The sequence below is a fragment of the Ceratotherium simum genome, chromosome 13 (assembly GCF_057802395.1).
Source record: "Ceratotherium simum simum isolate JZ-2026a chromosome 13, ASM5780239v1, whole genome shotgun sequence".
In the NCBI taxonomy this organism is placed as follows: domain Eukaryota; kingdom Metazoa; phylum Chordata; class Mammalia; order Perissodactyla; family Rhinocerotidae; genus Ceratotherium; species Ceratotherium simum.
In genome coordinates this window covers 54,766,300-54,910,478 of record NC_141912.1, presented here as the reverse complement: position 1 = coordinate 54,910,478, position 144,179 = coordinate 54,766,300, and the positions used below count along the sequence as shown (strand labels likewise).

The 144,179-nt window shown below is 35.3% G+C and overlaps 1 protein-coding gene across 1 annotated transcript; it reads left to right on the top strand.

The window, feature by feature from the left end:
* Positions 1 to 30,185: 30,185 nt before the first annotated feature.
* BMP5 (bone morphogenetic protein 5) lies at positions 30,186 to 140,967 on the top strand. Its single transcript, XM_004424002.3, has 7 exons — positions 30,186 to 31,381; positions 84,220 to 84,412; positions 103,087 to 103,235; positions 123,468 to 123,662; positions 134,294 to 134,370; positions 135,670 to 135,780; positions 139,202 to 140,967. The coding sequence occupies exons 1-7, from the start codon at positions 30,892 to 30,894 to the stop codon at positions 139,349 to 139,351; spliced, it is 1,365 nt and encodes a 454-aa protein (XP_004424059.1). The 5' UTR covers positions 30,186 to 30,891; the 3' UTR covers positions 139,352 to 140,967.
* Positions 140,968 to 144,179: the final 3,212 nt, after the last annotated feature.

Sequence of the window (144,179 nt, the reverse complement as noted above, 5' to 3'; positions counted from 1 at the left end):
AGCGCCAGGAATTTCTTTCCCATACTTTCTTTACCTTCTCGAATTCTTGTTGACCATTTTTGGCAGGTAGGAAAATTAGTCTGCAAAATCTGTTGTGGCAATTTATTTATCTAATAACTAAGTAGATATCCTGATTCTCCTCCCCACCCCAATTCAGGTTTAAGCACAAGGTTGAAATGAGTGACTTTTTCAGTTAAACAAAAGACCATTTTGTAATAAAGAATAAAGTCTTCCTTGAGAACTCAGGTCAAATATCACCATATCTGAAATTGTTACAAGTTCACTCCTCCGTCCTTTGGCTTCATGCACATTTCTGTTCCTACCCATGTATTTTCCTCCCATGCATGTCAACACTAATGATGGATAGATAGCATTATTTGATTGTACTGGTCACAAATTCCATCCCTACCCTTTGGTCTGGGGAGGATTCCTTCTGTACATTTTAGTGACAATTCAAATGAGGGAAATAATTTTTAAACTGTAATTAGTAAGGAAAAAATAGACTTTTGAGTCTCTGGAGGAGGCGGAGACAAAGACTTTAAGTTAGGGAACAGGAAATAGCGTCATACCTCTCTTTTTATCCTTCTGGCAATCTAAAACTAGGAAAACCTATTAATGATACATTTGAACTCCAACAGTCATTGGTGTGGTATTGGCCTCTTTATTAACTCATAAATAAAACACCACTCAGAGAGTGTTCTCCTCCAAATTCCATCTCCCATCCCCCTTCTAAAAAAAAGAACAGACAGAAAAAATTAGAGTGTCTAGAGAAAAGTTGAAGTGTACGTGCTTCCGCATATCGGCCATGACCTTACAGGCTTGGGTTACACCCAGCTCATTGCCCTTCATTAGTCCATGGAGACTAACTGACCCCATGCCTGGGAATTTTCTAAGTGAGAAAACAATGAGGAGGTGTCTTGCATTTGTTAGATGTTTACATTTTTTAAAAATAGATTGTTTCTAAGTCTGTGGGAAACGTTCTATTTCAGCTTTCGGTTGAAACAAGGGTAACTAAATAAGAGATCCTCTTCCTTGGGTCCTTTAATAAATTGCTTTTAAAAATTAATTCTTGAACTAATATAATATGTCAATTATATCTCAATAAAAAATTTATGTTCTTTAGATACTTTGTTACAAAATAATTCCTTACTACTAAATACGTTTAACATTTAACAATAATATTTACATAGTATTTTTCTAATTAGAATAATTTTCTTCTGGTAAACTGTTTTTATTATTTGCATTTATCAGGATTCCTTTTGAATTAGGCATTAAAGTAACTTTTCCTAAAGTCAGAGGTGTGGGCATCATCCCTTCCTCGTTAATTATATTTATTTTCTGCCTTGCATTTGCTTGCTCTTCTGCGGATAGACACTTAGAGAGCAGTAGTGCCAGGATACAGCTTTGCTTTTGTCCTTTGGTTCTCCTTTTTCTAAAACATCACCTTGTAAGACTACGAGGATTTTTATCTTAAATACTGTTTATTTTGGTTTGTGTCCTTTTAAAACCTCCATCTTGATATCTTTTGACAGAACATTGAATAGTCAAGTTTGGCTGCTACCTAGTTAGAAAATGAGACTGTATTTCTGTATTCTCTGCTGTCACTGGCTTCCTGACCAATTCTGAATTATTTCTTGGTTGATAAGCTCACTCTCTGGTGAAAATCTCTATTTCGCTTTTCTGATCTAACAGACACTTGCTTCCATGGCTCTTCAAAAACCTGACCCAGCTGGGCCCCTTCTCTGACTCTAGTCCTCCTTTCCCATTATCTCTTTGGAATTCAACCTCTTCCTCTGAACAAATGAGTCACGTTTATCTAAACCTTACCTTTCAACTTTTTATTTTTTTTCCTTCTTGTGCTTATGTTTGGGGCCTCTGGAAATCTGAGCCTGGGGAAAAGAAAAACAAATACTCAACTTTTCCTAGGAATGCCTTGGATCTTACCCTTTCTGTATCTCTGCAGCGGACACAAAGCTTCCATATCCATTTCACACAGATCCTTCTCCCCAGAGCTCTTTTATTCCAAAGTAAAGCGAAGAATTTATAGTCATCTGGTGAATTCCAATATAGTAATTCAATTTTTTAAATAGAAATTTTACTGCTTAATATTTTGGCTAGGCTTATCTTATTAATCAAGGTTATATTAGTAATAATGATCTGTATCAACTGATTGTTTTTTATGTGCCTAGTGCTGAGTGAAGTGGTTTAAAGACATAGTTATACAAGAAATCTAGATTTATCAAATAACAATCACCCCTTCATTTTAGTCAATATTGTGTTTTGTGGACCATGCTGCAGACGGTCAATACAACGTGTTTAGGATCATGACCCTTGAATCAGAGTCCTGGGTTCAATTCCGTGTCTGCCAACTAGTACGTGTATGGCTTTGTATGTTATTGAACATTGTTTTATCCAACAAATATTTTTGAAAATATACATACCATTTATTTATTTTTAAATTAATTTTAAAATTTAAAATTATTTGTTGAATGTGTAAATTCAAAACCTAAGCTACATCATTAATCCAAAGAAATGATAATATCTAACTCATAGAGTTATTGTGGGGAGTAAATAAGGTTGTATATGCAAAACACTCAGCTTAGTGCTTGTCACATACCAGTAGTCAATAAACTATAGCTCTTTCCCCCGGCCCCAGGGGTTATCAAGCTGCTAAATTCCTGGGGCCAGGAATCTGCCAGGATCTTATTCTTCATGTATCACAATATTTCATAACAATTTCTAGCATTAACCTGGCTAGGATATAAATAACATGAAGTCATAATAAAATGAAAAATAATAATTTAGATATACAGTCAATCAATTTTAAAGCAACTTCTAAATTTTTACATTTTTGCATTTTATTTTTTATTTCCCAGATAAAATCATTATTTTTCTAGCTAACATCATTATTTTATCTGGGGAAATAAGTGGTTAATCATGAGCCTGATTCTTTCCTTTCAGATAAAATTTAAAAGGCAAAGTCACTCAAGATGTGATATAGTTATTGGCTAGTCCCTCAGAGTGCTGACATTCTCAGAACACAGTAGAAGAAGGGCATTAGAAGCTTAGAAAATTGGAAGAGAAGTAGATTAGAAGAATATAATACATGCTGATTCATAACGATAATAGGCGGTTCTAATCTGTCAAAGGACAAAAACAAGAAATCAATTCCACCATTTTTGACATCCTACATGTAATTATAGAGGTCAGGTTCAAATACCTAAGCACTGAATTCAAATTTCCAGCCTGCTTTTCTTTTCTTTTCTGTTTTTTCCAATGCAGCACACCCAAGCAGGACCGCTTGTTTCTCCAGGAATACATTATACAAGTTGATGCTTATGAAACTTTGCTCTTGTGAGGCACTGGGTTAAGAGTTCCACTCCCTCTCCCACCCCATCCCAGTTCTCCTCTAGCAATACTGCATTCATCTTTCAAACCTTAGGTCAGGGACTTAACTTCTTTTCCTTTTCTTCTTAGCAATCTTGATCTGGATATTTCCATAACAGTTAAGTCCGTATTTCTAGTATAGCATTTATTTGAGTCTGTCTTTTCTTATGATTTTTTTAAATAGAAAATCTGAGTCGTTTATAATGTTTAAAGAAATTAAATCATTAGCTAATCTTCTCACAAAGAAAGCGTCATATCTAGGCAATTTTATAAGTGAGTTCTACAAACTTTTAAAGGAATAGATCATTTCAGTCATATAAAAATTTCCAGACAATAGAAAACCAAGGAATACTCCCCTCCTCATTTTATAATACCAAAATAATCTTGATATCAAGATTAGATCAAGGTAATAAAAGTTAATTAAAAAATTAAAGCAAGCCTCAATAAATTTAAGAAGATTGAAATCATACTAAGCATCTTTTCAGACCATAAGGCTATGAAACTGGAAATGAACCATGAAAAAAAAACTGGGAAAGTGACAAAAATGTGGAGATTAAACAACATGCTACTGAACAACCAATGGATCATTGATGAAATTAAAGGAGAAATCAAAAACTATCTGGAAACAAATGAAAATGATAATATGCCATATCAAACCATATGGGATGCAGCAAAAACGGTCCTGAGAGGGAAACTCATAGCGATACAAGCCCACCTTAACAAACAAGAAAAAGCCCAAATAGGCAACCTTAAACTACTCCTAACAGAACTAGAAAAAGAAGAACAAACAAAGCCCAAAGCCAGCAGAAGGAGAGAAATAATAAAAATCAGAGCAGAAATAAATGAAATTGAGGCCAAAAAAACAGTAGAAAGGATTAATGAAACAAAGAGTTGGTTCTTTGAGAAGATAAACAAAATCGACAAACCCTTAGCCAGGCTTACTAAGAAAAAAAGAGAAAAGGCTCAAGTAAATAAAATTAGAAATGAAAGAGGAGAAATTACAACGGATACCACGGAAATACAAAGGGTTATAAGAGAATACTATGAGAAATTATATGCCAACAAATTGGACAATCTAGAAGAAATGGATACATTCTTAGGCTTATACAACCTCCCAAAACTGAACCAAGAAGAAATGGAGAATCTGAATAGACCAATCACAAGGAAAGAGATTGAAATAGTAATCAAAAACCTCCCAAAAAATAAAAGTCCAGGACCAGATGGCTTCTCCAGTGAATTTTACCAAACATTCAAAGAAGATTTAATACTCATCCTTCTCAAACTATTCCAAAAAATAGAGGAAGATGGAACACTTCCTAAATCATTCTACGAGGCCAGCATCACCCTGATACCAAAACCAGACAAAGACAATACAAAAAATGAAAATTACAGGCCAATACTGCTGATGAACATTGATGCAAAAATCCTCAACAAAATATTGGCAAACCGAATACAACAATACATTAAAAAGATCATATACCATGATCAAGTGGGATTTATACCAGGGACGCAGGGATGGTTCAACATCCGCAAATCAATCAACGTGATACATCACACCAACAAAACAAAGAATAAAAACCACATGATCATCTCAATAGACGCAGAGAAGGCATTTGACAAGATACAACATCCATTTATGATAAAAACTCTCAATAAAATGGGAATAGAAGGAAAGTACCTCAACATAATAAAGGCCATATATGACAAACCCACAGCCAACATCATACTCAATGGGGAAAGACTGAAAGCCATTCCTCTGAGAACAGGAACGAGGCAGGGCTGCCCACTCTCACCACTCCTGTTCAACATAGTACTGTAGGTTTTTGGCCCGAGCAATTAGGCAAGAAAAAGGAATAAAAGGAATCCAAATAGGTAATGAAGAAGTGAAACTCTCACTATTTGCAGATGACATGATTTTATATATAGAAAACCCTAAAGAATTTGTTGGAAAACTATTAAAAACAATCAACAACTACAGCAAAGTTGCAGGGTACAAAATCAATCTACAAAAATCAGTTGCATTTCTGTATGCTAATAATGAACTAACAGAAAGAGAGCTCAAAAAGATAATACCATTTACAATTGCATCAAAAAGAATAAAATACCTAGGAATAAATCTTACCAAGGAGGTGAAGGACCTATACAATGAGAACTACAAGACATTATTGAAAGAAATCCATGATGACATAAAGAAATGGAAAGATATCCCATGCACGTGGATTGGAAGAATAAACATAGTTAAAATGTCTATATTACCTAAAGCAATCTACAGATTCAATGCAATCCCAACCAGAATCCCAATGACATTCTTCACAGAAATAGAAAAAAGAATACTAAAATTTATATGGGGCAACAAAAGACCCCGAATAGCTAAAGAAATCCTAAGAAAAAAGAACAAAGCAGGAGGCATCACAATCCCTGACTTCAAAATATACTACAAAGCAATAGCAATCAAAACAGCATGGGACTGGTACAAAAACAGACACACAGATCAATGGAACAGAATTGAAAGCCCAGAAATAAAACCACACATATACGGACAGCTAATTTTCGACAAAGGTGCTAAGAACATGCAATGGAGAAAGGAAACTCTCTTCAATAAATGGTGTTGGGAAAACTGGACAGCCACATGCAAAAGAATGAAAGTGGACCATGTGCTATCACCATTCACAAAAATTAACTCAAAATGGATCAAAGACCTGAAGGTGAGACCTGAAACTATAAAACTCATAGAAGAAAATATAGGCAACACACTATTTGACATTGGTTTTAAAGGAATCTTTTTGGATGACATGCCTACCCAGACTAGGGAAACTAAAGAAAAAATAAACAAGTGGGAATTTATCAGATTAAAGACCTTTTATAAGACTAATGAAACCAGAATCAAGATGAACAGACAACCCACCAGCTGGGAGAGAATATTTGCAAAACATACATCTGACAAGGGGTTGATCTCCATAATATATAAAGAACTCACACAACTGAACAACAAAAAAACAAACAACCCGATCAAAAAATGGGCAGAGGAAATGAACAGACACTTCTTCAAGGAAGATATACAGATGGCCAATAGGCACATGAAAAGATGCTCAACATCACTAATCATCAGGGAAATGCAAATCAAAACAACACTAAGATACCACCTCACGCCCGTTAGAATGGCTATAATCACCAAGACAAAAAACAACAAATGTTGGAGAGGACGTGGAGAAACAGGAACCCTCATACACAGCTGGTGGGAATGCAAATTGGTGCAGCCTCTATGGAAAACGGTATGGAGATTCCTCAAAGAATTAAAAATAGAGATGCCCTGTGATCCAGCCATCCCACTACTGGGAATCTATCCAATGAACCTGAAATCAACAATCCAAAGAGGCTTATGCACCCCTATGTTCATTGCAGCATTATTCACCATAGCCAAGAAGTGGAAGCAACATAAGTGTCCCTCGACTGACGATTGGATTAAGAAAATGTGGTATATATATACAATGGAATACTACTCAGCCATAAAAAAAGACAAAATCGTCCCATTTGCAACAACATGGATGGGCCTGGAGCGTATTATGTTAAGTGAAATAAGCCAGAAAGAGAAAGACAAACACTGTATGATCTCACTCATATGTGGAATATAAACCAACACATGGACAGAGAAAACTGGACTGTGGTTACCAGGGGCAGTGGGGGTGGGGGGGGGGGGGTGGGCACAAGGGGTGAAGGGAGTCATATATATGGTGATGGACAAACAAAAATGTACAACCCAAAATTTGACAATGTTAGAAACCATTAAAACATCAATAAAAAAAATATATACTATTAAAAAAAAAAAATTTTCCAGACAATAGAAAACCAAGGAATACTCCCCTCCTCATTTTATAATACCAAAATAATCTTGATATCAAGATTAGATCAAGGTAATAAAAGTTAATTACAGGCCAATCTATTCCTGAACATACATGCCAAGAAATCTGAAGCACACTATTGGCAAACTGTGTTCAAATGATATACAAAAAATATAAACTGAAATTCTTATATTCCAGAAATTCAAGTTTGGCTTGACATTAGAAAAATCTATTAATAAATTTGCTACATTAACATATTAAGGAAGAGAAAAAAATTTAGATGCTTTTCTCAATAGAAGTACAAAAATCGTTTCATAAGATTCAAAACCCATTGATGATTTAAAAAGAAAGGCTTAGCAAGGCAAGCCCTGGTAGCGTACTGGTGAAGTTTGACATGTTCCACTTTGGTGGCTTGGGGCGTGGACCTAGACCACTTGCCTGTCAGTGGCTGTGCTGTGGTGGTGTCTCACATACAAAAAGAGGAGGATTGAAAGCAGATGTTAGCTCAGGGTGAATCTTCCTCAGCAAAAAAAAAAAAAAGATGAAGAAGACTTTAGCAAATTAGGAATAGGAGACAATATATGCTGACGATCTAGAGCAAATATTATGCCTAAGGGGAAAATGTTAGATACACTCCTGTGTGAATCAGGAATAAGAGGAATGCTCAGTAGCACTGTTCATTTTCAACATTGTTTAGAATCTCCAGGTCCTAAAGATAAGTGTACATGGTAATTCCCATTGGCAGGGCTCAGAGGACCACATGTCTCTGTCGGAATCTGGTACCCGAGGTGGGTAGTCTAGGGTGGTCAAGGCAGAGTGCCCAACTGCATTGTGTTGAGTGTGTCTTCCTACCTCAGTCTCCAAATGAATAGCAGATGTCTAGAGCTGTGCTGTGCAATATGGTAGCTACTCTGTACATGTGGCTATTCAGCACTGGAAATATGGCTAGTCTGCAATGAACTGCACTGAGGGTGTAAATACAACACTGTATTTCAAAGACTTCATATAAAAAATGCAAAATATCTCATTAATAATTTTCAATAACACTATGAAATGCTAATATGCTGGATATATTGGGTTAAAGGAGTATATTATTAAAATTAATTTCACTAGTTTCATTGTACCTTTTCAAATTGTAACTAAAAAATGAAAAATTATGTATGTAGGTCACTGAATTTCATTATATTTCTACTGGTCAGCTGTGGTCTAGAATAAATCCAAGTTGAAGGACATTAGTCCAGGATGGGAGGGGTGGAGATCGCATAAATGCTGGCAGGATGGAGGAAGAGCCCAGCTCTCCCTCTGCACTAGGCTGCAGCCATCACACCTGGGAGGCCCCAGCTCTACAGGATGACAAGCCAGAGCCGAAGCTTGCGAGTCGTCCACTGGGGGATTTCTGATTCGGGTCTGTGGAGGCTGAGGCACTGCCACCACGGCTGCCCCAGATGGCAGACATTTGGGGACTGCAGCAGGGCCATGACTGTGATAGGTGGTGACTGCCATCAACATCTTAAGTTTGATCCTGGACCTTTGAGGCTGGAGCACTAATTTCCTGCTATTAACAACTTCTTCTCTCATTAGACTATAAGATTCTTGAGGAGTTCCTATATCTTACCATCTTTCTATTCCACACTATGTTAACACAAAGTGTTTTGGACATAAAAATACACTCCAAACTTATTCGCTGAATTAAATTGGAATTACTTCTTAGTTTGAAAACTTCCATGGGACCATTATTCTTAATCTCTTCATTCACTGCTACACTCCTTCAGGATAATAAGCCAGCAGGACCCTTTCTCTAGCTCCCCAGCACTTCCCAGAAGGCATAAATCCCTTGGCAGTGCACAGCTCCATGGTGTTTTTAATGTATGTTGGAGACTACACTGTTGGTATCATTATTATTTGTGTATGTTGAATTCATTTTTTAAACTGATTTTTCCACAGCCCTAATTAAGAAACCTTTGTACATATGATGATCTGTGAAATTCCAAAAGCACGACAATAATAATAGAGGTATTTGAATGTCTCAGTCACTGAATAGATTGTAAAATAATTTTATTACACTATCTTGCTCATGCTCTTTTTCTGGACTCTTCTTGCACTAACGTTGTTGACAAATGGATTCACATATTTACTGGTGTTTTTGAACAACTGCTGTAAGACTCTGTGAGGGCTGAGAGATAAACAAGACATGTTCTCTAAGCTGTTTACTATCTCATAGCAGAGTTAAACTGTGTTTTTAGCACACACAATGTGTGAAAAGTTTGATAGGACCTGTCAAAATTCAGGAATGTGGAATTGCCTGGGAAAGAGGAATCTCTTCCACTTGGAGATCAAAGCAAATATCATCGTTGAGATGACATCTGGACTGAGTCTTAGATGGTGAGTGGAATTTGGATAAGTGGAGAGGATATTATCTCTAGCTAAAGGGAATGGCATTAAAAATGGTATAGTCATGTAAAAATGAAGTATAACTGTTTGAACTGAGCAAGAATTTTGAGGATTTTTTTTTCTATCCATAAATAAAAGTAGTGTTTGCTTTACTTGGTAGGCAATAGAAAAGTCCTGAAAAAAATGTTGTGAAGGTGTATGATATGATCAAAGCAATACTTTAGTAAGATAATGTAAAGTTGTCGTATAAGGTGACTTAAGGAAGATTAAGAAGATATACTTCAGAGGAGTGTTGACAGGAGAATGAAATAAACAATTTCAAATTGTTTATTCAATTCAAATTGGGTCAAATGTGAAAACTGCTATGCAGAAAGAATTCACAGCACTTAGCAAATGATTTTGATATTGGTGATGTAGAGAAGGAAGAGAAGATTATAACCAGAGATCTGAGACTAATAAACTGACTAGTGAAAAAATTGTTTGGCAGTTCTAAATGCAGCGAAATATCCAACTTTCTTTTATCCTAAGTTTCCCTTTAGTAGCAAACTTATCTGTCACCTTCTACTTTTCAGATTTTTCATAAAATAGTTTTCTTCATTTATTATTTCCATTATTTCACTTTCTATACACTTTGAAATCTGGTTTCCATCAAGGCCACCTCACCAGAATTTTTTAGATAAAGATCTTTGATGATCATTTGTGGCTTAATACAACAGACAATTTCTATTCCTTATCTTACTTGACCTCACTGAACTATTTGAGAATGGTAATTAATCGATGCTTTTGAACTGTCTGCTATCTTGGGTTCTGTGACACCACCATTTCTTTGTTTCTTTTCCTACATATCTGGCTTTTTAAAGAATAATGCTTCCTTAACCTGTTTCATATACATTGATGTTTCCTAACCTTCTGTTTTCAGCCATTATATCTTATTCTACATTTGCGGTCCCATGGGTTCAATTATCATTTCCAATGTTTTTTGGACAAGGAATTACTTGCACCTGTCTTTGCTAGGCGTTGAGTTGATGAATCCCAAATCACCGTCTCTAGCCCAGCTCTTTTTCCTGAGCGCCACATCCCAGATGCCCATCTGCCTGCTTAAGTTAATCTCTTGGTTGTCTCCTGGGCTCTGCAAAGTAGCATTTTCCATTCTGATCCCTCCTCAGACCTGCTCTTATTCCTCTACCCTTTTTCCTGGTGAACGGAAATATCATTCACCCAGTTCACCCAATTAGAATCCTGTGCTTGACTCCGCTTTTCAGTAGATGACAGCACGGGCAGAGGCCAAGGGCCAGAGACCAAATGCCTTCCTTTCATTGTGCAGAATTAAATACCTCCTGAGGAGAAAGGAGAGCGGAAGGAAGGAAAATTTTGAGTGGAAAGCATTTAAATTAGAAATAACCATGTTTCCATAGAATTGACTAAAGTATGATAATGGAGATTAAAAATTGACATTGAAGTGAATTATGGAAAAAGAATGTTAACTTTTTGCTCACCTGAGTGTATGGCTTAAAACTATGACTTAAATTTGTTCAGTTACAACACACTTCTAAACGTTTTTCGGAGGCTCCTCATAACCTTTAGGATAGGGTCCCCAGGCTATAGCATGGATCCAAGACCCTTTATAATCTGGGTCATGCCTACCTCTCCAGCCTTATCCATGACTACAGCCATCCTTGCATCCTACCCTTGAATACACATGCTTTTTCTGACCTCTAGCACTCTGTATTTGCTCTCACATTTTCCTAGAATATTCCTTAGCCAGCGTTCATTTGGTTAATTCTCATTAATTAATTAATTAATTAATAAACATTTACAAAACATCTAACCATGTACATAGCATTATCTAGCACTGAAGTCTCAAAGGTGAAAAGGCAAAAATCCCTGCTTTCAAGGAGCTGATTATCTATTGGAGGAGGGAGGCACAAGAGATAAGTGTGTTGTTGATAGAGAGGACATTGATAGAGATCTATCACAGGTGGTATTCCTGGAATTCAGGGGAAGGTTTTGGAAGGCTTCTTGTAAGAGGTGAATATATGAGAGCAGCCCATGGTATTCTTCCAATTTTTAATGATCAGGAAGTACTTTCCCATGTTCAGAAGAAATCTTCTCTTGAGTTCATCCTGGTTCTTTCCAATGAGGGAGCACTGATATTCTAACTGAATAGGAAGGTTTAAAGTGGAGAACTTTGGAAAAATAAAATGGTTTTAGCTCTACTCTGACCCTGCTGAATTAGGATCTTCAGTTGGAGTCCAGGCATTTCTATTTTGAAAAACAGTTCTAGAGGTCATTGTGATGCACACACAGATTGAGTACAGTTGTTAAATAACCTCAAAGAAAAAATGAACAAGAGCTCTTTTAGGGACCTACATTTTGTTCAGGACATAGCTTAGAGACAGTCCTTTCAGAAATTCTTCCAGGACCATCTTAAGTCTGAGATAGGCACCCATGGTGGTCTGGGCTTAGCACTATCAAAATACACTAAATTGTGTATTCCTGACGCCTCCACTAGACCTAAAGGTAGGAACTATGTTATTTGCTATGGATAGAAACCGTATCCTATATCTTGGTATTGCCAAGGCCTAGTGTAGCATCAGAGTAGAGAACACTTAACACATAGTGACCATAATGTATGAGTCCCTCTACGGAATAGAGAGGACTCAGGTTTTGAAGGGCAACAAGTAAATTTCCTTTTGTACATATTGAGACCAAGGTGCCATTGGATTATTCAGTTTTAAGTACCCAATGAACAACTAGAGATGTGGGACCTGAAGTTGAGAATTAAGTCAGGACTAAAATATTGGTTTAGTAATAATCTTCAGAATAGTATTAATTGAAATCATAAAAAGTAGACTTTATCTCTTTGGGCAAAGTGAGGCTAAGAGAGGACAAATTACAGAAGTTTGGGGAATATATATATAATTACATATTTAATATAAATTACATATTTTATATATAATATAATTTATATATAATGTAAGTTTATAATATTATTACATATTATTATAATATAATAATATTTTTATATAATATTATATATTATAAATATATAAAATTACATACATTATATATCTTATCATATTATAAAATTATATATAATTGCATACATATACATATATCAATATATATTATATATATATATTTAGAGGAGCAGTAGAAGATAAAGAGGTAGTGAAAAAGACACATCAGAAGTTTTCCTAATTACACAAAGGGAAGAAGGAGAATCAATGCCATATAATTCAAGAGAAGAAAAAGTTTCATGGTGAAACAATGGGTCGACACTGTTGAATATTGTAATTACACTGTCAAATGCTGGTAGGATATATCAGAAAAGTCAAGAATGGAAAAAATCCATTTTATAGTATAATTAGGATATCAGAGTTGACATGTAAGGAAACAGTTTCAGCTATGCGGTAGTGACAAAATACTAGTAGTTGACAAAATGCATAGTGATAAAACGGTAGCAGTTTGGATAGGAGAGATTGAATGATCATTTGAGGGAGTGGCAGGTGAAAATGAAGAATTTGAATTATATTGAGACCAAAGTATATTTGGAAAGAATGTATATTTGTCTTATGACTGACAATGACAGAAGGTAGAAAACATTAAAAAAGGAATGAGTGGTGGAAGATGATCTTGAGCAAAGCAGGATGGTATGGAATCATTGCAAGTGTAGGAGATTGGAGAGGTTCAAGGCACCTTTTCACATGACACAGAAGACAAAAAGAAAATAGATGGGGATACAGACTCATTTTGAGGTAGAAAAGGAATTAATTTCAGGTTTGTTAAAAGTTCTCAATAAATTATGACATCAGCTGGAGATGCGTAAGTGAGCATAGAATTAGAGTGGGAGGTTGAGGTGACTAGGCCAGCTTGGAGGAGCCACTGCAAAGATATTAACTACAGAGTCAACAATCTAGTAATAGTAATAAGTGACTTGTAGCGTAGTGATGGAGGACTGATACAGCTGATGCAGCATGACTGTGAACAGAAGCAGAGAATACAGTCAATGGGCATGACCTGAGGAAATAGATTTGTTAGATGGGAATGCTAAAAATTTAAGGAGATAAGGAATTCAGAGACCTTATGAAGGATGGCTGAAGTAAGTGATCATTTGGACTATGATAAGTAAGACAACAGTGAGTAAATGGATTGAGAAATATGATGTAGGGATCAAAGGTAAATATAGGAATAAAAACAAGTGAGGGTAACAGAGTAAAAAACACAGTGTAACAAGCAATTGTAGTTAGTGACAAGAGAGTACCTTTGTTGGGTATTTTTCCATGTTTTCACTCCTCTAGTGGCCCATATGAAAGTCTTATTATACTCTGTGTGATTCTCAGACTTTTAGATTTCATAAGCCAATAAAATTTCAAATTTTATGGGCATAAAGTTGGCAGATTTAAAATTTTTTATTTATTTTTGACAATTAAAGACACAACTGCCATCTGCTATCAGTATAATGTGCTGACATATAATGCATTTTAATATTAGAAAAAGCAGGAAAGGCAAAACATCAGAATAAAAAAATAAAAATAGTCTTTCCTAAGAAAGGACGTTTTACAATTATATCAATACCTGATCTTAAATTTGTATACATATGCATCTATCTATCTATTGATGGATTGATCGTTCTATCAATCTATCTTTTTTGTTGTATCGTTATTGCCACAACTTAAGTTTTTCTTATTTTGCCATAAAAGCTTTGCTATGGACTTGTACAAGACTGATAATTAGCATTTGGGTCCTGAGGAAGTGATATTTCATCTGAATTCTGAGGGAATAGGTCTAACTTAAGTGCCTAGGTGTGTTCCAGAAAGGTCTTCCAGGGAGAAAGAGCAGCAATGGAAAAGCCCTAGAGCAAGAGAGAGGGGGGCAAGTTTGAGGAACTGAACGAATGCGAACATGACTGAAATGCAAAGGCTGGCATGTGATGATGTGGAATCAAGCCAGAAAAGAGGACAGGGGATGGGAGCAGAGGCTTACAGTGAAATGGTCAGAATTTTTTCCTCTTGTTGACTCTGGGAATTGGAATGGTGAGGAGACGGGGAAGTGTACTTGGCTGAATAGTGTCCTCAAAAATTCGTGTCCACCCAGAACCTCAGAAGTTCTCTTTATTGGGAAATAGGGTCCTTGTAGATGTAATTGGTTAAGATGAAGTCATACTGGATCAGGGTGGGCCCTAAATCCAATATGTCAAGTGTCCCTATTAGAAGAGGAGAGAGAGACAGACACACAGGGGAGAAGGTCGTGTGTGAAGAGGGAGGCAGATGTTGGAGTGATACATCTACAATCCAAGGAACGCCCAGGATTACTGGTAACCATCAGAAGCTAGAAGGGGCAAAGAAGCATCCTCCCCCCAGAGCCTTCAGAGAGAGCATGGCCCTGCTGACACCTTGATTTCGGACCTCTAGCCTCCAGGACTGTGTTCTGTGTGTTACAAACCACCCGTGCTAATTTGTTATGGCAGCCTCAGGAAACTAGCGCAGGGAGAAAAGAGCAGCGGATTGTTTCTTATTGCAAGTTGTCATGTGCTGGATTCATATTCTCTGGGCCTGCAAATGTCCAACATTGACCCTCCCTTTTCTCTTGTGAAGTACTTTTGTGGATTATTCAGACCCGCTGCTGCCCTCCATCACCAGGGCCCTCTCATTTGCTATCTTGATGTAGGTGATGCTTTCACTTGTGATTTGTTTATTCTGTAGAAATTCTCTAATATTCTCTAAGAATCCACGGGTAGCTTCAACTTCTTTCTACTGTAGCCAGTTCACTCTTTGGGTAGCCTTCGTGGGCTAAGTCTTAACACAACTCACCATACTGACTCTCCCCCATCTGTGGCCCAAATCTGGTCTATGGAAAAACCTCAAATATCTTTTGCTGTATTGAATTCTGGGAATACAGGCCCATCTCAACTCAACTACCTCCCTTTGCCCCACCATCAGACCCATTAGCCACTGCTTTCTTGCCTTTAACATTTCCTAGGTGGGAGTAAAACCCTGTCCATTGCAACTCCCAACTCTAAGGTGCACATATCAATCAAGGTCTCTGAGGGGACTCATTGAAACCCTTGTATTGAAGTTTGATGTTAGAGGCAGACGCCCTCCCCAACTCTTTCCCCTGAAAAGGAGGAAGGACTCACAATTCACCAGCAATTTTCTCTGCTTTTGACCCCTGTCTACTCTTGAGGTGAAGGACTTATGGGATGTTTAACTGGTTTTCATAAACCTCCTTTGAAAATTTTTATGTTTGTTTAGCACTCCCCTTTGATGTCTGATATCTCAACCATTTTAAGGTGCTGATTAACATTTCCAGTTATCATCTTTTTACAGGTGATCAGTTGTTTAATATTTGCTTCTTCCTTACATGGTTACTTCTCTGAGAGCACAGATACTTTCTTTTTCTAACAAATGTATTCCCAGTACCAACCTAAATGTCTAACTTATGGTAAGACAATAAATAAAATATTTATTGAATGAATGAAATTACAGAAGAAACATGTTTCCCTGGTACTAAATTTTAAAATAAAAATTTAATGTGATGTTTTAATAGGACTATATTTAGAGATGGGTGATGTTCTCAACAGCAGGGTTATAGAAGTTCTAAGCTAATATAGTTTATTTTACATTTTATCCTTAGATCAAGTTTTCTCAAGGAATATATGGATGGCATGTCCATTAGATTATCTTTTCTAAATAGGTTGTTTCTTAGCCATTTTTTAAAATCAGAAAACAGATTTTTATATTAATTTCTTTGATGAGTAAAAAATGTTTATCTGTAAAGTTGATTGATGGCAAGTACATATTCTTTAAAAACTGGACCATCAGGTGATATTATTTAACATTCCATTATGAATGTTGAGATACTGACACCAATAATTTTCCTAAATTAAAGAACATCTTACTCATGTAAGAAACTATCCATTGCTACATAAAAATAACCCCCAAACATTTATTATTTCATACTTTCTGTGTGTCAAAAATCTGACCCCAGCACAAATAGATGCCTGTGGCTCAAGATCTCTCTTGAGTCTGCAGTTAAGCTGTTGGTGCTGGCTGTGGTATCGTCTGATGGTTTGATGGGGGTGGACAGGGGAAAGATTTGCTTCCAAGTTCATTCATGTGGCTGTTGGTAGGCCTTAGAAGATCTGCTTCCAAGTTCTCTCATGTGGTTGCTAGTAGGCCTCAGTTCCTCACTTCGTGAGCCTCTCCAGAGGATGTCTGAATGTCCTTGCAACAGGACAGCCGGTTATTCAAACAAGAGAGCCAGAGAATGAGAAAGAGAGAGCACCTGAGATGGAAGCTACAGTTTTTGATAACCTAACATTGGAAGTAATATCCCATTACTTCTACACTTGACTCATTAGAAGCAAGTCAATAAATTCAACCCATACTTGAGGGGAGGAGATTATACTAGGGCATAAATACTAGGAAACTATTTTAGAGACTGCCTATCATACTTATGAGGACCTAAAGACAAAGATAGAATTTTCTTGAGGAATTCAGATTTCTACATTGTAGAACATGTGAAAATGCTTAAACAATAATTTAAAAGCCACTCTTACTATTTGGCAACTTGCACATAAAAAATTTTCTGTGATTATTCCAAACACTATCTGAGACTGGTAATTACTAGGGTAGTTGTCCCTGAAATCTGTTTATAAATATTACATTGAGACAAACAGCCTAAATTTGTTGAAGAGAAACCTGCCATAATGTTTTGCAGAGATATCTAACACTTCCTTTTCATATTTCTTTCTCTTTATTTTTTTGTAATATATGTGGGTAAACTTCCCAGATCTATCTTCTTCTAGTTCATTAATTTTTCTTCAGCTATGTCTTGCTGGTTGTTTAAATCATTTATTGATTTTTTTTATTTTGGTGATCATACTTTTTATTCCTATTAAAATTCTTTTTCAAATCTTCCTGATTTTTTTTGATGTCCTGCTTTAAAAAAAAATTATGGTTTCTATTTCTTCTGTTGTCTAACTATTTTAAGTGTAATTTTAAAATAGTCTACTTCAGGTGGTTTTATTGCCTCCAGTTTTTGGATGTGCAATACCTCCTGCTGTTTTATTTGATGACTCCTGCTTACGTTAGATTGTTTCCTCATGTGGTTTGTAAGTTTTGATTTTGAACTTCTCTTCAATAAGGATTTTTTCCCCCTGTTGGAATACTGTGGACCCTAGGTTGTTGAAGTGATGCTATGTAGTCATGTTTGTTCAGTGGGCTTAGGCCTAGTTTTTAATTTCTAGACTTGAGGCTTCTACTACTGTCTTGGAAGATAGTGTAGTAGCATGAAGTCTTTTGTTTTAATTTTTTAAGGAGAATTTTATTTTTTTCCACTTAGATCTTCAGGCCAAATCAAATATCCTTGTTACTTCCCCAGACTACCCCATGTGTAATTTTATCCCTCTCCTCTATCACTCAGGAGTCACTCTTTCATTTTCCTAGCTTTTTATAGGGATCTCAGGTTCTACCTCTAACCTCACATATGTCCAGGTCACGTTCATATCCCAAATGGACATTTAACCTGCAGCCCCTAGAAATGAGGCTTTACCTGAGCCTGATAACCCCTTGAACATCTACTGAGTCGCTTTACAAATCTCTAGTTTTACACTTCTTTTTTGTTGTTGGCACTTAAGAATTTCTCTTTCTTTTCTTTAAATTCATATATATTTTTTTATTATTTTGATTATATGTTATTTACTGTTTCTCTACTTTTATAGCTAGAGCGGCTGTTTGTTAGTATAGTTGGCCAGATTGTGGGAACTGGACTGAAAAAATAGTATAATTTTTCGTTCAGACAGTTCCTGTATTTATCTTATTTATTAAGGCTGTCTACTCTCCTCGTCTTGATTTTCCTTATTTGTTTTGTCCCCATGCTTAGACAACATCATAATTTCAAGTCCCGCCCTAAATGAAATCTGTGTCTATATATAGCCTTTCATTTCTTCTCACCCACAAATTAGTCCCTATATCTGCCTAGGCACCTACTGTATCATTTCGTTTACCCTGTAATTTAGAACTGTATACATAAAACACTTACGGGGTGAGAAGGCATAAATCCTTCTAGCTGAAAGAAATGCAATTAGTGCTTTGGGGAATTTGAGTGTGTCATTGCAAAATCTTGTTCTGTAGGGTAGTGGTGTGGTTTGGTATAAAGAGAAGTAATAGAAATGCTTGTGACAGAGCCCTAGGATATAAAAGTCCCTTTGTGTTTTTCATTACTAGGTCATTACTTGCCATTCTTTACAAAATAAACAGGAGGAATTGTTTCCAGGTTTTAAAGTTCAAGAGTTTTGGGACACACTTGCAAAAGGGAAACTGAAATACTCAAAAATAAAGGACTAGAACTGAGAAAAAAAATTTAAAGACGGATATTTTCATACCAACAAAGATAGGATTACTATTTCTAAAAGCTGAAAGTATGTCTAAACATTTTCATTCAAAAGCCTACAGTAAACTGCAACTTTACGATTTATAGAACCGAAAGGTGGCAGTGTTCCATTTGGTTTCCTCTGGAACCTCATTTTCTAGAGGTATAATTTTCAGATGTATTCTGCCTCTAATTTACTTTTAAAACAAACAGTAAGCAATATTACTATTATCAAGCATGCCAAAAGATAATTATGATTGAGAATAATTTTTTTTTGACAATAGGAGCTTTAAAGGGTTTATTGTATAGAATGCTTTAATCTGAGTAGCCAAAAAAAAAAAATCAACATTTTTAAAATGTCAGCATATGGGTATTTCACATCTAAGATATTTTATTTGTTATTAGATTATCTCTTTGGTGTTCTACTCTGAAGAATATTGATTGATTCATTTTAGAACACTATGCAAGCACTGATTTATTTTCAGGTTTAACTAGTTCATGAGAGAAACAATTTGGCTTTTGTATTCATAGCAGACAATATATTTTCATCAGCATGATTAAAAGTTTTCTTCAAAAAGCAAATAATAAAATTTATGGCCGTTGATGAATAGGTTGAAAATATATGCAAATATATTCTAAAGCTATTGGTATTACAATGAAAGCAACAAAAATAAATAATTGAAAAAAGATTTCAATCCCAAATCCTAAATCTGTTCCAAAATCTTAAATGAAAGCTTACTTGAGGCAAAAATTCTCTTTTAACAAGTATATCCTGGCAAGAACTGACCTAACAGTCAATTATTATAAACAAAGTCCAGGTTTCTTAATTAAAATACAAAATATTGGCTCTCCTCCTTAGCCTGAAATAAGTTATGTCTTAAGGAGACTGCAATTATGGGTGGCGCCTTCTAATGCCACTGATGGTCAGAGCCTGTCAGCGTTTGTATAAAACCCCATTTTTTTAGAGCTTTGCAACAGTGCTGTGGATTGTTACTTTCTTAGCTAAAGCTTGGCATCAAAATTCTAAAACAGAAGTTTAGGGATTTTGTTTTGAGTTTGGTCAGAACACCAAAAGACTTTCATTTTTTATTCTCTTAAATGTGGGAAAAAGTAAACTCTCCTATTTATTATGGTTACATTTTTGGAATTGGAGATTTTATCTCTGTCCACCTACTATATATAAAAGTTATAATTGGCTATATTTGGCAAATAATACTAAATACAAATTAATGAACCATTCGTGGCACTTTTAATTTTCAAACAACTTGTAAAGAAAGCCTTTATGTATTTGAATGATAGCTATTTTTAGTTGGGGAATCAAAATTAGTTTTTATAACTGATTTTATCAAAATGAATCAAATTTATTTTTCAGTTATCTGTGTTTGTGGCAAAGTCTTTTTAAATGACTTTACTCATTTCTTTAAAGCTCCTTTACCACCTAACCTAAGAAAAATTTCTAGGACAGAACAGGTTTGACTAGTACTAATTTCGTCTTTCTTCTACTCCTTCACGTCCCAACTGAAAGAAGGCAAATGACAGTAAAATTATCTCCAGTTGGTCAGTGAGAGGAAGAGAAGGAGGAAAAGTCGTGAACTGATTTTTATACCTTAGACAATTATCATCATTTACTTCTATGTAGAATTTCTCAAGGTATTTATATAATTTGAAAAAGTGAAACTATCTTTTCAATTCAAGAAAACTAATGTTAAAAGCACATATTTCTAGATTCATATTTGTTATGGTTCGTCTGGTATACTTGGTAGTGTCATAGGGCACACTGACATAAGAAAACGTCCTTTAGGAGATAAATATTTTGACGTATTAAATTGCAGGATGCATTTTGTTCAGCTGTGTTATCAGTGTGATACCAGTTTATGTGGACCAGTCACAACGTGACCTACATTTCTTAGACTTTAATACTACATTAGTAAAGTAATAAGATGTATAAATATTTATTAACATTTGTTTAATAGTTGCTGTTGTTTAGTTATAGGTAGATGCTTAGTAAATATTTTTTAAATAAATGAACATTCATTCTATTGGGCACCTATATGCCAAACCATGTGCTAGGCATGGGGATATAATGATACATAAAAAGAAAATCCTGTCCTTCGGGAATTGGTCACTAAGTAGTGCAATCTAACAGTGCCTGATGTATTATTTATTATGTGCCAGGCCCTGTGCTGAGTCTTTTTACATTTATTAACTCATTTAATCCTCATCAAACCCTATATGGTAAGAACTGTTACTATCTCCATTTCACAGATCAGGAAATTGAGGCAGAGCATGGTTCCACAGCTACGAAATAGTGAAGCCAGGATTCAAATTCAGTCTGGCTCCTGAGTATAGGCTCTTAACCACTGTTTTATCTTGCCTCTCCAATTAGAGCAAGGCACAGATTAACTCCTTCCCAAAATGTGCTGGTTGGAGATCAGTTCTAGGATGTGTTTTGCAAAACAGCAATCGGCTCCTTAAATAAATGACTCAATGGTAAAATTTGTTCAGAAAATACTGCACTCTATAACTCCGCTTCATCACCACCACTCTTAAAATATCCTTATTTATTCTAAATGTGCACTAGCCTGCTAAATGCTTTGGACAATCTCTCTGTAGAGGTATGAAAATTGTTCAGCACACCTCTCAATGACAGTGTTCTGAATAATAAAAAATGCCATAATGATTGCTTTACACTTATGAAAGAATATTCACATACTATGCCATTTAAGAATCATAACAATGCTCTAAAATAGATATTAATATCCTATTTTTTTAAGATAAAGACACTGAAGTGGAGGTGTTAAGTGATGTTTCTCACGTGTAACGAAGCAGGCCGTACCAGAGCTGCTCCTCGAAACCACTCTGATACAAAACCCAATGCTCTCATTCTGCAGAGTTAATGTCTCCCTAGCGTGACCCCACAACTTCGCAGGCTTGCCCACATGCTTTAGATGATCCTTGTTCCCAGCCCTTCGTCATATGTTGTTTACTCCAGTCAAAGCTGAACAAGCTACCTCTTCCTCTCTTTTCACTCACCAAGTTTCCATTAACACTCATGGAAAACCTCAGAGTAGATGTGCTTTTAAAATTTTCTTTGTTGTGCAGTGGAGGAACAGTTAGTTCTTCAAACCTGTTTTTTTGCCACTGCACTGGGATACCACAGGGACAGATTTGAGATGGACTGATAAAACAAGGAGAGGATGTCACCAAGGAGAGAGATGCTTTACGTTCTTCAAGATGTTAGGAGATTGTGCATAAAGGTAACAGCATAAAATCCTTGGCTTTGTCTAACTTTGTCTATCTGTAGCCATAACAATCTTTTTGGGGGGATTGATCTTTTAATAGTAATTCTTAAATACTTTTCTCCCCATCAAGTGATTAAACAGAAACACAAGCATTGATTCTCAGTTTATCAGTGTACACCAACCAATGGAAAAGCTTACAAGAATCCAAATTCCATTTGGCCACGAGCCCATGATAATAAGTTATGAAACACTGATTTTTATGAAGCGTTTTCTGGTATATTCTCTCATTTTAATGAGTTCAGCTACCCCATGGTGAAGTATTGTTTTTCCCCATTTCACAGATGAAGAAACAGCTTCAGAAAAGTGACTCCTTCCTGTTACTCCCTAGTTGTATGATTCCAAAGTGACAACTCCAAGGACATTCAGACAGTAAGTGACAAAACCAAGATGTAAATCTAGTTTCCTGGCTGACATTCTCTGAGCACATGTTAAGTGATGAGGTGTAATCTGAACGGCATTTGGAGACTTGCAAAGAAAATAGTATACACATTACAGGGCAATGAGTTTTAAGCTGATGCCTGTAGTTATTGATTTCATCCTTCTAAGTGATTTTGATTCCAGTGTATATGGATGATTCAATATTTCAGCTTGGTAGAGGAATCATGCCAGCATATTCTTTGGCTTATAATTATAGAACCAGCCACCCATTAGCATCTGTAGATTTAGAAAAGAAAAAGCTTAGAGCAATGGTCTGCTCCAGAGTTCCATGGAAATAACTTGCGCCACCTAGAGAGTAGCTGGGAATTGTGAATGTTGACATTTGTACCACTCTGTTTAAGGGACATTATCAGATTGGTCTTTGTCTAATGGGTCTTTCTCACTGATTTAAGAAGCATGTTTGAAAATATATGTAAATGAGTAGTATATCTACATGTAAGGAATTCCTGAATTACATTAGAAATTTTAGACGATTTGGCTTAACTTTACTTAAAAATGGTTGGAAGATAACATACGATTGATAAATATTATATCTAGAGAATTTTCCAGAAAAATTCTTAAAAGAAATTTTAGAAGACAGTATTGAGTGAGACTGCATATTGGATTAGAGCCTCCTATTAAGAGAAATGTGTCTCATGTCAGAATATAAAAATATTGAGAGTAAGAAAATGGTTTGAACAGAAAGATGACTATCCATTATGCTAAGTGTGGACAGCATTAGGATATAATTTCAGTAGCTATTTAGGTTATTTTCTTGATTTTTCACTATAAGGCTGCATATTTCATTAAAATTCAGAGTTACTGTTATTCGTATTATTTTTAACATTTTGGCCACAAATATTAAAAAGTTGTGAATGTTTCAAAAGGATTTATATCTGCATCTAAAAACACTGATAAGGAGTTGGGTTGATAGGCTACAATATTTTCATCCATTTCTACAGAAGGAGCTTAAAGGTAAAAATGTATTTATCAGAGGGGAAGAATCTTATTATCCTGCAATTTGATGTTATCACTGCCTTGCTAATGAACACGCAGTGATAGAAAATACAACTGTTCTAGAAGGAAGAAGAAAGAACTGGAGATTAGGAGGGGGAAGGTAGGATTACCCTGAAGGAAGAGAGGGGTGGTGAAAGGTGAGAGATAAAGAAAACAGTTACACACTTGAAAGAGAGTTCTAGATAAGGAATCTAGGAGGGATAGGGCTTTTAAAAATGGAGACACCGAGATAAAGAGTTTATTGTAAGATGGAGGAACAAAAGATATCAAGAGACTGCAAGGTTTAAGAGGAGAAAATCAATAGCGTTTAAATACAGAAAGTGCCTGGGAAAGGAAGATGGATGGAGATCTCGGGTGAGTGGGAACTTCAGAACTACACACGCACATCTGAGGAGGGCACGCTCACATGCACGCACGCACGCGCGCGCACACACCCCCCTCTACAAGCCAGGAAAGCAGGAAAGTTTCAGAACTGGGCATGTCTAGTACAGGCATGAAAGGCACCTGTCATGTGAGTTCAGCTGACTGTTTTAAAATTGAATTTTAAAGAGTTACGTAATGGAGCAGGACTTGTGATTCATGTTATTTTATAATCCAAGAAAGAACTACGAAGAGGACAGTGTGATAGACAGATGTCATTTTGAGAAATACATTCTTATTCATTCTGTGATACAATAGCATTTTGTGTATAAGGAATTGCATTTTGGGCTCAACATTCAAATACAAATATCTAAAGAAATTGTTCTAGAAACAACTGACCTCTAAATTTGGGAAGAGCAGGGACTGTTTTATTTATTGCTATAGTAGGTGCTGAATAAGCGCTATTTAGTGTATAAATAGGTGCAAAAGGTTTGCTGGATGCGAGTATTGTGTATTTGTTTAAATAATTTATTACATCATGGAATCTTAGCAGCAATCAAGGAAAAATCAAAGGTCTTGTTCTAATTTGGAAACTCTATTATGGTACTGAAACATACTCTTATTATGTGTGTATTGGTTTAGAGGTTGCCAAGGCTATTTGTTAGGGGTTCTCAACTTCGGCTACATATTAATCAATATTAAAAAAATACTAGTGCCTGGGGCCTTCCTCAAGAGTTACAATTTAATTGGTCTTCGGTGTGGCCCAGCCATTAGGTTTTCTTAAAATTCTTCCTGTTCCCCATTTGTGATTGTAATGTGTAACCTGGTTTGAGAACCTTTGTGTTAGAGTGATATTATATGCTTACAGCTTGAATATTAATAATTACTGTCCATCGTCCTCATTATAAGTTATATTTCATCAGCAAATTGTATCTTAGGAAACAGTTCATATCCTCTCATGTTGCAGAATATTAATGGGTCTTGGGTGACATATACACAAGTTTTTTCTGGTGCTGATGGACAATTTTTGTGACATAGTTGGGGCTAATTTATTAGGCTCTAAATTTATCCTAAAGTTTTTGATGAGGATTCTATGAAATATCGTCTGTTTCCCTAAAAAAAAGAAAAGATGCTATGGAAAAGTAGGGCCTTTTAATTAAAGCATTGCAGATAATAGTAAGAATGCTATCAAGGCAATTTTGTATTAGGTAAAATAATTTTTAAATTTCCTTCAAATTGTCTCACTTTGAACATATCATGACTAGTGACATTTATGGATTTTATTTTCCACTGAGGATTAACTTGCCGTTCATGGGAATTATTGGGATAAATTGGCAGTTGTACCTTTCTTTGAACTGCAGATTTTGAATTGGTCCATATGTTGGTAAGATGCTTATAGAGTCTTCCATCTGCAAAAGTGTAAAGTAGGAAAAGTGTGGGTTTAATGACTTTTATGTTGCTACTCTCCAGTTTGACTTATCAAGTGCCTTTTCCCACGCTCCAGGAGTTTTCAGACATCACCTCATCCCAGTGTCTACTGTGTGTCTCGCTCTGCATATACCTGCTTGAGCCTTAGGAGGTGTGGTGTTAATTGCTAACGTTTGTTAAACAAAGTGTGGTCACTTTCAGAGCTTCTTGCATTGTAATATGGGTCATAAAAACAGCACCAAAAAACCAAACCAAAACAAAACAAATAAGCCATTACAACTCAAAGAAATGGGGTATTAATTGACAGGAACAGAAGTCGCTCTTTTGGGTCAAGGGCCACTTTAATTCAGTCACCTCATCAGCTCTCCCTGTAATGACAGACCACGGTATTTTGCAAGTGCTAATGTGATTCATTACATAATGCTTTTCCTTCTGAGTCATTAGGATGGTCTAATATTGACAGAAGTGTGTCCTTTGATTCATAACTGTGGGATGAGGCTGGAAAAAGCACATTTCTTTATGAAAGGAACCTTTAGTAGGTTAGGTGAGCCTACCTGTTAAGAGATACAGCAATTCGTCCACTAGTGTGCCTTATAAATCCTTATAGCTATGCTTCCAGAGAGTGTTGCTCTTAAAAAAAAATCTCTGCAATATTGTTCATCTTTGTTAAAAAATCAGTTGTTTGACAAATATTAATTGAGCTGCTGATATGTACTTTTTGATACTGCTGAATAAAATAAATTCAGTCCCTACTTTTATGCAGCTTACATTCTAGCTAATCACTCAAGAAAAAAAGTAGAAATATCTCAATTAATAACCACTTTTACATAATAATTTTATGCTGTTAAATCAGTTGAAGTGGTATCATATGATTATAAACTGTGAGTACAAGAGCCTTGTTTGAATTTTTTTGTTGTATTTAAAGCAGATAACACATAGTAGTCACACAGTAGGCACTGAATAAATATTTGTTGAATGAATAAATAATTCCAAATGTTGGGTTGTTCTGAATAAGTTTTTAAAATTATAAACTGCTCTACAAATGAAGATATTCTTTCATGATTAACTATATAATTGCTTAACCGTCAACCTATCTAACTAGTTAAAATATTCTGTCCATTTGGATGATGGCATAAAACATTTAACCTAATAATTTGACAGACCAAATGTTCTGGAGTCAGTTAATTGTAGTCTATTTGTCAGATACAATCCTTAGACTGGTATTTCATTAACAGTGTTTGATTTTTAATGATTAAATGCCGGTTTATTCTCTCTTTAACTATTAGAATACCTACTCTCATGAAATAGTATAAAACAATCTTAGGAACGTGTAATGATACAAAGCATATTGAAAAATCCTATTCACTTAAAAATATTCAATAAATGTCACCATCCATTAAAAATAATACCATACATTTCAAAAGATTTTGGTGACTGTACTTTATTATTCATTTCCAAGGTTTTCTTAATAAATATTACTTAGGTAGACAATAAGTGTAGACTGCTCACAATTACAATCCCTTTCAGGTTACTGCAGGCAAACCTAAGTCAGATGGTGGTGTAGCATTGCTCTGCCTGCTTTTGGACTACTAGTATGCATACCATATTCTCTGTTTATATATATGCTGTGTTTTTCACTCAGAAAAGAGTGAACCGAAGTCAATTTAATATTACAGATGCTGCTCTGTTCTGCACTCGTGCATGTATTCACCAAAAAAATTCTAGAAGGGGACGTCTTTCTTGAATTCTTCCCCTGCTGCCGGCCTCTTCAACCTCCTAAGTGTTCTCCTTCCCACTCTTGCCCCTTATTCCCACCAGTGCCACCTAAGATAGCTCCTGCGTAAGAATTTTATGATCCCATTCAAATAATTTGGGATTGTTTTCCAAACTTGAGAGATAATTTAGGAATGCAGATACCATTTATATTGGGTATCTGTCTCTCACTGCAGTCGTACCTTTCAATTAGTAATTTTTGTTTCAAGGAGAAAACAACCCAACGACAACAGCAACAACAGAACCAGAAGTGAAATAGAAAGACCCTTCCAGAACAAAATGGATTTACAAATGCTTCAACTTTCTTATGAGCAAGTTTCTGTTGAAAGGTTGGGAAAAAATGGAATCAGTCTATTGGACATAGTTTACATATTCATGGGCTAAATGTGTCAAATTTTAGTGAGGGAAAGAGAAAAATGAACAGAAAGAATGGCAGTGGAGAAATACTTCTCACATGGATTCAGTTGTCTCTATTCTCCACCAGAAGGTCACTTACATTAGTAGATACCCCAGGCAAATACTACATTGTGAGGGGTGGGTGTTTATGAAGGCTCTTCTTGAAATGTATTTATCTTTAAGAACAATTCTTGTAACACTCTCGACGTTTCTCCTGTCCCAACGCCTTTCTCAGCTTATATTTATTCAGTATGTTCAATGACTTATACAACTTTTAAATACATGTTCTGAAATTTGAAATGTTTATACCTTGCAGTTGCAAAATACTTTGTCTTTCAAATTGCCCTCGTACTTAGATACAAATCTACTTGGGATTCCAAATGATGTGATAAAATACATTTACTTTTAATTGAAAATGACTCTGACTTTTCCTTTGGTGGTTAGTATTTCCCCTTTATTCCTGGTAGGTTTTTTTCTTCTTTATTTTTTTTCCTCTCGTTGCACATGTTGATCCTTTTGAAAAATGAATGTTTGCCAAATCTAGTCTGAGTTGGAAGAGAAGGTGGAGGGAGGGTGGATACTCAAAATTCTGACCAAGAATATTAGCAACTGATTTCCAATATAGAGGTAGGTTATATGCCTGGTTAAGCAATTAAATTACTATTACACTGATTGATATTATAAATCATGCTTTGGGAAAATGAGTTTGTGAGACTTGTGACACCTAGACTCATTTTTATTTTTCACTTGTATCTTAGGAAAAAATCCTCACATGTGGGAGACAGTAAGAATTCTTTCTTCCTCTAACGTGGCCAGTTTTTACTTGTAACTCTATGCTGTGCTCTAGAGGCATGAAGCAAATTCATAACCTTGATAATTTATTTTAAAATGTGGAGGAAAACTGTAGTATACTTTATCTGGGATATGTTTTATAAATGCAGAGGAGAAGCTTTTTGTCTCAAAGTACTTGATTTGAATCTGTACCAATGACCAAAAAATTCTTAGTTTGGTTTGGATATGAAATAAACAATTTCAAGAATGTTAGTGGTTTAAACCATTTCTTATTGAAAAGATATTCCTTCACTTACTTCCAAACTGCTCTACTGTTATTCATGTGATATCAGTTTTATAGAGGTGTTTCACGTCTGTCAGTATGTGAGTCTGCTATTGTGGCATCCTACATGGCTGTTAACAAAGAATTTTCAGTAGGGCAAATATTAAACAGCATCATCAAGTTTTAGTGCAGTGAGTTTGTATCCGAAAAAATGGTGTGTACAATAAGATTCTGCAAGCTCTTTCACTATCTTGCCTTCACCAATAAACTGAAGACTTGTGAGAAATATGGCTTTGCTTTAGACACTCAGAGGAAATATTTAAAAAGAAATTAAACAAGAAGCCAGGTGCCTCCAGGTAGAGTAAAGGAAAAACATTAAAATTTCATAATAATTCTAGAATTTGCTCGATAAATCTACACTGGTATCAGAATCCTATCCCAGACAATGAAAGTACTGTGAGCCCTAAGGTTAAATGAGAGCTTGTAAGGAAAATTATAGCTGCACAAAAACATTGCGGACTTCCAAATTTTAAAGGCATTAAACATTAAGGATAAACACGTACTTTGCTCATTTCCTTGGATTAAGTACGGTATTTTAGAAAGGTGTGCACTTTCCCCATTATACCCATCAAATTTTAAAAACCCAAATTTCAATCTGCATGTAGTCATGAAGAATGCTTGACTTGTGTTTATTTGCATGGGTTAAAACAAATCAAAGTACTGAATACAATTTATGGGAAATATCTAATTTGTAAGTCTGTTTACATTTCAACTAAAATGACTTAAAAGAATCTTGATATTATATCTTAGAGTATTTGTATTTCAACTGTACTAAGACAAATATGAATATGCTTTCCTACTTAAAATTTTGATATTTAAAGACTCTTAAAGCTGGGCTGTCTTATCACCATTATTGAATTATTATAACTACTGCTTTGGGAGCTAGAATATATTTACTAGTGATTAATTCTCTACTGTATTTTATTCTGAAAAGATCTGGCTGTCATTAAGAAACAACAAATTAACCTCCATTTACAACCCCTTCTTTTATTTCTTAAGAAGTAAACTTTAATAACTTATAAAAACTAGAAATAACCTCAAATATAGACTGAGACATATCTTGTTAATTTAGCCACAACCTGAGACTTAATATAGAAGTGTATTAAATATGTACTATTAAAAGAAAGATCTAAAAGAGTACTATATAAAATTGGTGGCAAAATTTTCAGTCTGCTGCTTAAAAACTGGCTTTCCCCCCCCTAGAATTTATATACCCTATGCATCATTGTGCTTTGTTTGATGCGTGGCTATAAAATTGCGAAAATGGAGGCTTTTCTGGTAGCAAAAGGGTTAAGTTCTTTTTGCTTTACCAGTTTCAAATTACAATGAGAAGCCTCTTCTTTCCCAGCAGGGTTGTGCTTACATTACTCTTTAGATCTCCCTTGAAGAGGGCTGGTATATTTGTGCCTGCTGGAGGTGGAATTAACAGTAAGAAGGAGAAAGGGATTGAATGGACTTAGAGGAAGGTTTTCAAGTAAATTCAGGGAAACACATTTACTTGAATAGTACAACCTTGAGTCTTATTTTACACTAAGACGATACAAAAGATGTTAAAGTTATCACCAAGCTGCCGGACAAATATATATTCCAACACCAAGGTGCAGATCAGCATAGATCTGTGATTCAGAAATCAGGATTTGTCTTGGAAAGAGCTCAAGGGTTGAGAAGAACTCAAGAGCAAGTGAAGATAACTCTGGGAACTACAGTTTATCGGAAGATCAACTTTCATTAATTCAAATACCAAAGGCCTGATTATCCTAAATTCATATAGGAATGCATAGGTCATCTGGTCAAATAATAATAGCCGTCTCCTGCTACATCAATGCAGCAAAAACTCTTAACAACTGTGGATAATTGGAAATCCGAGTTTCAGCTTTCTTAGAACTAACTACTCTTGACATATTCCGAAATATTTAAAATAGGGCAGGAAAATCAGTGAGGATGTTGTGTTCAGAAATGTCACTGTCATGAAGAATAGGTGAATTTGTTTTTTCAGCTACTGGAAAAGTGTACCTCCTAGGAACTTAGATTTTTTTTTTTTTTAAGAGGACAAGAAGGACTAAAAATATCAACTTTTTGCTTTTGGACAAAAATGCATCTGACTGTACTTTTACTTAGGGGTATTGTGGGTTTCCTCTGGAGCTGCTGGGGTCTAGTGGGTTATGCACAAGGAGGTTTGGGAGACAATCATGTTCACTCCAGTTTTATTTATAGAAGACTACGGAACCACGAAAGACGGGAAATACAGAGGGAAATTCTCTCTATCTTGGGGTTGCCTCACAGACCCAGACCATTTTCACCTGGAAAACAAGCTTCCTCTGCACCTCTCTTTATGCTGGACCTATACAATGCTATGGCCAATGAAGAAACTCCCGACGAGTCGGAATATTCAGTGAGGGCGTCCCTGGCAGGAGAGACGAGAGGAGGAAGAAAGGGATACCCAGCCTCTCCCAATGGGTATCCTCGTGGCATACAGTTATCTCGAACGGCTCCCCTGACCACCCAGAGCCCTCCTCTAGCCAGCCTACATGATACCAACTTTCTGAATGATGCTGACATGGTCATGAGCTTTGTCAATTTAGGTATGTTGTTCATTTATTTGTTAATCTATGTTATTACAAAGTCTAAGTTTTCCTAATGGGAAAGTAGCTGCCTGGTAGGTCGTCATGTTTATATAAAGTCATTTTCTTTAATTCTCCTCTCCAGCTTCTGTTTCCTTTCTTTCATTGATGCAATGTAAGATTTTGCCTTAGGCAACAAAGTCATATATATAAATTTTTTTTTAAAAAAGGAAAAGCTAAAATTGAAACACTTATGGTTTGGGTAGACTTGGGTCTTTTCAGATCTTGTTAGAATTTCAACCTTGCTTAAATGTATGAATAAACAAGCAATAGTCTAAAAAAAAGAATTTATGAGCATAGCTATGCTATGGGCAAAAAATAATGATAAAAATGAAAAAGACATTTACAGATGGAAAAGTAAAAATGACATTCTGAACCATTTTTTGTTAGTAATTTCAAAAACATATAAGTATATATTTATATGCCACTTACAAACTCTAATTTAGAGGAGGCAACTACTGTGAAAATATTGAGGTGAAACTAACTAAGATCCAATAATATTGTAAAAGATTACTATCAAAGATTTTCGCAGGAGACTGAGAAATTCTGAGAAAAATGTTTTAGGAAAGAAGTTTCAATCTAACATTTCTTAACTGTAATGATTAAAATATATCATACTTATTTGATTTTTTTCAGAAGCAAGAGGAATGTAAAACATGCTATAATGGTCTTTATCTATACAAAACTTTTCTTTCCATTTGAGATAAAAAATTAATTGAAAGTTCTTTAATTAGCAGCATTATTAGAGAATAATTTTGAAAATTATGTTTTTCTCAATGCTAGTACTGTCATGGTAGTTTTTAAATATTGACAATATCAAATGGTAAATTAGTGCCCAACATTTCATCTCATAATAATATTAAAGAGTTACCAATTTAAAATGATTTTACAAGGGCTGTAATTTTCCTTAAATGTTTTAGTAGAGAACGAAGGTGAAAATTTACTCTCTTCAGACATTTGAAAAAAATACCATAGAATATATTTATTTTTAAAGACAAAATTTTATCAACAAATTTAATCAGCTTCAAAGAATTGACACCATTTTAATGTAAGGACTTTTAAAACTTCGTTTTAAAAATGCAATCTGCTTTGACTTAAAATTGACAGGTTTTATTATACACTTAATTAAAAACTTCCTCATATAATATCACAAAGAAAATATTCTTTGAAAACTCAGATAGCAGCAAATCCTAATAGCACACGGATGCTTTTATAATATATGTTGCTTAATATACTCTGCTCATTTGCTCTTGGCAATTCTAGGGTGAAGGATAAGGTGCCTAATAAATCATATGTTTCACGTTAGTAGAGACAAAGCTCTCATTATTAGTTTTAGTAAGTCATCATTGGTTGCCCTAATCGAGTGTCCTGGAGGCCTTTTCTTCTACATATACTTAACAGGTTTCATTTGGAACTTTCAAGCCATTAAAATATAACTTAATTCTAAATTAGTTTGATTGTTTTTTCCTAGTATAAGTGGCAGGCAAATATGGCTCATGGTATATTTTACTTTACAGCAATTTCTAAAGTATTATTCAATAATTTAATTTAGTTTTAAAACTTTAATAGAAAAATTCCAATCCAGCATGATTTACATATTCATAAAATAAATCACTGAAAAAATTGGTTCAGATCATCTAAAATCCAATAGGGGAGAATGTGTTATGTACTATAAAAAACAATAGCTCAATCATGAATCTGTTCTAATAATATGTCTTATTATAATTGAATATTGTGGTCATTCACAAGAGAAGTGTATTTGTTTTTTAGAAAAGAATTAAGTATGATTTTTGAACCTGTGTGCCATTACCTTTTATAAATCTACATAGAATAAGAAAACCAAAACCAATAATAAACAGTTTTATTCAGTGACTTCTAGAACCATTTTTATCATTGAAGAATACGTATAGTTTTAATCAATGAAATTTTGGTTACATTGTTTGGATTATAGTAGCAAAGCAGTTTATTAACTATACCACGAAATGCAATTATTCATTACTCTAGAGAAACAACAGTGGATATAAGCTTCAGAAAATTTTTATTTATTTTTATCAGCCTTGAACTGCTGAGTAGTGATTTATCCTCAATAATAAACCATATTGTTTTTCTTTATTTAATAATTCTGTACTAAATGTCTCACATGAAATTACTGACAAATTGATTCTGATACTGAGTTTTTCCTAGTAAGTAGTCTCTGAGGAAAACTGAACCACAATTTCATTTTATTATCCTTACACCATGCCTTCTAATACATCCAAAACTTGCAACCAATCACTACTTAGTAAAAAGCTTTAACTTCTGTATTTCTTACATAATAAAATAGGTCAAAGCATATTTAGAAAAGGTAAAAATATAACATCAATAACCGCACTAAGAATTTCAGAGTTTCTTAATGTAACATTCATCAACAAATATTATCTGCAACTTGTTTCATGTCCTTATAAGACTCAAGAGAATTTTATTGTATTTTTTTAGTATTTTAAAAGATATGTACCCAGTGGAGACTAAGGGCCAATGATCCAATTAGCAATAGGCAAGGGATTTGTACGGAGGAAGTCACCTGGACATTTAAATGTGTGGAAAGAATCTGTTGACATTTCCCACAACAGGATGAGTGATATAAAAAGGATCTAGTAGCGTCCTTTTTATTAATGCTTGCATGTGTCATCTTCAAGTCAAAGGAAACATTTTCTGCAACTAGTTTGTCATCAGAAAAACATTTTTTTCCAACACCAGTTTTGCTCATAAAGAGCAATTAAACTTAATTCAAACTCTGAATCATATTTAACAAAATATTTTTTAAATTTCAGATGAGATTAGTTTTGTGTTCATAAGTGAAAAGTAGATTAGAATTTACTAAAAAAAGAAGTGAATAACTTGCCCTAAGGCCAATGTAAACAGCTAAATATGAAACCAAACACATTATTTTTACCTTTAAATTAGTTTAGTGATTTGTTCATTTTGAAGAAGCAAATATTAATTATTACTTATGTGAAGAGACACTTTCCACTCTATTGTATTTATTATTCTTAGGCCAACTTTTATCAATCTCCTAGTATATAGCTTTTACAGGTTGACATCTCAGTTTTTTTCCGAAAACTGTTGGATATCAGTGGAATTTTTGCTTAGTCAATACCACATTATTTTGTTAGTAAGAAAAATATCTTTCTGGTAATTTTTTTTAACCATCTCTTTTTCAAAAAATGTTAAGGGTTGGTTTATATATCAAATATCTATGCAAATGAAAGAATGATTAGGTAATTTGCTTGCGTTAAGTGTATCTCCTGTTTACATAAAGATAAATACAGAGTGCCTTTCTAAGGACTTTTATTTAGAAACCAATTTTTATTTGATTACTTGGTGATAGTATCACTAAAATGGCATAACACTGTAGATGTTTTAGAGGAAATTACAAAAAACAGTAAACACAGGAAATTTACTTTTTATTGTTCTTTGTCTACATGTATTTCTCTGATAAAGAAGAACTTTGGGTTTATTAATGGTTTTTGACACACTGATCAGTTGGCTTCGGGTCAAGTACTTAGACATACTTCAAGAATACGTGTTAATTCTCAAGCATAAAAGTATATAAATGTGATGCTTACATTTTGTTATATTTTATAATAACATATTTAGCATGTTAAAAAAATACTTTCAGAACTTTAAATTAAACCCTTATCCTTTTACTTCCTCAAGTCATTAAACTCTCCTGGTACTGGAAGGAAAAAATGCTCATGTCCTCAGTTGACAGATTTGAAAGACACCATTGATATTTATCATTTTTTTTGGCTGACTCAAGTGCCTGGTGAAGAGGAATTTATATACAGATCTACCTAAAGATGCCTATCTATGCAGTCTCTCCAACAGGGTTATTAACACTTGTGTAACATAAACACACCCATAAACACATGCAAGATATTTGTTTGAGGGGGAGGATGGGATGGGAGAAAAGATGATCTCAAACCATTATGGTGCATATTCATGGATTATGCCTCGAATAACAAATGCTAACATTGAGTAAAACAATCATTCTTTAAAACTGTTAACTTTTGAAGAGAAAAGAAGTTGCTGAGGATGGAGACCTTTTTCTCTCTTCAACAAACCTTGGCATTCATAAATGTGACTGAACAGATTCTTATTCTCTTTTAAAGCTATTTTATTGTCAAGTGATGGGCATGGCTGCAGAGAGAGTTATAATCATAGTTTAATTAAAAGTTTTTTGCACATGTTAATAGTCACTCACAAATAGCCAGGTTTCAAAGTTTAATAAGCAGTTTAACAGCTGGAAGTGAGAAGGTGTGATAACACACTCTGGAAGGGCTTGGTCTGCCTTGCCCACCTCCTCCAGCTCCTCCCCTTTCATTCTTCCATTTTTTTACTGTCACCTCGCTCTCTCCTCACCCGGCTCCCCTCACACTTGGTGGCCTTTCCTTTTTGGTTCTGAGGTCTTTCTAGCCTCAGGCTCTCTTGGCACCTCTCTCTTTACTGCCCCCACCCTTCCTGGGGTCCGTCTGTGGTCCTAGTTTCTCCATAGCTGGAGGCTTAGATGAGCTGAAAATCAATTAGTTACAGCTTGATCATTTAGGTACAGTCTCCTGTTTTCTCTCTAGTCGAGAAGGAAAGGTTATGATGTGCCAAATCACCCATCAGGAGAAATGCTCCCCGGGGCATCAGAACAGCTCTAGCTGTTGCCATCCCCTATAATTGTTTCTCCACTGTCCCATTCTTCTTTGCCTCCTCACGACTCCCTGAGGATCCCGTTGACAGAATTTAATTGTTTTTGCCTTTACTCTTTTATAACATAGTTAAAATTTAAAAGGGGACACTTAAGGGAAAGTAAAAACACAACAACACTAATCAAAAATGCCATTCTCTATTAGTTTATAAAATGCTTTTGCTCATATTATTTTTATTTAATACTCATGTCATATCTGTGAAGAAATTATTCTTTCCTTTTTTAAGTTGAAAAGAAATGATGAGAGAGGATAAAGAGATCAAGAGTAACAGCTGGAGGCAGAGAACAATGAGGATAAGACAGAGAAGGAAATAAAATATTTTTTAAAAAGCCCTTGGAAGAAAGAAAATGAATGAAATGCGTCATTAGAGGCTGGTCTTCGGGCCGGGCAGGTGGAGGATGTGTTGGGAAATCCTCAGTCTACCTCATACTGACACACCAGCTAATTCAACATCCCAACCACATCAGCTCCAGGGGAAAACCCTTTCATCCTTCCACACTAAAATGCTGAAGTGGGGAGAAGGGAGGGGGTCTCAGTGTGTGTGTACAAGGAACATACAGACGGCTACTCACACGGACAGTCATAAATAATGTAGTAGCACAGCTTGAAAAAACCACAGGTTAGGAGAAGAGGCTTCCCTGACGCACAGAGAGGGGCTGAGATCAGAGGAGCCACTGAAAGGGTTGGAGGGAAACAATGAATCCCTTGTTCTAAGCAATATTTATGAGTGCTTCTTTGCACCTTAAGTTCACATTTTATTGGCTTGGCTGTGGGGTCTCCCCATTTGCTCATCTCTTAAAATAATACCCTTGGCTAAGATATCCTTTAAAACACACCAGACAGCCCTGACAACCAGCTCATTTATTTGGGGGAGGAAGGGATCTGTTGTGATTTTGATGTCAGATTGGGATGTTTAAGATCCAGTTACGGATTTTAACATTATGACAGTTAAGATAGAAATAATAGTGGGAGTATTCACCTGCCTTTTTCTGAGATGTTTACAGGAATCCACGTAACCAAGTCGTAACCCCGGATTTGTACGAGCCTTGGCTAAATGGTTGTGGTAAAATTATAATCTAAAAAGCGAGAAACAAAATCTACTAAAGCGTATAACGTTTAAAATGAAAACAAAAAATCATTTGTAGATTCTAAGAAAGATCTTTAGTGGTTTTGAGAGAAAAGAAAACAACAACAAATCTCCATAACCAAAGAGAGTGCGTATCCTCTAATTGGAGTGCATATCCTCTGCGTGAAGGACATCAATATTACATACAACTTAGGGACCAAGACCTTGTATAATGTTAAATCGTTTGATTGATATCGAAATTAAACTAGGGTATGTGTTATTTTGTAGTTTCTAAGATGAAGAGGATCCCTGTCTTCATAATATGTATTCTTTCATTTTTCTTTTCATAAACATTAGAGCATCGGTGCTTGCATTAGAAAAAACAATTCTGGATTTTAGAAATAAATGAACCAATTACATTTTCTCTTAGAAATGGTGTTTATTTAATTTCTTCTTGGAAGTAAATAACAACTTTTATTGCTCTTGTTGTTTTACAGCTTTTCTGGTGTTGTTAGGAATAAAGAAAATATTTTTTAAAAGTCAGGATTACCAGATGTAAATCTCATTTAGATTTTATTCAGGACTATGAGATACGTCAAAATCAAAAGATTTATTAACATTTAGAAACCGCTTCAGCTATTCTTAGGCTGTCATGGTATGAGAAATTCAATATTTTTTGTTGTGCACTGTCTCTATTGTAACTTTGTGATTAGCCTTCCTAGATAGGAGGCACAGTATATTTTCAGATCTTAAGTCCATGGCATATTACTGCTCAAATGGCTTTAGGTTTAATTTATAATTAAACCTAATTGCTTTCCTTTCTGTGCTTCCACCACAGAAGCAGAGTAGCACAGAAGAAGCCAGAATGCCCGGACTGGAATCCCATATTCTACACTTTCTGGTAGTGTGACCTCGGGGGCAAGTTACTTAAATTCTCTGGTGCCTTAAATGCCTCTGGTTCCTTATCTAACAAGTGCTGATAATGATAGCACTTTCCTCAATGGGTGTTGAGAGGATTAAATGAGTTAATATGCATACAACTTGAAGGACAGTATTGGGAACATAGTGAGACCTCAATAAATGGCCATTGTTGTTATTAGAGTTGCATTTGTATACGTCATCTGTACCATATTTGCAGGAGCAGCTAAATAATTTGTGGAGCCCAATGCAAAATGAAAATGCAGGGCCCTTTGTTTAAAAATTATCAAGAATTCCAAGATAATGGCAGCAGATTATTAGACCAAGCGTGGGGCCCTTCTGCGTGCGGGGCCCTGTGCTGCTACACAGGTCACGTGCTCATGAAGCCGGCCCTGCGTATCTGATGACTTGTTGTGATGGCAGGAACCATGTCCTGTTTATCCTATTTCATCCCTAGTGGTGTAACAGGGTCCCAGAGGGAAAGAGAGAGCAGGCACAAACTGAATCATTTGAGGAGAGTTCAACGTTATAATGTTTGTAATGTCGTGGGCAGGGCTTTTTGGCAAAACGGGATAATGCAGTGCCTGGAACAGTAGGGGAGCCTTCACCACTCCTGGGCAGGGGCAGAAACAGTTACCAGAAAACCCAGAGGAGAGCTGTATGGGGAGGCTAACTGATAGGAACTGTGTCCTTTGTGAGAGATGCCATGCAGCCCACCCTTAGATACTCAGCAGGGAGGGAGACTAAGGAATGAATACCTAGAGGATACTTCTCTGCCATGTTTCCCATTGGCTGATCCTTACTGAAAGCCAGAGGGCCACGGAGTGCATTTTGCAGCTCATGAGAGTCAGCCTCTTAGTGCAGAGAGCAGAGAAGAGAAATGTGGAGAGTGGATCTTGAGGCACAAACTGAAGATATTTGGCACAAATAGATAAGTGAATATTGGGTGTTAGGTCAACAAGAGTTCTAGAATCACTTCAATTTCAGTGTAAGTTACAGATATATATGTTAACCTTTGTCCTAGTTAATTTATTATAAAATTCAAGAGATAATCACAATGTAGTGTGAGAGTTAGTTGCTTCACAAGTTAGTGAAGTAAATTGGCAAAAACAGGCATGGTATGCTGAAAAAAATTCTTTTTTTTTAAAGTCAATAATTATTTAAGTAATTTCACATGTTGTGGTTCCTTCCACTGCCAGTCACCTTAGTTCCTCCAAAGTTTGAGTCATAATCTTCAAGATAGCCCTTTTAAAAAAAAAATTTGGGGGGCCGGCCCAGTGGCACAAGCGGTTAAGTGCGCGTGCATGCCCCGCTTCGGCGACCCAGGGTTTGCAGGTTCAGATCCCGGGTGCGCACCCACGCACCACTTGGTAAGCCATGCTGCGGTGGCGTCCCATATAAAGTAGAGGAAGATGGGCACAGATGTTAGCCCAGGGCCACTCTTCCTCAAGAAAAAAGCAGAGGATTGGCATCAGATGTTAGCTCAGGGCTGGTCCTCCTCACCAAAAAAAAAAAAAAAATTTTGCTCAATCCACGGTTGTCATGTCAGTCAGTTCATAATTCTTCCCCTTGGGGTTCTTTGATCCCCACTTGAATATGCACATACTTTAAAAATTCCCCACCTGTAATCTTTGGGATCTAATTTCTTCAACCAATTTACATAAGGGTCATGTTTAGGGTCGATTGATGGATCTGCCTGGTTCTCGATATCAGACACCTTCTAAACATGAAAAAGTTCCAATCATATTCACTCCTAAGCTATCTCATCCTAGAATAGTATAGATCTTGGGATATGCCAATACTTAAGATAAAAAAAAATTGACTACTAGGTCTTTCAGATGGATCAGTAATTTCACATTGCATATTAAAACTATTTTAGAGCAAAGTGAAATTAAAAACAAAAACCCGGGGGGAAGTACCACTTTCGGATTATAGCGCTAACAGTAGACTATAATTGCTGGTCAAAAAACTCAGTATAGGAAGCACTAGAGAATATGCAAATATGTAGAGCAAATATGAAGACAATACAGGTTTTCAGTCTTTAGGCCTGTTTATTCTCAATTCTATGTCATTCTTCCTGAATTGATGCATGACCGCGTGTTAAAGCTTTTTGAATTCTGAATGGAATTGTGGTATTCTCCACAGTTAATGTTGCAGGAAGAAATAATGTTAGGATGAGGTAAGTTGGGATTATTGTCTTTCTTCTTTGCTACCTTTCTTCTCCTCTGGCAGCGTTCCTGTGACTCACAGAGGCAGAAGTTAGCGGAGGAGCAGGTATGTCTGCTATTTAGTTCTCATAAATAACCCACTGCTAAGCCTTGAAGCCAGAGCCCTCCCCCTGCCCTGTAATCACAAGCATTGAGTAGAAGAGCTCCTGTCTAGTATAGTCTATGTTCCCCTTCAAAGCCGCTAAGGATGGTAATTTTAACCTGATTCTACTTCTATAATTATCAAAAGCAGAGGAAGAGAGAGTTCAACTTGAAAATTGTGTAGGCTCCTCTACAAATAACCTTGATGCAGGTGTTGAAGACTTATTTAGTGGGGAAGAAGTGAAGATCAGTTAAATAGGCTTTATGATTAATGTTTCATAGATGTTTTCTTTGCTTAGAGAAGGAACTATTTGGTTCTTTATGTCAGTAGGGTTTAAGTGTAAGGGCTTTGGAGTCAGACTGGTTTGAGTACCAGCTTTGCCCTAACAGCTACATATCCTCAAGCAAACTATTTCCCTTCATTGGAACTGTTTCCTCATCTGTAGAGTGGAGGTCGTAATAAAGAATTGTAGTTAAGATTTAATAAGGTTAGGACATAGGCCTTTAAGCCTACACGAGAAAAGTACTCAGTGATCCTTACTACTACCACAGCTGCTTCTACTGGAGTAGCGTCTGTGGCATGCTAATGTTGGAGGAGATCTACACCCAGTCCACCAGACTTTGTCAAATAAATGCCTTGCTGAAATTGTGCAACATTATGCACGTGACTTTTCCTCCCTCCAAAAGAAAATGAACCCTTGAATTTCATTGACTCTGCCTTCCAGTTGGACTGTGGATGGACTGTATTCCTTCGTCAGGATGTCCTGGAAAAGGTCAGTCCACGACAGAGCCTTCAGGTGACAGTGGGGCTTCCCTTGGGGCACACAAAGGCAACATTTTCTGTGATGTGCTGCTGAAAGGTGCTTTTCGTATTGCCCTTGGTCAGATTCCTAGAATGAACCCGTGGCTTTACTTCAGTTTCAGATATTACCTCTTCCATTTCCTTGCTTGTTATGGAGAAGGGGAAACCGATTGCAGGCCAAAGTAAAAACATACAATTAGAAAATATTTGGTTGTGAAGACATGGGCACTTTCTAAAAAACTCTTTGAAAGAAGGAGAAAAAAATGTTAAAGAGTTTTTATGCTGATTTTCAGTAAGCCAACTTGTTTTTTTAGTTTTAATTTTTTAAAACGTGGATTCATGATGAAAATCTTGAGTAAACTTCTGAACTCCAATTAGGAAAGCCACTCTGCTGAAATGATCATTCAATTCTGGAGCTTTTTGTATTGTCTGTAGGGAATTAGACTAAGTGATTTGCATGCATTATTCCAATTAATCTGCATCTCAATGATGTGGGTAAATATTTTTCTATTCTCATTTTATTTATGTGAAAATTGAGGCTTATCAGAGGTTAAATGACTTACAAAGTTCCCCCAACTGGTAAATGGCAGAATCAGTCCTGGAACCATAATCTGGCTACAGATTTTTTGCTCTTTCCCACTATTCTTTAGCTTAGTAACCACTTTTGAAAACTATAAAAAACAGGTCAACTTTTAACAACAATAATGATAATGGTGTATACTTTCGAAAGCATCTTTATGTATATTATGTGGTTTCATCTACATTACTGCAGTGTATAGCACTCAGAGAGGTAAATATGATCCCACAATATACATCCGTGGAAACTGGAGTTCTGAAAGGTCATTCATTCATTCATTCGACAAGCATAAACTGATTACCTACTATTGGGCCAGGCACTGTGCAAAAGCATGTGCCTGTTTTACTGCCAAGATCACAGGGCAAGAGGAGCTAGGTTTAGGCCCAGAATCCCTGATTCTTGTGCCAGGATTTGTTTGCTCAATGTCACATCCTTTAAAGAAATCACACAAAAATTCTAGCACCAAGTAAAATTAAAAGCACTAACAAACATTATCTACAAGAATGTGTTCTTTTGTTATTTAAATAACCAGGTAGAATTAACCTCCTGTGTATACAGAAAATATTTTTCAAACCTCAATCCCTTTAAAGAAATTAAAAAAGAAAAAAAGCCTATTACTACCAAACAGAACCTCAGGAAGCCTTTTAGTCTGAAAGGCATAAAGCAAAGGTAGACTCAAGCTTCAGCAAGTCTTAGGGACTCTGTCAGAAACCTGCGTGCATAGCTGTAGGGCCTTATTAATATGGAGTCTTCAGTGGTTTTAAAGGAAATACTTAAAAAGAAGGTTTATGTTTTACACTCGATGCTTAGTGCACATTCCAGAGCATAAGTGCGGCCTAAACACTCATTATTTATTTGTGTTGTACTCAGGAAATAAGGGTAAAAGGTCATAGAATTTTTCAAAATTCAGTTGTTTGATCTGTCTAAATCTTGACCCCTGACCCTACCTTACTTCTTCCATCGTGTGCTAACAATGTTGTGTTCATTGTTTACTTTGTTACTGTACGCACTGAACATGATGTGGATTCAGGTTATAATAAGAGTCGATGGGGGCACATTGTATGATGTGGAAAATAACAGAGAATTCCAAGAATTGGTATAAAGACCTCTTTAATACATTGCTTTGAATCTACTCAGGATATCGGGCATTAAGGAATTATTCCTTCAAGTTGATTTTTGAGAAAAGTACCGAAATTTTACAACTATTTACTCTTTACCAACAATCTGCTGTGATTGTGAAATGAATATTGCAGCAAAATGCGGGTCTAAATCCACTGGTACACCATCACAGTTCTTGGTGTTTACCTATCAATTCATATCAACAAAACACCAGATCATCAAAATGAACTAATAAAAGTAGAAGAAGAACTTAAGACTTGTCATGCTTTCTGCTCGACTGGAAATGCACTGTCTTCCACAGCCAGCATGTATTCAGTGCTCATGAAGTGCAAGACAGTGCGCGAATAGCATTTCAAGTGCTAACATTTAATTCGCACAAAAAGTGACCCTATTTTACAGATGAGAAAAGTGAGACCCAGAGATGTTCTTTGTCCAAAGTCCTACATCTTGTAAGAGGAGGAACTGGATTCAGAGTCTAGGCTCTTCACTGCTATTCTGTGTTGCCTTTGTAAATGCTATTGGGAAGGCTGTCGTTGGGACATTGTTCAAACTCTTTGTAAAATTCTATATGTTTTTCAAACATTTCATGTATTGGTTCTGGAATATTTTCACTGCATTAGTAATGCTTTATATTTTATGGAAAAGTCTGTAATAATGAGTTTACTAAGAGTCTTATCCCTGGAGTTGGGCTCTTATAGGCCTTCTTCTGAACTGGACTGCTGTGGCCTTTGGAAGGAGGCAATTACAATACTCACAAGGCAGAAAGGAAGAAGTACTTTGCAGACAATAAGGGTACTGACCTTTGTGCCATGTAACCTGACTGGTCAGTAACAAGGAATGGAAAGGTGATCTGTGTTGATTCCCACCTTCAAAAGACAGACGGCGTGAACAAGAGTAACATTTGGCAAAATAGAAAAGAGGCAGAATATTGAAGTTGCAAACAGTAAAAGGCCTCAAAAACAGTGGTTGGAGATTGGAACAAACTAATAGTGAGTTCATTTGGATGCTGGAAAGCTGCCAACCTGCTGGCCAGTGTCGAAGGCCACACAAGCAGGGCTGCCCTGCCGCGAAGTGTGAGGGCCTTGGCCAGCTTTCCTGACCTAATCACGGATGGGCTAGTAAATCTCATGAGAAACCTACTAAAGTGAGAGTTTGGGCTGCAAGACCATCTACAACCTACAAGTTAGGAAATTCCTGCTGCTGCAGATAGAAACTCTGGCAGATAGCCTCTGCTTCTTCCTGCTAGTTGTGGTGGAAATCTCTGTGTTCTATATAATGTTGAACACTCCACATTTAATACACATCTCTGGATTTGTAGCAGCTATGGCCTTAATCTCTTGCATGTATAAAGTGAGTTCTTTTCACATAGTTCTCTCATTGCCCCTGTACCACACAAAAGCTAAATATGTTATTTCTGCTCCTCAGGTATCTTACGAATTAAAGGCTAAGGCCTTGGGATAATTAATTTTTTTTTCCAAAAGAAAATATTTCTGGGACGACAACATTTCTCAGAGCAAAACGCTGAGTGCATGAGGACAATTCAGTTTCAGTTCCCCTCAGCTCTCAAGCAAAAAGGGAATTGTAAAAAGCAGATATCATTGTTATTATACAAACTTTTAGCTAAACTCCTGAGGACTAATCTCTGTTTAAAAAAAAAGCCAAGGGGCCAGCCTGGTGGCATAGTGGTTAGGTTTGCATGCTCTACCTCGGTGGCCTGGGTTTGGATCCCAGGCGCAGACCTACACACTTCTCATCAAGCCATGCTGTGGCAGCGCCCCACATACAAAATGGAGGCAGACTGGCACGGATGTTAGCTCAGGGACCATCTCCCTCACCAAAAAAAAAATAAATAAATAAAAAGCAAGCCAGGAGGTAGCTGCAGGGTAAAGATAAGCATTTAGGATGTCACCTGCCCCTTCAAAAAATTCTACTTTCTTTATCTCTCTTCTTCCCTTTACCTAACCACTCCTACCCAATCTACCTACAGCCCAATTGTAATGTAGAGAGAAGTGTAAAGAATCTCAGTATCTGATTTCTAATTATTTAGACTGAGAGGTATTTAGGAAGTCAGATGATAAAATTATTGTTTATGAATAGGTCAAAGATCTTGTTTAATTTTAATTCAACTAACTTCATTGACATATAATAACTAAAGAACGTGCTTAATCATAATTATTCAAATATCTTGGGCACTTCGATTGTTTACTCTTGTTTTTTTTTTTTTTTTTTTGTGAGGAAGATCAGCCCTGAGCTAGCATCCGATGCCAATCCTCCTCTTTTTTGCTGAGGAAGACTGGCCCTGGGCTAACATCCGTGCCCATCTTCCTCTACTTTATATACGATGCCGCCACACCATGGCATGACAAGCAGTACGTCGGTCCACGCCCGGGATCCGAACCTGCAAACCCTGGGCTGCCGGAGCAGAGCACCCGCACTTAACCACTATGCCACCGGGCTAGCCCTTCATTTACTCTTTTTAATCAGAATTCTTTGTCAGTATTTCCTAAAGTATATTTCATTGAAAGCATCTCTACATCCTTTTAAGAGGTGTCATCTGAAATTTTGTAGTCAAATAAATTTGAACTATGCTGAGAAACAATAACTTTAATGGGTTTTTATATTTCTAGACAAGACTTCTCAGTATCTTTATTATGCTAATGAGCATTGTGAGTCTCTGCAAGGAGGATATGAGTTGTATGGTTTCACATGCACATTGGACTCTGGAACTCTCCTAACAGAGCACCATGAGTGCCTAGTGTTATAGAGACCTCCCTCTGAGAAACACTCCTCCATGTGGAAATACTATTCTATAAAAGTCATTTTAGAAATATGGCAAGCAGAGCTTTATGATAATCTAATTCATTGACACTCTGGTCACTTTATATCCAAAATTAAAAAGAAGCAGGAAAAAAGTTATAATTCCATTTTCTAGAACCAATCATTGTTGATATTTTTGTATATTTCCTTCCATACTTTTTAAATACATCTTTTTCACAGAGTTGAGCAGTGTTTATGCAATGTTGTACCCTTGGTTATTCTTGATTTTTAGTATATGACTTTTCTTATTCATTTGTTCTTTATGAGTATGTTTTTAATGACAATAATATTTCAGCTAAATCATCCATTATAACTCACATAAACATTTTTTTATTGTTGAGTATGCAATTTTTCCAGTTTTTACTGTCATATACTCTGTTGCAATGGATATCTTTATACATAAGTGTTAGTAAACATTTCTGACAATTTCAGATCATTTCCTTAGAATTTGTTCTTAGAAGATGAGTTATTAGAACAAAAGGTATAATTCTTTTTTAAGTCTCCTGAAAAAGATGACTAAATTGCTTTTTAGTAAATTGTGGGGTCTCAATTTCTATGTGCACGAATGCTAGTGCTATTTTACCAGACTGAAACCTAAATTAAATGTGATATATTAACATTCTTGATAATCTAAAACATAACTTTTTTAAATTTGTATTTCTTCTGAGATTGATTTTTTTACACGTCTATTGGCCATTTACATTTTTTCTTCAGAAAGTTTTATGTTGATATTTTTGCTCATTTTTCTATTTGCTTTATTTCACTATTGCTTATGCTTAGAAATTTTTCCTGTGACTAGGTATATAACAATTATTCACTTTTATTTTTTATATTTTTCATTTTTATGCTTTGATTCCTTACTTTCCACCTAACTTGTCATTTGTATATAACAGTCACAGGAAAACACTTCCAGATATTTAAGAGTTTGGAAAATATACCACCAACTTTACATTCTGAAATAATTGCTCTAGGGTGTACTGTAGCTGATTGGTGGAATAAAAATTAAGAAGAATGGGGAATTCATAGTCTTCAAGGAGCCATAGTTTGAAAATTAAAATCAGCTGAACAAATGGATTTGGTCTAAATAAGCTTATGCCCAAAAGACCTTCTGTAATTTAATTATAAAACATGTATTTACATATGAACTAAGAACAATTGGGATGGTAGAGGTATAATAAGTATCTCATTGATTATCAGACTTAATCGTGGCATTTTGGGATTGGAAGGAGGGAATACTAAATAAATGCACACATTTTTTAATTGACTAGCAATCGCCAACATTTACCCACAAATTATATACTTTCTAGTTTAGTATCAAGTTTGATAGTCCAGTCTAAGCCTTTTTCACAGAACCTCAGGATGCCTTAGAATCACCTCGGCCATCAGGAGTTTTAGTGGTCACAGTGATGTGGAATATTCTCAAACCACTTTCATCACCCTGACCTCTTTAGCACCTTCTAGGTTGATAGCTACCTCTGAGGTTATGGCAGAGTGCCCTTGTAGACCTGCATTCTTGTTTTGGCTAAATCTGGTCTCTAAATCATGGTTTTTCATTACACATGTTCATCTTCTTATCAACCTCTCTTAGCTTTGAAAAGTTTTCAATCATACACAATAACTTTTTGAGTTTCAATGCTGTATCATAGTATAGTTAGAAATCTAAATAAATCTAAATTTAAGTAACTCCACTGAGGTGACAATCAAATAATTGTATAAATTCTGAATCAAGGAATAAGATATATCAGGACTATACAAGTAGAAGAAAGCAGGGGTCAGAATTTTATTTCAGCAAGTCTAAATTTCGAGGGAAAATGAATGACATGGGACAGAACAAGTTGCTATTATGATTGTAAACTATATAAAACTCAGCAAAGCTCCAGCATTGCCAAATCTTTATGTGGAAAATAATAGATGAAAATGCACAAAACAAAAATTGTTACAAGTGTAAGTAAAAATGGGTAGAAACAAAATTATAGTGTGAAATCTTAGCATACAATTAAAACTGCATACTAAACCACCTAGTTTATGGTATTAAAAAAAAAACTGCATAATAGAGCACACACACACACACAGATGTCAAGAATATACTTGAATAATACAATTAATAAAGTTAAATTAATTGATGCATCTCAAAGATTGTACTTTGAAATATGTTGATACGTATCAAATTGTGTAAGAATATACTTTTTTTGAGATTCTGTGGAATGTATAAAGAAATCACTTATCATATGATACATAAATTTAAAAATGTTATAAAAGGTATGGATAGCCAATAAGTACATAGAATCATGTTCAACATCATCAGTTATTAGGGAAATGCCAATTAAAACCACAATAAGATACCACTACACGTCATAAAAATGGCCAACATGGAAAAAGAAAAATAAAAAAACAACAAAACTCACAATACCAGGACTGGTAAGAATATGGAGCTCTCATAAATTGCTGGTAGGAATGCAAAATCATGCAGCCACTTTGAGGAAATCTTGGCAGTTTCTTATAATATTACACACACACTTGCCATTGTGACCTGGAAATCTCACTTGTAAATATTTTTACCCTAGAGAAATGAAATCTTAGGTTCACATAAAACCCTATACCTGAAACCTGTAGGAGCTCTATTCATAATTGTCTCCAAATGGAAAGAACTTAAATGTCTGCCAATGGCTGAATGGTTAAAAAACAGTGGTACGTCCATTCAGTGGAATTCTCAACAATAAAAAGGAGAGAACTATGGATATATGCTAAAATATAGATAAATCTAAAATACCTTTTTCTAAGTAAAAAATACCAGACCCAAAAGGCTATATATTGTATGATTTCATTTATATGAAATTCTAGGAAAAGCAAAACTATAGGGATGGGGCACAGATGATTGTTTACCAGGGATTAAAGATAGGCAAGGGACTGACTACAAAGGAGCTGCAGGATGGTGATGGAACTACCTATTCTCTATCTTGATTGTGGTGATGGTTACAGAGCTGTACATTCGTCAAAAGCCATAGAACTAATAGCAGGTTTTATTTGTAAAAGTAAATTACAAAGAGGCAGACATTTTCTACACCATATTTATAATGAAATATTCATAAAATATAGAATAACTACCTTTTTTATATAAATCTCTTGACTAAATTAAGAGAGAAATTAAATGTTTAAAAAATAAGGTTTAGAAAATATCATACACGAAAATTTATCAAAACGTGAGTGCTTGCCAAAGCTATATGCTATGAGAAATTTATGCCTTTAGAACTTTTGTACTAAAAAAAAAAAGGAAATTAATGCAAATTAATAAATTAAGCATTCTATTCAACATGTCCCATTAAATCCTGAAAGGAAGACATACAGAAATAAAGACAAAATTTACTGAATTAGAAAACAAATTGTAGAATTAATTCATCTAAGACCTGTTAATTCAGAAGACCAAGTAATCAACAAGCTTCTGGTAAATATTATCAAAATACAAAGAAAATAATTAAATAAAAAGTGTAATGATATATTATTATAAATATAGATTTAACAATTTATAGATTACTACGTTAACTCTATGCTAATAAGTTGAAAATCTTAATGAGATGGCTCAGGAAGGAGAAAAACAAATAGGTAAACAACATTGATAGTTATTGAAAATTTGATCAAAGCATTATTTTTTCCAAGATTTGGAGCTTTGTCATTTTGAGGGGAGGAGTGAAAAAAAATTAAGAGAAAAGCAAATGCTACATAAACTGGTCCAGAATGCTAAAAAAAAAAAAAAAGGCTACATAGTAATTTTTAATAAGTTAGCTAACTTGGATAGGAAAATACAAAAAGAGAGAGAGCTTTTATTTTGCATGGCAGAAAATTTAGTTAAAATTACTTGCAAATCAAAACAAAATCCTGTAGCAAAATCTTAATGATTTAATTGCAAATTGAAATTAAGAATGATTTTAAATAGTCATTAATCTTTACCAGTTGAGTTTGATCCTAGAAGTGAAAGGATGATTTAGTATCATGGAGTCTATCAGTTCAATAAATTACATGATCTTAATTGATGGCATACCTGTTGTATTAGACACTCAGAGTAGATCATTTTGACACCTTGCTCCTCTGTGTGACAAGTTGTTTTCAATAATCATGAAATGAATCCAGTAAAATAAGACCACGAAGGAAATACAGTGAAGATTTCTTTATTGAATGATATCTATATATACACATATATACATATGTATATATGTATGTATATCAATAAAATAAAAAATAAAAAAATTACAATATGATAAGAAAAGAGGTATTGGATTAACAGTTTTAAATTACATTAATGCATTTTTTTGAAATAAAGGAAAATAAAGAAAAATATTGACCAATATCAACATTTGGTCAAATACATAAGAAATGACATTAGAGTTTTTATTTTCAAGGCATCTGCAGATTTTTCAATGATGTTGTTAAAAACAATCTTTGTCTATTTATGTTTAGTAGCAGTATAGCCATTTTTGTCAATCTGTCTTCACACCTACTTGATCAAAAAATAATTTTTATAAATTTTAATTTCAAGAAGTTCCTTTCATGTACAGCAACAGATATACAAAAAGTTAAGGAAAGTCTTAAAGATATGGATAAATTTGTTTGAGATCATAAAAATCCCATTTCACCTTTCTAGAAATTGCACAACATACTGTCTGTTTCTTTGGATTGCTTCTAGCAGCTTTCAAAAGTTTTTGTGTTTGAAAATTTTCTGCTAAAATATCCTCACCAGAAAATTCGTAATAAAATTCTGTTGTATTTGGTAAAAACTCCTAAAGTTCATAACAGTTCAGAATTGCTCGAGCTTGCTCTGGGCACTATTTGCGACTCTGCGTCATGCGGTGCTACACAGACCTGCATTTGAACGGTAGATTCGGTATAAATATTGATAGCACAGTGATGGTAAAGAAAAAATATAACTAAATTTACAATCTTACTCACCCACCTGCATTGGGATCAACTGTACAACCATCGGTTCTCCACATTAACTTCCGCAGAATACAATGTTTATTAAAGGATAAGTAATAAAAATGTGCTAATTTGAAGCTGACATATACCTTATGAAAATACGACAGTAATCATAGCAATTTTTTTGAACTTTGATCAACACAAAATTTTTTCTGGGAGGAGTATTTTATCACTGACACTGTTTAGAATTGCTGAGGCATGGTGATAATAAAAAGCAGAATGACTTATAGTTGGTTTTATTATTGTCTTTAATGAATCCCTTCCTTCCTGGACCCTGCGTGGATTTCTCCAACCGCCTACTCTCAGTACACCAATGATCTTAATAGAAAATTAATGGTGTACAATAAAATTCAATTCCCGATACTGTTAGAGGGAACTAGGAATAGAAAGATATCTCACTCACACAGTAAAATCTATCACAAATCAACAGCAAATATTTTAACACTAAAGCCCTGTCTATCAAGGAAAAAAAAGAACAAATTAAACTATAAGAACACAACAGCAAAAACAAACAGGTGTCCTGGTTTTCACCATCCTTATAACATAGGTCTACAAGTTCTGAAAAAAGCAACAAGTCTAACTGTATACAATTAACATTATTGCTTACTTCAGGAATCAACTGAAAATGTGTTAAAATAAATTGGTTTGGCTAAATGAACAGAAATCAAGCTACAAAAAAAACCACACAGATTTCTTGAATATGAACAACAATCAGTTAGAAACTATAATGAAAAGATTACATCCCAATGACAGTAGCAGTAAAACCAAACACCAACATAATGGTGTACAAAGTTTAATTGGAACCTTTAAAAAGAATGTGTATAAGCTTTATGACTAAAATGTTACATAAATAATAAAGGTATAAATAAATTCAGAGACAAACCATTTCCTGAATGAGAAAAGAAATGTAAAATATTGGCTTTCTCAATGCATATAGATTTACTATTATTCCAATTAAAACTCTTAACTGGATCTTTCTTGGATCTTGACAAAATATACTAAAATTCATCTTGAAATGAAAATTAGCTAAGATCTAATTCAAGAGGAAGTTTAGGTATCTTCCTATCAAATCTTAATATACATTGTAAAGCCCTACCAAGTATTATAACATAATATAATGCTATAATAGTAGAAGCAGTATAGTATTTATATATAACAGACTATATATCCATGAAAAATGATAGCTAAGAAAGAAACACTACCATACATAATAATTTAATATGCAATAAATGCATACCTACAAATCAAAATAGAATTAATATTTAATCAATTAATTTAATCTAGTAATGTTTATTTATTTTTGACATATAACATTGTATTAGTTTTAGTTGTACAACATAGTGATTTTGATATATATATATATATATATATATATATATATATATATATATATATATATATCATGAAACGATTACCATAATACGTTTAGGTAACCTCTGTCACCACACATAGTTACAATTTTTTTTTCTTGTAATAAGAATTTTTTAAGATCTACTCTCTTAGTAACTTTCAAATATGCAGTACAGAGTTGCTAACTACAGTACTCATGCTGTATATATTAATGTTTATTCTGAAGCAGTCATTGGGGGAAGAAGTTCTACTAGTAATGGAAATGGAAAAAATCTTGGAAAAAAAAATAGCTAGATTTAACTATATCACAAATGAGCAATTTCTCCACCTAAGAAAAGGGGAATAGAATTAGAAGGTCAACAAGCAATTGGATAAAAATAATTATAATAAATATAAAATATAAATTTTACATACTAAATGTAAATGATGTTAGATAAATTAACATAAGCACTAAGACACTAATAGATAAAAGAGCAGGGAATATATAGAGCTGTGGGTCAAACTACCGTTAAGGAATATGCAAGTACATCTGCATATGTTTCAAAATGTGTTACAAAATGACTGAGAAGAAATGAACCAACCTCCTAAGTAGCTTAATCTTTAGGAATTAATTTATATATAATATAATATTTTTAATATATTTGTTAAATCATATATTATTTATATATAGGCTTCATGTCAGGTGAAAATAGTTAACTTTTATATACTGCTTGCCATTCACCAGGCATGTTCTAAGCAATTTATATCTATTATCTCATTTAATCCTCAATAACAAAATACAATATAAATACTATTATTGATCCCCATTTTACAGATAAATAAAATGAAATATAGAAAAGTTAAGTAATTAGTCAAGATTTTACAACTAGTAAATGGCAGCTGGTGTTTTAATCCAGATCATTCAAGGAAAGGTGATGTATTAGAGATAAACTTGAAGTTTTGCTCTAAGTCAAAAACACGAAGAAAAATACAGCACTGACAGATTTTGACAATTACCATGTGTCCTGAAAAAGACTCCAAAATGTTCTTTGACCCTAAGTTCAAGAGGAAACAAGTTGATAGGTCCACCAGAAAAGTTAATGCGAGCTTAGACTTTATTAAGAGAGTAGATTATCAAGAGGAGGTGGAAATAGTCCTATTCTAGTTGTTGATCAGATAAATGTAGGATTGTTTTCATTAATTTCTGGTCCCCATAATTTAAAAGACATGTAGAGAAAATTCGATAAGTTCATGGGAGGTGAATACAGGTTGTAAGGGTGTTCTAAGTAATTTAATTAGTTCAAGAGCACTTGAAGGAAATATAAAAGCTTTCCATCACACAGAATAAAATCCAGACTCCTTATTCTGTCCTACAAGGCCCTAAAGTAATCCAGTTTCTGGCCAGCTCTCCTACATTTTTTCCTTATTCTTCCTACAGCTCACTTGACTCTAGTCTGCTCATCATTAAACAAGCCAAACACCAGCCTACCTCAGGGCCTTTGCACCTGCCATCACACTGCCTAAATGTTCTTCCCCAATATATGTATGTGTCTTACTCTCACTTTTCTAAATTGCCACTTTCTCAGAGACCCCCTTCCTCAACCATCTTATCTAAAATAGCACCCGTATTACTTACTATCCTCTTATCTTGATATGAATGTATGCATGTGTACATGCATGTATGTATCTGCGTATGTACATACATAAGGTGGCACTTATCACCACTTGATGTGATTTATCTATTCATCAATTCTTAATCATTGTTTTACAGTTTTTGTCAGCAGAATATGAATTCCATAAGGACAGAGACTTTCAGTCTTGTTCAGTGCTGTACCCCAATCCCCAGAGTTGTGTCTGCCACATAGTAGGCTCAGAATAAATATTGATTGAAGGAAGAAACAACTGACCATTCAGCCTGGAGAAGGGAAAACTACAGTAAGGCTCATCATTACCCACAAATATTTGAATCGCTTTTGCATGGAAGTGTGGTTAAACATCATCTGGAAGAGTGCTAAGTTACTGGTAATCACACCTGAGCTCCAGATGAGGGAGGATTTTGTAACAGTCCAAGCTGCCCTGAGACGAAGAGCACGGTTACAGGTAGTGTTCATTCCCTGTTACCAAAGATATTCAAACAGCGTCTGCCTAACTTCTTAGTTAGGAATTTGAGGGGACCCTGCTCAGACTAGATGGACTTGAAGAGCTGGTTTAACTCTGCACCATTTTATGTCTGGGAAGAAGAGAAAAATGACGCCTGCAGCATCTTTTGTCCCACTCGCTGTGTGGCTCATAGTTAGAATCATAACATTTTGGGGCTGACTGACACTAGTGATCTTATAGAAAATGAAGTTGAAAACTAGGAAATACTATCCTCCTGCCACAAAGCCCTCTGTGGCCATCCACAGACCACAGCATAAAATCCCAGCTCCTCAGTTATCAACAAATATTTACTAAGCCCCAACTGCATACCAGGCACTGTTTTCAACCCTGGGGTTACAGCAGGAAATGAGATAAACAAGGACTTTCTTCTCATTGTGATGCTATCCATCATGTGGTAGCTAGACTTGCATATATGTGTATATATTGCATTTATGAATAGGACGAATACATTGAATTATGAGTAGTGCCCCACTCAGCTCAACTTTGTGCGTTCTTACTAAAGGACAAAGATAGAGAAGAAAATATAGTGACTGGGGCGCAGGGCTTGCTCTGTTTACAAACTTGCGTTCTTGGGGCCTTTATATGATTACACCAAAGTGACAGCAATTGGTCAACCAGAAACCAGGAGTCAGCCGAATTTTTGCAGGATATTTATTCATACATTAGGGTGGTCTTCCAGGAAACAGAACAACAAACAGAACATTTTACAAGCAGTGTTATAGAAACATACACAAAGAAGCTTTCTGGTTGAAAGTAGAAACTTGGGGCCTCACACAGGGAAGTCTAAATATAACAGGCTACACCAGCAGTTTTGGCTAAGAAAGTAAATAGGAGTCTTTAAAAAGTTGTTTTAAAAATAATGGCTTAAGAGTCAAACTGCATATGTTAGAATCAGTTATCCTTCTAAGGAAAATTAGCTGGAATCAAATGAAAGCACTCTTCACTGAGAAAGTTAGTGGTCTCTGGAAAAACCAGAGGCGTGATGTGATTTGCCCTAGGAGTCTTTCAAAATGTTGGGGTGCAGTTTTCATTTTCACAAGATTAAGATATATCACAGATATTTTGTAAGTGGGGTGCTAGACACCCTGTAATAATAAATATTCTGTGCGATGAAGAATTTTCTGCTTCCTACGCAAATTTCTAATCTCCTACTGGACATTCATGTGGGTGAAAAACCAAACTAGATTCTAAGCCCATTTAACATTAAAATATGAAATATTTTTACATTTTTACATATATTGATTTCTCCATTAATGTACTTATTTTATAAGTCAAAGGATGACTGCACTTCTTTGATTTTTGTCTGGAATTCTAAGAAGCACCGTCTTCTGTTTGGATCTATTATATGGCTGATGGCAGTGCAACTGTATCAGCCTACATTTGAGGCTGTCGCATTCTTGGTGATGTAAACTTCTGACTGTTTCTACTGTACATAGAAATTACCTTATAATATTGATTTTATATTGATGTTTGGAAACTATGTGGGTAGGTAGAATACATTATTAAGAGTTTTGTTTCAAGATAGAAAACGACACATTACAAAATATTTAGCATGAAAGGAAGTGTTGGGTCCGCCTGGGCTGAGAAGGACAGAAGATGAGAAGTCATGGATGTTTATCCTGGGTCCGGTAAAGATGGCTGGAGGGGCTCCGCTGTGTTTTAGAATGCATTGACTTTGAATCCCAGTTCCAGTACTTTCTAGCTGTGCAAACTGGGGCAAGTAAATCTCTTGGAACCTCAGATTCCATATCTATAAAATAGGAACTGTAATTCCCACTATATGAGATAACGGATACATAATGGATATATTGTGGGTAGCAATGCTTGGGACAGGTCTGGTCCACAGTTGGCCCCTGGTGGTTACTTTCCTCTCTCTCCCTTAGAGCAGTTATTGCATCTTGAAACTACCTTTTAACCATAAATATTTACTTTCCTGAAATGAAACTCATCAAAAAATATAATCTACTTACATATAATTGTAAAATATCAGCTAATGCTTAAATGTAATATAAAGAATAAGAAAATAATTTATTTTTAAATATTATATATGTAAAGACTTGGGTCTTACATCAGTATGTGAAACAATAAAATAGCTCCTTGCACCTACTAGGAATGAAAATATTTGAATTTAAGAGACGTGATGTCAGAAGCCATTCCATTCAAAACACATTGACATGAAAGAGCAGACATTCAGGGAAATATGAGCATGTAAATTAGTGTTAGGATAAGAAATATAAAACTATGCCATTTGCACATGATAAGAGAAAGAGGATGGTCACGTGTGTGGGTAAGAGGTCAAGTTTAATTGAAGACAGGATACAGGAAAAATGATGGACTATTGAAGTGGAGAAAGTGAGAGACTATTATAGTGTCTCAAGTGAGGGTGCAGATAATGCTGTCATGAGCCCTTTAGGTTACCAGCTTTTCTAGCCTACTGTGGGCAGCACTGCTCTCTGATAACATAATGAGGACCACCCCAAACAACTACTATGTGTCTTCAGTAACAGTAAGTAACACATTAACAAAATGAAAACTATCCAATCAGCACTGGTATTTCCCTTTCCATTTTATTCACTATCAGCATAGCACATTTAAATTATACATTGGTTACAGTATACACTAGCAAGTAAATAATTCAATAATTTCAAGACAATGCCTTTATTCCACTTAAGCTTCCCTCTGCATGTTGAACTTTTGCTGAATTACTGGTATTTTCATGTAAGTTCAGTAAAAACTCTTCAGTATTATTATGTGCTAAAGAATGACCAGTTTTTGTTTACGGAGGTTTAGTCTGGTGGCTGTTCAAAGGCTGTGTGGGGCCAAGACAATTCTTCCCAGTGAGGGACTCTGGTGTTGCTCTTCGTGCTAAATGTCAAGGCTCTGTAAATTTCCGAACCTCTCTCTAGGGACAGCAGTGCTCCCTGAGATTCTCTGTGCCTTAGAACACTGGGGCTGGGGGATGGATTTGGTGTCCTCTCAAATACTTTGTTCTATAACGGTATGGGAATGAGGAGTTAAAATGGCTCCTAACGGTATGATCTATGTTTTCCAAGAAGACTGACCTGGGGAAATTTGATAAACTGAGCCCTGAGGGTTCATAGCATACCTTCCAAATCAGGGAGAGAGGAAGCACCATAGCCTTGCTCCCTGTGTGAGAGGAAACTGATTCTCGCTTCCCAGTGTTTCTCTGAAAGGCTTCTTGCTGTGGTTTGATGATAGGTCAACCTCATGTTTTAATCCAGGTAAGTATATCAGCTATTTGAGTAATTTAAAAGTAACAGTACACTATTGCTATCACCCACAGATCTGCATGGTAAATAAAAAACATCTTAAAGCTAGTAGGGATCGCTCATCTTTACAACAAAGGAAGTGTTGCGTATCTCCATACTCCATGGAAATCCCTCCACCTTCTGATTAGATCACTACACCAAAGCATCTAGACCATGATTTTGTTTCAAGAGTTGCTCCACAGACCCATTTTAGGTTTCAGGTGAATTCGCTACAGAGTGATTTAGTTACTTGCAGATGTCAAGTAATTTGTATGGTAAAAATCATATCTTGGAATAATTCGTAAAGTCCCATGTTTATTTTTTATTGTCTCAGCATATCTGATTTGTTGTGAAAGTTAAATTTCTAGGCAAAAATGTAAATCTCATTATAAATGTCCATTGAAGTAAATATGACAGCTCTGTTTCTTATTATGTGCATGTGCAGTGTAAAGATATTAGCCATAAAATTTGGTGAATGTCCTCAGGGGATTTCAAACTTTACTATGTTTCAAATAACTTGCAGAATAGCATTTGTTTATGGTTTTTCATGTGTATAGGAAATAATAAATACCAATGACAGTCACGTACATGGTGAATTAAACTGAAGCTATATGATATATACAAGATGTCATTTTTTCGTTTTTGAAATGGAGTTAAAATGAATTTAACTTGTCAAAGTCAATATTTCAAAATGTACATTTTTAGCTAAATGTTTAAGTCAGAAAATATTTTGGTAGGTGTTAAACAGCATTATTACTTTTTTCTTAGATAAGTTTTATATCTTGAGTATTTCGTTTGGTAAAAAATCATAAGTATTTTTCTGTAGAATTTCAAAATTACTTATAGCAGGAGTTAAACTGTACATTTACTAGATTTTAAAGGGCAAGAAAAATTTTCTGTAGATTATGTAATTCATAAAATTGTTAATAAAAAGTATTGGTATTCTATTTTTTGAATACGCATTGAATTTTAACCATCTGCTGTGAGCTATTTTGGAGTCTGAAGTTTGGGAAACAAGGTAATCTGCTAATTTGTAGAATTCACAAAATCACTCTCAAGGAGAAAGCCCATTATCAAACGGAAATTACTTCTAATTTAAATATATAACATCAAAAATGGGTTCACAAATATGCATAATCTGTTGTAGCTATAAAATTGTATAACTTCATGATACTCTATCTTCCCTCTGCTGATAGTTTTTATTTTTAATTAAAAAAAAAAGCGTGCTATCTTTAGATTGATGTTGCAAGAAAGAAAACCTGACAATGTTTTTATTCAATTATCCAAATTAGAATGAGATTAATGAGGCACAATGACTGCAGCATAGTTAAAGGAACTGATAGATTGTCAGTGGATCATCTCCAAACCCTGCTTTGCTTTTCCTCGTCTGAATGCAAAATCTTAGCGGGGAAAATGGCTTAATAAAGACGACAGAACAATCAAATCCGAGGCTCCTGCTGTGTTTGGAAAGATAATATGATGCTTTATCCAAAGGGTGAGTGGAAACTTCATTAAACTAAAAGCAACTTCTCCTGTAGCATAAATACTGGTTCATAGGTAGGCTTCTCCCTCCGGGTGTATGTTGTTGGTAGAGATGTGAATGGAGCTATTTAGGGTCATTTGACTTTTTGGAAAAGACCTAGTGACTGGTACCTAATTAAAATTTAAAGACAATTCCTTTTTACTTAAACAAGAGTGCCATAATCTGAATTTTAAAATTATTCAGAGAGTTCAAGTTTCTTTGCAGGATAGTAGGATATTATTCAGGGCAGGATATCAAGAGTACCAATTTTAGAGTCAGGCAAACCTGCGTTTGAGTCTTGGCTCGGGCAGTACTGGAGAGCCTTGTCAACTTATTCAACGTTCATTTATTAAGTGAATACTATGTGTTAAAGATTGCATTTGATATGATAGTAAGCCAGATAAATCATTTCTGCTATTTGAGATTAGTTATTTTTTCTCTCTGAATATCAGATTACTTGACAGTGCAGTGTGAATAATAATTCTTCCATTTTGTTAAGAATAATAATTATATAAAGCCTCCCCTCAAAACTAGTACCTAATTTTAGTTATTATTAGAGTAAAAAATTCTACCAAAGTAGAAACTAGTCTATTATTTATTTTTGTTTTTCAGTTATTAAAGTTGAAATTATAACCTGAAAAACAAATATTATATAACAAATTCATCAGTGTGCTCAAATCATCCTCAGCTAGCAGCTTGACTTATTACAAACCCTTTTATCTAAATACGTTTACAGCTGATTTGGCTTTCACTGTTCCTAAATGATTGTGTTTGCAGAAACACCATGTAGTTCTTTAAAGAGACAAAGCCAGGCTAATCAATGTGAAATCCAGGGTGGATACGTTAGACTAATGCAGAAAAAAAGGTAACTTCGAATTTGGGAAAAAAACCTATGTTAATTCTGATCAAATGGTTAAGGCGGTATGCAAGTTTTTGAAATTTTTGCTCCAATGTCATTATAGAGATGTACACTTATACTTTAGTTGGCTATATTTCTTGACTTCAAAATATATTAATGTATATATTTTATAAAATGCTTAAATATGTAAAGGAAAATTTTAAATTTTATACTTGTACCAAGCAATTTAATGAACCAGCAAGTCTGCTTTAAAAGCTAATCATTTATCAGTAAGTCTAAAAATCATATATCCTAACTGAGGTTACTTAGAAAATAAAAAGGTGTTTTTACATGGTGGAATGCAACCATGCAAATTACTGTTTTTTTTTTTTTTTTTTTTTAATTGGATAAGCCTACAGAAAAAGGAAATTTGGAAAAGGCTTACTTTATTTTTATTTTTTAATTTTTGGCTTTACAGTTTTCATAAGAATCAGTATCAATGGCCAGGGAATAGAGTTAATAATGTTTATTCTTAGGAGACTGCATCTGGTACGGGCAAGCAATTAGGTTCTTTTCAATCTCATAGCAAAGGAGAAGTAATTAGATGAGTAAGGAAAAATAATTCTTTAAAGTTAATCTATTATTATTTTAGCTCAAACGTTTAAAAAATACATAAATGATATTTTTTCTTCTGACATGACGGACTAGTCTTAGACTTACATCATCAAAATTGAAAAACAAGATAAAGCCAAATAAAATAACCTATGAAACTGAGAAAAAAAATATATGAGGCAACTTTTCTAGGTGTTGAAGAGCAGGCAGTGGAGGCTTATAATCTTCAGTGGAGTGGGTACACACGCGGTGAGACCCACACTTGCCTGGGTTTTCTGTGTGGAGGAATTTTTTGGGACCAGGATGCAAGAAGCTGGAGCCTAAACTGAGAGCAGCAGCCGCTGAGCTGAGGAGGTAGTGACTGGAGACTGGGCTCCTGAGGCAGTTGGAATTTTCAGGGAAAGGTACCATGGACAATGAACTGTGTGGAGGCCCTGAGCTCCCCTCCAGAACTTGGCCAAGGGCTGGGCTCTGCGTGTGCAGGTTGAGACTCCGTGAAGCTGTTGCAGCGATGACTATTGGACCAGAGGCCAGGTCGTGGGAAACAGGGGAGATCAACCCAACCAGAGTGGAGAGACCTTGCTGACTTGCTGGACACTCAGTTAGGACTTCAGAAAGGCCATACTTTAGGAGTAAGGATATCTGGGGTAAGGTTCAGACCCTACAACTAAAACAAATCTGCTCTAAGAAATCATAATCTCATAATGATGAAACTTGACAGGATTAAGAGGATTCATCAGGAATTTAATTTTCTATCAAAACAAAACTCAATAGCATTTAAAGAATGAAAATGTACAGACCCTCTACAACATAGCATTCACAATGATGGCTAAAATAATGATATATTTTAGATGAACGAAAGTGGAGATATTTCAAAGCAAGGCAACCTGCATTCTAGAAAATGCTAGAAGAAAATCTTCAGGGTCAGGCAAATGATATCAGTATTGTAAAGGACAGCTACACAAAATCTACAGTTAACATTATACCAGAAGGTGAAATATTGAGTGGCCTCCCTCTAAGATAGGGAATAAAGTAAGAGTATCTATGCTTACCATGTCTATTCAACATTGTATTGGAGTTCTTAGCCAATAAAATAAGTCAGGAGGGAGAAAAGGCATAAAGATTACAAAAGAAGAAGTAAAACACTCTTTATCTGCAGACGACATGAGCATGTACAAAATCCTTTAAAAAATTCTACACAATCACTAATAGAAAAATTAGTGGATTTTGCAAAGTCACAGGATACAAGGTCAATTTAAAATAGTAATTGTATTTTTATATCCTGGCATCAAACAATTGAAAAATAAAATTTTAAAACACTGTTTACTAGAGCATAAAAAATAAATTTAACAAAAGATATATGAGACCTCTATACTAAAAACTATAAAACATACCTGGAATAAATTAAAGAGATTTAAACAAGTGGAGGGATAGATTGATTTCATGGATTAAAAAGCTCACTATTGTTAAGATGACAATCTTCTCCAACTTAATTTATACAGTCAACGTTACGGCAATTGAAATACCAATAGTCTTTTTAAAAAAATCTAAATTGACAAACTGCTTTTAAAATATATATGGAAATACAAAAGACTTAGAATAGCCAAAATAATCTTGGAAAAAGAAAAACAAAGATGGAAGACTTGTACTGTCGAATTTCAGGATTTAGTGTAAAAGTTACAATGATCAAGACAATGTGGTATTGGAGTAGAAATAGACAAAAAAAGCTATGGAACAGTGTAGAGAGTACTGAAAGAAACCCACAGAATTACACTCAAAGAATTTTTGACAAGGCTGGCCCCATGGCATGGTGGTTAAGTTGGGCACATTCCACTTCGGCCGCCTGGGTTCCCAGGTTTGTATCCCAGGTGCGGACCTACACCACTCGTCAGCCACACTGTGGGGGTGACCCACATGTAAAGTAGAGGAAGATTGGCACAGATATTAGCCCAGGGCTAATCTTCCTCAGGAAAAAAAAATTTTGGCAAAGGTGCCAAGGAGGAAAGGCAATTAAATGGAAGAGGATCATCTTCTCAACAAATGGCGCTGAAACAACTGGACAAACATATAGAAAAAATAAACCTCACCTCCACCCCCACACTATACACATACAAATGAATCATTAGAGATGGATCATAGAATTAAATGAAAAAGTTAGAATTATAATACTTCTAGACAAAATAGGGCAACACCTTCATGACCCCGAAAGACTAACTCTCTCTCCATCCCTCCCTCCCTCTCTCTAGCTAGCTAGACTATAGATAGCTAGACTACAGTTAGCTAGACTAAATTGGACTTTATCAAAATGAAAAACTTCTGTTCATAACACACCTTTAGGAAAATGTAAAATAAAATCATACCCTCAGAAAAAAACATTATCAATATACATATCCAACCAAGGACTTGCATCTAAAATGTGTATTATTTCCCTACAAACAATTAATAATAAGATAAACAATCTGATAATATATGGATAAAAAGATTGAACAGGCAATTCACAAAGAATGAATGGAAAAAACCACGTGAAAATGTATATGAATATTTATGAAATGTTTATGAACGGCAAAAAAAAATATGAAAAGGTATTCAATATTATTAGTCATTAAGGAAAGGTAAATTAAAATTACACTCACTAAGACAGCAAAATTTAAAAGATAGCTAGCACCTGATGTTGGTAAAGATGTAGGGCAACTAGAAATCTCATACTTTGCTAATGAGAGTGCGAAATGGTACAACTATTTTGGAACGTTTTCTGGCAGTTTTTCAGAAAATTGAAAATACATGTACCCTGTGATCCAGCAATTGTACTGCTAGGTGTTTATTCCAGAGACATTAAAAATCCATGTTCACAAGAAAGACTTTTCCTAGAACATTTATAGGACCTTTATTAATAATATTCCCAAATTTGAAATGACCCAAATATCCATCAATAGATTTATCCATTCTAGATATGTAATGGTATATTTACAAAATGAACTAATATTAGACATACTTAGAGAACGAACACTGATAGATACAGAAACAGGAATGAATCTCCAAAACATTTTGTTAAGTGAAAGAAGCCAGAAATTCAAGAACAAGCAAAACTAAACTTTTAAGATAAAAATAAGAGTAAGGAAAGAGACATGAGGGAACCTTCTGAGGTGATGCAAATTATATCTTGGTTGGGATGTTGGTTGTGAGTGTATTCATTTGTCCACATTCACAAATTGTACAGTTGTACACTTAAGATGTGTGCATTTCGCTGTGTATCAATTTTATCTCATTTAAGAAAAAGTCCCATTAAAAAACTTAAATATAGGAATTTAAGCAATTAACTCCTCATTTTTTTGTGTGTGAGGAAGATCAGCCCTGAGCCAACATCCATGCCAATCCTCCTCTTTTTGCTGAGGAAGACCGGCCCTGAGCTAACATCTATTGCCAATCCTCCTCCCCAAAGCCCCAGTAGACAGTCGCATGTCACAGTTGCACATCCTTCCAGTTGCTGTATGTGGGACGTGGCCTCAGCATGGCCGGACAAGCGGTGCATTGGTGCGCGCCCGGGATCCCAACCCGGGCCGGGCCGTCAGCAGTGGAGTGCGTGCACTGAACCATTAAGCCACGGGGCCGGCCCGAACTCTGCATGTTTTTACATGAATGTGAAAATAACTCTCTAATTGCAAAATGCTTTGGTATAAGAAAAGTGTGCCAGAGCATACTTTATGTGTGTGTATTGTGTAGGTGTTTGTGTGTGTATATATAGTGTGTATGTATACGTATATGTATATATACATACACACACACACGTATGCACAAGTGGTCCTTGCTTTTGGATGGTGCTGAGTTAACTGAAACTCATGCATATCAGAACTGTGTCCTTGCTTTGCACGGTTCCATGGCAACTGAGACCATGACAGATTAGTACAAAGTGAGGACATAGTTCCAATATGCACAAATTTAAGGTGACATGGTACCATGTAAAGTGAGCCTGTGTGTGTGTGTGTGTGTGTGTGTGTGTGTGATGGGGGCGGGGAGAGAAAGAGAGAGAGTTTTTGGGTGTGGATGGCCTATAGTAGCTTTTAGAAGGTTGTCATTTTACTGTTTTCTGAGTTTGCTGGAATATCCTCTACTTTTATCCAATGTCCCTCTAAGTCCCCTGTCCCTTTTTTGGCTTCTGCCAATATTTTAACTGATTATGAAGCTTTAGGGAGGTACTTAGGACACTGCCACAAGAAATGAAAAAGTGAAGGCATCTCTTAACGCAATGTGTGATCCTCGACATGTCCTAGGAGCTAGGATAGACAGGAAATTGAGCATGGATTAGTGATCAAGTATGAAAACCAAATATCATTCTCTCCATGATTTAATATTTTCCATATTTTTTTGTTTTAGAAAATATTTAAAACTGTCTAATTTACAAGATAAGTTTAGAAAAATCAAATGAAATAATAATTAGTAAAGGGTCTCTAGTGAACAGATTACACTGGGAAAATTGTCAAATTTCCCTCCCATAAATACCGTGGTATTAATAAGATCTACTAGAGAAAGATTTCTAACACTTCATCTATCGAGGCATTTTTTTTTTCAAAATAGTTCAATATAGTAGCACTCTAAGACTTGCCCTTTATGTGATTTCTATATACCTATTTGTTAAAACTTTTAAAAAAATTGTGTGAAATTCCAAAATACAATTAGAAGGAAAATAGATGTGGAACATATTGTTATTTATAATTTATAAAGTTCAACAGAGATATGGCAGCAAAAGCACCATGAAAAAGTGATTCTATAGATGTTTCTATGGGGAATAATAGGACAGAGAAAGAGTTTTTAAAAAGATATAAATAACTTGGAGAAGGTCCAGATCTGAAAAGCACTCCCAGAAATTTTTAAAGTTGTATTTAATGAGACAGCTTAGAAAGACTGGAATGATGTAGCCCAAAATAAACTGTCTATCTGTCTATCTATCTATATTTATCATCTATCAAAATTAGCTGTATTTTATAAAGATATAAAGGATTATTTTAAAACATTCTAGTTATATAATTTTTAGCAGTTCTTCCCATACTTTGAATACCAAAAAAACCACATTTGATAGCCTTACAAATTTGAAGAACTTTGCTCATAATTAATTTATTTTAGTCTTCCACAATATGTCTTCTGATGTGAGTTTTTATGTCCCTCAAGTTCAATATAAGAAATGTTTCAAAATTGTAGTGTGAGATAGTATTTAAGAGAGATCTGTGAACTTCCTAACACTGATGTTTTACACTGGAACAAGAAATTACAAAAGTACAGCTATGTGAGTCCAGAATTGACTGCACTCTCTGGAATATGTTACTTGGCACCAGTATGGAGGGTGGGAGAACAAACTAGATAAATCTGGGAGGTCTTCTAGAGATACCTACTGATGTGTGTGTGTGGGGGGGGATTAAGGTCTCTACAGCCTAGAGTTTGTCAACTAGGAGTTTATGAAGTCAGCGGACAAAAATCTCATTCTTAGGACTGATTCATTGCATAACTTGGTTCACCAAGAATTATCAAGTTAGATTTTCATGTTGGACCATGGAACTATTACTTCTAGACCTAAACCCCTTTAGAGGGCTGGAAGAAGATTTTTATTTGTTTGTTTATTTTTGCTTGTGAAATAGGCTCTTTAGTCTTTGCAAAATAGTTTTATGTGTGTACAAGTTCTAGGATATGATTAACGTTTGCTACTTTTTTTTTTTTTTTTTTTTGGTGAGGAAGATCAGCCCTGAGCTAACATCCATGCTAATCCTCCTCTTTTTGCTGAGGAAAACCGGCTCTGAGCTAACATCTATTGCCAATCCTCCTCCTTTTTTTCCCCAAAGCCCCAGTAGATAGTTGTATGTCATAGTTGCACATCCTTCTAGCTGCTGTATGTGGGACACGGCCTCAGCATGGCCAGAGAAGCGGTGCGTCGGTGTGCGCCCGGGATCCGAACCCGGGCTGCCAGTAGCAGAGCGCACGCACTTAACTGCTAAGCCACGGGGCTGGCCCCATTTGCTACTTCTTAATGCTAAAAATTATGTTGCAAAAATTCAATAACAATCACGTTCAAGATTAGTTTGAATTGCAGTTATGGATTTTATATAGTATTTAATTTAAAAATGCATCTATAGCCCTTCATTCATTGCATGGCATACTTTAAACTCTCAACACCAGCTGTAATTATAACAATTGCTCCTTCTCTGGTATTTTTATGTCTTTTTAGATACGTTAATAAACTTCACAAACATGTTAATTTGTTTTGTTTTTTTTTGTTTTTATTGTGGAAATTGAGCCATGCAGATTACACTTCAGTAAATATTGAGATGGTGTTATGATTCCATTTAATATTTAAGAAAAAATCCAAATTCCGTAGTTCATTTGTGTTAAATAAAAACGTATTGAAAACATACCAATACTGGTGTAGATTATATGCCTATTTTTTAGTTCTAAACTAGTGCTGTTTAACTTTAAATTCATCTCTCATTTCGTTTTAAATTTAAATTGAAAACTGTGTGTAACACTTTCCCCCAAACAGTTTCAACAGAAAATTCATTTCTTAGTCCCTTACCACTGAAGTGTTTTCCAAGCGTTGCAAATGTGTTCTATCTGTGGCCTTTCCTCTTGAACACAATGAGGGCTATAGTTGGCATTCTAGAAAGGAAAAATAGGTTACTGGAAGTTGGACAGAATCCAAGCCTCAGACACAGGGAGCTGGGAAAACAGAACTATATACCCCTGAGCCCTGAACAACGTAGTTTAGTCTTAAGCACATAAGTAGTGTCTCTAATATGTATTCAGCTCCTCCTTTCACAGCTTCAAGCTGAGGATCTTGTACAAAATAGGTGCTCAGTAAATATGAATGGAACTGGATTTGCAACTTGAGTTTATTTGCAAGATAGTATGTAGTGCAAAAGGTAAAACCGCATTGCCTAACCAAGTCAAAGTGTTTCTGAACACGTGCATTTTAAACCCAAGAGATGATCCCTGCTCAGTTAGGAAGTTTTGCTCCATCCGTGATATGCACTTGTTTGTGTAAGGTTTTGATGAAATCTTGGGTTTTCTTATCTTTTTATTGTTGAGGATTTGGTGGGGGGAATTTGGGACAGGGTCTTGGTTCTCATACAATTATTTTTTAGATGGTGTATTAAGACTAAGGTGAGTGTTTCCCTGCAAATAGAGTTGTAGCCAAAGACTCAATAGAGACTGCTATTCTCAAGGAAGTCTTCTAAAATTAACTGCACCAGAATTTTGTATCCTTTGTTTGGTATATTCTGAGCACATATAGAATCTGTTTCTGAAGTCTCATCTCTGCTGTCAACTTAAATATATTCTTTTATTTATTTTTAAAAATAAATCAGTGAGGGTATATAAACTATGAATTTCACTTTTTGGAGGGGTATATTCCCCGTGACACCTAGTACAGTATCTGTCACATGCAAAGGTTCAATACAATGACTGATTGAATTTTTATAGCCATAACCTAAACGAATGGCTATAGACCAGAAAAAACAAATGCATGAACCAGCCAAGTAAAAGTTTTCCTTCGAGACAATTCAGAATCCTAAAAAAATAAAGACGGCCTTCTATGTCAGAGACAAGAGGCAAGCAATGCTAAACACATGAGTATGTAGTTTTACTTATCGATCTAATGCAGATAACATTAATAATATTACTTTTATTGAATTCTTTTCTCAGAATGTAACTAGGAGTGAATGAAAAGCAGGATTCAAGGAGAGAGGAAGGGAAGTGCCTGTTCATGAAATCTAACCTAAAGTGGCTTTGGGAGAACAGACAATTTCTTATTTCAACAAGCAAGACATTAATCACAGATGAAAAAAAAAGTTCTAATTTAATTAACACTAATTTCATGTTCCTTTCCATGATCTTTATTTCTTCTAGAATCCAACTACCTCAGAGAGTAATGAGACACTTGCCTGCAGGAAGATAACTCTTTCTTCTCTACTCCCCCTCCCTCCCCTCTGCTCCCTAATCTTCTCTGCCTAAAATGGTGGCTGAATAATAAACATTCAATACGCGCTAGCTGAATTTCTCTCTTCTCTCACTAAATACATATTGTATTAAATAAGATTACGTGCATTTAGAATAATGTCTCCTAAATGTTAGTTATTATAATTTTTATAATCATTATGATTATTATTATTGACGTTCTGAACACTTTAAGACTTTTAAATATCTATCTAAGCTTTATAAATTCATTAGGGTTCCATGATTGAGTATGGAATATCCTGTATGATTTTGCATAAGAAGAAAGGAGACACTGTAGCTTCTAATTTCTATACCATTATTAACATAGTTAATGACACAGACTTTGCTTTATTCTTCTGAGGTTGCTGTCCTGTCTGCATGTTCTTTGACATACCTATCTCGAATTTATAAGGTAATGAATATTAATAAGGTTTATTAACACCTTACTCTCTCAGATGCATTCGGTTTTTCTTTCAAATGAATTCCCTTAACCATTTCCATTACCATTGTTAGCTCTCTTCTGTTTAATGATTATTTACATGGCTGTTTTCAGCTTTAGCTGATTACATTCAAAGGCAAAAATGAAGAAAGCTAGTTATGCCTGGAAATATGTGAAACATAGCGTTGAGATGACTTTTGCTTTCACTAGGTGTTAAGAGCAACGTAGAGGGGATTGCTTAGTGGTGTTCATGTGCTTTCAGGAGTATATGCCTTGTTTGCTGTTGAGAACACACATCGAGGAGTGAGAAAAGAAAACAGAACTCGAAGTGTATTTTCTGTTTCTTATACAAGAGCAATTCTTGGTGTACTTAGATGTGATGGTAGGAATAACACTTGCATTTTGCAGAGTCTCAGCATCCTGTGCTGTGATCAATGCCATGAGGATTACTGAAAATGCTCCCTAGTGTTTGATATTCCAAATCACTCTAAGATTGATTGATTGATTGATTGATTTTTGTGAGGAAGACCAGCCCTGAGCTAACATCTGATGCCAATCCTCCTCTTTTTTTGCTGAGGAAGACTGGCCCTGGGCTAACATCTGTGCCCATCTTCCTCCACTTTTTATGGGACGCTGCCACAGCATGGCTTAACAAGCGGTGTGTTGGTGCGCACCTGGGATCCGAACCCGCAAACCCCAGGCCGCCGCAGCAGAGTGCGAGCACCTAACCACTTGCGCCACCAGGTCGGCCCCTCTATGATTTATTTATAAAGGAAAGACGTCCAAAGGAAAAGTGAGAAACAGTCGAATTTTGGAATTAGTGTAAACACTGAGCCAGAGCATAAAGATACAAGTTCAAAAAGAAATTTAGTAGGCTCTTGGAACTTCTCCTAAGAGGCACAAATGTGGTCAGACCTAGATTTGAATCTGTCCTCCATGCACTACTGTATATTTGAACTTGGATAAGTTATTTTTCTCTACCTTAAATACATATTTTATATTTTATCAGATATTGTTGACATATGAGTAAATGTAAAACCAATTACTATTAAAACTAATAGAAACACAAAGCTAGATATGTAAGTAAAAGTGTTCAGGTGAATACTTCCAGAAGATGAGCTAAACATAGTTTCTGAATAAAATTCTGGTTTAGTTTGCTTGACAGTTTTCTGGGGAGGTAGTGTCCCGGGAATTTTGAGGGTTCTAGTGTGGTGAGGCCAGGTACGGTCCAGTCAACTGAAACATGGTGAGAAGGTACGAGCTTTTCTGTAGTCTCAGCTTCTAGGCTTACTGTGGTCAACAGCCAGCTCTGAGGAGTAGGGCAAAAAAGAAAAAAAAATTTCTGTGGGAAGAAGTGACTATTCTTGGATGACCTAGGCAGCAGGACTTGGAGGAGAGAGCAGGAACTTCATGAATACGTGTCAGGAAAACTACTTTCAGGTACAAGTCGGGATCAGGTTCACCTAGACTTTGTCAGATTCAAAGGATAGTACGAATGAGAAATGAGATCCTTGTGATGGTAGCCTTAAAATACCTTTCTGCTGAGTCGCACCGTTCCAATATGGACGGTTTGCCTTCCATTCCTACGGCACAGCTGTCCTGAGCTCTCCTTTCATAATCATTCTGGGAATTATCTTTGTTTCTCTTGTGTCAAACCTTCTCTTTCCTGTAGCCCATGCCTTCTTCTTCTTTCTGGCTTACTTGTTTTGGTGGATCAAATTCTTTAGTAAATTCCTAAGAAATATTTTTTGGGAATCAAAGTTTTGATACTTTTATGTCTGAAAGTATCCTTATTACACCTTCATATTTGATGGATAATTTAGTTGAATATGAAATTCTAGGGTGGAAATCATTTTTCATCATGATTTTGATTTTGTTTTCTAGATTGCAGTGTTGTTTTTTGGAAGTCTAAATCCATTTTGATTCCTGATCCCTATGTATGTGATTTGTATTTTGTTTCTGGAAGCTAGTGAAATCTTCTCTGTTCCACAAAGCAGACATTTTCAATCTTGAAGCTTTTTGCACTTTGGATCAGTGAACGGAATTATTTCTTTGAAGATTTTCTTTTTTTTCTGATCTCTCTTTATGAAACCACTATTATTAGGGCTAATTCTGGACTAATCCTTTTTTTTCCCCAGTCTTCCTCTCCTATTTTCCACTCCTTTGACTAATTGCTCTCCTTTTTGAAAATGTCTTCAACTTAATCTTTCAAACTGAGATTGATTTTCAGCTTTATTTCCAAGAGATGTTTTAGCATTGAATATTTGCTTTTTTTATAGCATCATCTTCTTGTTTCATGGTGCAATAGCTTCTCTTAACTCTCAAAGAATATTGTGATAGTTTTTTAGTAGTTTTTTTTCCCAAAGTTCTTCCAAGTTCCTTTTTTAAAAATCTACTTTTGTCTCTATATTTGAAGGTAGAGAATTTTCTCAGATATCTAGTGATCTTTGATCATCTGCTCTTATTTAATAGTGAGAGATTAAAAAGCTAATTAGAAGCTCTTAGCCTATCGGTGGAATTTGTCAGTGTCATTTTTCTCTTTAATATGTTCTTGCTTTGCCATTTCATGTAAACTTAGTCTTTCTCCTCAGAATGGTTGGATTTCATTCTCTTGTCTAGAAGGTACAGGCCTGACTGTCAACACTCTGGGAACAAAGTGGGGAAAGAGGCCTGGGATTCAGCACTTAGTATGCATAAGTTTGTCTGTTTCCTCTGTTTGCAATATGCCACCACACTCTCAACGGTGCTGGTGAGGCCAGCTTTCCCCTCTCCCAAAAACTTCCAGATTTCTGCTCATGTGTGGAACAGCAACCACTCAGCAGCCCAGATGTGGAGTGCAATCCAAGAATCCACCCGCTTCTTAAACATCTAATACTCAAACATCCTTATTTTAACCCTACACTCATGCCTGCTCTTCATATCCACTTCTGAAGGTACTAGGTATCACCAGTTCCTGACCATTTTGAGGAATACATGGTTTAAATAAGGTTGGTATTCAGCTTTTCCTGTTGCTGAATTTGGCTGTCTGTGTAGCAGTACATATGGGTTAGTTGGATGGATTATTAAATAACGTTATGAATAAGTCAAACATTAAGCAACCAAAGCATCAGAAAACAGGCCATCTGATAATTAATATGAAAGTGGCCTGGAGACTCAGGAAATTATTAAATTTGAATCTGAGATGAGATCGTCTGACCTGGATCTCAGAAGACTTATTGTTCCTTCCAGGTGTGCATCTTAAGAAACTTGGAGGATTTGTATAGTTTGAACTCAAAACCAGATACTGCTCAATGATTCTTAGCTGGATTTTGCTCTGAGTTTTGTGGTTGACCTGAAATCCCAAAACAAAGGAAAAGCCCAGGAGTGTGAAACCAGATCGACCAAAATATGAGACTGTTCATATGAATACTCGGTGACCTGAGACCACTAGGGGTCCCTTGACTCTAATTACAATGTGGTCTCATTCAATAAATGTGGGAAGATCATGTGATTTCTTTATTGATTCTGGTACCTGCTACATCTCTATTAAATCTCGCACATGTTCTGAAGTAGGTCTCCAATTATAGAAAACATCTTTTAATTCAAGGTATTGATTCATCTACTCACCATTTTAATGTTGTGCTATAAAGAAATGTTCAGCAAGTCAAGACATGTACTATCTGTAAACATACAGACTGACAAAAAGAACTTTCACTTTCAAGGATGATGTTAGAAAAACAAAGCAAATAAAAGCAGTTATAATAATTTTTTTCTAAACAATAAAGAAACTAATAAAAACAAAACAAATTTTTGAAGGGACTAACTATTTTCAATATTTTAGGAAGAAGATTAAAAACTTATGAGCATATTACCAAAGATTTGGTTATATTACATATACATATTGTGGGGGAATGAAATTCTTAAGTGTTTTTGTGTAAATAAGAGAAAAATCAATGAGAATATATTATCTTATATTCAAACTGAATAAATTTGTCTTCTACAACACACAATTCATTCTGGAAATTATTTTAAATACAATTCTATTAATAACCATAAAATAAGAGCAATGTTATTTAATTTTTCTCTTACCTTTTGCTTCTTCCCAAAGAATAATACATCCATTTAAGAATCATAGAGATTCTATTAGTCTAAGCATATGTTTTTAAGCAACAATATAACTAGTGGAAACTGAAAGTAAGTATATGACATTAGGATTCAGTCTAAGTTATTGCTATTTATTTGAATTTCTTTAAAAGAAGAAAGGAAAAAATAAATATACCATTAGGAATAATACTATTTTGTAACAGGGGCAAGGCTCATTTAAGAGTCTGCATTTACTCTCCTTCTTGTAACAACCAAAAAAAAAAGAGAAAGAACTGGAACTAAACATATATTCCTATATTCATTCATTCCACATATATATTGCACATGCATCATGTGCCAGGGATTGAGATGGGAGCCAAGTATATAGTAATGAACCAAGAAAAGTGTTGTTGTCAAGCTTAAAATCAAGTGAGGGAGATAGATAGCAAATAAGCCCTTTGTAGGAAACAAACATGGATCATCAGCTACCCTTATATGAGTTATCGAGTATGTATGTAGTACATTCTTATACATCATTTTGTTCCTCTTCTTAAAAGCCTGTAAAACCAAGTCTTTGTGTGTCTCATAACTTTATCCATCATTAAGTGTAATCACATTTCTCTCTGATCTCCTTCCATGTACCAAACTTCACTGATGCAACCCATTTGGCAAAAGAAATTTATAGTTTGCTTTTGTTTCAAATGACAGATTGAACCACAAATTGAACTTGAGTGAACTCTATAGAAGTTATCATACTGATTTAAAAGTTAAAGCAGTTAATTTGAGAAAGATGTTTATTTGTTCATCTACAAAAATTCTCATATCCTTTATACTGTATAAACTCTATCTTAAACCTACTTTGTTTTTTCTCCCATAGAGAAATTCTTAACAAATTTAATATAATGTCAAGTTTTCTAGTTTTTCTTTCTTTCCATTAAGTATAATTTTTTTCTGGATAAAATGTTCCTGAAATTCTCCAAAATGAGCATTGAATACACTAAAAATGTGATATGAAAAAAATCTTTATTATTTAAATAAAAATATGCAGAGCTAACTATTGATACTCTTAGGGTGAGTGGCATCACTTTGACGTCATGTGTATAATGACGTGGAGATTATCTCTGAGTTATAACCAAAGGAAGTGAGAATGGATTTTAGGCTTGGGGAAGAGCGATTAATGGGATTGTAGACTTCTGATGTTTGTCTTTTTACAGGAGCACAATGGCTAATTCCTGTGACTCCTGACCTTTTGGTGTCTCCTAACCAAGTATCTGCATTAATCTACTGCTTATCTGTCACCCACCACATTCGATAGTCCCAGTCTCTGTTTTCAATTATCGGTCATTAGAGAAGGCACTGGGCAATTTCAGAAGAAAACTCGCAAAACCTTTGACCTGTTTTTGTCAGATAACCGCAAATATTCACTGTAGATAAACTATCATTTCATTGTATTCAAGATGTCAGGGAAGGTTCTTTGCTGTATATCGACTTACTGTAACCTCTGTCACCTTCAGGTGGCTAAAAATGGACTGTTTTATTTTACTTATGGAGCAGTAGAATTCACGAGGTCATTCAGTGAAATCTGGTGAGATTAGAATGGTTGACCTCTAGCTGCCAGGCAATCTATAAAGCCCACAGATTTTTCCACTAAAGAAAACATGAGAACTAAATATTTACCAAAAGGTGATTATCAGACAGTTGTGCCTTTACGTTGACTTCTTACAGGCAAACAAACTTCTCTCAAATATTTGTACACAGTGTGATTGAAATCTATTATTTATATGCCAAATATATTCACTCATTATTAAGTAACCATTTTTTATTATACAAAATGAATTAATCACATATCATCTGTAATTATTCAAAACTAATTTTTGAAGTTTAATGCTAAGATTCAATCTGCAAAAGATGAACGTTTGTTTTAAATTCCAATTAATAACATCCTGTATAAAATACTTATAGTAAAAACAATAACAAAATATTTTCTACACTTCAGGATGCACTGTTGATTGTTGTCTTCAGGGATAAAAATAACTAAGTGACTTTCAGACTCCTTAAAAGAGGAGTTGTGTCAGAACAAGCAAATTTGTTTAGACTGATGGGCAAGATGTGAAAGTCAAGATACGTGCTACAATATATATTCTCCACTTTGCAGATGTGAAATATCTAAACAAGGTGTCAAGTAAATACAATTATTTCTATCTGTCCACTGTTGTAGAAATCTAGCCTAAAGGTTTGTTTTTTACTCCACTAGAGTAGTTTTTTTAAAAAATAATATTAATCACTTTTATTAATAAACCTATATTCCAGATAAAGAAATTGACATTTTGATAATGAAAATGGCTGTGTTTTAGGTCAGGTAGTAATTTTATGTAATTAAACTTTTATTGACCATTTACTATATAAAAAGTCCTATTTGGAGTATGTGCAGAAATACAAAGATAAGAAACAAAACAAAAAGAAAACATGGCTATTTCTCTGAAGTTTCTTAATCATAGGGTAAATAGGAGGTGACATAATTATAATCCAAGTGGAAAGTGATTATAACATGATGGCTACTGCTTTTTGAGAACTTGCTCTGTGCTGGGCACTCTGCAAAGATTCTCTCTCAAATATCATTTAACCTTTACAACACACTGTGGGGTAGGCCTTTTATTATCTACTTCCATTTTAAAGATGGATAAATAAAGGCACAGGAATGTTGAATAACTTTCCTAATACTACACTCTTTACTAAATTAGGGAACCCAGATTGAATTTAAGTTTTTCTCACTTCAAATCTGGCACTCTTAACTATGGCACTGTATCATCTCCATTCGCAAAAGGGAGATATGGAAACAGAGCTACGGGGTTCCCAGCAGGAGAAATTAATTCAGATAGGAATTTTCAAAGTAGTCTTTGTGGAATTAGAACTGGAAATTTTAAGTAGAGGTAAGATTTGGATCTCTGAAAAATGGGGAAAGCATTTTAGTTAGAAGAAAGGGTGAGCAAAACCATCGAGTAAGGAAAGGGAGATGATGATTGAGGAATCATTAATTCATTCAACTTTCATTCAAAACTATGTGTGTGTTGACTATGTGCTCACCTGTGCTAGGTGATACTCATTAAAGAAAATGTTTCTGTCTTTAATTATTAGAATCTAGAATGTATTGATGGGATGGAAATACTGGAAAATATTGATCAAGTCCCAGGAAATTCATACTATTCCTCATATTCCACTCCTGACGCCCTGGGCCCCGTAATGTGCAGTCACAATGAACTATTTATTATTCACTACTTTGGCCATAAACTTTCACATTTATTTTCATCTTTATGAACTCTTTCCTCTACCTGGTAATAATTCTTTAAGACCAAGCTCAGAATGATCTCCTCTTGAAACCTCCTGCACAATGTGTTGTGTCTTCCTTTATTATTCTGCCTCACATTACACATATCCCCAAAAGCCTCAGCACGACTGTATCATAACTGTACTTTTCCATGTCTGTCTTTCCCATCTTGAGCTCCTGTCTCTTTGCTTCTTATGTCTTGTTAACTATTAGGATTTGGCCTGGAGCAGTTGTCCAATAAATATTTTGGGATGGAATAAACGTAGAAGTAGCACAGTAGCTATTTTTAGGGTAATCAAGATGAATATATATGGAAGGTGAGAAAGAGAAAAGCAGCCGTCTGACAGACAGGAGATGGACTGGACCTGTCAGCCAGGCATTGAAGTTGCTGGGAGCTGACCTGGCACTCACAGTTGTCCTGCGGAACTTAAACAATTCACAGAACACCAACATTGGACAAGACCACCCTATGACCGTAAGAGAGGAAGACAAAAATAGGACCACTCCACAGTCATATCTGAGCACAGGTTAAAAACAAGAACATTGTTCAAAATGTTCGAAAATGACCAAACATTCTCTTTCCTGGATAGTATTAGTGACTGTTGCTTCTTGACAAATTAGAGTTTTATCCTACTTTTCTTCTTCTCACTTTCTAGAAGAACTTATTAAAATACCAAATGATAAAATTACCTCTGCTTCCTGAGTGCACCCAGTTCCAGAGTAAAACCTTGCATCTTTGAACCTTTGCCCAAATCACCTTACATAATCCCAACAAATCCCTTTTACTGGGGCTCCCTATGGCATCCAGGCCATGACATATGTTGAAACAAGTCAATAAACCCAACTTTGTTCATCCATAGCTGTGCTCCCAGTGTTCTATTGTCCAGGGCACCAACACAAAGTAGAGAGAGAGAAATTGAACACACAGGAGGAGAGAATGTGCTGACAACGAGCACAGGACTTTGGGAGCAAGGCTCAAGTGGAAACACCGGCCTTGGAAGGGAAGAGGAAAACTTTTGCCCTGAGACAGAAGTTGTGGTTATTACTGGTTGAAACTCTGGTGCGCTGAACTTTAAATTAGGAGTCATAAGGTCTAGATACTTTTCCTGGCTTTTAGTTAACTAACTTTGTGACGTTGAGGAAGTTAATGTTTTTTATCTATACTGTGGGGAAGATAATGGAGGCTCTACCTTATCGGGTCAAATAAGGGAGAAGAAACAAAAATTTGAAATGTAATACCTAATTTATTGTTATTATTGTTTATTAACTTAATTATTAAATATATCAATTTACATAGCAATGCTTGATATGTATAGCTGTTATCTTTATAGTATTCTAAATAACCACTGATGGCTAAGTGCTGGGCCCAGCAGATCTAAGGAGGGCAGATAGATCATGTGACCATCTTCATCCCAATTCCAAAGCTCTCTTTATATAAGACTTAATTCTTTGTGTCCCTAACTTGCTTATATTTTTTAAAACAAAATAATATATAAATATTGGATCCTTAATTACATTTTGTAAATTAGAAAATTATGTGCATTGTATTTTAAATTCATTTAGGGAATCTATTTGTTTAGCTATCCTATTATAATATTTAAAATTATTTAACCATCTCATCTTTCTTTTGAGATTTTCCTTCTTTACAAAACTGTATTCATGAAGCATTTATGAGTCAAGTAAAAGTATTTTAACTCTTGTACATTTGAAAGTCATTTGAAATTATTCTTTGAAATAAAACATTCGGGGGACAATTTTCTCTCCTTCAGGTCACACATTGCTGTGGTGTTAAGAGGCTCTTAGGGTTTCTGGAATCTGGAGTTTACCGCACTCTCTGGAATGGTTATCCATTCAAAGAAACTTGTACATATACATTCACTAACCAATGAATAGGCCTTTACAGGACTGAGTATATATTTCTCAGTGGGCTAGTCAGTGAAGAATGTCTTGCAAAGTGATATATCTTGGTAGTCACATGATAGCATTGCTTTTTTTTCTTTTACACTAAAATGCAATGCAGATAAGTAATAATTCTAAGAGTAATCTCTTAATGATTTTTTGCACTCAGCAGCAAACAATGATCTGTATTCTTTCAACAGCTGGCTAGGCTCCTGGGAAAGTGCTATCTTTTCCTTGCAGCTACTGATTCTATTTGTGTCTTCCAAGTTACAGCCCTTGTGTGGGAGATTAAGACTGATTGCCCATGAATGCATCTCCTTAAAACTGCAAATAAATCACTAATAGATAAAACTGCAATCCTCTGTTAATTAATTCTACTGTTCAGATATTGTAGACGTGAAAATATTCAGTCAGGACATTTCTATCCAATTTCTGTTAATGATAAAGTCATTCAGAGAGGTGTCTATCTGGAACAAAAAAAAGAGACTGCAATCAATCATTAACTTCTGTTAAGTTACATCTCAACAATAAAAGGTTTCAGTGTATGTCTTTAAACACAGGAAGCTTAATCTTTGCAGAACTTTGGCAATTTAGAACAGTTAGAATGTAGTTTGGTGCTTATAGAAGGCAATCCTGTTTCTTTTCACTCTCAGCCCATTAATCATGGAATGTGAATCTTTCCATTCATATTTTCCCTCTTGTGTGCTTTGATGTTGCCACTTTTTAAAACCAAAATGTAATAAATTCTCTGGTTCTGTCAGTATGGGTGAGCTTTCAGTTGCTCTAGGTAGTTCACATAGATGGAAAAATTTGGAATAGACAAAAACCTGCCTCCTAGAAGCAAAAGGAAGTACATTCACCACCAACGTTATGATTGTGTTTTGAGCGGTAAACAATGAATTTTGATGGCTCATTTTCTGTTAGTTGGTGTGTGTATATATGTATATATGCAATAAAGCAACTCTTTTTAATTTTTGTAGATGACCTTATTGGCAACCAACAGTTTAAATAAATAAACAACCCTATGTTGATAGACCTATTTAATTTTTGTGGTGATATTCATTGGCTTACATCTAGAAATCTTCAAGACAAGCGCGCATCATGAACAGCAGTGGGAGCAGAGCATGTGGTGTCAGTTAACGTGTTGGCCAAATAATGGCTGTTGATCGTGTTAGATGTGTGAGCAGATATGGAAACAGCAGTTAGTGCAGGTTGCTACGTTCTCTTTTTAAATACAGTTTTCATAGGTGAATTGATTGATACAGGATGTGTGTTTTAAATCTATTTTATTTGCTCCTAAACTCTCTTTTCCATTTCACATGACAGAAATGGGGTCTATGGCATGGGATAAAGGAGTGGTCTCCACTAGAGAGAAGTGCTCACCTCCTGATCTCAGTGTTGTAACACTTGTGTCAGGCTATCCCCTTCGACGAGTCTGGGTCTGGCACCCTCTTGCTTTTTTCGTTTTCTTTTGTTTCATTTGTTTTTCTTTGTTTTGTCCGGTAATTAAGAGAGTCTTTTCTATCACTAAATAGAAATTTAATTATGGTTTTTATGGAGTCTTGCATATTTTAATCTGGTTATACAGGTTTTATTACAAATGATAATTAAGATGATTTAGAAAACTCATAGTATTTAGTTGATATAACATATAAACCAAAGAATGCATTGAAAGGACGAAATATTTAATGGAATATGAGTCAAAAACCAAAAATAGTATACATTTTTTTGTTTACTTGTTTATCTTTTAAGCTTTTTAAGGCATTTATAATTGCAATCAGTGATAGCACACTAAAATATGGAGAAATAGAATGCTTAATATTTATCAAAATGGTTGCAACATGAACAAGGCAAGGATATCTCCTATAAAAAGCTTACATGTAAGGAATATGAAATGGATGTATGTTCTTTTTCATCAGTTTTGGGAGTGATGTTTTGGTAGCGGATCTAGTGGAGAAAAGGTTGGAGTGTGGAGGGATCCAGCTGGTGAGTTATAATTATTTTAAAATATGGTTGTAGTAAAAGGATGACCTTGCATACAAATATATATATTTATATAATATTAATTCAAGTTATGAATACAATCATTTGTTTATTCATAAAAACTTCCTTATATAAGAAATGGAATCAATAGTAAAGTGAATAAAACAATATTTGCTAAGATAAAGATTGGAGGGAGTGAGTTCTAGAAGAATGAGCAGAGTTCAAAAAGTATGGCATCCTCTATCTAGTAGGAGCATCATAGAAGAGAATGAAAGCACTGAAAGAAGATCAACTTTCTTGAGGGACAATTAGATAAAACAAACAAACAAGCAAAACCACATTCAGGAAAAACGAGCAAACATAGTGTTGTGCTGTTGGGGGCTTGGGAATTGAAATCTTGACCCTGGGAGGAAATCTGTTCTTTCCCAATTATACATCCTGGGCTCCTGAGCAAATTATAGAAACTAATGGACATAGGTAAGGTTGTGAGGATTAAAAGAAATACGTGCCAAACAAATGAGAGTTAAATAAATGATCATGCCTTCCACCAATGGGGAATGCAGCAGGATGACGCTGAGTGAAAAGATAGAACCAGGTTTTGATCCGTTCATACAGTCTTTCATTTAACCAATATTTACTAGAAGACTTCTGTGCATTAGGCATTGTATTGTGTTAGATGCTGATTACACATTGGAGATCAAACCTCTGATTCTCCAGCCTGTTTTCCACTTTTTTGTATACTGCTGAGAAACATTGTTTATATGCTAACCATGAATGAGTCTCTAAGTACAGAACAGTAAGATGTCATTCCGTAGGTGGTATGGACATTGAACAAAGATTTATAACGAGCTTTAGAAGACAGACATCTGTTACCGCCTAGCTGTCATCACCCAATTTCTTATTCTTAAGTCAGGGATATTAATATTTGACACCTCCCCTAGCTTTACTCTTTGAGGTAACTGAGATTACCTTGTGAATATTTGTGAGCATCATTAGAAGTGCAAGGCTGTATAAATACAAGTTTTATTCCATTACTCACTCCAACATGTCCCGTGAAATTTACTAGTGCAATTATAATTCAAAGCAGTGGGATATAGGAATTTGAATCATTGGACAAATTTGCATTGCAACTTTATTCTGTATGGTATATTTAATGTAAAATTTTATTAAACTGTTTGAAAATTTGCCCCTTAAGGGGTTAGGTTAAATAGCCTGGATTAGAAAACTGAAATTTTATAATAATGGCTGAAATTCTAGCTTTCCGTTTTATTACACTAACATCTCACAGGGGATTCCAGAACAGTAGATGACTTTACATAATATGAATTCAATACTTATCTGCATTCTGCAGGTGCATGCTTTAGATTGGATCCTAACAAACTCATGTCAAAGCTTTTATTTCCAGGACCATACTTTTTTTCGGTCTAAATTTCAAATATAAAATTGATTGTAAATGCAAAATTGAATAATGATTGTTATGACTTAAAATTTTGAATATTGACTTTCCGAGTAGAGAAAATATATTTTTGAATGGCTGGTCGGTGCATATATCATAAAGTATGGAACTCCTCAAGCAGACATGAGGACAGCACCACCTAGTCAAACACATGAACATTTCTGCAGCAAAGCAATAAATATTTATATCAAGTGAGATAGAGACTTTAAACAGCCTCAGATCAGTTAATTTCCAGTTCTTCGGCCAAATGATCTTGAAGCCAAACTTTCAGTTTTCAGAGATTTTTGAATTTCGGACTTGTGAATGTGAGATTTTAGATCTTTATGAAAGCATAAATACTTAATAAATTAGGACAAAGTAATTGTCTATCAGCAGAAGCAGCATATCTTGGCATTTAAGAACCATAGCTTCGTGGCATCACATGCTGGGATTCAAGTTCTTTAGCAAGGTATTTATTTTCTACGCCTCCTCAGTTTCTTCGTCTTCAAAATGTGGATAATAACCAAACCTACCTCCTAGATTGTTACAATGAGTAATATGTTAATATTAATAAAAAGCTTAGAACAGTGCCTGGCATATAAAAGTACTATTTAAATACTGTCTCATAATATCATCTACTTCATTCAACTTAGGATCAGGAAAGAACAAGTTTACAGTGAATTAAATTTTGTTCTCTGGAAACAAAATTTGCGTCTAGTTTTCATGTTCATACATGTCAACTTTCAGTTCTTAGATATCCAGCTTGTAGGTCTTTTCTTCCCTTACACTTTCCCTCTCATGTGGGTCTGTGAGGAGAAAGGACGGATAGAGATGAAAGAGATATGTTCATAGCAGTCTATACTCTCACCAGCAGAAGTTTAGACAGAAAAGAGGTTTGAATTATGGATCAAAATAGGATCCTAAAAATAGGGTTATTTTCCTTATTTAGGGAAAAGTTATTAATGATCTCCCTGGGAATGGACCTCTCTTGGGACCAAGATAATGATATTTTAGGAAAGCAAAACTTCGTGAGTCATGGGAGGTGGTGTTAGGGTGAGCTCGACAGCCTGAGAGCACCATCCTTGCCAAGCGCCACAGGACTGAAATGCCTTCAGGTGTAGCTTATAGTTTTCTTTTTGCTAGCTTAGATGTCTCAGGGGCAGGTGAGGATGAGCTCCTTGCTCTCCTAAACCACCTCCTACTCCTCTGGGAAAAATAAACCAGAGATTATTTTGGAGAATGAAGGCAAGGAATTGTGGGTTCCTTTGTCATAAAATTCCTCTCAGACGTGGACCCCATCTGGCACTGGAACACAGAGGTCTAGCAACCTCGGCTCCCCAAAATCACCAGATGATCATGGTCCTCTTCTCTCTTCCTTAGTCTTAATCCTTCCTCCAGTTTAGGACCCCAAGTTTCGTGTATTTATAGCAGTATTGACGTAATTTCAATTAACCTTCTAAAGATATTTTTGTATCTTAATCCAATTTTTGAAACTTGTGAATTCATTTATACAACTTGTACATTTTTTGTCTTTTTCTAACAAAATTTTAGCAATGAAATGTCATTGAAAACATTTAAAAAACATCTTTGTAGTCTATAATTGTGAGACACCTTAAACACAGTGCTTTGCAATGGATTCTTTGTAATCCTGTCCTGTATTATCCTAGATAACTGAGATTTTAAGAAACCTACCAATAGTGAGAAACTTAATGCCATCAAATGACATTGCATTACTAAAAATGAGCCCTTTCAATAGGTAGTTCCTTTTAAAAAAGTTTTTGATACCCAGTAGGTATAGACTGTATCAGATAATACACTAGCTTACAAAGACAGATTATATAACAACATGCCTGACACTTACTGACCTGAATTCTTCAACATTCCTTAGTATTCCCAAGAGGAAAAGTTCTCTGGCTTCATTTGGTAGGAAGATTGCTGAAAGAGGAAAATATATTCCTCTCTCAATTCTGAGTAAGAACAGACAGAGGTCTTTGGAAAGCTTTAAGCTGCACCATGGTTAAGGAGGTTGTACTAAATAATCTATAAGAACTAATGAAAACGCATTAAAAAAAAAAAAGAAGAGCATTTCATTGCTGAAAGGAGAAAAAAACTCTTCTGGGGAAGACATTTTAGAAATAATCTTTCTTGTGAAAATGAATTTGTTTTATTTACTTGACCTCTAAAATATCATAAACCCAGTCTCCTGTGCCTGCAGTCCCTCAGTCCTCCTTCCTATTTTCCTCCCCTGGCTGTGCTAAATCTTACCACGACTTCACCTGGAACTCTGGAGTTTTCTATAACATATTCCTAATTTCTGTATGAACCCTTCTGTGTTCTGGTACTTGATGCATACTAGTAATAACTTTGCAACCATCACTTTTTAAAATTTTTTTGGATAGGTTTTCCATTTAGGATCCAGGAATTTGTATAAAACCACAGAGGTTATATGGCTTTTGAACTAAAGGCTGTTGGTTTGTGGAATTTCCTTCAACTGGAAACACGTATGAGCCTGTGGTTTTAGTGTTTTCCCAGTTTTATAATATCCTGCTTGTTTGTTTTTATTTTCAAAGCTGGAGAATTTACCATTAATTTCCATATTTTATAAAGAGCTAAGTTTTCTCTTTCCTTGTTTTTTTTCAGTTGAAAGAGACAAGGATTTTTCTCACCAGCGAAGGCATTACAAAGAATTCCGGTTTGACCTTACTCAAATTCCTCATGGAGAAGCAGTGACAGCAGCTGAATTCCGGATATACAAGGACCGGAGCAACAATCGATTTGAAAATGAAACAATTAAGATTAGTATATATCAGATCATCAAGGAATATACAAATAGGTATCAATTTTATATCTAACATTATTCTAGTAAATAAATGTTCAATTGTAGTAAAATGCATTGATAACCCATGTGATCTATCAAATCATGTTTTCTTTGAGAGTAATGACGTTCAAGCCCAGGTATAGACACATTGAAAAGTAAGTGAGATTGATCTGAAAAGTGCCTCATACATTCCACAGCTTTTCCCTGCTCCTGACACCAGTTTGTGTACTAAATGGTCTCACGCTTCCCCATATGCGCTTTCCAGGCCCATTGTCTCATTTCGTAAATGAGAAAACTTTTATTCTGCACACGTGAAGTTTATAATTGAGATGATTTAAATCACTGGTGTTTTGTAAGTTAGAGAAGAGGGGCTTTATTTTTCAGTGGCATAAGTGTAAATTGTATGTGTGTTGTGTGTATTTTGATGTAAGACATTGTATTTGCAACGGGTTCTGACAGTTAACCTGTATGTCTTCTGTCTGTAAAAGGCTTAATTCAAAATGGTACAAAAATGGACAGATAATCGGGAATACTAAATGTATGAAAACCTCAGTTGATAATTGCTCCCAGGGAGCCTCCAAATATAAGAGTTAGAAAGGGGCCTTGGCAGTGTTCTCTGACCTTTCGCCTAGTGATGAACTCACTTGGGTAACACCTTTTGCAGGTGATCAGCCACCTTTGTTGAGCAGCTCTCACATTTTTAAAAAAAATTCTTATTGAAATGTTATATTGAGGTGAAATCTGTCTCTTGTAGCTTCCATTCATTAGATCTAGATCTTCCCTTTGATAAAATACTATGTCCTTCTTTGATGAGACAAATATTTAAAGACAGCTCTCACGTCCCCTCTAAGGCCCCTTTCTCTCTTGTGTTGAATATTTCTAGTTCCTGGCGTTTAGATTTTTCTTGGTTTTCTAGTGTGCAGAGTTTCCCAGTGGGTGTTCCATGGAACACTAGCCCCTCACAATACTCAGTGAAGAAAACAATAAAAACCTTCTGAGGTTAAATACATTTGAAAAGTCTCCATGTTAGACCATCCTCTAAGAGATTCACAGTGCATATTAGAATGTTAAGGTCTTAGAAAGACTTTATAGGGAAGAAACTTGTTGATTTTGTTTCACCTAACTTTTCTCAAAACTATTCACTATGGAATCTTTTCATTTGGGTGTATAATATCCTATGAAACACTGGTTCAAAAGGACACAGTAATAAACACTGATCTATATACACTGTTATTTTAAGAGCAGTAATTCCAACGCAGAAAGATCTGTGTTCCTCTCTTAGCTCTAACACTTACTAGCTGTTTGTCTGTGAGTGAGTTTTTGTTTTTGTTTTTTAAATCTCAATCCAGTGGTTTCATTTATAAAATAAGGATATTAATTTTTTTTCTCAGAGACAGAGCCTGGCATCCTTAATACATTTTTTATACTAAATAATGATGGTGTCTTTTAAAATTAAGTGATGAGAATTGAACATAATACTCCAAATATTATTTAATTATATTGCCGTAATGAACAAATGTTTTATTTATAATTGTCTTTTTTTGTATCTGTTTCCACGCTTGGACTGTGAGCTCCTTAAAGAAAGGATAGTGTCTTAAGTAATTTTTTTTTTTCTAGCATCAGCACTACTAATTTGCTTGGTATGAATTAAAGTTTTGAAATCATTATTATCCATGGTTGGAATACTACTTCCATTAACATATCCTAAAATGCTTGAACTATCTTTATTTTGGGTCATTCACAACATATCTTTATGCATGTTAAATTTGTAGTTGGTTACTTAACGTCCCAAGTATTTTTAACAGAAACCATTGGTATGCCAAGAGTCTATTATCTGGAATACATTTATTGATTGAATCTAAATACAGACTTTTACATTGATCACAATTAAAGGTCCTAGCTTATATTTAGGTCCATTGTTCTATCTTCTCAGGATATTTTTGACTGTCATCCATTGAACTAGCTACCCCTTTGAGCTTTCTTTCATCTCTATTTTCTAAGTATGTGAACTGTACAATTTAAGACAGATAAAAAAGATGAAAATAAAGGACTAATAGATGAGTTTATTGATAATAATTTGTAGAGTTATTTCTAAATGAACTCAAGCTGATTTTTATTAATAATATATTTTGGAATATTTATGGGTATTGATACTTAGCTTATCAGATTTCACAGTTTTGAGAAATTTCATTTCTCTTAAGAGATGGGACATTTGTCTATCTTGAAACTTTGAAATTTCTCTAATTATACCTGATTTTAAAAAATTACTTTCAATGTTTCTACAATTACAACTGCATGCTCTCTCAGTATTCTTGGGTATAAATTGGCTAAGTCCTTACTTATTGTAATATGTGTTTACATCTACTCTAAGATCCAGGGTTTCACTGATATTTTACCTAAATATTTGAAAAAATGATTTCTGACATCTGAAGTACATTTATATCTTTAATTGGTATTCTCTTGCTTTGCCATTCCAAACTCTAGGATGGCATAGATTGGATAGGTTCCTATCCAACTTACTGAATATTATTTTGAAAAATTCAATTCAGTATTAATTCATTTCTACCAAGTTCACATTTTTGAACATTTACTATTAAGTATTGTTGCTGAATTATGATTTTCATCTTGTAGGGTTATACTTTACCTATTGTCTTCTGTGGTATTTGTTTTTGTTAATGTGTACGGGATGTTTTTCCCCCAGTTATCTTCTCCAATCTCTGAAGCATACAAACTCACACGTGCATACTCTACATTTCAGTTTTACATACAACAGGTGAGAGAATCTCTGACAAATGCCTTCCTTGTCTTTGAAATAGGCATTCGTCCATTGCCAGGGGTTCATTAATCTGCTGTGGAAGAAAATGCAATTCTGTGCCCTGTCATTGTCTATAGAGCTAGGATTCACTTTTTGCACTCCACTTTATCTTCCAAAGAAAGACATTTGAGGGACAGAAGATATAAAAACAGCACATATGCCATTTTATTTCAGGTTTCTATGTAGAATTTCAAAGTCACCATAGAAAATAGTAAAGTATAGCAATAAGTGCATAGACTTTGAAATTCCCCCACGGGGAAATTGCTGGACATCTTGGAGTCTCAGTTTATAAATCTGAAAAGAATAAATGCAAAAATAAGTGTTTGAGAACAATAAAAAGTATTTCAGATGACTTGGGAAGGACTAAGTCTTATCACAGTGCAAAGACCACAGTTGATATTTACTAAATACATCGGTCAATATATACTTGTATAGCTTAATAGAAGAATCTATTTTACTAGAGAGTTTAGAAGATTGTATACAAAGGATAACCAAAAGTAGGTGGTTATTATGATAACAGTAACTACCATTTGCTGACACCTACTTTTATGTAAAGATACAGTAAAATGATGCTAGGTGCCTTTACTTAATATAAAATTACCTGATCTTTGATTCATATAAAAGGAATTGGTATATTTTTAAGCCAATAATGAAATGAACACCATCCAACCTAATAGCAATACTGTTGGGGCCATCTATGAACCTGTCCTGGAAACACAAGTTCTAGATAGAGAGTTGAACTCGTCTTTAAAATATAGTTGAAGAGGTATGGGGGTGGGAAATTGCTTATTTATTAATTTACTTACGGAAATATCGGAGATGTAGAAAAATTAGACAAAGATTCACATATAAATGTTTATCACAGTGTTATTGTTTACAATTGCATAAATTGAGAACGTTTCAATTTTAAACAGAAGAGATAAAGTTACACTCCATTTCCTGGAAAGTGGAAAAGCTATTCTTCATATGGCAAGTAGAAATTGTGTTTTAAAAATATTCGATAGCACTGGAAAGGGCTCAGATTATACCATTCATTGACCAAAAGCAGGAAACATAGTTATACATATTATTATACTTTTAATAATACATATTATAATTTTAAATAAGTTCATGTGGAAAACAGATTGGAAGGAAAAGCATCAAGTGTTCATTGCAGGCTTGTGGGTAATTTTAAATTTTAATTCTTACCCCTATCTGTACTTTCTAGATTTTTATAATGATCGATATTTTTGTAATCAGAAACAAGCATAATTATAGTTGAGAGATAGAGAAGATAATGAAACAAATTTATGTTACACATTTGTTTACAAAATAGCATTCACAACTTCTCCAGGTAGAGAGGGGCAAAACCAAACCAAAAGTAAACTAAACAAAACACCAGGATTTAAATAAGTTGCTCTTATTTTTTCTTGAGTTATGGAAGGCATTTTTTCCCCACAGAAAATGAAGAAAATAAATTTTTTTTTCTTTCCTTTACTCTGTGGAAAATTTTCTGCCAGTTGGGAACCTTGACTTTAGTTCATCTAAAAGTGAAGACGAATAGATTAAAAATACTTTATATCATGTGATCACAGTTAAAACTGAAAGAATTTCAACTTGAAAAAGCAATTTTAAAATCCAATTATTGTTATTACTTGTTTAGTATCAATTATCTGTGGTTTCATATATTTCTTAAGTCAAGAACTAAAATGGAGATAGGAAAAGAAACTACTTAGTACCTCTGGCTATTTTCAAAGCTGGGGTCACCTCTTAAAATTTCTGTCTTCAAACTTGTGGATTTTATCTACTCGGTATTGTGAATTAAAATCAGAAACAATTGAAAAGTCAGTGCAGACTACACTCTTTAATGCAATGCATTTGACAATACATACATACGTGTGTGTGTGTGTATATATTTTTTTACATACATATATGTCTAGGAGTGTTGGTGGAGATTCTTACAGTAATGTAGACTGATGTTTTGTAGATAAGTTTTATATTCAAGACGTTGTCTGATCTATTAATCATCTAATATATGAAGTCTTTGACAGTGTTAGGTAATCAAATAAAAAAAAAGATAGACCCATTATGTCATCTTTTTCATACATATTTATCTTAGTGAGACTTAAAACTCTTAATATTAGATATTTTATTCCTACAATTTCCCACCTCCCCCATTTATCCCTACTTATATTTAAATGTGTGCAATTTAAAAGAGTGTTCTGATATTTATCCAAATCTTTATTTTTCTTGGTAAAAAGTTAACAGACTTTGCATCATTTCACTTATTTAATCTTTTCATATAAGGCTGGCAGCCCCAGATTCTCTATAGAAGGCACTGCTCTTCAGTCACACCTCATATATCTGGCGTTATGGGGAAATAAGATTTCCACATGATTGAATTTTCCAGATAATTCAGCTGAGTTCGGTGTGCTTGTGCTGAGTGCCTACGATGGGGCAAGCACAGGGGATACAAGGCCGAGTAAATAAGATCTCAAAAGCTCATAGCCTGAGGGCCAGGGGCTGCGGTGGGCCTGCCGCACACGGACTTTAATAACTGTAATGCAATGTGCTAAGTACTATGATGTAAGTATGTACTAAGTGTTGTAGAAATACAAATGAAGGGAAAATTAATTCTTCATGGAGGGTGAGGGACCTTAGAGGAAGCCAATGAGAGGAGTTTACCCTTGAGTTGGACATTTCAAGATGAGTGAGAACTAGAGAGAGACAGAGACAGAAAGAGAGAGAGAGGTGTATCCTAGAAAAAATATTCCTAAGCATTAAAATGTTTAAATGGTGGCCAGCCCAGTGGCATAGTGGTTAAGTTGGCTGCTCCACTTCAGCAGCCCGGGGTTCACTGTTTCGGATCCCAGGCGCAGACCTACACGCCGCTCATCAAGCCATGCTGTGGAGGTGTCCCACATACAAAATAGAGGAAGATTTGCATGAATGTTAGCTCAGGGACAAACTTCTTCACCAAAAAAAAAAAAAAAAAGTTTGAATGTATAAAGAATTAAATAACATGTATAAAATTATCAATGCCAGTATGACTACTACCAAGAATAGTCGCCAGCACTTATCCATTTAACTGGCACTCACCATGTGTCTGGTGCTGTGCTAAGAGCTTTACTTGAATTAATTTTTTCACAAATATATATATTTATATATTCCCCAAAGAAAATGTGCTATATATACTTCAACCTTTTCCTAATGTTCTGCTATGAATATAAATTTCTGTACTCCATTGTAAAAACATTTTAAGCTAGCCTGCTTGATGTCATTAGCCACCTTCGTGACTTGGATATATTTAGTTAAGCTGTCATCATTCCAGTTCACAGTCAGCTTCATATTTACATCATCTTCCCCGTCCTGCTTCTCTAAGATTTGTGATTCTTCTGTGGACGTACTTCAGAATGTGCATTGACAGTCTCCACTCAGGAAGATTTCATGGGCTCTTGAGCAATGTAGCAGAGCAGGACACTGGGATTGTCGACGACATTTTCTCTAAGTATATAGGACAGTACATAGGCACAGCTTGCATTTCTCAACTGGGGTGATTTGGCCCCCAGGTGACATTTAGCAATGTCTGGAGACATTTTTTTTTTTGTGAGGAAGATCAGCCCTGAGCTAACATCCATGCTAATCCTCCTCTTTTTGCTGAGGAAGACCGGCCCTGAGCTAACATCTATTGCCAATCCTCCTCTTTTTTTTTCCCTTTTTCTCCCCAAAGCCCCAGTAGATAGTTGTATGTCATAGTTCCACATCCTTCTAGTTGCTGTACGTGGGATGCCGCCTCAGCATGGCTGGACAAGCGGTGCGTCAGTGCGCACCCAGGATCCTAACCCAGGCCACCAATAGCGGAGCGCACACACCCGACCACTAAGCCGTGGGGCCGGTCCCCTGGAGACATTTTTGGTTGTCACAATTGGTAAGGGTAGGGGGATGGGGTGCTACTGGCATCTGTTGGGTAGAAATGCTGGAGTAGTGATGTGGTAGGGCTGCTACTAAACCTTCTTCAATGGAGAGGACAGTTCCTCCACCCAATAAAGAATGACCTGATCCCAAACGTCTACAATGCTGAGGTTGAGAAATCCTGCTCTGTTTGAAGGTTTTCTTTGACTATTTCATATTTTGTGTCACAAGAGTCATAGCATGGAAGAGCTCTTAGAAACTTGCACCGGGTACATCGTCTATTCATTAGGCGGCATGAAAAGTGGTTGGACTATCTATGTAATAGTCTCACTTTGTTTCTTGTTGAATGAGGAGATCGTTTGTATACATATATACATCCAGTGGCGCATGTTTAGATTTCTCTGCAGGCGAAAAATAAGGGATGATGTAATGTCAGGAAGCCTGCTAAACATTAATAATATCTTGACAATTAAAAAAAATTCTGCAGAGACAAGTGATTGAATTTTTATAGTGGGAATTCAACTTCTTTTTCAATTTTTTACCATGCTTGTCATTCATGTTCATCTAATACTACTATTTTACTGATTTGCTATTGACCCATCTGTACCTTTTAAATGTAAATACAGCATTGAATCAGATATTCTGAAAACTGCTACTCTGTGAGATTTATGTCATTTTGTTATTTCACATTTATTTTGGGAGAAAAAATAATTACCATTTGAAAATATGAGTCAGCTAACAAAAATTCTAACACTTTTAAGCTAAAGGTGCTCATGAGAGAAACTTTGATGTTATAAACTCAGAGAATATCATTTATTAATTTGTAGTCCTTTGTTAATGTTTTCTGTACATCAGGTTCCTTAAATGGTCTGGTGATATTTATGTCAAACACCCAGAGAAAGTTGTATGCTTTCTCCTTGTGGCCATCATTACATTTTTACTAGCCTTGATAAGCTATTCCAAGACAAAAGGAGATGGAAGGAGGTGGGATAGTTAGAGTAGAAATTTTGGGGAAAGTGGAGATGTCACTGCGGACTGTAAGGTTCATGCCTCATGGAAATAGAGTTGTATTGCAACTTTTTCTTTTTGGAATTTATCTGTGTATCTTCCAGACGATTTCCCAAAGCTTTTCTTGGCCAAGTTTAGTGCTACTTGGCTAGACAGTAGAATGATTATGCTCTTGGTAACTGTTTCGTCTCTCTCTCTCTCTCAATATATATAAAATATATGTGTATACACACATACGCACATATGCACACATATATATGGTGGAAACTAACAATCTGAAGAATACTTCTCTTTCATTTTATCTTTTATTGGTGATTCTATAAATAATTTTACTTCCTTTTGATAAATTTTCAACTTAATTATTTTCATCTAATTGACTTTAGGGACAAAGGTTCAATATGGGTTATATGTATCAAGAAATGTTACTAAAGTTAAAGAAAATAAATGAATTCCTGTATCCAAAATTTATCAGTACAGGTTATTAAAGAATCTTTATAGTAATAATTGCATAGATCACTTCTGACCCTAATTATGCCATCAAACATAGTACGTGTAAATTATATACACGCTTACACGCCATAAATGTGTTTTGGTAGGAAAAAAGCAATTATAGTAATTTGCATAGCATTTTTATTTTTGTATCCTGTTATCCCTGCAATAGATTTATGAGGTGGATATTATTTTAATCTTCATTTAAAGAAGAAGAAACAGTGGCCGGCCTGGTGGCATGGTGGTTAAGTTCACATGCTCTGCTTCAGCAGCCCAGGGTTTGCAGGTTAGGATCCCGGGCACGTGCATATGCACCGCTTATCAAACAATGCTGTGGCAGGCATCCCACATATAGGGTAGAGGAAGATGGGCATGGATGTTAGCCCAGGGCCAATCTTCCTCAGCAAAAAGAGGAGGATTGGCAACCAATGTTAGCTCAGGGATAATCTTCCTCACCAAAAAAAAAAAAAAAAAGAAGAAGAAGAAGAAACAGAAGTTCAGAAAGAGGACTTAAAAGACATTATTTTTTCTAATACTAAGCAAAGCGTAAGTATAGCAAGTCATTGTTGAAATTAAGCAGATACTAACTCCACCTATAACTATGATTCTTTTCTTTGTAAAGGTAGACTTATAATGAGGCTCTTAAGAGGACCCATGAGTCCTACACCTTCTGCTCGAGTAATAAGATCCAATAAGAAATGTTTGTTAATCATGTTTATTTATTTATTTATTTATTTATTTTTGTGAGGAAGATCAGCCCTGAGCTAACATCCGATGCCAATCCTCCTCTTTTTTCTGAGGAAGACTGGCCCTGAGCTAACATCCGTGCCCATCTTCCTCTACTTTATATGGGATGCCACCACAGCATGGCTCGACAAGCAGTGCGTTGGTGAGCACCCGGGATCCGAATCGGCAAACCCTGGGCTGCCGCAGCGGAGTGCACGCACTTAAACACTTGCGCCACCGGGCCTCCCCTGTTAATCATGTTTAGAAACAAGCAAGCGAACTTATTTGTCACAAGTTTATGATACAGTATCCTTGATAAAACAGATTTCAGCAAGAGATGAACGGGGGTCCCATCCAAGGACTTAGCCAAGGCATGTTAGTTTACCCAATTCCCCTTGCTAAGAAGTGATTTAATTGATAAAGAAGTTTTACATGTGAACTCCAAGGATAGTGTTATAGAGAGGTAACAAAGCATATGCTTATTCTGGAAGATTTTCAGTGTTGTCCATTCAATTTCTTCTTGTGCTGAAATAATGTGAGATTCTGTCTCCTAAATACAAATTTAAATGTGTCCTATAAATATCCCCATGTTTCTTACATTAACTAAAAATTCCTTTATTTGATTCTGTTTGTTCCTCTTGCCCCAAATTCTACACTATCTCTCTTGTCCATATCTTAGCCAAGCTCACTGATATAAAATTTTGCTTTAAATCCTTTCACTTTCTTATATTTTATTCACCCCTCAACCCACTGCAATTTGATTCCCATAACTCTGCTCTAGTGATCATCCACCAACAGCCTTGCTACCAAATCTTACAGACACATTTTCATTCTTCCTGTTCTTCTCAGCATTTGATATTGCTGATTACCTCCTGTTTAATATGTGAAATATTCTGACTAGGGAAGTATATTAGTTTCTTAGGGCTACTGTAACAAATTACCAAAAGGATGGATGGCTTAGTATAAAATTATTAAATTCTCTCACAGTGCTGGAGGCTAGAAGTCCAAAATCAAGGTGTTGGTAGGGCCAGTAATACTCCCTTCAAAACCTCTAGGGGAGGATCCTTTCTTGCCTCTTCCAGCTTCTGGTAGGTGCAGAAGTTCTTTGGCTTGTGTCAACATAATTCCCATTTCTGCCTCTGTCTTCATAAGGCTGCCTTCCCTCTGTGTGTTTCCGTCTCTGTGTCTCTTCTCCTCTTCTTATAAGGAGAGCAGTCATATTGGATTAGGGCCCACTAGACCTCATCTTAACTTGATTACAACTGCAAAGACTCTATTTCCAAATAAGATCACAATCACAGGTGGCAGGGATTAAGACTTCAACATATCTTTTTGGAGGCCACAATTCAACACATACCAGGGAGTAGGTCAGTTAGTGTTGGATAAGAGAAATAGAACCACCATGGGAAATAAGGGATTTATTACAATGGTTTGACTCTTTTGCAATTGTGGGAACTGGTTAAACCGTTTACGTAAGGCTGTTGCTTCTGCATCTGGGGACCGGCCTAAAGTTTGTAGCACAGACAACTGGGAAAGAAAATGGATGTGGAGTAGGAGAGAACAAGAAGAATTAGAACCTGGGAGGATAAACGGGAACCCCAAGGACAAACTGGAACCTATTCCACCTCTCAAACTCCAACTTCAGTGATGTGGGTGACCTGCAGGGGAAGCCGGTGCACTTCACACGAGCCCACATACCCCTTGCTCAGGATGTGGAGACGCTGAAGGACTTGAGATCCAGTGGACGCTGGAAGAGCTGCAGGTGCAGCTGTTCTCCACCACAAGGTGAGCCAGCAGATCAGCCACAAAGTGTGTGAGTGGTGGGAAAGCCTGGCACTTGACCAATCTTCTGAGCATAAACGAGGCTGCTGCTTCACCTCTGCTCCTGCACAGGTTTCTCATGTGGCTAACCTTAACACAGAACCAAGCAGGGAAGAGAATTCTGGGATTTTTGGTTCCGGTTTAACTAACTTGACAAAGTATAAAGCCACAGCAGTCCACGCCTGTTAACTTGGCACGGATATACATCTTTTATCACCGTTCATACTTTCCAAAATATATAATAGTAAAATAATTCTGCTGCCTTTTTATCCATCTTTGAATGTTGTTCATTTCTTTTCTAGCTGAGTCACATCCTTCCTTTGATATCCTGTAACTTCAATACTGAAATGTGAGGTTAGCTACTATCAAAACTACTTATACTAGATGGTAGGCAGATGGGGAAGGGAAGAAAAAGAGAATTGGTTAATATGTATAAAAATACATTAATATCAAAATAAGGAAGTAATACTCATAACTATTACAACCCTCATTTTGCCACTTCGCACATGGGTTGTAGCTGCTATTTGTAACTTCCTTTTTCCACTACGCAAGCCATATCCTCTTTGTTTTCAGCAAGCACGATGGCTGGTCGTTGAGCAAGGTAAACCAAACATTTATTCTTAAAGTGTCTGGGCCATTAGCAATAGTGCCTGCATTGAGCGGTAGTTTCCCATTGACTTTTATCATACGACATGGGAGTACTAAGAGGTGTTCCAGTGATCTCTTGTATTTGAGACTTACTCCTCCTTTCCCATGTTGTGGTAGTACCAACCTAGTTTCTTCTTGATATGTAGGATCAATCATCCCACATTTTACACTAGCCTGTTGATTAGCTTGTTGATTCACTAGCACAAGGAACCCAAAATGACCATGTGGATGTCTCAACTTCTAATTTAATGGAAACATTGGCAAGGCCACTAGTGACAGCATTCCACTGTTGGAGACTAAGAGCTATGAACAAACAGAGCCCAATATCTTGAGACCCAGCAGCAAAAATTTTGCTAATTGGATCAGGTAGAGTGAGCGCCAGGAGCCACTCCTTTTTCTACCCCTTGATTTCCAGATTCATGAGGGATATGGCTATGAGATAAATAGTCCAAATTGGTTGCTGATTTAGGTCATATAAAACTTCCTGAAGGTATTAGTCCATTTGCACAAGATATTGACACCCAACTGGTGGCATAACTGAGTCTTCAAAAGGCCACTGTCCTATCAGGTCACCTGCCTTAAGGTGATGAGAAACATGATAAGACCACTGAATTCCATGAGCATGAGCCCATTCTGCACTTCATTTGCTGTTAAATGAGTTTCTTGATCAGAAGCAATATTGTGTGGAATTCCAGGACAGTGAATAAAGTATTCTGTAAGTTCATGGATAGTGATTTTGGCAGAAACCTCAAGGGCAGAGAAGGAAAATTCATATCCAGAGGACCTATTCCAGTGAGAAAAAAATATTGCCCTTCCATGATGTAAGTGGTCCAATATAATCAACCAAACACAAGGTTGCTGTCTAATCCCTCTGAGGGATGATGCTGTAAGGATTTATTGTAGGGATTTGACCTTATGCAATTGTGGAAGGTAGTTAAACAGTCTATGTAAGGCTGTTGCTCTGCATCTGATGCTGGGCCTAAGGTTCTCAGGACAGACAAGAAAGAAAGGTGGATGTGAGTTGGGGGAAACAAGGACAAAGCAGAACCTGTGAGGATGATCTGGAACCCATGAGGACAAACTGGAACCTATCTCTAAGCCTCCAACTTCAAGATACAGGTGATTTCCCAGATATCAGATCCTTCCTCGTAGATGTGCTACATGCCTGCTTCTGGATTCAGAGGAACTGAATAAAGAGATTCAGTAGGATCTGAAGGAGCTGCAGGCCCAGCTGCTGCCGCACACCAATAAGATGAACCAACAGTATATCTAAGCTGCAATAACGCTTGATCATACAGAAGTCTTCCAGGCATAAATATGGTTACTGCTTCACTTCCCCTTTCCAAATCTTACCCAAATTTCTATTGTGGCCAACCCCAGTCCAGAAACTTACAGGGTAGTTCCAGCTTAGTTAAATTAATATAGTGTAAAATCATTACAGGGAGTCAATAAATGTTAAATTGAAAGAGTGAATAAATGAATGGATGGATTTATGAAATGTCTCAGGTCACCCCTTGGCTCCATTTCTGCCCATCTTGTTTTAGGCTGGTGGTTCAGCTCAACCTTTTAGTATTCCAATCCAAAAACCAATGATCTTTCAGTACAAGGAGAACAATTAAAGTATGGTTTGGGATTAAAGGGAGCTGCCATGATATAAAAGTGTTCTGAAAATGAAATATGGAAACCTGGTTTCTGGTCCTCCAATGGCTAAACCATGGGAAATAATTTGATTTCTCTTTAAATTTTCTCATGAACAAAATACCAGTTTGGCTAAGTAATTTATATCCCACTTAATTCTAGTATTCTGTGGTTTATTTTGGTCACTTTCAGAGTTGGAATCCCAGACTAGCTGATTTCACATCAGACATTCTTGGTCATAATTTTTATTTTAGTCCTATAATGAGAATACTTCATTTATTCATCTGTATAGACAGTAGAGAAAGTTCAAGTTTCAAACATCCCAAACTACATACATAGTGTGCTACTAGGCCTGTTTGTGTACTGTATATGCCTGATTATAAGGAGAACACATAATCATGATATGATCATATAAAAATGATATCCATTTTATCTGAGTAAAAGATCAAAAAAATTAGAGGAGGAAACTGAATATTTATAATGGATTTGTTTACAGACATAGATATATAATGAATGTAGTTAAATAGTAAAAAAAATAGTTTATGAACATAATTATGTATACATATTTTAATCATATGTTATAGAAAATAGTATAGTCACATTCCGTGTTTCACTCTCAAAATATGTATGTGTAAACTTTCTTCAAGCTTTTCACATGCATGTTTGATATGTAAAACATGTCATGTCATGTCTATCTCTGTAGCCATATTTTGAATCATATATCACAGTATTACCAAGTATATCATCTTCAGGTCCATGTGTGTTGTTTGAAGAATAGCATGTTTTGAATCTGTGTATGATGCTGTCATTGGAGATACTGTGTTATCAGAAGCACCAGTACCTACGTGGTTCTTGTTATTGTTGTTTGTTTGTTTTTTAGGACTTGCTAGATGGATAAATGTTATATCCATAATGCAACCTCTGACTCTATGCTTATATAAGTGATTTTAAGAAAGTGATTTACGAAGACAGCCAATAGTTGGATTTCCAAGACAATATTCCCAGGAATAATTACTAAATTTCCTTATGTCTTCTTTTTTTCTGCCTCTCCGTATCCTCTCCTCCCTGCTCCCCCCCATTCTGCTCCTTCCTCTATGCTTCTTCCTCCTTTCTTCTTTCCTTGTAAGCAATTCTATCAGCTAACATCTATAAGCATCCAAAAATAACATCGATTGAGGTCATTTGAAGATAATGTGCCTCCCCAAATAATACCTTCCCAAACTTCACAATTAAGCAATTTAAAGCCATCCATATTATGACAGACCATGTAACAATTCAACCATAGTTAGCCTCTCATCCAGATTGATATTCAGATTATGTTACATTTGGTCTTCACAAAATCTTTTAAGGCAGGGTTTTCTTTTATTTCTAAGATAAAATAAAAGGCTTTCTTTTATTTCTAAAAAGAAAAATAGAAATTTTAGTAATTGTGATTATTTTCATCAATATAAATTTACTTTCACATATTTGATTTTGAAAACATTTCAGTAGTGATAATTGCTATAATTTTTATACATGGGGACACTGAGGCTGAGGAATCCCTTAATTGTTCAATTCTCTGTCTGATCCCCGAATCCTTGTTTATTTCATTACAATACACTGATGTTTATACAAAGATAATAAAAATTAAGTTTTAGCTCTTCCATTGTCATATTCTTAGATATACTGACTCAGTTTTCTCATTCCACCAATCTGTATTTTCAGATGAGTTGTAAGAATGATGATAACTCCAATTTTGTTGAATTTTGTCTCCTGCTCCTCAGTCCTTAGTGAAGTACCTGTCCTTCTGGTATTTTGAGACTCCCAAGTCACGTCTACAAAACTCTTTTGTCTCTCAATAAAATAAAAAGCACTCTTGCAAATCCGTTATCTACAAGCCCACCAATTTCCCATGACTAGACACGTTTAAACTTCTGGTTATGATCAAAGTAAGATCTGCTCAAATGTATTTGTACTGTAGAAATGTATCTACACATATACATGTTATTTTTTACCTTTGAGTAACTATATTTTTCTATATATTTTGTATTCAATAAGTCTATCTGCATGCTGCAAATGCTTTATCTGTTAAATATGACTCTGTGTTTAACAACTGCATGATGACTTCGTTTAGCTGTATAAGAAATTATTATTCTAATCTATGGCATAGTCAAGACAAATGTTCAAATTCTATCTGAAAAAGAAAATAGAAATGTTAGTAATTATGAATTATTTTCATCAATATAAATTTACTGTCACATATTAGTTTTTGAAAACATTTCAGTGTAGATGATTGCTATAATGTCAACAAATGCAGATCATTCACCTCCAGGATTATTTGTGCCATTTTAAAAAATATTTTTAAATAGCATTATGGGTTGAATTGTGTTCCCTTCTCTCTCGCAATTCATAGGTTGAGGTCTTAGCCTCCAGTACCTCAGAATGTGACCTTATTTGGAGGTAGGGTCTTTAAAGCGATAATTAAGTTAAAATGAGGTCAGAGTGAGCCTAAGAGTGAGCCTTAATCCAATATGACTGCCGTCCTTATAAAAGGGGGAATTGGAACACAGAGACACACATAAAGGGAAGATGATACAAAGAGACAAGGAGAAGATGGCCATCTACAAACCAAGGAGACAGACTAAAGATCTTTCCCTCACAACCCTCAAAGGAACCCATCCTGCTAACACCTTGATTTTGGACTTCCAGCCTCCAGAACTATGAGACAATAAATTTCTGTTGTTTAAGCCACCCAATCTGTGGTACTTTGTTATGGCAGCCTTAGGAAACTAACACCATACCATTCTGAAATATTTGCTTGCATACACCCATGTAAATAGACTTTATTTCCTTTGCTAGAATTCAGATTTTCATTTTAGTTTCATTCTTATAATTGTACAAAATATACAGGAATTATATTATGGATTAATTTCTGCTATAAATAAATATCTTTTTCTACATATATATTTTCTCTCTACTGCATTCCTTTTAAATGCATTAATATTTTAAATTTTCTTTTATTAGATATTGTAAGAATTTCTATAAAAAAAGTCAGGTACAAAGGGTAAGACAGGGCAATTTTAACAAGTTTATTTTATACTGTTCATAGGAAATATTTAGTATTTCTACTCTTTCCAGTGATATAAGTGCCATTTTTTAGTGGAGTAATTTTATACTTCAAAAGAAATCACATCTAACTTTCTACAGAATGGGTGGGAATTTATTTTTAAGATACTGTTATGAAATGTGCTACATGAGGGAAAATCACAGAATTGTTACTTTCGTGATTATTAGTAATAATAGACTTGATTCTCCCACAGCATATTCTGTTGTCTGTAGGTAATGCAGAAGAGCTTGTTATATAAAAGAAGAGAGGAGAAATTAAAGAATAGAAGTTATCAGTCAAAAATAAAATAGCTTTACTCAAGAATAGGAAACCATGGAGCTCATGAAAGCAATTGAACCTTCATAACTTTTCAGAGGTGAATAGAAGTATATGGATTTCTCAAACCATACTATTTGCCTAGATTTATCTTCCAATCAATTGCGATTTGCATCACTGAAGTTCAGATATTTAGGGCTTGCTTGAATTCTTTGGCTGGCGTTTTTTCTAAATATATCCATTAAGGTGGAACCCTTTTCCTTATAGATATACTTGAAAGTTTTGAGACTTGAACGTGGATAGTTTGGGGATTTTTTTTCTGGAAAAATAGCACAATTTAAAAATAATAGAAACTATCACCTAGATAACTACCTAAAGATAGTTGTTAACTAGTTGGAATTGCTCTCAAAATTTGCCTCTTTGTTCTTTTTTGTTTTTCAAGTGTTTATTTATATTATTCCAAGGGATGGCATTATAAGCTTTGCAGCGTTTATTAGAACATTTTTACCATATTTCAAATGAAAGCATCATTGAAAGCAGGGTAACTTTCCCAAGTTACAGGGTGATTCCTTCTTCTGTATAAGGAGCTAATAATGTGAGTAAGTTAGTTCCAAGATTACAGTCTAAAGGATATTTACCAAATATCTCAAAATTTTAAGGGTAATTTGTATTTTCTTGGATTCTGTTTATGTGGTGGGTTTTCCAATTTAAGAGGAAGAGGGAAAATTTGATTGACATTCCATCACACTGTGAATATAACGGGTGCTTAAAATTCAGATGGGGACTAATTGAATCTTTTCATTGTGTTGCAGTATATGCTTGTCATGTTTGCAGTATTTCAAACTGAGTCCTCTATGGGATATGAAAAAGTGTCTGCAACTTTTCATAGCCAATGAAACACTTGGTAAACACTATGATTAATATCGTGAAGGAGAATGAAAGTTTCATAGTTTGGAGTAGGGTAGCTGGATGATTTAATTGATCATAATACATTTATTTTAATTTCTCTAGGTTAATGGAAGAATGGCATAAATCAAGTTAAAATAAAGAAATGACGATGTAGCTTCTAAAATATTGACTGAGATTCTTCACTTCTATTAAAAATAGTTCAATTTTCAAGTATAATAGAGTATTTTTTCTAAAGAAATAATATATATGCATAATTCAAAATTTGCTTTATATGTTTTGTAAGAGACCTTTGAAGTGACCTCAGAAGCAGATAGACGGCAAATGCATTAGAACAGTATTTAACATAGCTTATTATGACGTAGCTCTGATTTTCCTCATATGAGTAATATGTTCTTAAACACATTCAGCACAGTATAAAAGATCATAAAAATGCATAATAGTGTATTTCTATTCTACTTTGAAGGAGTTCCAATGTTTTGCCATTAACCTATCTCAGCCTCAATTTCAACAACATAAGACAGCTATTGTAAAGAATAAATGTTAGAAATATGTAGCATTTAGCTCAAAGGCTGCCTATAGTAAGGAAATAAATAAAATAATTCATTATAATTCAACAAATATTCATACATTTGTAAATTTAATGCTAAGATTAAGATCGATAAATGTTAATAACAGTAACACTGTGGAGATTATCCTGAAACATACAAGATCATATTCATAGCCATTACTGTCCGCAGGGCACTTATGCATGCAGAAGATGTTACAGCAAGTGACAGTAGATCTGTGGCTGGGATTTATGGGATATATCCTTTAATCCAGTGGTGTACCATGTGACCCTCTCTTGACCTTTGGTATCCATAAAATAGTTATGTAACAAAAATGGAAAACGAAATACAAATATGTATATAATGAAAATGGAGAACTATCTCTAAAACGGATGCTTGCATCACATCCTGCCTGTGCTCCATGCCTTTACGAATCCATATTCATTCCAACTGGGGAGAAGCTACGTTCACTTCCATCTCTATTCAGTTTAATCCTATCAGTGAACTTGCCAGTGAGGGCTACTTACACATAGCGGTTTCGGGGAGCGCTGCTCGTCAGAGACCACATCAGGACCACTAAGTCAGCCTGTACAGACCAGTGAAGAGCAGGAAAATGGAAATTACTTTCAGATATTACTAATCGGCACCAGGTTTGGGTTGGGAGCCTCGCAGTAAAACGTTCTGTATCTTATTACTCATCACTTGAGTCACTTGTTCCCCTTGTTCTTTAATTAATTCCTGTTATTTTAAAGAGTGCTTGAGGAATGTTTTCACTTACGTATAGGAAATGATGATCTTTGTTTAAACCTTTAACTTTGTTTGTTCTTCTTCTCCATAGGGATGCAGATCTGTTCCTCTTAGACACGAGAAAGGCCCACGCTTTAGATGTGGGTTGGCTTGTCTTTGATATCACTGTGACCAGCAATCATTGGGTGATTAATCCACAGAACAATTTGGGCTTACAGCTCTGTGCAGAAACAGGAGATGGTAAGCGCTGAATTTCATATGTTTTTTGTGGCACTGGTTTTGACACATTGAGAGTTACAGCCTTTGTCTGATTTAACCAATATGTGTTTTATACTTACGAGACGCAACATAGCGAATTCCACAGGATAGTACAATATATTAATTAGTTAATTGATTTACGAACATATTTACTCAACACATGTTTATTGTTAGGCTCTGTGGTGGGGGTGGAGGGGGTGAAGAAGAAGTGGGTACTATTCTTGCTCTCAAGGAGTGTTTAGTCTAGTATTGAAGACCTGTATACAAACAAGTACCACTACAGTAAAAGGAAACTGTATACAAAGTACTATGGATCTGCGTCTTGATTGTGGTGGTGGTTACACAACTATATAATTTGTAAAAACCTATAGAACCGTACATTGAAAAAGCATGAATATTATTATATGCAAGTTATATCTCAAAACCTCACTAAAAAAAGAACAAAGAAATATACATATGTTTAAAAGGTGCTAGGGAAACAGACAAAGGAGCTGCCAATGACACAAGGGGGAAGAGACGATGGGGATGGAACAAAAGTCACGAAAAACTGCAGAAAATAATATCAAGTTACATCTTCACCTATTGTAATATTTGGTCAAAGACAACAGCTTCAGGATCACCTTTGGAGGAGTCCGTAGGAAATCTTCATTTTTAAGATGCTCTAGAAGTTTTCTTTCTTTCTCATACGCTCGCAAGTAATCATTGAGCAACTATGTGCTGTGTGCTTGGCCTGATGCTAGAGATAAAATATGAGCAAATGCAGGGGTGGCTTCCTGAGGCTTGCAGTGGAGTGAGGTCCAAGGTAGTAGTCACGTAATATTATGGAATGCGTGTCACTACACATTGAGAAGAGTCTGATGGACTTCTAAGTATACGAGCTACAATCTTAAAGATCAGGAAGATGTGATAAGGAGAAGTTAGGGGGCAGGCATTTCAGACAAATGGAACAGAATTTGCAAAGACTGTGGTGAGAGGGGTCTTGGCACATTCAATCAAGAGGCCAGGGAAGCCAAGGCCAATTTGTTCAGAGCTTTGTTGTCTTTTGATCGCTCAAAGAGTCCAAAAATCTTAAATTTAAATCAGAACTTCCAGGTCCTTTAAAATTATAATTGTGATGACAGGCGGATAGAACATAATTTATTTAATGATTTGTTATCTTGATTAGTACTTTTTAAATATTTAGAAATAGACCAAGTGGGCCTACATTATGCTCTTGCCCGACACTCTGCAAATGTTAGGGCCAGCTTAGGGAGGGTAGTTTTTAAAGGGATGATTAGTTAGAGAACATGCCTTATTTAAGTTTTATTGCCTTTGGTTTTTCGCAGGATCAGGCGACAAAAACATTAGCCCTAGAGTCTGCTCACTCATTCCTCCTCGCTGTATTACACTAAAGCCTTGCTTAATAAACCGTAAAGTTAAGTAAAAGTTGAGTCTGTCTTGAGTCTCTTTCAAGGGTTTCATTACTATAAGCAATAGGACTTCACAGTGGTGTTGTTTTATCTACAACCACATCCACAGCCTAAGAATAATACCATAACCAATGTTGTTACTCCAAGAATTGTGTATATGGAATGAGGTTGACAGGCTCAGATTAAATATATTCCAGAGTTAGTCTAGTGAAAGTTTCATGTGCCTCAGATCTTGAGCTAGAAAAAGACAATTCTTAGCGAAAAGGTTATAGATAAGTTTCATTTTCCCCCCAAATCCAAACTTTTCCATAGATTTTAATTATAATGCTGAATTTGAAAGTTTTTTATAAACAATTCAAATATTTTGAATTATAGGTTATTTTCCAATTATGGCTTTGAGATTATCATTAAAGATTTTCAAAGTTCAAGCTTTATAAATGTAGACTGAGAAAAGCACATATTTAAATAATCTTCCAAGAATTCCTACAATGTTAAACTACTGTACATTTATGGTCAGAAATGGGACTGGGAAATCGGCACTGTGGGGGTGAGCCAGTTGTTTCTTCCCTGGTATGTGGCCCAAACAAGAAAAATTAAATTAGTGGTATGTGCTTCTCCCAGTCTTCTCCTTGGGGATATGCTTGAAATGTCTAACTAAACAACTCAAGAGATCTGTGAAATATGATCAGCCTGTTTCCTTTTAATTCCCTCCCACCTCCCCCTACTTGAAAATTCTGAAATTTCTCTCTTTGGCTTTTCACTCTTTCTCTTGTATTGGTTCTCTTTCCTTTACTATCTATAAGATTTAACTTCTATCTTGCTCTCATATGATCTTTTTCTCCCCAAGAACTCCTTTATACTTTGAGTTTCCACTCTCTCCTTGATTTATTTCTGTTATATTTTAGGGGTAATTTTACTTTAAATTACTGTTGTATTATTTATGGGTTTTTTTTTTTTTGAGCCTAAATTAAACTAACATTTCACTTTTTTCAAAGGTTTCCAAATCCTTTAAAAGTTAGGTTTGAGAAAAGCAGCCTTTTGTTGCTTTTCTTTTTCTCTTTAATATTGTCTAATATGAAAATATTAAAAGGGTTAAATATGCTAGGCAAGCTGGCTTATTGCCTTTAAGCAATACTTAAAACAGATTTTAACCAGAGGTAGAGCGTATACATAGCATTGAAAAGCAAGTGACCCTTCCGGTACCGCAGTTTTATTAACTGCAACCTCATGGAACATTTACATGTGACGTTTCTCTGTAAATGTGAATAATCAGATGCTTCAGCTTATTACTGCTTCGTTCGTTGTTACTGCTGATGTTTTCGATGTGATATTGCGATATTGCTTCAAACAGAGCAGACAGACCATCTTTTATTTGAAATAATGGAAAAGTAATTGGAAGTCATGAAAGGATGATACTCAGGAAAGCATGCTTTCACATTCATTTGCTGATTATTCATTTATACATTTGTTCAACACAAAATGATTGACTACCTATATATGCAAGACGATATGTTAAAGAACGTAACGTGAGATACAGACATATGTAGCTAAGTTTAGAAAGAATAAAGTGCCCTAAATGCTAAAAATAGTGATACAATCAAGACTCTATAGGAAACCAGAAGAGAGATGGTTAAGTCAAAATGGGACAGAGCCAAAAGGACCATGGTCTTGGTGGCTTTTAAGCTAGGTCAGCTGGATAAGATTTCAAGAAATGGAGATGAGGTGTGAGGGTGTTGTGGGGGTATATGGAGTGGTGGTGGGAATAGGAGCAGAGAATCCATTCCTGGATGAGGAAACAATGTGAGTAAATGCATAGAACGGCAAATGGCATGGTACAGTCTAGAAAAAGTCAATAGTCCAGAATTGACCAGAGCAACTTTCATGTATTAAATATGATTACAGATGCTGTTAGGAAAGTGATTTGGAGACAAATCATGGCAGGGACATGAAACCTCACTTATGTATAATATATATTCTTGTAGCTTGATCATACGTCATAAAAGAAGTGGACTTGCTGCTTTAATTAATCACAGTAATACCATCATGATTACATGTTTGAATGAGTATCCATTTCATGAGGTCATGGGATGTGTGTTTCTCATTCACAGTTGTACCCTCAGTACTTGGTACAATGTAGGTTGTAGGTGTTAAAGACGTCTTAAATGACCATGGAATGAGTTTGTGATTTAAAAGGCCCTTACAGACCATCTGCCACTGAACAGGTAACTCCTAAGAAGATATTCCCAACTGTGATTTTCGGGTGATTATTAACTGAACCAGTTTGGTGTAACTTGGGAACAGAGTTTTATACCGCAAACCACAGTGCAGAAGTTAAAATAGTTTCAATCGTAAGGTGAGGAGAAAGTCAGTGATGTGTAGTATTAAATTTTGCTTATCCTACCCCTGCAAAGAAAAAATAGCAGAGAGGCCTAAATATATTTTGGAACTCAAAAGACTGTTGAAATCAAAAGTAGCATTATGATTCCTCAGAGGACTTGTGGAAAATATGTCAGTTTGTGAAATGTGCTTTTTAGAAATTTGACAAATGAACTGTCAAGGACTTGGCAGCAGAGTTTAAAGATATCCTATTGACATTTTTTCCTGCAGAATAGATAATTCTCTGAGCTCCATCTATTTGTTTCAGCAAAATGAAGTGAACATATGAGCAAGCAAACAAGAAAGAAACATTGCTGCTTCTTAATGGCCAAATCTAGAGATTCCAGACAAGTGGTTGTATCCAATTGTGCAAAATCAAAGTTCTCAAGCACTCTCTCATGGTGGTTAATAGACTTTTATGAGAAAATAGGTACTCTTTTTTTTAATAGTAAATTAGTAGGCTTAGGTCTCTCATAATTTATTATAAGATTTTCGGTTCCCTAAATTATAAAGATACATTAATTATCTGACTTATTAAGTCTTTATTAAAATTGCTAATAAACCTATGGTAATTATTATCCTTTATACATATATGCACACAGAGTTTATTACACAGATAGCAATTTAATCTAGCTGTTAAGACTTGGGGTTTTCCCCCCAAACACTATAATTTTCCCATTGTTTGATGCTTTATATACTTTAAACCTTCCAAGTAAATTAATTTTTTTTCTAACTTGGTTTTATAGAATAATTTAGAGATGGAAAAACAAAGATAGTATTTTTGGGTTCATTAGAATGTCTTTTAAAAAACCCTATGCTTTCAGACATTTTAGGTTTGGCAATCCTCAGAATGAATTTTGCCAATGACTTTTTTCCTTTCTATTCAAACCCACTTATACGTCAAGGAAAATTCAATCCGTATGTTTCTGATTCATTTGTATTCAAGTCATCAAAATGTTGTTTTGTCAGAGTACTGTTTAACGTCCAAGAAACATTATAAGGTTCTTTTTTTAATAAGACTGTAAAATCCATTTTTCTTCGAACAAAGTTGTGGCATAATTTCCAAGTATCAAGGTAAAAATTCAGATTTAAAGTCAGAGATTTCAAAGTTTCACTAAATTTTGTAGCCAAATCAAGAAAAATAGATTCAGAAGTATTAAACTATCAAATTAGATTCCATTATAATTGATGCTTAAATATAAGATAAAGAAATTTATAGTTATTGCTGTAGGTAACTTAGAAAAGTTTTGATACTTAATTTAAGTAAGGAGGATAAATAAATAGAATAGCTAGCTCCTTCTGGAAATACAAAGTCTAAGAAGAAATCATTAGGCAAACTAGATTCAGATCTTGTCTCTGACATAATAACCTATATTTTAGCCATAGCATCAATAAAATTAGTGTAATAGCAATTACCTTAGAAGGACAGTGTGAGGCTGTATTGGATGATAGTACCTGGCATGTGGTCAGACAGGAATAAAATAAAGGTCTTTATGCTGAATTGGACTAGAAAATGCACAGAGACTTTTCACTTACTTCAAGTGGCACTGCTTTAATTTAGGATCAGGTCTTTTATTGTGGAGGTTGTACAGATGACTTAAGGGAGTTTTAGATACATTCACAAATGATAGTCCATTGGAGAAAGGTAAGATTATTCATGTATGTTCTTAAATTTTGAGTTGGCAGCACAGTGTATAGATGGTTATTAGACTCATGTCTAATACCTTTGGTTGATAAAACGATTATTGATAGGAAACTTTTAAATTTATTCCAATCTAGGGTATGAAGCCAAGAGAAATAAACATTCAGAGATATATGTCATGATCAATTGATTGCTTATATTGGTTAGTTATTTATAGGTACCAGAGAATATCAAATTATTAGTACTTAATGTGGTAGTTTTCTTGAGTCCCATCCATTTTATTCCTAGAAAAAATAACATAGTTATTTTGGGGATAATTAATTGTGTCAATGAATATAAGGGAAACAAGTTTCTTGTCACTCACTGGGGCTGTACATAGGGATAATTGATTAAAGGCTAGCCTGCATTACCATCAGAAAAATTTTCCAACCCAGAGATGTCTGCGTGTAAATTACTAGTGTTTGCCTTAGTAAACCTATTAGCAAGCCTGATGCATCAAGATGGCTTCTTAAAAAGATTGTAGAATTACAAGCAGTATTTTAGTATTCCTAGCACACATGGTTAAAGAAATAGTGATAGTCTTTGCTCAAGAGTGGGGGCCCAAGAGTTCCTAATATATGTTGTGCTGATATTTATAAAAAATTGCATAAAGTCCCCACTATATAAATGACATTTCTTATAAAATAATCAGAAAGTTGAAGATACCTTATGAATTCATTGGAAGAACATCAGAGCAGAGCTCCTTGAAAGTCAAGGAAATAAACCATTGCAATTGTTGCCTCCTTCTCAGATTATCACCCATGCAGCTGTATTTCCCAGACATTGTAAAGGGGTAAAGTTATAGCCTTTTTCTGCTTGTTGGTACACGAGAGTTTTCTCTATTCCGTTTTTAGAAATCATACGTATCAGAGCCTTTCTGAAAGCACCAACAATTTCATCCTCTTTTATTTTGACCAACGTTATTTTGCAAGCTTAAAAAAGTCTTAACTTTAGTTATTAGTATGATTAAATTGAAAGTGTGTATTTTTAAATTTTTATTACCCAGGGTTTTGCCTTGCTCTCTACTCTTCAACTTGTAGGAGTTTTATTGTTCATTCCTGGAAATTGACAACTGCTACAACTATGTTAATAAGAAGGAATGGGATTAATCATTTTTTTATACCACCTTGAGATGTTTTTTATTGCTATTGTTCCTTACTGTACAGCATAATTGAACATACTGATAAAAATTTTCTTCAAAATCGCCATATCCTGTGATATCTTTTAAATATTCTGTGTTAAAAAAAGCAGATTTTTCAAAAATTCCATGACGTCTTTTGAATTACAGAATATATATTCCTAATTAGAAAAATATATATTCTAGTATCTAAAGTCCTCCTGTCATTATATGTTAAACAAATGTACAAGTTACTAACTTGATTTTTTTTTTACCTTTACTAAATGTGAGCGTGTTTGTGTGGGAGAGATGAGTTCTTAATGTAATATCTGCTTAAATTTAATAAGTCCTGGAATCTGCTGTTTTTAAATAGAAGTATCTGGTTAAATAAGTTTGTTGTATTATTCTTAGGATCCCGAAGACAGTCATTTTTACCTCAGGGGAAAAATCTCCAAATTAAGCCCCGTCTTGTCAGATGACTATTTATCTGTGTCAAGGGTCAGATGATCTATGTGGCTGGTTAATCTGAATATCAGCTGACATAGTGCTAATAAGTAGCAGAAGAAATTCAGAGATCAAGGGTGATATTTTTCTTTTCGTCCTGCTGTTTTGACTACAGTTTCTCATTATTATTTATCTAAGTTCAAAAAGTTGAATTATGTCCACTTATCAGAGGATCTTTTAAACATTTTAAGATTTGATAATATTCTCTTCCCTTATCTGAACTTTATCTTATAGAGCAATTAAGTCATTTTTGTTCATAAAACCATATGGCTCCCTTTTGCTGAATTTACGGTGATGACAATTGGTTTCAAATAAATAAATGAGAGAGTCTCCTCGTCCAAGAAACTGCAAGAATCACATATTTTGCTAAATGTTCACAAAGAAAAAAGGAACGTATACTCCTACGATTTGTTCTAGGTAAATATTAGTCTAAATGAAGTAGTCCCTTATGTAGTGCTTCACGTTAAGGATAATTGAGCAGACTTGCTTGACTTTTGGATGAATATTTAAGGATAAATTAGGAGGATAGTTGAAGAACAGTTATCTTCAAATATTTAAATAAATAAAATGAATACGTAAAGTTGAACTCTTCCCCATAGTCCAGAAATTAAATCAATGTGCAAAAAGGGCCGATTTAAGACACAAGGAAAAAAGTGCCTAAGAAATGGCAGTTAATGGCTATGTTTGTACTGTGAGGGAATGAGCTACACGTGACTGGAAGAATTCACCAGGTATTTGACCTTTTTTCTAGGGAGATAATTTCTCAGGTAATTTTAACACATAAGCATATATTTACACGTTAAAAATTACACGTGGATAAATATTGTACTCAGGGAGGGTACAATGAATAGAAATGTACCATTTTAAAGGAGCCTGGTATTAAATAGTTACTTTCAAACCAAAACTCAAGATATATATAATCAGAGGTAGAGAAACTGGTAAAGAGAAGCAAGAAATGTCAGATACCCCATGAATTTTCTTTTGGGATAAGCGCGTGCGCGCCTGTGTGTGTGTGTGTGTGTGTGTGTGTGTTTGTGTAGAGGGGGAGTACCCAGGCATAAACACATTCTCAAGTAATCATGTGAGGGATCAGATATAAATTCATAGTTGAAAATCTGCAATGATTAAGGTATCTAGAAAGCTCTTGTTATAGCATTTAGTAGGATTATATTTTCTTTAAGTGCCAGGGTGTTTTCCAGAATCGTAACGAAACATAAAACTTAAACATTTTATAGTGGCTTCTGTTTCTATCATATTTCTATAGAATTTCAAAAACATTAAAATACAAATTAATTTATGGCAATGCATTTGTTTCTAAAAATCATTTTTTTAATGAATCAAGCCATGGAGAGGTCTTTAAAAGATGTCTAAAAGAAACAATTGCATTGGTTATATTATGTGAATGATTCAGAAAAGCTTCCATTGAGAAGAATTCCTGTGTCTTTATGGTAAAAATGACTAGATTTCTACTGAAAATAAATATGACATAGATTTCCCTTAGGGTTTAAAATCAGCATTTGTTAATTTTCCAAACCCATGTAAGCTGTGACCTATGGGTTTTCTAACTCATGTAATGTCTTAAAGCACATCAGAGAACATAAATCTTTCCTGTATGCTTTAGATTTGTGCCATTTTCCCACTGCATAAAAATGAGTGAAATCATCAATATGCCTTTCATGGCTGGAGTAGCTAAACGTAAATATTGGAGGACTGTTAAATTTCTACTTTGTTCAACCCAAAATCTTATTAATTCTCTTATTATTCATGTAAGATTTTCATAAACTATACTTTACGTATTTTCAAACTCACTCTATTTATCAAAACTTTATTTTCTGTCTATATAAATATCTGCTTTTTATACCCTGACTTTGGCAGTACTTCTTACCAACATCGATTCTTCTTCCCTGCTAATATTTCATATTTTTTAGTTCTTCATGATTAATCCAAGTTTTACTTCTTAGGTACATCATTAGTTCATGTTTAATAAGCATTCAAATCATGTATTTGCTGTGATGGTCAATCGAAATAATATTAATAACTAATGGAAACTAACATTGACTGAGAACTTACTAAATGCCGGGTATTTTGCTAAGCTCTTGAAATGGAATGTCTGCTTTATTTTCACTATAATTATCCCATTTTGTACATGAGGAAACTTAGCCTTAGAAAGTTTAAGAATCTTACCCATGAAACTAAAAATGATTTGTTTTCAGAGCCATCTCTTACATACTGTGACTCTCACAAATTATATGAATTTTGTTTAAATTCCAAACTGAAAACAATAAGTGTATTTTTATCATTTCCAAATAAAACCATACTATTAATAATGATTGTTTTGGGACAAAATTGAATTTTATGTTGGATTTGTTGGGGAATTACCTCTGGGTTTTTATATTTTCTATCTGGAATTTAGTTGTGATCTAGCCCACAAAAAGTAACAGCATTTTTACTATATTTTTTGTTTTCTAAATCTAAGTATTTCAATATTTCTTTTAGCCCCTTGCACAATTATAGTTAATTTGATAAATTCATAAATTGAAAAGAAGAAAAAGTAACTTTTCATCTGCCAGTGATTCACTTCAACATATAATTAAATTTAGCTAAATTTAATTTCTTTGTTTTGAATTTGATAATGAACTACCCCCTCCCTTTGTGCCCTATGTCGCTCACTAATGTATTTTGATAGGCTCTCCTCCTCTGTTTTCTCTCCTTCTCTCTTTTACTCTCCCTTAATCCATACACTCCATCATGGAGTCCTCGTATCTACCTCCCTCACTGCCCTTTTTAAGTGTCAACTGGTGCCCAAGTTTGTAGTTTAAACAAGGGTGCAGTACACTCACACTGAGGCTAGTCAAGCATACAGTTTCCAAAATTTATTAATTTACCATTTTGCAACTAGCCAGTATCAAATTTATTCTTTTTCTCCTCTTACCATCCCACCTCCCAGCATCAAAACTGGTAGTAAGTTGATGTTGTTCCAACCCTAAAGAGGTCTTGAACTACTGGAATTGTGTTTTGGGGAGCAACACGTTAGGGTAATTTTTTTCCAAAAAATTGAAAAGAAAAATCTCTGGCAGGGGCTGGCCCAGTGGCGTAGTGGCTAAGTTCGCATGGTCTGCTTTGGTGGCTTGGGCTTCACCGGTTCAGATCCTGGGCATGGACCTACGCACCACTCATCATGCCATGCTGAGGCGGCCTCCCACATAGAGCAACTAGAAAGATGACTATGACATACAACTATCTACTGGGGCTTTGGGGAGAAAAAAAAGAGGAAGATTGGCTGCAGATGTTAGCTCAGAGCCAATCTTCCTCAAAAAAAATTTTTAGAAAAATCTCTAGCAATAAAACTCATTTCTAATTTGTCAGTGTGCTTGCCTTTGTTTTTTTCACCATAAGCAGAGCTTAACTGGGTGAACTATGACTGCTTTTCTAAAAACCTCATATTTTGAACAATGTTTTGAATGTAATTTACAGATCCCTTAGTTCTGTTGAAAATGAAGAATCATGACTCTGATTTCTTTTTAAGGTCTGTATCTATTTTTGATATCTATATTATATTTTTCTCTGATCAGTACTTTGAAATGGGCTTCTCATAGCCTAGTCTAGTCTTGAATAATGAGTAGTAGAAAGAAAATAATTTTTCTTTATAAATAGATGTTGATTACAGAATATATTCAGTAATAAATTGAAAAATTTGAATTTGCTGTTTCACTATGTTCATTATATATACAATGTTTTAAAACTAGGTTTTAAAGGCAATTTTCTTTGTTTTAATTTATAGTATGTTTATATTTGAATGAGAGCCATATGGTAAACATAATTTGCTTATCCAAATTTTAGCATCACGACTCAAAAACATACATGAAAAAGACTTTTGAAATCAATGATTTAAAGTAAGCAGAGACAAACAGGAGTTAGTCTTGCTTCTTTATCTGGTGACAGATGTATTTTACCATTTTTTAGATTTCCCTTAATGAAAAGGGATATGAAAGTGTTTGGCTAAATCTGTATTTCTGTTTTCGATTTTCCCTAATTCAGAACAGTAACCATGGTGCACCAATCTTGCCAAACAATTGCCAATGTCAGGAGCAGATTCCAGTTTTTGTTGTTTGTTAAATTCTCTATTCTAGACTCTAACTCTGGTTTAAGTAATGATCTGAGGGGTAAATATTTTCATGGTAATACCAAGTTAGGGCCATGAAGAATATGAGATTCTCCTTATTCTCGTAATGCACTAGAGTTAACTCTGTCTTTCCCATTGTTCTTTCCACTGTAAGTTTAACTTATTGCTGGTACACATTTCTTAAAGACATATTGTAAAAATAATAACAGTGCTGGTTTTGCATCATGAGCCAAGAGCACAATGGGGAGAAGAGAGAATGTTTAGTTAGTATCAGGCAGGATCAGTCAATTGGTTCTTTTCTGCTGAGTTAAACTTGGGCACACCTGGTGTAAGCTCACAGGGGATAGAAAACCGAAAAAGAAACAAAAGCATCTAACAACCAAAGCCAGTAATAGTATGCATTGCCAGTGGTGATCAAAATTTGAAATTACAGGGAAAATGCTTTAATAGGGAAATTACATATCCCAGCTCCTTAAAAATGCATACTAATTTCACTGTAGTGTGACAAGTTTCAATTTAAGTGCAATAGAATCTGGGAAAACCACCTGCCCTTTCATGGCTGGTAAGGAATGTTGAGTCCTTATCTTCCTACTTAGTAAGGAATGTCCGATCGTGAACTTAACAAAACAAGCAGCTGTAACTCTGTTCTTGACAGACATAATGGGTGTGTCCCTGGCAGACCTGTGAGCTAGATGGTTTTCCTCCTGTCTTCTCAAGGTGGAAAGCACAGACCCAAGATGAAAGCCTCAGCCCTAACCACTCCCAGCGAAGGGAAACACGGTGTACTTGGAGGAATAGCCTACTACTTTAGGATTGACAGGGCTCAGTTAAAAATCTGACCCTTCCCTGAGCCTTATTTTATGCATTTTTAGAATATAACCAATGTCTTGTTGTAAGGAGTAAATAAGACGATGTATGTAATCAACTGTAAAATACCTAGCTTCAATAGATGACAGCTGTTGCTTCTGTAAAACCTCGATTCTCAATTTCCCTGATCCTTCTGCAAGTCATGCTTGTTATTGCTTTTGGGTACCAGCTATATTTATATGTGGAGGTATTCACATGATTTCTCTCTGAATACAACTGACAGGAATGTGAAAGTCCTACTTATACTATGAGAGCAGATGATGCTGCTGAGCCAGGTTGACCAAAAGGTAAACACTCTTGGGAACCAGCTATTATTTTGCATGTAGACAGCTCAGAAGGATGCTTCATTCCGGGGGCCACCATGGCATCACGGTGGTGTGAGATCTCACGTTGTGACTGGTCCCTTACGTGGGGCAGGCCAGTTTACATTCTTGACGTAGCCAGAGATGTGAGAAACTGGTGAAGAACAGTTCTGCTTCTCTTCACTCAGAGGAATGTTTTGTGATCCAACCTTCATACGTGAAAGAAAGAATTAAGTCCTAAATGTCTTAACTCTATTTTTGGGGGGCAAAAATAGACACTTATCATGGTATATATATTAAGTATCTCAGTATCAGTGCTTCACTGCATATTTTAGAAAATCTCTTTTCCTCTCTTCACTCTTTCTTCTTATTAGGTGTCAAAATAATTTGTTTGTTTTCCATTTTGGTGGTACGGACTAGTCTAAAGATTCTGGAAGTAGCTTGTGATCATTTCACAGTTTCATGCATCAAACTGAAAGGAAAGGTCAAACATTTAATGAACCATGCTTTTCTGTATGATAAAAATTCTTTTGAATAATATATCATATAAGCTGGCAAAAAAGACTGTTTCCTTTAGATACTCATAAATTTCCCAAGTAATTGCATTAAGTTCACTTCAAAGACCACTTTCATCCACTATAGATAAAATGCAGAGTATGAAATTAAATTAATTTCACTACCATCAAACAAACTAAAACAAGTTTGAAGTCAAAAAGCTTTCCTTGCTGATATCTTAACACATAGAAATAGTTTTTAAAGACTTTTTGGTTGATTTCTGCTGAAACTCTGCTTCCTTATAGTTTTATTTAAATTTCCTATGATTTTAAAAGAAAGAAGTGTATGTGTATGTATACTTTTTATTTTAAAAAGTCACATAATAACTGGAAAAAAAGCTAAAAATAATTCACTCTTTCCATAGTTTTGTGAAAAGAATGTTTCTGCTGTCTTAAAATAAATGAGGGTTGTAAGACCAACTGCTAACCAATCTTTTAGGGGCATGCCACAGATGATGTCTGTAAAGCTCATAGGGTCTCAGGGGAAAGGCACTATATATAAAGAGAAGAGCTATTAAAAAGCAAGTGCGTATGTGAAGGTACACTACAATTCTTAGTTTGTGATTCATATTTCCACTAGCTAAAAAGAGGGCCCGAGCAAAAGGCATGTGCTGGGCTTGTCATGCCTGAGACGTAAGCCTCCTCATTTCAGACTGATGTCCCGTGGAAGGAGACTAATCGTTTTCCATCACCTCAGTCCCACCCTCAGCGCAATAAAACATTTGAGCGTTCTGGACAGTTTCCACAACTAGGCACAAACCTCTGGCCCTGTTCCTTTATGGTTCTCGGCCTTTCTTTCCCCAGGCCCTCCTTCCTGGAGTCTCAGGAGCTTCAGTTCTCAACTATTTGCGTTTTTCCCCATCACTCCTAGAGTCATCGTGCCAGTGTTTCTGACCAAATATCTAATTTTCGAATCCCCACCACTTTCTCAAACTGTAGGGCATTACAGTCCCTTCTGCAAAATTTTTGTAAAGAATTTCAACTCTTTTAAAAATCTCTTCCTCCTTTAAACTTCTCTACTCTTCACAAACCCCAATCATAGAGGAAAATGGATTTCTTCTACTGCTGTGTTACCAGGAATTATAACCACATTTCTTGTCTACAGATAGCTCCCAACTCACAATTCATGTCAGTGCGTCAAGATACAGTTCCCAATGGCCCTTCTTCCATTTCATACCCTTTTCCCCTTTGTTCTCAGCCACAGAATCCTCTCCATAGTCACATTTATTATTACATTTGTCCCTTCTTTTGTTTTTTACACTTTTTAGTGATGAATATACAATTGTAAATATGTGATATCTCATATAAAACAAAGTGGATATGTTTAATTTACTCTTTTAAATGTCAATATAAGAAGAGAACAGAAAGATCTAGTAAAGGCATTGCGTGAAGAGCCTGGCTTGTTATACAAAAACCCAGAATTGCTATGAAGAATCACTCAAAAATTTTACTACCTTGCACTCAAGTTCAAAATATTTTTTTTTCAAATACCACTTTACTGTGAGTTTCCAGTGTCACTGAAATAGTTTAAAATCCCAGTTTTTCCTTGTTGTTATTTGAGATTATAAGGCAATGTAAACCATCTTAAAAATTTTACAAAGTTCTGAGCACAAATGTAAAATTCTGTTTGTGATATTTCAAATCCATGTGCTTATATCTTGCAATACATCTGTGCTTTCACTATAAAACTAGAAACTATGCAAATTTTTCATCAAATTATAACCGAGTTGAAATTCATAGCTAGATTATAATGTGCTTAACTTAAGGTTACACTGAGTTAAAATTTATATGGGATTTAAGTAGACAAAATTCTATCTTCCCCACATTCCTTAAAGTCTGATATAAAAACGATTTAGTCTATATGCTGGGCAGAGAATTCTGCACGTTTTAAATCATCTGTTTCTAAAAAGGGTAAAATTCCGGTATAATTTAGAGTCACAGAAACTATAATTTAAGAGCACCAGAATGAAATTTAATCACAGATTGAAAATAAGCAAAGATCAGGAGGATCTGTGAATGAGAAACAATGCACTGATTTGTTTTCTGTGAAATAGTCCATAAAAGATGCTGCAAGAATCTGTTTTGAAATGAAGGAAAGGTAATTTGTGCACAAGTTTCATCACAGGTGTTTTGGGTTAAGCAGTCAATTACTGTGGGTTTATAGGAGAAAAACCAAACTGGAATTTATGCTAACATCTTAGAGATATCAACGTTTAGTCTCTGATAAATCCTCAAATGAATGTTTTTCAAACTGTGTATTCTGGAGGGAAACTAAATGCTCATATTTGGAAGCACTTATCCTTATAACATCAACATGTCTCTAAAGAGCTGTTTTATGTCAGAGTCTCCTTTAATAACCCTGTTTTTAAAGAAATAAACATTTTGAAAGTCACATTTTCCAAAAAGAATAGTCTGAAATACAAAACCAGTGAGTTGGGATGGATCTTTGGTTTGCCAGCCTACCTTCTCTATGACTCTATATTTGAAATTGTTAGTTGTGTTCTAGGCAGATGTGAATACAATACCCTAACCCCAGGGCTTATACAAAGTCATCAGCGTCAGAGGTGCAGATCTGGAAGTCTTGAACCTCCAGCCTCAGTTACGGCAAAATTAGTAGGTTAGAGCCCCAGCCTCACAAACTTCCCTCTTGATTCCTGTGTGAAAAGAATAATCATTTCTTTAGAAGACGTCATCCTACCCCTATCTTAATTCACTCTGTAGTTAATAAAACTGAGAAATAATACACCCATATATTTGCTGTTCAAATTGTTTCTCTTCTCTCAGTATCTGTATCGTAATTTTGAGACAAAAACAAGATGGCCAAGGTATGAATAGTTCTAAAAAAGTTTGATATGCAAAGATGTAATGGGTGTTCTTTTTGTAAATGCAGAAGACAATACCTCTGCCAATACCAAACTGTGGACTCCTACATTTGTTCTCATTACCCCTTTCATTTTATAATCCAAGAAGTGTATGATACACAGACCTGGGATAATTGCACACAAACGATGTTTCTTTGGGTCTAGCTGCCACCAGCAAAATCACTGGAATGCTGGTGTATCTTTCAAGGAACCTTTCCTAACTCCTCTCGCCTCCCATTTGTGTGGAAGAACCCAAGTGTATTTACGCTTGCACAGTCCCCAACAACCAAGCTTCTTCTCCCTCTCTTGTTATCACTCCACTCATTTAGCAAATCACTTCCGTTCCCCCTTCCTAATGCACAACCTTGGAACATGGATATTATGTAAGAGAAGTGTCCTCTTGCTCTAAGAGCCACTTCATCCCATCACCGGCACTGCCTCTCGCTTTGGTACAGTTGTTCGTGTACCTTAAAACTCCCAATGCCATCAGATTGCTGCTCTGCTCACCTTTGAGCTGCTACCACTCCCCGAAGCTAATGCTGCTGCTGGTACAGGAGATAATCTTGGACCTATGTTTGTTGCTGTCATTCTGTACCAGTGTGGAGCTGTGCAGAAGCCACTCTTCTGAAGTGGGAAGAATCTTTTTCTACCACTTGGTCACACGGTAACCAAGTTCCAAAGTAGTGCTACGTTGCCCTCCCAGTATTTTACAGGGACTTTGGTAAAAACAGTTCTATTAGATTTTTTGAATCCCTTTGCTGTTTAGGAGTTAGTCGTGCAACCGTTGGAGCGGTGCCAAATGAACTCTGAGTTACGCAAAATCACTGCTTCCTTATACCCACTGGGATATTGTTCTGAATCTATGAGTTAGGGGTTCACCTTTCCTTTAGGATGAGTTGTTTTCCATGAGGTTGCTCCATACTCATTCAAATATATGCCTGGTGAGTCAAGCCTACCGACGTACTAGCTGCCCCTGGACATGTCTGCATCCTAAGGTGACTAAGCTTGGGCTCAAATTGGTATCCTTATCACCCTTTTGATACTCTTTTCATTTCCCCACCTCACTTTCATTTTCACTGCTTATTCAATGCTTGATCTTTATATGTTTTCTATTTATCATTCTATTTTTAACTAGAAATCAAAAATAAGGATCAACTTTGAAAAGTAAATCCATGGTGCTACACACTCCCATATAGTTTTCCTAAATCAAAATGTTTTAGGTAGGCTTCTTTATTTATATATTTGCAATATCTAAAACATACTGTACATTTAATAATAAAATTCAACAAATTCACGTAAATTTATAAAAGATTCACTATTTTCAATACATGCAATATAGGCTGGGTTCCCAATGACATTTCTAACAAAAGCAACTGTTCAGCCATTCAAAAAGTTCAGGCAACATAATCAATGTAGGTATGTTGTGCCTGAAGGAGTAGGTCAAATAGTTAATGCTTCTATGGTGTAGCTTAAGACCAAGAGTAACTGAGCAAGCATTAACTTATGGAATCTTAATAGTCACCTCATTGCTGAAGTAAAAAGGAAACCGAGAGGAAACTTAATAATATCAAAAGTTATTTTAAAGGGAGTTCACATTGGTTTGAAGGGTACTTTGCTTCACACACAATATCCACCTTTGTAAAGCCCAAGAAACCCATATTTATAACATACACACATCTTTACAGTTTTCACAACATAAATCTTTAGAGCAGTATTATTTCTCCACAGATAAAAATTACAATATTGAAAGTCTTTAGAATAATAGTAAAAGAAACTCTTGCAAACCAAAGGAAACTTGGAACTTTATGTTAAGTGCTTATTTAACTATAAAAGGGTCAGTGTGTGTTGTAATGAATGGAAAACCGATCTCAGTGTAGTATTCCATTTGTGAACATTTCGTAGCAACCTATTTCGGTATTAGAAAGATCGTATATTAAAAATGATTTCTGCAGTCATCAATATAGACAAGTAAAAATTTAATTCCTGTTAAATTAACACTTCATTAAAAAATCAAAATAAAAGCTCAACAAATAGTTTTTATGTTGTACTCCAAGACAGAAAGAAAAATCAAAAATTGGAAGAACAGGTTGCCAGTTATTCTATTCCATAACAGTTAAGTTTCTCAGGTCTTTTTTTTTTTCTTTTGCTGAGCTCTCTGTCACTGGAAACATCTTAAACCAATTTCAAGTGCTACACCTGAATAAACATGTTGTAAAAGTGTTTATGTATTGAAGTGGGTCAGTTCAAGGTATGGTATTTGGCTGGAACTTCTAATTTCTCTTTTTACAGCAAAAGGGCTGCCAGAAGGAGGAAGACTGAGCTGAATTAATACATTTGTTACAGTGGAAGTAGAATGGAAACTGCTCTGACCACAAATCAGACTGCCTCTTTCATTTATGCCAGTGATAGAGTTTTTCTAAGAAATATAGACTCTGGCCTAGAGCCACTGTAAGTTTGCATTTGAAAGAGAAACCTATATGCTTATTTGTTTAAGGTTTACTGCTTTATTATTTGTAAGTTCTTTCTTTGGTAGGACTGAGTGTAGTGGCATTTGTAAGGCCGATAGACATTTTAATACTTGTAGGAACCAAATAAGTTTTCCCAATATATTCTAGAACAATTGTTGAGGATGCCAATACCGTCTGCATTGGTTCACGCACTTTTTTTTTTAACCAATACCACCACATTTAAAAGACCTCTATGTCCCTCCCAACAGCTGCACAGCCTCACATGACACAGTCTCATTTTCTGACGGTAGAAGGTCTCTGCACAATACAAGTATACACAAAAGTGTTTATGCTGCCAAAATAAATTTTGTTAAGAGCAAGAGTTTATTTGCTAAAATGCATTGATGCTGTTTCAGGCACTTGTTTTCCTTTTCTTTCTTTTAAGGTGGGTCAGGTCTTATAATGGACTGAGGTTGCTCCACAGTCTTTACTGAATAAATATTTTAAGAAAACATGCACATCTCTCAGGGGGCAAGACAGAGTCAATCATGCACATATTTCAAACCACATTATATGGTACTGTTAAAAGACTGGTAACTTCTGTATCTAGAGTAGAAACTTTGCATGATTTTTGAGTAATTCTCAGCTAAATTTACAACATAAGGTTAAATAGTTCATCCTCTTTGGGTGATTTTCATGGAACTAAATATCAGCCAATGGTTTTCTTTATAATGTATATATGGTTTTCTTTATATATATATATACACACATATATATATTTTTTTAAATTTATATATATATTTTTATACACATATATACACACATATATATATTTTTTAAAATTTCAGTGATAATTATTTTAAATTAGAAGAGCATAACAAGAGTGAATTATAAAAAGGAGAAAATACTAATACCGAACTCCTAAGATATTTGTGGAATCAAATTAAATAATTCATGGAAAACACTTAGAAAAATGCCTAGCACATACATAGCAAGCACCCCAAACGTATTTGGCATTATTATAAGTGTTATTATTGGTACTCCAGTGGGAAAGGTACTTCATCAACGTCTACTTCAGTCTCTAGGACACCCTGACTCCTAACTCGCTCCTGTACAGGCCCTGGCTGCACTCATCCTCTGGTACACAACCACACCAACAGGCTCAGAAGAGTCTGGGTTGCAGCTTGGTTTAGAGACAAAGGTGAGTCTCCAAGCTCGCCTAGAATTTTTCTCCTTTCTGAGAGTCTCCAGGCTTGCTTTGCATCTTTTGAAATCCTTTTGATAAACGTTCAGGTGTCAAAACTCAGAGGGGTAGGAATTCTGAAATTTCCATGTTTACTTCAAAGTAGTTCACGTTGAGAAAGAACTGAAGCTTAGAGCAAACCTCCATCCCAGACAGGGGCTTCTAGAATGACCTGTGAAGAGCTTTAAGTAGAGCATAGCTTTGTAAAGTTTACTGGGCGCAGGCCGGTGGTGAAGGGGGAAGGCTATCAGCACTAGATAACACTTGAAAGGCATGGAATAAGCTGGAGAAAACAGAAAGGCCCAGCCAGCCATTCAGTTTTTATCCCTTAGAGGAAAATTATAAGGCACTGAATGCAGAAGAGCCCTCAGCTGATATTTTTAAAATTGTTATTTAATGCAGACATTCCATTTATAATATATAAATATATTCCGTTGATAATATAAACATTTCCATTTATCATACTGCTGACTCCCAGGTCTGAGAATTATCAGTGAAGGCAGCTCGAGGGTGTTCCGTGGTGGACGAATGATGCAAAATGAAAACCAAGCATGGATAATTATCTGTAATAGTAAACTTTCAATGTTTATAAGAATCTTTGGCCTGAAAAGAAAACATTCTGATAATGTTTTCAAACTTATCCCTTTTTCAAAGTACCCGCAGAGTTCATTCACGTCAGGTAAACGTTCTCTTTTTCTTGTGAACCAAGTGCTTGTGCGTTCTGTTCTAGGACGAAGTATCAATGTAAAATCTGCTGGTGTGGTGGGAAGACATGGGCCTCAGTCAAAACAGCCATTCATGGTGGCCTTCTTCAAGGCAAGTGAGGTCCTTCTTCGATCTGTGAGAGCAGCCAACAAGAGAAAAAATCAAAACCGCAATAAATCCAGCTCTCATCAGGACTCCTCCAGGATGTCCAGTGTTGGAGGTAAGATAAAACCAGTTGTGCACGGAGAGTTATGGGGTCATATGTTGCAAATCAAGTAGCCACAATAAATTTACCCTCTGGATATACCTTCATTTGGTCTATTAAATCATCCAGCGATGTTTCCAGCATCCCCAGAATGCTTCATCAGTGAATCACTCAGTAATTCATTTTCAAATAAGTATGACTTGCCTTCATATGTTGAAAGATTCAGTTCAAATTAAAATCAAGCTGGCAGTAATGAAATTATGAAATGGCTACATCAACAAACAAAGTCCAGCCAAAACCAAACTACACAACTTGCTGAGCTGACTTCCCCAGGGCCTCTCAAATATGGTTGGGTAACCAGGTAAATTCAACAGAAAAATATTTCTTTAGTACTTAATACATGCGAATCATGCAGCTTAAACTTTTTCTGACAATAAAAGCAGGATTGATTGTATGGGCATTAAGATAATATGTATATTTCCAATAATTATTTGGAGGGCTATTATCTAGATAATCTGCTTTAAGTGTGTGTGTGCACACACATATATATATAAAACCTAACAACAAAATATTACAAATGCACACTTGATCTCAATGTGCTTGTAATTTAATATATTAATTGATAGAAAAGGAGATAAAAGTACAGTTGATCTGAATGCATCTAACTGCCAAAATCTGAAGTGGTTTAGTCATATTATTTATACCAAGAAGTATCTTGTTTAGTCCAGGCTGCAAACAGATTTTCATAAGCTGTTGTTAGATGAAAATGACGACTATTTTATTCCAAGAAATTATCGTTATCTATAAAAAATAAATCCATTCGAAGGGGAAAACTTACTCTTCCAACTTTGTACAACATGTTCGTTCCTTTGTAAAATATGTATTCTTCTGTGTTAATGGCCACCATATGCAGAGGACTTGTGAGGCACGATGGATGGGCTGGTGAACAAAAGACCCTGCATCTGGTATTTCAGCAAATTAGGATGCTGCACTCTTCCAGACAGACACATTCACAGGGATTGCCATTATTCCTGAAATCTTCATTTCTTCCCAAATCACTTGAAACTGACAAATCATGCCGTGATTTTTTATTAAACATGTATGAGTCTTAGATAAGAATGATTATAAATAAAACAAAAACCACATAAGTTTTTTGTTTTTGTACCTGGGACTCTCAACAAAAATACTAAATGGAACTCATTGGAATCTTCCTAAAGTATGTGCACAAGGAGAATCATGTTAGAAAGAAGTCTGGGGTAACTTGCAACAGAAGCAGGCAGGAAGATTTCTATATGGAATTACATTGTACTGAGTTACATGCTATGTGTAAAGTGATGTTTTAAAATGACTTATCTTTTTCACTTGAAAGTAAAATATGATATTAGTGCCTTATTACGAAGCTATTTTATAAAGATCTTCACAAGATATTTAGTTTGGCAAAAATTGTAATTGCCTAATATGAAAGATGGAGAAAAATAACTTTCTAAGACCTTTTCTTCCTTGTAAATACTAGCCTGTCAAAGTTGTATATTTTTCTTTTCATGTAGAATGGCTCTGAAATTGGTTGAAATGTTTTTAATTTAATGTAACAGACTGCATTAAGGAAAAGGTTTGTTAAACCTTGAGTAGAATGGTAAATAATTTTTGAGGAAATTACAAAGGGAAAATTATAAGTCGCATACTTATTACTAGAGCTCGTAACGACTCTGGCAGAGGCGTTCTGGAGACTGAAATCATCAAAGTCCTTTTCCCTGTTGCTGAACTCTATTTATCGTCTCTTCCTGACCACAAGTAACAAATGTACTTCTATAACTAGAGATGAATAAAACACATGGAGTAGAAATCACGTAACTTTTCACCAGTTTCCTAACACCATTTAGAGTACAAAATTATTCTAATATAGACCAATGTTTTCTTTTTAAAAAGTTTGTCATTGGCAACCATTTCTGTGAAATATGTGGTAGATGGTTTTGGAGCGTGTTCATATTTTGATAATAAGAAAAAAGAAAGTAGCTGGTTTGTGTCTATGAGACTTAGCTTTGCAATAGGTAGTAATCAAGCAGACAGGAAAAAGTCTCATAGGATTTGGCCTAAAAGACAGGGGTTTAAGGAAAGGGAAGGCTAATAGAAACACAAAATTTGATACTTAGGAGACTGGAAATGCCAGTGAAATTTTTAAAATTATCCAAATGTAAACAATAAATGCTGTAATAGTACTAGGCTTTTACATTAAGATACTGTTTGAAGACTACACGGCCAAGAAAGGGGTGGGGAGAGAGTTGTATGAGATGTTTGCCTGATTGCATTTTTTCTGCACAGCGTATCATCAAATGTTGAAAGTCTCAGTGCAGAATTAAAATCCAGATCATTCTTGCTGTTTTTATCCCATTTCTTTCCTATTTCAAAGATTCTTGCCTTTCTACTTCTCAATGCCCCTTTATTCTTCTATACTCCTATGGAAGAGCCTAGAACAATGTCTAGCACAAAATGGGAACCCCCAAAATATTTGTTGAATAAATTAATGAGTTGATTGTATGGGAAAAACTAACTTCCTCTTTCAAGTGAAAATGCACAGAAACACTGCTTCCAGATTATCTGCAGAAACTGTCCCTCCTTGCTCCTCTACAGGTTTTTGGCAAGAAGGTTGAACAGACACGATGTGGAGATATTGCTTCTTTCACGATAAGGCCCCACAATGTATGTTGATTTGAATTTGGGTGTGGAAGGAAGGAAATAGGGGGAAAGCTAAATTTTAAGTTACCTACACTTTAAGATAAAAAGGCTCTAAGTTGATAAGATTTTAAAGAACCTACTGAATGCAAGATGATGTTCTAAGGAATATATCAATGCTGCAAAGAATAGAGTATTAAGAATTTGGAAGAACTAACAGGGAAAATGGCAAGCCCTGGTTCCCTGCAGAACTGCTTGAAAAGATTGCTTATTGTGTGCAATAATACTAGGGATCTATATACTAATTGATACTAGGGATCTTTGAAGGTAAATTCAATTATTGGTGGCCCTGCCTGAAACCATGGTGATTTCTTAGATCAAGTCTTACACATAGTCGTTGAAATAGAAGCATTCTGCACTTATTCTCAACTCTGATAGGCACTGTCTCTTGCTTAATGGATACAATGTAAACTTATGCCTCTTGGACAAACAGATATTAATCAAAACCAGGAAGAACAATTAATTGGAATTGTTTCTTTAGAATGTTTTATATTATATAATTAATATACATTTTCATTATTTAAACATAATCAAATCATAAATAAAGCTAAAGTTCTCCCATTATCACATAACTGTTTTGAGATAGATTACCCGATACACTGATAACATGGTACGTCCACTTCCAAATCTTTTATATATACGTCTCTTTCGGAGAATGTATTTTTGTTTTGTGTTTTTAATTACATGAATGATATATCTTATGTATTTTTAAAGACTTTTTTTTAGACGAGTTTTAGGTTCACAAAAAAACTGAGAGGAAGGTAGAGAGATTTTCCCATACCCTCTGCCCCCTCACATGCATAGCTTTCCCCATTATCAACATCACTCACCAGAATTGTGCATTTGTTACCAGGGATGGATCGCCATTGAGACATCATAATTTTCCAAAGTCTATAGTTTACTAAACCTTAAGGTTTTCTCTTGGTGATGTACACTCTGTGGGTTTGGACAAATGTGTAATGACATATATCCATCATTATAATATCATACAGAGTATTTTCACCCCCTAAAAATCCTCTGTCCTCTGCCTATTCATCCCTCCCTTCGCCTATCAACCACTGATCTTTTTATTGTCTCCATAGTTTTGCTTTGTCCAGAATGTCATATAATTGGTTTTATGTATTCTTTTTAACAATATGTTTCAGCCGTCTTTCAAATTGAGCAACCTCATTCTTTTCAATGCTGCAATATGTGCATGTATCAGAGTTTATTTAATCATGTCATTCTTTAAAGACATTTTGATTGTTTCCAAATTGGGGCTCTCAAAATCAATGCTGCAATGAAAATCCTGCAAGGCTGCACATGTGAGAATATTTCTAATTCACATGATTTCTACAATAATTAACACTAAATGCTGATATCTGTGACCTGAATCATGCAAAATTGTGGCAATCCCTCCTAAAACAACAATTATTTTGGTGCATATAATATCCCGCTCTCTCTCTCACTCTTTCTCTATCTATCAATCTATACATCTATCATCCTCTGATTTAATCCTGGGTTCAACACGTACTAGTTGTATAATCTCGGACAAGATACTTCACCTCTCTCTGCTTCTGTTTGTTCATCTGTAAAGTGGGAATGTTAATAGTACCTGCCTCAGAGGGTAAGATTACATGAGTTTTGAGGATTAAATAAATTAGTGTGTGTAAAGAACTGAGAAGAGCAGTATATGCTCATTCAGTGGTAGCCATTATTATTGTTCTTTTTAAAATAACTTCGTATGGTTTGGTTTCTTAGAAATGGTACATAAAGAATTCAGACTCTTACATCAGAGAAAGGTAGAGGTCTCTCTCTCTCTAATAAGAACCCATATCCCTGGTCACCTATTGAGATTTCTTGGCCTTTGAGACGTTAGAAGCAAGAGAGATTTTAGAATCTTTAATGTAATTTGGCCAATCTACCTGGGCAATTAATTATATAGTATAAAAAAACTTGTCAATAGACATTAATGCATTGTGTTTGTTGTCAAGTTTCTGTCTAGAGAGAGTCCAGAGAGAGAATATACCTGGGCATGATTTATTATAAAATAACATTTATTCAATATTAAATAAGTACCCATTATGTGACAAGAACAGTATTAACTATATGCTGATAAAAGAGGGACAGCATAAGTTCTTGCTTCTTAAAAAGTGCTCACATAGACAATGGGAAAGACATGCACATTAGTAGTTACTGGGAGATCAATTCTATTAGAGTAGGTATAAGGTAGGTTGAGAGTAGGAAAGTTAGAGCACCAGAAGACTTCAAGAGGGTCTTATATGAGAAAGAATAGACATTTTCCAGAAATGGAGGGGTGGATGAAGACATTTCAGCCTGATGTACACGGTTATAGGCCATGTACCAGTGTCAGATGGCTGGGTGTGCAAGTATTCTTGTGTGCGAGGGGTGTGATATCAGCCAGAAAATTATGCAGAGACCAAATCACAAAGAGTAGGGGATGTGGTAGTAGGAGCCATGGTGTCTTCCTGCAGGCAATTGGAAAAAGGAGTGCCATAATCAGATATGCATTTAACAAAGTTAAATTTGGCATCAGAGTGAAGGATGGGATGCCAAGGGAGGAAACTAAGAGACTAAATAATGATGAGAAGTCTAGTCCAACCCTCCAAGCAAGAAAGATCATAGATTGGAGAGAGGGGAAGTGGAAACCCAAACATGTGATGGGGCCAGTAGGGGGTGGGTGAGACAGGACTGGGGATGGGAGAGTCAAGAATAAATGGAAGGTGTAGGAAAAAGATATAGATATGACCCCAAATTGTTAGATGAAGCACAGGACTTGACAGTGCCACAGAAAACAAAGTAAAAGACAAATATCAAGGATGGAGACTCCTGTGGGAACATCAGCACTTTCAGTACAGGCAAAGGAGAAAAAGCAATTCCATTAAAGAGACAAAAGACTTAGGTCCGGGATGTAAGAGGAGAGCGGGGATGAAGTGTTATCCTAGGATGAAGTTACCAGAAGAGGGTGTTGAGGAAGAAGACGATAATCAAGAATGCAAAGGGCTTCCAACAGGTCAACTAGGCTCGAAATGGGTCAGTTAATGGGGCTTTGTGGCCCAATTTAATGTAGGACAGGAGGGAGAAAGAAAGAAAATCAAGAAACTTATTAAATTTTCTGGCTTGGGCCACTAGATGACTGGTGATCCTGTTAATCAAAAGAGTGAGCACTGAAGGAGTGTGAAGTCAGAAGTGAAAATAGTGAGTCCGAGGTGTCTGGGAAACTTTCATTTAGAGATACCTGGCAGGCAGTTAGAAACTCAGGTTTGTGGACAGGTTTTTATGTCAGTGAGCTGTAAGTTGTAGTTGGATTATCCTCATAGACACTTTACTAAGCAGAGTTAAGCAAACACACCAGTAAGTTATTATTTTGTGGTGTCTGTTTTGTGTCACAAATTTGTACATAGACAGACACAGTTATCCCTACACAAATAAATAGTGGTAATTCCTGCTGGGTTGTGCATAAATTCAAGTGAAGAATTCACTGGCTGTGGAAGAGGGTGATTAAGTTAGAATAGCAGTAGCATTTTGAATCCCCCATCTTTTGGGGGGATTGTTATTTGTTTTGGGCTCGTTATGAATTTCTCTACCCTCAACGCCTTATTGAAATGTATGTTATTGAGTAGTCTACTGCAGCACCTTTCCTGCTTCTTTATCTCTTGTACCTTCATTCATTTATCAGTTTCATTTTCTATAAGTTAATTAAAATCCTGATGCCATAGCTGCTGACTTCCTTTATCTCCTTTTCCTTTTGGGAATTAAGCATGAGAATGCTGACATCTCTTTTGCTTTGAAACAAAGTATCTCATTATATTTGGTTTGTTTAAGTTATTGCCATGTTTAAATCTTAAATTCTATTTTGGATTCTTCTTTTCTTTTATAGATATATCTATATCGCCTCCCTTAAAGAAGCTAATCCTAGATTTTAAAGAAAAAGAAACCCAAATTGGCCTACGGAGTTGTTCAGATTTGATTTTCTTTTGTTCCCTGCATAGCTATGCTAGCCCATGTTTATTTATTTGGTTGTTTATTTCAAGGACTAGTAGACAGGACAGGAAAGCCTGAACCCCGACGTAGATTTCAGGATTTTTTTTTTTACCACTTTTTTTATGTGTGTGTGAGGAAGATCAACCCTGAGCTAACATCTGCCAATCCTCCTCTTTTTGCTGAGGAAGACTGGCCCTGAGCTAACATCCATGCCTATCTTCCTCCACTTTACGTGGGGCGCCACCACAGCATGGCCTGACAAGCGGTGCGTCGGTGCGCGCCCAGGATCCGAACCTAGGCCGCCAGCAATGGAGCTCACACACTTAACAGCTATGCCACAGGGCCGGCCCCTTTTTTTTACCACTTTTAACCGCCATGTATTTTTTTTCACAATCTTTTTCTACGACAAAAGAATTTTTTGAAAATCAAACAGAAAAAAATTAAATTTACACTGTTTCTGGAAATCGATCATCAAGAAATTTGCAATAAGGATTTAACAATACTTTCAATGTTTTGGCACTGGCTTCTCACTATTATTGCCGTTAAGAGACAAAACAAAGAAACGCTGCATTTATAGCAGCTGCGTGTTGGTTGAGTCATGTTAGCATGCTTTTCTAGTGTTGACTGTGGCACCAGAACGTTTTAGTAATTTCTGGCATGACCCTTCATTTGTAGGCAGGCTCATCAACAGTTACATTATATCCATTTCATTTTAACATCTGAAGGGCTGCCAATCAATATTTTTTAAAGATATAAATCGAATTTACTTGCCCTTCCTCCCACAATTTATTCTGCCAAGCATTTGTAGTAAACCTAACTGCAGACTTTGCTGGTTTGGGTACAACATTTACTTCACTCAACCTCCATTAATTTTTATTTCTGACAGAATAAACATATGGTCCTAACGCTCTATGAAATCAGACTCTTGGAACCAGATTCTGTTATAAATTTCATTGCTCGTTACCTTTATGTGATGTTACATTATATACATCACTTAGCCTGCATGAAAAGCTGCATAGATGGAATAGATATAGCTTGACTTTTAAGTTTTACTTTCTTTCTTTTCTTTATAAACATGGAATTCAAATAACCATATACGTAGTTTATGGCTTTTCACGTATGCTTGTGTGTGTTATTGGCGACAATGTCTTTATTCATATTCAGTGTTTTTAATTAAGACAAGGATGAATGAATAAATATTCTCATTATTGTCTAATGCAGGAATTGGTAAAGTAAGATCTGAAAGCCACATGCAGGCCATCACCTGTTTTTGTACGGCCCAATTGCTAAGAATGGTTTTTACATTTTTAAATGTTTGAAAAAGACTCAAAAGAAAAATAATATTTTGTTTCATGTAGAAATCATATGAAATTCAAATTTTGGTTACCATAAGAAGAGTTTTGTTGGAACACAGCCGCATCCATCCATTTACATATTGTCTATGGCTTCTTTCATGTTACAGTGGCAAGATTGAGTAGTTGCAAGGGAGACCACATAGCCTAAAATATTTACTATTTGTCTTTTTAAAGAAAAAGTTTGCTGAGCCCTAGTCTAATGAGTAGACTGACTTTTTTTTTTTTAATTCTAAATATCAAGGAGTTAATGCCATCAAACTAATACCAGAATCAATCACTCCTTTTCCCTAAAAATGATACAGGGAATGTATCTGTTTCATGTTATTGTACTTAGTGTTATAGCATGCTTGTCTATTGCCTGGACAAAGTTAACTCGTTGTGCTATTCCAATTAAGGAAGAAGTTTACTCAAACAATAAGAGAGCTGAATTTCAAATAAATTCTGTTTCCACCATTTTCCATCATTATCTACATATTTAATTTGTTTTAATGAAGGTAACTGCACAATAGGAATAACTGATCTAGAAGTAAAAAGTCTCTGAGTTCAAAATTTAATCATTATCTTGTTTTCTAAACTGACGTTAAATAAATAATTAAAGTAACTGTGAAAGGCAGATGACAGGTTCCGCTAAGACGGGCCCCTTGGATCTTTGCAGTGACTACATTTTCATCAGAGGTTGAGGGTAATTAAACTGGAAGGTGACACCTTAAGACAATCTGCTTCTATTTAGTCAACTGCTACATTGATTTGCCAAAGGCGACTGTCAGAGTGAATGTAGGATTCATTCCTAGAAGAAAAAGTTAGCTGTCTTCTTTGAAAATAAATTATTTTGCTGGCTCTCTTACCCTAAATTTTTCCCTCTTTCATATTTAATATTGGAAATAATCAAAATGCGTTAGCTTTTAGAATACTATTTGTATAAAGTGTGAACAAACTCCAGAGAAGACAATATCGAAAGATTTTCTGTAAAGTTCTGTCTGTCTTCGCTATTTCACTTTATTCCAGATGCAAGACTGGGGCTCTTCATTTGTCCTTAATCCTTTCACACAATTATAAAGGTTATGGGTTTTTCAGATTATATTCCAAAATATGTAGTGGAAATAATGTGTTTCCTTTGCTTCTAATCATTTGTGGAACACTCTGAGGAATTCATTCATTCATTCCTCAAATATTTTTGGAGTACCTACTATGTGTCAGGCACTGTTCCTGACTCTTGGCATATATCAGTGAACCAAACAGAACCAAACAAGATTTTTACCCTTGTGGAGCTGACATTCTCCTGGGAGGAAACAGGCAAGAATCAAAGTACATAATAAATGAGGAAATGGCATAGCATATGCCAGAGATGATAAGTGAAATGGAAAAAAAAGTCAGAGCAAGGGGAAGGAGATCAGGAATGTCAAGGTGGGAGCTGTGATCTTAAACAGGGTAGTTAGTGAGGGCCTTATCGACAAGATGATGGTTAAGTGAGCAGTTGAAGAAGCTATAGGCGTTAGCCATACAGATCTCCAGGGGGAGAGCATTCTAGGGAGAGGGAATAGTGAGAGTGAAAGGCCCCAAGGTGGGAGAAAGCTGACCTCTGTGTGAAACAGCAAAGAGGTGTCGTGGCCAGAGAGGAATGAGGGAGGGAAAGATTAGTAGGAATGAGTGAGAGAGGTAATGGGGCCAAACCATACAGCCTTGTATGCCACTGTGAGGCTATTTCATTCTTAGTGATATGGGGAACGGTAGTGGGACTTTTTGCTGGGAAGTGACACAATTTATTGTTAAAAGGTCCACTTGGCTGCTTTATTGTAGGGGGGCCAGGGCAGAAGCAGGGAGAATAGCAATGAGGATATTGCAATAATTCAGGTAAGAGATGATGGTGGCTTGAACCAGGACCAGTCATGGAGGTGGTGGTAGGTTTTGAACCTATTTGAAGGTAAAACGTGTAGGATTTCCTGATAGACTGGATGTGGGAGTGAAAGAAAAAAGCGAGTATGTTTTGACTCCAAATTTTTAAAATTAATTATTTTCTGCCTAAGAAGCTGCCATCAGTCAAGAATGGAGAGGTCTAGGTGAGACAGGTTTTAGGGCGATGATCAAAATGTCAACTTTGGGTTTCCCGAGTTTAAGATATTTATTAAAATAAAATCAACTCTGTAAGATCCCAGTTGGTACTTTCCCAGCGTCTGCCTCATGGAAGATGTTAAAAAATATTGTATGAATATTTGATATATGTAAATATATTAAGTACCACTATAATGTGAATGAATTAATGAAGGAGCATCCATTGAGCAGTTGGTACTCATGAGTGGCAGGCATCAGACTGTACACCATCACATGAGGGGTCTAACCAATCCTGGTTAGAACCTCACAAGGTAAACGGTAATGTTTACGTTTCACAGAAGAAGAAACTCAGGACAAGTGACTTGCTTGAAGTTCACATGGTTAGCAAGCAGCTCTAGCTTTAAGATTCACATTCCTATTTTACAACTTCAAATACAGCCTCCTATTTATTTTATTAGTGATCTCACACAAGAAATATTAATATACCTGGTAAGCTGCCATTTGTTGAAATCTGATTTTTATCTTCAGATTATAATACAAGTGAACAAAAACAAGCCTGTAAGAAGCATGAACTCTATGTGAGTTTCCGGGATCTGGGATGGCAGGTAAGAACGGACAGTCAACTTAGATGCTTCTTCTCTGCTTTATTATAAATCCCAAGTTACTCGTAATCTTTGTCAGTAATTTTCCCCATCAGTAACTGGTTATTTTTGACATTACTATTCAGTATATGGATTATCCATATCATTTTTATTTCTCCATTATCCTTTCACCATTGAAACAGTTATTAGACTTTACAGTAAAAAATAACTATGCTAAAGAAGAAATGTAAGTCTATGATATTTAGAAAGTAGAAAAAGGAGCTGTTGTTTAAATATCCTAAACTTTTAATTTTAATACCAATTTTTCAGATTAACTCCAGCAATTCCATTTGCCCTTTGTGGTCCCAAACTAGCAGACTAGGCAATAGAATCCTCGACTATACTGTCTCTGTCATAAAATAAATACAGAAAAAAATTTTTTTTCTTGCACTTAAAAATCTTGCTGCTGTCTTTTACATATGCTTCACAAACAGCATGAGGAGGAGGATTTAACCAAAATAGTTTTTACTGGCTCTATGATGTAATAGTTTAAATTGCAGGTTTTAGATTACATTATCCCGTTAAATAGATCCTCAGAATATGAGCTATCTTATTGAGAAGTAATATTAAAATGTAAACATTTTCAAATTTATGATAAACCTTCAACATGCAACATTCAATAATTTTACATTTGGTCCAATTTTACCTCTCTGGGAAAAAAATCAGGGCAAACATTAGATGTGCCAATTTTTTACTTCCTAAAATTTTTCATGTACAGTTTTCAGGAATTTGCTCCAATTCATTTCTTCTAAAGAGACTATAAAGTTAATGCAGGGATGGGAAGAAAAACAGCACAAGAAACAAATATTAAAGCTTTAGGAGGTTGTCAAAATTCTAAAACCAGGAATGAGTTATTAAGAAGTAATGAAAATTATCTCAATTAAGTTTATTCTTTTCCTTTCTCGTTCAGTTGAACTTTCCAGAGTTCATCATTTCCTGTTTAAACAATATTTAGAATGCTGTTTCATGATTATGGTTTTATTCATGAATACATGGATTTAATACATACTATGAATATCTTACATAGCGACCTCTTGGGAGAAATTACAGAGGACAATTTCTTGTGAAAATATTTATACTTTTGTTGTAAACTTCAACTTAAAAATAAATTAAGGGCTTGGAGGAGACTGTCCTATTAGAATAATTGTTGGACCAAGGAGAAACCTAGCCTGATTAAATGTATTTGAGTATTCTTTAAGAATTATTTTTCTTTATTTTTATTTTGGTGATATTATCTTTTCTTCTTTTTCTGTGCATTTTTAGGACTGGATTATAGCACCGGAAGGATATGCTGCGTTTTATTGTGATGGAGAATGTTCTTTTCCACTCAATGCCCATATGAATGCCACCAACCATGCCATAGTTCAAACTCTGGTATGCTTTGATTTTGTAGGATTGGAAATGTTTTATGATGCAAGCATCACACAAAGTTGTTTTAAAGGAAAGGATCCATTTATAGTTATCAATATGTTATCTTCTCTTCTCAAATTCCTTAGGTACTTTTTAGAGCCAAAGTGACAAATTATAGGTATAGTCAGGAAATTTAGGCTGGTTTAAAGAATAACCCTGATTCCAGAATGGAGAGAATTCAGCTAGGAAACTTCGAGTAATCACATGAAGTGGTCACTCTGCACTGATTTCTTCACTACACAATATGACTATCCAGCAGGTTCCCAGGGACTGTTTCTAACCTAGCAATTCATTAGTAATCACTGCAAAAATATTGAATAATCGCTGTACTGAATTTCATCTGAGGGCTTTTACTCTATTTAAGATAGTTCCATGTCATACTTTGGTATTATGAAAGTTCATCAATGTAGAATATAAGTAGAAGGTTTATTTCTATTTCTTGATACTTTTTTTGGTAATCTTTAAGGTGGAAATTAATCTTCATGTTTTTCCCTTCCACATTCAGGAATTTAGCAGTGATTTAATCTCTAATAACTTAGGCTTATTTTTGTGAAGAAGATAATGAAATGTTGATTTCATGGCCTCTAAATGGTTTACTATATCTGATGAGCTCATGAAACCTCTTGAGAGTCTGATGTATGCCTTATGGAGTATGACTTATTGATGTGGCAGAGGGACAACCTCTGGGAGACTAAGTGAGAGGCTCCTAGAAGGTGCAATAGACTATGTGACATAATTCCAAATTAATGTTTGGGTTAACGTGAACATTTTAACTATATGTAATTAGGAGAGAAGGAAGGGAACAAGTTATTTTAGATGCAAGTTTAATGATGGGATGGATGGCCATTGTTGGATGGCAGTAAGAGAGCAGTAGCTATTAGGAAAAAAATCTATCTTTGTAGGTGAGGCTTGTTTATGACCAAAAAAGCCCCCACATGAGTAACTATTAGAATTTATGAGGAGAATTTTGATTCTTAAGGAGGTTACTCCTTTTTTCACAATTAATTGAAAGCGGATAGAGTATCCTAGTTTCCTTCTGAATAAGGAATAGTATCTATAAATTGACAGATTAAATCTTTGAATGACTTGATGTTTTGCTGGCATCTTCTGACTTCAGAGGTAGTACAGAATAGCTAGACACCAAAGATGCACATCGATGGCAACTAGAGCATGAGCATTGTCAAAAACGTTGGAAATAACCTTGGAGTAAGGAAAAACAGACAGATAAAACAAATACGTATTTTGAAAGGTAGTCATTTATAAATGTTCTTTTTATTTAGTCTTGACCAATGAGATTGCCTACTTCTGTGCCATATACAAAGTATAGAGTAAATTCCTGGGGAAATTTTAAGGTCTGGTATGCCTCCATCTTTGCTATCCATAAAGATAAGTCCTTCTTGATACAGGATATCATTTCTGGGGGATGGGGAGCAGGTATGCTCTGCAAGGATGGGTGTGTTGTATTCAAACTTCCATCTGTAACAAGAACCTCTATGAAGTCTAGCCTTCTAGCCTTGTCTATGAGAATTTGCACTACCTGAAAGCTAGCTACATAGAGAAGAATGCTGCTGTTTCATGCCTTGAAGGGACAGTCATGATCACTATCTTTCTGTAGGGTCACAGAGGAACAGCCACTATTAGCTTATAGAGAAATGCCACTTAATTTCTCAGAAAATTCTTTGCTTCTTTTAACTGTCATTTCAATGACTCAGAATGTAGACTTTTGCTTCCTTAGATATGTATCTAACGTATCAAAGGTTCCCTCGGGCTAAGCAATGCTTAATTATTGAAAAAACTCTTTGTCAAATACTCCCCCTTTCTCTCATTTTTCTTTTCCTTTTTTTCTTATAAATATGTAACTACGTATTGTCAGCTTTTAGGGCTGTAGTATAGAAGGGAGTGTCAAAAAACAAACATTTGAAAAAAATCTGACATGGACTTGGAACAAGCCCCTGCTCTGCATTACTGTCCTGGGATGTGGGACATAAGTCAATGCAAACCTTGAAGCCTGCATGGGAAGTTTGATTTTTTTTCCTGGCATTGTGCACTCTCTACGTTTGTTCTGTGAAGGACATGAAACAAGAAGACAGGAGTGTTTGTTGTTAAAGAAAAGCATGTTTGTGACTAATACGTTTGAGAAACCGTTCAAGAACAATCCATTTTTTCGGAGCGACTGCTGCGTGAGGCTGCCAAGGCCGTTGAGACAGGGAGTTATCAATCATGTATGTATGGGTCACGGAAGACAAAGCTGATGAGGGACACAAGCTGCATCTGAAATTTGTAGCAACTATCCAACTTTTAGTTTTGTGAGGTCTTAGGAAATTTCAAGTTCATGTCAGATCACCTCATTTTTCCTGCTGTTTTTGTCCACATGCAGGGCTCTTTATATCATTTCAGCCAGGACATTGTGCAGCCAAAACTCCAAGAGGCCGTATTTGCTTTTTGTCGATCTCTTAGGACTCATCGGTGGGACTTCCCATAAACTCCTTTGGGGGAAGCAGCAGAGTAGGTGTGTGGGAAAGGGGGAACCATGTTCTGGCTCCTTGCTCAATTATTGCAAATCGTAGGCAGACTGCCAGTCAGATCAAAATGAGAATAAACCTTTTACTTAAGCATTTCACTTTCCATGTACAGCCGCCTTTTTAGGCTTTTGGGGGAGATGGATATTCAATTTGTGAAATATCTAGGCTTCTTGCTTCTGATTTAGCTTTAGCCTGCTTTTTGGCATTTGTCTTGGGGGGAAAGAAAGTAAAAGGATATTAAACTCCAGCCAATCTGGTAAAAAATTCTGTGGGGAAGAGTTGAAATCGTGGCTTTAAGGCAAGTATTGGATTATACCTGGAGTTTATTTTGCTGTGATGTTTATGCTTCCTTTACGATGGAAAATTAAGAGTTGGTAAAACTTTTATGATTTATTGTTTAATTATCCTTTTAAAAACAATTCTTAGATCCACATCTTTCTACAGTCCGATTGTGTGGCTTCACTGATTTGCATTTATAACTTCTGTATCTCTCATGAAGTAAACAAGCAGTTGTTCTAACCCAAAGCGACTCAGTGCTAGTTACCATGTTCTTTCCTCCAGGAAAATTTCCACTGAATATTCCATAGAGGGAATTTTCCTTACTTGCTAGAATATTTTTCAAGGCCCCAACACGTAATTAGAACTGCTGGGTTCATTCTGGGTGTTCACGCTTGAGAATACATCTTTCACTACCAGACTCCCAGCCCCGCCCCAGCCATTGAACATACATACGTAGGAGAATGGTGGTCAGCTTAAGTAAGCGTGTGCTGATTATGAATGAGAAAACAAGCATACTATTTTAAAGCTGCAGACAAAATGTCTACCTTATTTCTTAAAAAAACAAAACACTTTTTCTTTCCCAGGTGCATCTGATGTTTCCCGACCACGTACCAAAGCCTTGTTGTGCTCCAACCAAATTAAACGCCATCTCTGTGCTGTACTTTGACGACAGTTCCAATGTCATTTTGAAAAAATACAGAAATATGGTAGTGCGCTCGTGTGGTTGCCACTGATTTTAAATAATAATGGTAATCAGAAAAAGATCTCTATTAAGGGTTATGACTACAATAAAAGGTATACTTTCAGACAAAAGGGGAATTTCGTAATATTAGTCTGGCTCATTTCATCTCTCTACTTATGTACAATATCATGTATATAGTCACTTTTATTTATTTAAAGGTATATATTCTCCTTTGAGGTTACCTTATCAATAAAATCTATTTTAGAGGTCATTACATTGTACAGTAGATTGCCTGGTCTAACTTTTAACGGGATACGCTAAGTCCAATTCAATTCCATTTCAACATTTTTTCTGATACAATTTTTATAAAATTTTCTGAAATTAGACAGAACTCCTTTGACTGTTAAATATTGCTGAAGGAAATTGAATGTATTTGGTTATGTTGTGCCAATGAAAACTATGATAGGATATTTATTTAGAAATAAAACTGAAAAAAATAACAACCCAAACAAAAATGCTTCGATAAACATAATTTTCTTTTAGAGTTTCTGCTTTATTAGATAAAGTGAAATGTTGAACTGGATTTGAATAAATAAACGGTAGGCAGAGCATAGAAGCTGAAAGATTGCACATAATTGTTATAACTGCTTGCTTTAACAGAATCCGTGTAACTATAGGAGTGTGTTCCTTCTTGGCTTGTGGATTGTAGATTTTGCAAAGAGCTCAAAGCTTCAGGAATTCTGTGGAGACAGGCTTGAGCCTGTGTCCATAACTTTCCAAGTTAACACTAAAAAATTGTAGTACAACCTTCTTACCTCAAATAAATCATGTCTGCCTATTATCTAGAACACTACTGCTGCAGATTATTTTCAGATTTAAAAACAGTCCAAAATAAAGAAACATTTACATGAGCTCCACTTCCTTCCCCACAGACAAAGTCACTGCATGCGTAAAATATCCCGGAGCAAAGATGCCGACAGAGCCATTTTCTCTAGCTCTCCTTCATAACTGAGTTTGCTGATTGATGTGATGCAAGGGATTTTATTTAGAGTAAAAGCACTGAAACTAAACTGGAGGAAATTACCAAAAATCCCAGAATGGCTTGACAGAATTGCCATTTCAAGAGAACAGCTGAAATCCATTTTTCATATCTTTGAGAATGAGCTCAATGAAAACCTTATTTTGTAAAGGGATTTTGTAAGCCTTCCTCCAAGCACAAATAATTCCAAACGAGAAGGTTCTGTTGTGTGTATGTGCATGTATGTCCTTCCCTCTGAAATTAATTTATTTTCTCTCTGTTTCTCTTTCTGTCTTCTAATGCTTTTCTCTAACACATACTGACTTCTTGAAGAATGACATTTAGATAGATAACTTGCTGTTTGTGGTGGCTCTACGGTTAGGCTTATTAACAGTTCGTCTAAAATATTTATAAAGCACCATTTATTAATCACCTTTTTGGATCTTTCAAATAAAACATATCAGAAACAGCTTCAAAAATGTTATGGGTTTGTTTGTAATTGAGGTCTATGGCGATGTTGTTTTAAAATGCAATTTATCTTAAAGAAAATTTGATAATTATATTGGGGGGTACGTTAAGTAATATATTTTTTAATTAATGATGTACCATTGTAAGAATAAGAAACGGAAGTCTATTATAGTATTCTTTAAATGTGCTGTTTAAAATATATTTCTATATTTTAAAATATATTAAACTTATGCTAGTTTCTACTGTGCTTCTTGATTTGGCTTTTTATTTAAGAGAGATACAAAATGTAAGGATGTCATAAACAGAGACTATAAGAATATAAGATGTAAAATGTTTGTGGATACATGATTCTTTATGTTGTTTTTAATTGCCAAAACTAGTTTTTGTGTTGTTAATAAATATCTCACTATTAAATGAACAAAACAAGGATCTATGAATTAATATGCTCAATCTGTTCAAACAACAAAGAAATTTTAAAAATAGCAAAAAATGATTAGGATAGGAAAATACATCTCTTGTTCTCTTTGATTAAGAAGGAACATAATTGGCATCAGTATTTTCACATTTTCTCAATTATATATATATGTATATACATATACATATATGCACAGAAGGTCAGTCACATTATTCTCAAATAACTGTTATAATAAATTCTTAGTATTACTTTGGTTACCAGAAATCAGAATAACTTTGCCTATTTTAATAGGATCCGAACTACTCAGGTCTTTTTAGCTAGTTATGTATTGGCTTTTTTGTTTGTTTGTGTGTTTGTTTTTAATTTTTCTGCTTTATGTGGATTTTAGTTTGTAAAGTGGCCCTAATCCTTTTTGAAAATAGAAGGGCATACTCACAAATACTCAAGTTCTTTAAAACTAAGGCAAAAAGAAATCATCTACATTGAACTAAAGAAATAAGGAAAATACAAGAAAGGAAATCCAAAATTACTTTTTTCTCAAGTAAAGAACTGTCATTTTATAATCCCTCTATCACCATCATTGAATCTGAGCCAGAGTCTACTGGCTACTATACAGTCTGGCAAATATCACCTCCCAAGACATTTACAACGAAGAATTAGCTCATGCTGCAGTCCCCTTCAAGGCAGAAGAAATCCTCATTCCCAAACACGAGTCACAGTCTCATAACCATTCAGCCAAATGCTCAATCTATCATCCAATTTCCATCTCAGATTACCTGCTTTTCTATGTTTTCTCTTTTGCTTTTCTCTTTTTTTTGGCGTGAAACTTTTTAAAGTTAGAAGTGAAGATGCCTTTTCTGATAAAGCATCTACATTGCATCTATACATCTGTATTTTATCAAGTTTCGTTAAGATCATAATCGAAGAGAAAGTAGGAAAAGTAACAACCAATGCCAGTATTTATTCTTATTTAGGCAGAAAAGTGATACTATATCCAAGTTAGTAATTTAAAAATAACAAAGGTTTTGCAAAAATTACTTCAAAGTCTGTTGTAATATTTGTTAAAGGCTGTTTACAAGATGGAGATTTCCAGGACAGGAGAGACCGGATCAGATATAGCCTTTTAAAATTACAAAGAAATTTCAGACGTGCACCTTGACGTTTGCATCTTGGTTTCAATGTGACGGAGGCAGCTATGTATGTGTGTACGTAATGGGGAGAAGGTGGGTAGATGCACCACAGCCTCACATTCTGCACCTTATAGATAGGAAGATGAGAGAGGTAACGCTGCATGAACAAGGTTTTTTTTTTTTCCAGTTCATTGTGGCTACCATTCCATGGTGGAATATAATAGAAACTACTTAAAAAGTTGGACTGTGTTTATTTTCCTGCAAGTGCCTCTGGAAAACACCTAAACTAGGAAAATAATTCTCTACCTTGAACCACAAGGTCAATAAGATATCTTAGATTATCTTTATACTTTTGTCAATAAAACACAAATACATACATATTATAAATAAGTATATTTTATGTGTTTTAAAGAAGAGAGAATAAAAATATGAATATAAAATATTTTAAATGATCCAGTTGAACTTCTGGGAAGGAAAAATATAAATTTAAACTTTATGGGATGTGTTAAACAGTGGCTTAGATGTCACCGATGAGAAAAATAGTGAGCTAAAAGGTAGATTTGAAGAAATTATGCAGAAGGCAGCATTGAGACAGATAAAGTGATGGAAAATCTAAAAGAACTTAAAGTACATGGGGGTCATGGGGGTTCTAACATCCATTTAATCAGAATTCCAGAGAATTGGGGACTTTGGGGCTAACAGCTGACCTCTCCATCAAAGCTGGCTTCTCAACTTGAAAGTCAGTCAACAGGTAATTATCATCTTCAAATTGCTAAGGAAAAATAACTGTTGTTTGGAATTCTATATCCAGCAAAACTATTTCAAAAATTAAGGCAAAATAAAAATATTTTCAGGCAAATAAAACTGACAGAGAATATACCATCAACAGCAAAGCCACTGCTAAATGTTATACCTCAGGAAGAAAGAAAATTAACCCCAGAAGGAAATATATACAAAAATGATGAGCAGGAAAGTAAATACGAGCATAGACTCAATATGAGCATAGACTAAAATAAATAATCTCTAATAATTGTGGTTTAATAAAACAAAAGGGAGTTAAATGGCATTAAATAGGGTTAAATATAGTAAAATACGTTACAGCAATAGAACATATGATGGAAGGTGGATGGTTGGAAATATAGGTTTTGCATATCACTTGATGATGGTGATTAAATTAGAATCGTTAACCTCAGAATGCAAAATAATATATTTTAAACCAGGGTTGGCAAGCTTTTTCTGTAAAGGACATGATAGTGAATATTTTAGGCTCTGTGTTTCTGTGTCAACTACTCAACTGCTGCTGTAATGTGAAAGCAATCATAGGCAATACATACACTAACATGTGTAACTGTATCCCAATAAAACTTTATTTACAAAAACAGGTGTTGGGTGGGATTTGGCCATAGGATGCAGTTGGCTAACCTATATTCTAAACCAGTAGAGAGAATAATTGCCATGAGGTAAAATGCAACCAATTCAACAAGATAAAAAAGGAGAAAAGGATAAAAGAAACACAGCAAAGGGGAAATATTAGATATAATAATATGATAGAACTAAATCCAGACATAGTCATCTAATACTAATGTAAATGGACTGAAAAGATTACTGCTAGATCAGATTTAAAATAATAACTTCAACCACTAGCTACATTTTGTCCAAAAGAGGCACACCTAGCACTTAAAAGCATAAGAAGGTTGAAAGTAAAATGAAGGTAAAATATGTACCAGGACAATATCCACCACAGGAAAACTGAGTTAACCATATTAATAAAGTGAATTTACAATTTAATGCAAAACAGCCATTACTAGAGAAATGAGGATCAAAACATATCAATAACACCTCTAATCAC

Coding starts and splice junctions, on each gene's coding strand:
- BMP5 (XM_004424002.3), top strand. CDS start 30,892: ATGCATCTGACTGTACTTTTACTTAGGGGTATTGTGGGTTTCCTCTGG. Junction 123,663..134,293: donor CAGGATGTCCAGTGTTGGAG/GTAAGATAAAAC, acceptor TTTTATCTTCAG/ATTATAATACAAGTGAACAA. Junction 135,781..139,201: donor ATGCCATAGTTCAAACTCTG/GTATGCTTTGAT, acceptor TTTCTTTCCCAG/GTGCATCTGATGTTTCCCGA.